Source organism: Varroa jacobsoni, unplaced genomic scaffold (assembly GCF_002532875.2).
Source record: "Varroa jacobsoni isolate VJ856 unplaced genomic scaffold, vjacob_1.0 scaffold_404, whole genome shotgun sequence".
Lineage (NCBI taxonomy): Eukaryota > Metazoa > Arthropoda > Arachnida > Mesostigmata > Varroidae > Varroa > Varroa jacobsoni.
Window position 1 is genome coordinate 335,061 of NW_019213306.1, and position 144,179 is coordinate 479,239.

The 144,179-nt window shown below is 41.6% G+C and overlaps 4 protein-coding genes and 1 long non-coding RNA gene across 13 annotated transcripts in view; 3 read left to right on the forward strand and 2 right to left on the reverse strand.

The window, feature by feature from the left end:
- Positions 1–1,700: 1,700 nt before the first annotated feature.
- Positions 1,701–86,831, reverse strand: Ehbp1 (Eps15 homology domain containing protein-binding protein 1). 3 transcript variants are annotated; one of them, XM_086968149.1, is made up of 19 exons: positions 82,567–82,834; positions 82,005–82,084; positions 79,059–79,269; positions 77,787–77,928; positions 77,118–77,272; positions 76,584–76,885; positions 49,302–49,335; positions 15,809–15,978; positions 15,493–15,635; positions 12,724–12,914; positions 12,091–12,286; positions 11,589–11,900; positions 11,284–11,415; positions 8,728–8,926; positions 5,347–5,420; positions 4,763–4,980; positions 4,376–4,564; positions 4,071–4,136; positions 1,701–2,590 (listed from the first exon to the last, which is right to left on the reverse strand). In XM_086968149.1, exons 2-19 carry the CDS (start codon positions 82,063–82,065, stop codon positions 2,566–2,568), a joined length of 2,820 nt encoding a protein of 939 aa, XP_086824275.1. In that variant the 5' UTR covers positions 82,066–82,084; positions 82,567–82,834; the 3' UTR covers positions 1,701–2,565. The 3 variants fall into 3 exon arrangements, with proteins under 3 accessions (XP_086824275.1, XP_086824277.1, XP_086824276.1); XM_086968151.1 differs by lacking the exons at positions 82,005–82,084; positions 82,567–82,834 and adding an exon at positions 86,528–86,831; XM_086968150.1 differs by lacking the exon at positions 82,567–82,834 and having other exon boundaries at positions 82,005–82,535.
- A 5,894-nt stretch (positions 86,832–92,725) lies between these two features.
- LOC147753538 (uncharacterized) lies at positions 92,726–94,369 on the forward strand. Its single transcript, XR_015310916.1, has 2 exons — positions 92,726–92,962; positions 93,409–94,369. It is a non-coding gene; the product is annotated as an uncharacterized LOC147753538 (long non-coding RNA).
- Positions 94,370–95,493: 1,124 nt separating this feature from the next.
- On the forward strand, positions 95,494–100,469 carry Vps45 (vacuolar protein sorting 45). Of its 4 annotated transcripts, none has more exons than XM_022832688.2 (3): positions 95,494–95,723; positions 96,384–96,568; positions 97,186–100,469. In XM_022832688.2, exons 2-3 carry the CDS (start codon positions 96,385–96,387, stop codon positions 98,730–98,732), a joined length of 1,731 nt encoding a protein of 576 aa, XP_022688423.1. In that variant the 5' UTR covers positions 95,494–95,723; position 96,384; the 3' UTR covers positions 98,733–100,469. The 4 variants fall into 4 exon arrangements, with proteins under 4 accessions (XP_022688423.1, XP_022688422.1, XP_022688424.1 ...); XM_022832687.2 differs by lacking the exon at positions 95,494–95,723 and adding an exon at positions 95,775–95,893; XM_022832689.2 differs by lacking the exon at positions 95,494–95,723 and adding an exon at positions 96,062–96,157.
- sdt (MAGUK p55 family member stardust) lies at positions 99,078–140,799 on the reverse strand. Of its 2 annotated transcripts, XM_022832686.2 has the most exons (14): positions 137,059–140,799; positions 133,890–134,057; positions 122,731–122,861; positions 122,015–122,342; positions 118,930–119,074; positions 115,194–115,531; positions 114,426–114,638; positions 109,852–110,050; positions 106,913–107,177; positions 105,563–106,417; positions 104,637–104,784; positions 103,766–103,977; positions 103,260–103,411; positions 99,078–103,043 (listed from the first exon to the last, which is right to left on the reverse strand). In XM_022832686.2, exons 1-14 carry the CDS (start codon positions 137,123–137,125, stop codon positions 102,908–102,910), a joined length of 3,357 nt encoding a protein of 1,118 aa, XP_022688421.1. In that variant the 5' UTR covers positions 137,126–140,799; the 3' UTR covers positions 99,078–102,907. The 2 variants fall into 2 exon arrangements, with proteins under 2 accessions (XP_022688421.1, XP_086824279.1); XM_086968153.1 differs by lacking the exons at positions 133,890–134,057; positions 137,059–140,799 and adding an exon at positions 127,247–127,444.
- Positions 129,579–144,179, forward strand: part of LOC111260153 (copper-transporting ATPase 2) — a 34,339-nt gene continuing 19,738 nt past the window's right edge. The window contains exons 1-2 of one of the 3 annotated variants that reach the window (XM_022832684.2): positions 129,579–129,745; positions 129,968–130,069. The gene's annotated coding sequence lies outside the window, so the exon portion shown is untranslated. Of the gene's footprint in view, positions 129,746–129,967; positions 130,070–141,023; positions 141,178–144,179 lie in introns of those variants that run through there. The other 2 variants (XM_086968152.1, XM_022832683.2) reach the window with 2 other exon arrangements.

A 144,179-nucleotide genomic window follows, 5' to 3' on the forward strand; every position in this document is an offset into this window, starting at 1 on the left:
ACACTATATACACACCATTCAAAATAAATCAGAAGCGACAGAGCGTGCTAATTGCGCGACCAGTGTTGTGATTTTCGGTTGAGAAGAGGAACGACGATAAAAATTGATATTATCAAGTAATGCTATGGCAACGATAAAAAAAAAACACCACTGACGGCACGAATACGATTAAAGAAGAAGACCGGTAAACAGCAACAATGTCAGAAACAGCAGCTACTGGAAACAACAATGGCGGAAACATTAACATATGTTATACTAGCAAAAAACCCTAAACCGACCAACAGTAATATATACATACATATATATATATATATACAACAGTCAGAGTTAATTAGTAATAACAATGAGAGAACTAATATGTACCGTATCACCACAAACGCGAACGAAGTGCAGCGAAAGACGTAAGAACTCATACTGTGAAATAGACTAGAAAAGCGCTGGGTACGCACGAGTAGTAGTAAAAAAAAAAAAAAAACAGTAATTTCTATCATAATAGATAATGATATTATTATGAGAATATAATTGTTACAATATTGATTATTCTTAAAAGTATCCAATTAGAGTATTGTTATTATACTTTCTAGATAGATAGATAGACAGACAGATAGCGGCCGAGCCAAAGGCTTGAAAAATAATAAAGTATCCGTAAGCACAAAATTAAGCTGTGTTTATTAACCTTAACCTATCGTCGCTGCAAAACGGTGCGTCTATATAACTGACATTGCGATGTCTCGCTCCTTATTGTACTAGACCAGTTCCTTAGCAAAGATGATTCTCCCTACAGAAAAGCTCCTAGTCATTTCCGGGCTTGAAATTTAATAGGCAAAGATTTACAATTGCCCTTTTTGCCAAACTCTTCGATAGCGTTAAAAGCTGAGCGCTGACACCCATGGAATTTTGTTACCCACTTCCTTTTGTCATTCACTCTCCAAGGGGGTTTTCACTACGTCCAGACAAAAGTCATCTTTCGATTTTCTCAAATCTTGTCAACTAACAGCTCACAGTGCTTCCAGTAAGACGTACTTTACCTAGTGCAGAAGTATAGCACTTATTACTGGAAGTTTCATGTGATTTCAGCGTGACGGCCTATGCGGCAAGCTGCTTCCGCCTCCCAAGTTCCAAGGTATAGCCCATATACGTGCGTTCCAACTTGCCCGCTAAAAGCATTGTACGAGTAAAGGGTCTCAGATGATTACAACTGCAAATATATCGCAGAAACTAAGTGTCAAAAAATAAAGCATCATTATAGAATAGCTCTATGTTATGAGCTTTCTCACATTGAATACTGAATATGGGCCAAATAATAAAGGTAAACTAACAATCACTAACGTTCACTGGATGATTGGTTATTCTCTAGACGATTCCGAAGGTGGACAACGGAAGCGGAAGAACTGTGCTCTTCAAGTATTGGATCATCCCTAGGGTATAGCATTAAGGACTTGTACTTATTCGAAGATCTAACCTACGTGGGCGTTTCTGGACCTGGTTACGGTTTCCCTAACAGACCTATAGAGCGGCACGGTAACCATTTTCCAACGCTGAAATTTCAAAAGTAAAGAGGCTGTACTGACTGCCAGAAGGAGAAGTCGCTGGAGGCCGCGCCAATGTAGCTATTTTGAAGTTAGCAATTTCGCACACGTCAGCAGAACTGTCGGTCAGATGCAATCGATCGAAGGGTAATGGAGATGATTAGGCAAACATCTACATTATAAGGGTACTAGGCACCGTTTAAATCGTCGGCTTTTATTTAGGAATAGCTTTACGATAATAAATGTATAAGAAGAAAGAGAACAATAAACGTTTTATTGCATGATAATGACTTCTGTTTTTGAATATATAGGTTGCTGCTTTGTATCTCAGCATCGTTTCCAATAACGCTGTAGGCCAATAGTGACATTCAAGGTTTTCATATATGCACACTTTGCCTGAATAAGAAGGACAGTAATTTAAAAATGAATCAGATCGGCGATATTCATTTACGCTAAAATGAATATTTCTCGTTCCCAGAAAACCCAAATATATAGCGGGCGTTTCAACCCATTATCATTCTGGCCACCAAACGTCAGTGATCCGTCTAAACATACTCCGCTTAAATAAACCCATCATACTGTTATTATAACAAATTGAAGATTGTACGGTTTATTGCACAATAAGAACACCCCAAGATTCCTGCAATCATTCTAGTCATTATCAGTGTAGTGCCTATTCTCAGGCCTCATCCTTGCGACGAATTCTTAAACGTAGCAGGTCCTTTCTCCTATCGAACCTCGGCATGATCTTGGCTTTATATACCTTGCTGTATCTATTATGTGTTATAATGCTACAAGTTTAATCATCATTACAATATTATAATATCACACATAGCTGCTACGTGAAGAATATGTTGCTGAATGGCACTGTTTTACCTGTAACTTCTAAAGTTGTAACATCGGTCTCTTGATTGCTGGCTGCCTCCCTACACAGATCGCCCATAGGCTGTAGTATTTGAGTAGTTCGCTCGCTGATATAAGACTGTAGGTTTTTGGTGGCGATGAATATCGACTAGCAAGCGGGCGGCAGACCCTATTATTCCATACACTCAATCTTTAAACTAAACATATAGATAATAATTATTATTAAATACGTCTCATTAGTTTCCAGTGTGTAAGTTAGAAATAGGGGCATTACTATAATAGTACGCTATGAATCGTTGTGATACCACGGAATGCTCGCGAAAAAGTCTGAACTTTTCAACTTGGTGTCACTTGCTGGCGGACACTGAGCGTCCCGCGTTAAGAAACGTATTACTCTTCAATGGCAATATGTATATGTTAGTACATTATTTATACGCATTGGTATCGTCTGTCCACGTAAAATATATACACCATTATCCGGTTTGTTGTCGTGTAGCATAAATAATAATAATAATACTAACGCTTACTAGTCTCATTTTTCCATTGTAAATAATGTATGCGATTAGCAAAAAAGCAACAACTTCATCGACAATTTCAATGAAGTACACAAGTGACATCGACTGTAGCAGTGAAAACGCACGGCCAGAAAAGAAATTGTCTTTGTTTTGAGTGAAATAGTAGAACTTAGAACATTTCTAAGGTAAGTGAAACTATTAGGTAAGTCGTTAAATAACTACTCAGTAATCGGAAGATTACTGAGAACTTCCTTAATCTTAAACGATTAAGCAAACAAACAAAACATTTCAAGACTCCGGTCCATAATATATTTAGGTTCCTTCAAGTAAATAACCAACTGGAGGTGTGTCTTACTGCGGCTATCCGGCCCGAGGACAGCCATGAATGACTCGAGCTTGAATGAACTTGTGCTGAAAAGGTCTGTTTATCTTCCCTTAAGCACCGTATCGCGCTACTACATCCTGAATCCTAGTTTTTCCCTGTCGTACGCATTTTGGCGTGCTATCTGCTTGCTCTATCATCGTTATCATTTATCATGGCGCGGATGGAGTTGAAGACTCGGCACGACTTCATCCCGTTGTCTCTTCTTTTTCCATATTGGTATATATCATCATCATCATCATCATCATCATCATCATATGTTAAAGTAAGTTATTACTCGAGAACTACTACGAACGTAGCGTGAATTTCATTATGCCTGCAGAAGTAGTCACTATTCCCTGCGTGTTGCGGATAGTCACTTGTGTCGTACAAACGCACAAATTTCAGAATTAAACATACGAAGAAGGAAATAGTTGGCTAATGAGGTTGTAATGACCATCCTCTCGCCATAGTATAACTCCCCAAACCAAATCTGTTAGATTGAAGTTCAAGTAGGAACCCTTAATCACGCGCCACGAATACATGCTACATCCATCATCTTGTTTCAACTGGCGGCTTCGTAGGTTATCAACAGCATCTTTATCACATAATTTTATGTATGGATCTAGCGTCATCGGCCAAATGCTGTGACATCCTCCAGCCCTACTAGGAGGCTTCTGTCGGTTCTTCCACCTGGCTTTGAAATAGATTTTATACAAAGCCGTTCGTCATAATAAAAATAATGCGATATTATTATCTATGTGTATGTCTTAGACGGTCCAAGTTCATTGGATCACACACTTTTCACGTTGTTCTTCTTGAAGGCGACGAGCGGTGGCAATGTCGATGTACTCATCATCCTCGATGCTGAAAGTGAAACAACAACGGGAATCGTTATTGATGCATTCGCTCCCCTAAAACCATTGCCTTTTATGGGCCAATTATAGCTTAAACTTGCTGTGGTACTTGGGTGCTTTGCATTGTCACAGTTGAGAGGACTGTAGGGCAAACACTAGATTATGGTTGAAAGCGATGAATAGGTGCTTTTGTATCATACCAAGACGAACTAAATACTGTTCATTGTCATAGCCGTTATACATAGCTACCATTTCTCTTGTTCATCAAGATCTTGCACTAGTCGATCTCGTTTGTTGACTATTTCGAGAAGCTCCTCTATGAGCGCTTGCTCCTGTTCCCGTTGGGCGTCACTCTTCGAGTCGTCCTCGATATCCATCATGGCGCGCAGCTCTTTCTGAAGGAGGGCAAATTTGCGTTCCAGGTCCTCTTCTTGTTCTCTACGTTATCGTACAATTTGGCACGAGGTATACGTTTAGTGGATTATTTTTACGAGTCAAGAACGCCAATATCGTACGTATTGGGAAACAGGATCTACCTATTTAGTAGTTATGGTCAGGCGCACCACACACATGACCACGCCTGCAGTCCATTACATCAGGTAACCTAGAATACAGCCCCGTACGTTAGCTACTTACACGAGATTGAGTTGCATTTGCCGTCGGATCAGAGCGTTTTTCTTGTTGACTAGAGTGAACCATTTCTGCATGCATCGATTTTCTTCGGTCTTGTTGCCGACCTTCATGACTCGCCGGAGATAGGGCTCAAACCGCTCTGCCTCTTCGTCAATTTGACGACGCTCACGTTCTAGCGCTTCTAACTGAAGCTCAATGTAGGTCGGCTTACGACACGAATCCTGTCGAATTCATCCAAATGGGCGATTGACAAAGGTGTTTGAAGTCTTTGTATAATAAATAGATCATTTAGTGTTCATTCAGAAATCAATGCAATATGATGTTTTGTTATTTTACGGCCGCGGCATATATTTAACTTCCTCTAATACGGTCCTGAAGGAGCAGTAAGTTGCCAAGTAGAATAATGTTCCTCACCGTAGGAGTCTTAGGTTTACACCGATAAAAATGCACACAAGGATTAGGATTACAACTTGATTGATATACTGGTTGCTATCTTGAACGTATCGATTTTCGTGCCAATTTCACGTTCCTTCTCTTCTTCGTCTTGCCTTATACCGTTAGACGACTGATTAACAATGTTCGCTTACCCTGCTCGAGGTCCGACTAACGCTGCGCTCTTTGCTGGAACTTCGACTTGAATTGCCGTTAATTTCGGACGGAGCTAAAACGTAACGCAGAACATACGATTAAGTTTAAACTAGGGATTATAAGAAAGGCACTCCTAGAAATGCGAGGCACTTTCACAGATTTGAATAGTTTTTAGGTTAAGTTCGAAGCGTAGGCAGAAGACCCTGCAAAGTTGTTTTTAACTGTTCAGGCTTGCCAGCGTGGTGATTCCCATTGCCAGGCACCACATAGCTTGAATAGGCCGCCTGGGAGACCACTCTCTTGATGAGTCATCAAACAACAAAACAACACTATCCTGGCGACACCCCTAACTCCTGCCTCCTTTAGAACGACAAGAATTTCGTGTGTGCTTTCTGTGCTAGGGAGTCGTCTGTTGTCGTGCTATCCGGTTCCTCTGTACGTAGTCTTACACCCAGCATGCCCTTCCAGTGGCCTATTCTAGGCTCATTTAGGATAACAGCCACAGCAGCATCCTTAGAGTAGCCGACGGCAACAAATAAAGCAACGCTATTGCTACCATAACGTGGCTAAGTATCCCCATTATAAGAAGCTCTTAGCTGAGTTAGCGGCAAAGCGAAAGCACGTTCTGCTGTGCGACTCTGGGGAAAAGCTGAGCTTCAGCCCTTATTCTAGTAGTGACGGTGGCCGCAGACATGGAGACGCAGAACATACTGCGAAGAAGGGCTTCGCCGGACTTGATTTGCGATGAGAAGCGTATTAGTAAAGGGTGGCTGAGGACGATCAGAGAAGAAGTGACATAATGCAGAAATCGGTTACCATTACAGCGAACATATCCTGCTACACACAGTGCGATGTAGATACATTGCGACACAACCGAAGCTGGCTCCACTTGGACGACAATTCACACATATCGAAAGAGCGTAACAGACGTTTTTATTCAATGTAAGTACGATTTGTTCCGATTATGGCTTTACTGTAAAGCCTGAACTTCTTAAAACTAATTTGCAAAACTTCACTCCCTTTAAGCAAATAACTTTTTACTAGGAACCGCGACCGAAGTGCTGTTACTACGGGTAAAGTCGCCGAAACCTAGTCCTTAAATAGATCACACACAATAGAGCAGAGGCCCAAAAAAAGATCAGAGAAAGTAAAAGTCAATTAAACTGTATATAAATTCAAACGACAAAGTCTGCCACTGGCGCTCGTGGATGACTTCTCTCAAATATATCTTCTGCGAGCGAATTCAAGACTATCACAAATATCTCTTCTCTTCAATGAAATCTCTTCTGTATGTTAGGATGCGAACAACTGGGAGAATTACCGTATCGTTTTTATTATTATTATCGGCAATTATCGACAACGTGTCCTCTATGATTCTCTTCGGTAGGCGACACTGGACAATAGCTGGTCGTCACCCATATCCTGTCTTTGCCATAACTGTTTCGTACTCAAAGGAATTGCTTTTTATTTACACACATCCCCGCTATGAGAAATCTCCTACATTGTGTTTGAATTGACCGTGAACACTGTGTACGTACGTATGTTCCGGTAGAAGCATTAGCGATCTATAACAGAAATATTTTACGGAAATGCTCTAGATAAGAGCTATCTGAACATGCTGTTACTTATCAGGGTCACAGATTCGTGCTAAACTGCAATTTTTCTTTGTCCTCTATCATTGGCGGGCTGTTAATCGAAAAGACGTTGAACATGAGTCCAGCAATACTATAAACATATACTGTGACGGTCGAAAAGAAAGAGTCGTTGCTTTTAAAATATACCTGATAATTTGTTTACCTCTATATCCCGCTCGCAAAAGCTCCTCACATGCCTATTTTAATTCCCTCATGTGGTACAAAAAGTTTCATTTCAAAGTATAAAAAATAATTTCTCATCTTAAAGAGCGCCCTTCGAACAACTGCAGACTTATCGCTGAAGTATTTGTGGCCAATGTCAGCACGACGCGGCAACACTAAGTCACAATGACAAATTTCTGCACAGAATTAATATAGATGAAAAAAAACGCTGCCTCTACGTCGATATGAAGTAGACAAAGGTATGATTAGTTCCGCATTTCAAAAGAGGAGTAATACACATTGTTTTCACTATGACTTCGAAATATTGGTGTCTATAATAAATTTGGTAGTAAATTTGATTAAAAAAGTAAGCGATGGAATTCATATTTTTGTTGAATTTCATTGGTTTCTTTTGTAATGTTGAGTTCATCGTTTGGCTGAAATGCATCATTTAGTCTTCACACATATAGCAGACCTTCGGTCTGAGTGCATCACGGCTGGACGGTGCCAAAGTGAAGCTTCTACGAGGTACGTAGAAATTTCTACGTCTTCCGAACGTACCGTTTGGACATCCGTAGCACGCAGCATGCAAGTACGCTTAATCCTCAGGCTAAACAAGATTTCCGTGAGAAAATTCCAGATTTTCTCACGGAATTCTTGGATTCTCACGGATTTTCTCAAATCTTGTTAGATGTTTGCGTGGAAGAAATGCTTTAGAAAAATAAGGCAATATACAAAGATGTGTACATGGTCTAATTACATTGAATGAACAACGCTATCTAAAAGAAAAAGTTCAACCAATAGGTCTTGTCCGGTAACGAGGAGGATCTGGAAGACCGGACGTATCCCTCCAGCATCAGACAACTAACGAGCGAGACGAAATATGCGAGGAGAATGCTATACGAAGTAATGACGAGTACATACTAAAATAATTTAGTATGAAGTTCCATATTTTTACAACTAGTTAGTTCAAAATGTGGAACAATTGGTTTATTTTCCGCCAGTAGAATCCCAAACGAGCGCCTTCGCTACCATATGTGGCCTACGACTTAACACCGCAGAAGCTGTCGTAAGTGTCTTTGATAGCTTTCGCATATTCATTGCCGGTGCCATAGAGCAAAAAACATATGGTAAATTGGCAGAGCCGCACGTAGCTTCGGACCTGTTCGCTGTCGATTTTAATGAGTCACTCTGTGCATGCGTGTCTGTATTAATTAGTTGTAGAAATCCTCGGATATATTTGGTACGCAGTTGACATTGATTTGAGCCGATCAAATTGACACTTTTTGAATTGGACACGGAAATAGACACAGATAATATTTATTAATATTTTTCCTATCTATGCCTTCTATCCTATTTTTCCTATTCTATGCCTATTTTACTGGATAAGACTAACTTACTGTGAAAATCTGCTTATTAGTAATGGATCCTTCACAAATACTTAACATGCTCTATAAATGCCTCTTAATGCCATTTCTAATGCAATTGAACATAGATAAAACGTTCTCGGGAAACAAATAGATACTGTGTATTAAAGACAAGAATTGATCTTCAAGACTGATATCAAACTTCCCTGGTACTCACATGAGGAAGATCCACAACGGGTTTCGTTAATGTTCACTCTGGCGTTAGGTCTGGCCGGGGAAAAAGCTGAGTTAAACAGTGGAACACCCGGCTGAGGTTCACCTGGGCCCGGGTCTAAGGCTGGCGTAAGGCCTTGTTTCACCTCGGCGATCAGACGGCGCGCGCGATCGCGCAGGTGTTCACGTCGCTTAATTTCGGCCTATCAATTTTTAATGCGCGCCGATTTAGTCACTTGTAATAACAATAATTATTTTTGGCACTAATATTATGAAGAAATTAGAATGAAAGATTCGTTGGACGTACCAACCAAGCTCATGATTCCCGTTCAGGAAAACAAAGAGATGTGTGTATGTGTATGTGGGTGTGCATGCGATGTACGTACACACATTAGCTAACTATTAGTAGCGTATGCACCGTTTGATAGTTCAGTAAATATTTCTATCTGATATTCTGTAATTCGTTTACTAATGCATGATAAAACGGTATGCTAGCGTATGCAGATCGGTTGTGCAGGGCGTCCTTGCATGACGGTTGTGGCGCTCCAGGTCCTTATGGTGTTGTTTTCGTCAACCCGATAGCGATATGGTTTGCCTCCGGTGAAAGTCCTAGCCGTCCATTCGCCCAGATGACTTGAGTTACATTTTGGGCGGTATGGCTTGTTGTCGTCGACCCCATCCCACGCTTGACGTACACTATATTTTCCTAGCAGAAAATAAAAGTGTTTGGGTTCGTAGAAAGCCTGCTCTGTTGTTGCTGAATACGCACTCGGGTCTACCATAATGCTACACCTTCTGCAATATCTCGCTTTTCTTTCTCACGTTATGCAGTCAATGGTCCGCAGATATCGTTCGACAGGCATTGTTTAATGGCTATAACCATTAAATATATATTTAATGGCCGTCCTAGATTTTTGGCTTTTTGTTTAGTGACAGTTGAAGCCACATCCGTTTAGCCTGCCTGGTCTTATGCTACTTTTCTACCTTTTCGCTCGACTCTTGAGAGTTACCGTCATTATCAGTGTAGCCACGGCCCACTGATCAGCTGGACTGGCAGCAATAAGAGTCAGCCTTTCGGTGTCCTTTTCCAGCAGCTGTCCAGTGTTTCCAGAAATTTTGATTGACTCATTTTAGTTAAGGCGTTCCAATGAACTCTGGCTGGCCCCAACAGCGTCCGGTCATGTGTGCCTATATGTATTAGCTGTAGTTTTTCGCCGGACTCTTCGAGTTACTGCCGCTTCAAGTAGTCGTGACTTTATCTAGGCGCGATTTATCTTCAATTAATGTAGGATTCACTCCAGCCTTAATCCGTTTTTGAAGGGCATCACTATTAGTTTTTTGGACAAAGTGGCGGTTGAGAGCTTCTGGCGATATAATATTCTACAAGGCTTTAACCATCTGATGGCTGTACGAACAAAAGGGCTGGTGTGTAGTGAAGCTCGTCTCTTTGAAGAAGTTCCGATTCGTTAAAGCCTTCCTGGGACATTATCAAAATGTCTATTTCTATTTCTGCTATATGTAGACAGCGAAAATAAGATCGGCAATGCCGAATAATCTGTCCCAGCCGTCCGGTCAGCTCGAGTTTTCCGGATTCATACTTTCCATGACACGCGTCCAGGCTGCTTTCATGTAGTGATTTAATCATAGAGAAGCATGTGGGGTCGATGCCGTATTCATCGGGTACGTTCCAGAGCTTGATCCTGTCGACCTCACCATGAGCTATTAAGAAGGACACTTAGAATAAGGGCAATTGGCCCTTTGTCCTGCTTTCTAGACATCTTTATTATCGATAGTAATAGAAAAACAACTGAGTGTCCTCGCGCGTTCTTTTCGTGGTCGGTCCTTATTTCTGCTAAGCTTTCTTGTTTCACATGCAATACCTTGTCCTGGTACAAATCAAGCTCACTAATATTCTGTATAGGAGAGCAGATACTGTAGTAAGTTAGTACCTGTCGTAGGTGATGTTTTTTCCAATCGGAATACTTTTCTATCATTTCAGTCGCACAGAATTCCATATATTTAATGTTACTGAGTAAGTTCATGTTGTGCATACGTACCCCATTTTAGCACGTCTTTTTAGCTTTTTATAAATATCGCAATTTGCGCGGTGGTATCTTCTGTTTGGTACCACGATGTCACCTAGCATCGAGCCAAATACTCAGGCGGCTGGTTCAATACTGTGTACGCCAATTAAGCGGTTGCTCGGTGATCTACAACTAGATGAGGCTGGTTGAGATAAACTATTACATGCTACGTTATAGACGCGACTCTATGAAATTATACTACAAAAAAGATCTTGAAAAGTGGGTATTGCGCCGCTGACAATAAATATCACGGTTAAAAACAAATACTAGCGGTTACCGCTAGTACCGCAGTCATTGCTTCAGATAATTGGCTTTCGACGTACAACGAAGCGTCGTTACGTCTCGTTTCAAATCCGTACGACTTCTAGCCCCGAACTAGTATTAGGCGAATAGGCATCAGGATTACCCTAGATCACGTAGGAAACTGTCCCGGTTATTTAACAATACACGCACTCTTTTACGATGTAATAACGCACCTCGGTCAGTTGCTGATCGGAGACGCTGGTGCTCATCATGTAAAGTTGCGTACTATTGCGAGATTGCTTCTTAGCATCTTCGAGGAGCTGCTGGGCGCGTCTTCTCAGTTCTTCCTGACGATTCTCTGGACGCTGATTACAGAGGCGATGAACGTTCTTTTAGTTAAATAGGACAACAATTGTATTACTTAATACTTCGGTTAGCATGCCATAAAAACATCTATAAGCTGCACACCTTCACTTGCTGGTAGACTTGACGTTAAACGATTTCCCGATTAAAGCATTGGATTAAACACGCTAGATACCTTTGCGATATCGGAACATCCATTCGGAAGCGACAATGACCGCGGCGGAGCTATGGGCGATCTGCTAAGTTCTGTTTTGCTACCGGTGACGACCGAGTTGTCGGCCAGTGGACTGCCAGGACTCGTTTCTGCCTCTTGAGGGGTAGCGCACTTCTCTGACTCGCTGTCGGAGTCGAACGCCTTCAGCTTGGGCTCAATGGTCCGTCTAATAGTGACTGTCCGGTTAGCTTTACGATCATGGCTTTCGGTTTCAGTAAATTTGTTCGCTTGCTCGTCGGTGTTATTCCCACACCGGTTGTTAACTACGTTCTCCTAGAATAAATCATAAAACTATGGTTCAAGAAGCACGTATTCTCGTCAAATCGATCCTGTTATTATGATTATTATCGTTATCTCATAGTTAAAGTGACGTTTGTACTCCGAGTCTTGTTGTTTAGTTTTGCGGAGTAATCGGCCTCCTGAACTAAATATTCTATCTTCCTAAGGTTAAAGCGTTACCAACTTTTCTTTCGCTACGCCTTTCTCTATGAGGAGGTTTGGGCGGCGCATTAAGTTTGAACTTGAGGTCCGCCATCTTATCCGCAGCGCGCACAAATTTTGGTAATTGAATCACACGCAACGGCGGACTAGGTGGCTCTTCAGCTAAATCTTCTTCACTATCATAATCAGCCCCTTCTTCTTCGATCGACGACGGTTGCCTGTAAATATGTCGGAGTTCTCTTAGAAGATGGACGGGTAAATACAGTGCAATGTTTAGTAGAATACGTCGCTTTATCGAAGCAGCCGAATATAGTTTCTACAGTGTAATTACGTTTACTGATAAATACGCGTGTGCGTATGATGCCCAATCTATAAGAATTTGAGCGAGCATCCCAAAAGCGTTAGACGTGTTACTACTATTATGGCTATATAATATCTTAACTATTAATGATAAAATCGAAATTTTTGCCATCTGTTGGCAGAGGGATGACTGAAGTCGCGTCTTCCGGCCAACGAAATTTGTTTTGACACTGTGACCATGATCGTCGAGTGATTACTTTCGTCAAAGATCGATTGCGATACCGTTCTCACATAGAAAAAAAAAAAAGCAGCCAATACTAGGTTATAACATTGTAGGTTACACAGTGATATCCACCTGACGAGGATGTACATTGAATCAGCCGCAGTTGTTCCAATTCGTTTAATTTGTACTTCTTCTCCCGTGAAGTGAGCTTTTAGCTGATATAGGTAGGTCATGACAACCAGCTTATCTGGCACATTGAGTATCACCATATCTGTGGGGTCGATCAGGCGAGGTATTCCTAACTCTGCCGCTGCATCAAACGCCTGCATCGGAGAAGGAACATGTCAAAATGGCACCATTGAGACGTTCTCGTATCCTTCAACAACACGAATACTGGCATACATAGCTATAGGGAACTGTGCTTTATGAATTTGGCAATGTTAGGAAGCTCTGTAAGGACGGCCCTGCAGGATTTTCCCCGCCCTACTCATATATTTTCCCTTGAACAGATAGGATCAATTCAAAAGGAAATTGCGCTAAGTATGCTTAGAGTGCCCTTAAGTTGTCGTTTTCAAACACCTAGAGCTACAATGAATGGTTTCTGAAATGTCGTACTACCATGTTTGTTAGAACCAATGGCAGAGAATTGAGCCAAAAATTTTCTATATCAACTATAGCACTAAATCAAATTGATCAAGTGCCGCTAAATTACGCTAAACCAGTTTCTCATCTTGCAAGAACATCTGAACGAGATGAAACATCTGAACGCAAAAGAGTAGCACGGCTGTGTTACAGATACAAAAAGTCGGTTTTCGACAAATGGAAATGTACACTTGTGAGATGGACGGAAAACGAATTCTCATCATAGTTGAAGTAAAATAGATTTATCACCGTGTTTTCCATCCATTGGCGCCTTTCAGAATAGTGCCACTGCCTTCTGGAGCGTGTGCTGTTTCAACGGGACCATCGACTTCACCAGGGCCAGATGTGAGGCTCAGTACATTTTCTAGTGAGACACAAGCCAACAGATAGATGTCTTCATGTACACAAAATCCTACACATCTAAAGAATTCTAAGAAATTCTATGCTTTAAAGGTCCACCTTATTTTCATACACGTAAGAAACACGTACGTGTTTCGAGCGGTACTTTTTTTTTTAGAAGAGGTTCTGTAACTACAATCGAACGCTATCTAGTGAAGGCCTACTCTTAGCTTGAAGAGAGGACTGGGTGCCTGGAAGCATTCGGCTTCTGACAGAGTGTGTACATTAGTTTTTATATTTTAGCCCACTAACTTTATTGCACTACGATCTTGCTTGATTTCTTTAATCTAGTCACTACGACCTGTAGTACGAGCTTTCAGGTTCCAATAAACTGCGGCTTTACAGCGCTTGTAGACAAAGTTGTGTCAACCAGATGGGTACTATGGGAGCTGATAAGGCGTAGACGAAAATAGAAGCTGCGAATTTTTAGAGATAATACATAATCAAAATATTTCATGTAAACAAGAAGATTTGTCTTTGACCATACAATGACGTTTACATAAGGGTCGAGATAACACTTCAGATAAACGTTATAGATGATAGCGGGCCTTGTATAATCAGCTTATGCACAAGCGGCCTTTGCTCGCCCCTGCGAACAGAGTGGACGGCGACAGCGGAGAAAAAAACAGTAAAATTTTTAAGCAATGTATGATAGACAAACGGAAATGGTCTTTTACGCGGCCACTAGCCGCTGTAACATACCATGCTGGCCACTAAGTAGAAGCTCATCATGCAATTTTCATCACGAACGTTAGAAATAACTAACGTTCGTGATGAAAACATCATTATTTAACGATAACGAGACGACCGGCGGATAACGAGAGAATGAATCTAAACGTTTATTAGCTCAGAGTGAACGACGATGAAACGAAGAGGAGTGTGACCATCGTATACCATACTTAAATTCGACTTTATGCAAAATTCTATTTTATATAAATTCATCATTTCTTTAATCTATTCGCAAACTTCACTATAATTACAGTAAAATGTATAGGTATTATCTGGTTGAAGGACAAAAATTCAGCGTAAAACGGTTGCGTCTAAAGGCTGCTGGATGGAATGACGACGACGACGACGACGACGACGATGAAGTTAAATGATACTTGGCCAAAAATTAAGAAGATCAAAAACGAGAAATGGATAGTTGGAGATAGGGGAGCGAGAACACGAAGATCAACTGCTGCTAAGAGGAGGAGGCGCTAAAACGTATGCCATGATCGTGTCGTTGGTTCACGGGCTGACTTGAATAAAAATGCTAACGAGGCAAATGTAGGCAGAGATAGGCATAAGACTACCACTCAAAGCTGCAGGTGGTTATGGTGCTAAGATGACAGAAGGATGAAATATGGCTAGCAATATTAGATGAAGCTGTCCACATGTCACGAACCCCTACTTTGGATTATATGGATATAACATGTATGTACGCAAATGAACGGTACGTATCGTGCGCGTTAACTATGTAGCATGAGCATCGTCTACCGAAGTTTGTAGCAAGGTTTGCAATTACCTCTGCAGCAGATCTACGGTGGGGAAATCGTCCGAATTCGCATCGATAATAAAGCAGATGTTACTATCAAGTGTTAATCTGTTTAATTGCTAGATCCCTTGAGGATATATGCGAAACGAGTAGTTGTTTAATAGTACAGATTTCCATGAAATGTTTTGTCCTGCCGTTGGTGTTCGAAAATCTTGAGGTGTGAGTTTGCGGAGAGGGATTCACTCCGATTTAGGCTACCCCACCTGTTCGACTTATAGTCCTTTAGAAGTACGCAGAACATCACTGGCTTAACTAAACATAATGCCCCAACGGTAAAGTGACTAGATCAATTAGGTCATATTTTTATCTCTGTTATCACAGACCTTTTTGCAATTGCCTTTGATGTCATATGGTGAAAGACTGTTGAAATCGATGAGATCAGGTCTAAAGCTGTGTATGACTGCACAGAACGCTAGTCCGTTGCGCCACGACGTCGTCATATTTGTGATGGTCACACTTGGATAGCCTGCGAAATTTGGACAAGGCGTGTCGAAATTAGCTTCGTACCTCCATGTTGCTAGCGCTACGTCAATTTGTTGTACATTGTGTCATTGCCTGCTACTATTTTCAATAACTTCGTGTACATAGTCAACTCTTTTACTAAACGAGACAAGTTTTAAAGGAGAGAAGTAAGTTGACCTTGAGTAACCTGCTGGCACCAACGCAGCACTTCGTCGCCAGTCATGTCGTCTTCTTGTAGAGGGGTCTTTGTATTGTCCGAACACTTTTGGTGTTGCTCTGTTGAACCTTCAGGTCTGATTTCCAGCTGTTGGCTGGGTCCCGGTTGCTCCAAATCGTCACCCCCCGAACTGAAAATATAAGTAGAAGCACAAAGTAGCACAAAACCATAAGACTGGTTATACTTTTAAAAGAAAGTTTAACCTAAAGAAACGATTACTCGCTATGTCTCTTAGAATTTACGTTTGTAAGACTGAACTTCGTAAGTCATCGGTAGCAGCATGTTGCGTATTGTTTTCTCCTACGATTAATTGCTGATAATATTTGTAAATTACAAACAAGGAACACTTTTTTCAAAGAATTATCAGGTCGTCTCTGTTAGAGAAGTTTAGCCAATTGGACTCAGTGGGTTCTAAACACTACGGTCACCCAAGTGAAATCACTGATCGTTCGATCTGTACAACTAAATCGCAGTTTGGTGGGCATAACGTAATGATACCATTGAATCTTTGGTGCGAAAGAAAATGGGTTCCCAGAGTGGGGAAAGCTGCTTTGGGGAGGCTTTGTCTTTCACTGTTCCCGTGCTTCGTTCGATGTATATCGCTTCCGCCGCTGTTGCCCCTTTATTCTACCCACTTTATATTACAGTGCACATTCTCGGTGAAACGACAGCACTACCCAACGCTTGAAGAAACTGTAAAGCAACGTGTGTCTCTGACCGCTCAGTCTGTCCAATCTGCCTGCTTTTCTTCAAAGACGGTCGTCGTCTTTTTGCTACTCCTATGACTGCAACCTTGCCTCAATAGAGCTGCTCTCCATTTTCCGCCGATCTCCACCGCCTCTCTGCCTGCTTTGTATTCTTCCTCTTGTTGTTGCTATGAGTGGAGGTGTACGGGGTACAGAAGTTGCACTCCTACAACTCGCACTGATTGAAACCTACAGATTTGTCGTTTCCCTAGCCGCACCGTATAGGGAAAACTATTACCTTTGCAATAATCGTGTCATCGTTACCTGTACATACGCGCGCTGTATTTGTAACAACTACGGTTCGTAACGTGCAGAAGGTAGAAGAGCCCCGCTGCATCGTACCACGTCGCACCTAACTGTCTCGGTCGCCTTTTAATAATAATTATCATCACGACCACCGCACTAATCTTACGTCATATTTCGCGTGAGTCGGCCTAATTATTTTTGCTATAGCACGTCATACCTGAAATGCGTTATTTTCGCGAAAACCTAGGTCGAACCCTAAAATATATCTACATAGGTAGAGTACATGTATACTATTTCAACGTTCTTGTAATGCTATGCTACAAAATGAGATCGGTCTCGACCACTTAAAATAGGTGTAACATATAAAAGGGATCTAAAGAAAGACAAGGTTATGTTTTGTACAGCTTTCGATATCTGCTAACCCTGTAGGAACAGCCATCAATCTAGGAAACTGAAAATTGTTTCGAAGCAAAATCCCTGTGCCCAAACGGAAGTGTTGGTATGGATTAGGGTAGGTTAGGTATGATGTCTGATGAGGTTAGTGAAGCTTCTAGTAGTAAGTTGAATTAATTTTGCAATTTCAGTCCAGTTGCAATGTGTCAACGTTTGTAAAATAACGTGGTTTAACAAAAGATTGTAGTGTTTAAGGTCTTTAAGTATAAGGACCCTAGCTTATGCTGACGCACTGCTATGCCGAACATGGGGGACCTTAGCGAGTACGTAGAAGGACGAGCTCCCAACATCATTAAGTATTGTCACGTTATTTACGGCAAATTTTGTAATAATTTTAGTGCTTAGCTGCTTTTTTTTTTTTTTTTTTAATAAAATGTTTGAGTATGTTAATGGATCGATCGATATAGGTAAACTAGTATATTAGAAATTGGTAAACAGAACTTGGTCCTTTATAGGTCCAGTTAAACCAACTATCCTGGATGAATAAAGGTAGCTGATTCCTAGAGTAATCAATAAATTGAAAGGCCACTGCCACCTCATGAAGTCAACTAACTAGCAGTAATAATTAAGTAATAACTTTAATAATTAGATAAAATGAGCTACAGGTTAAAGTATATTCGTCGTCGAAGAACTATTTGGTCGGTTACAATTAATAGTATTGACAAAAACAGATTTTACCAAACGGTGTGTTACAAATTAGTGCCATCGCGAAGAACGATCGATTCGGACTCAGGCTATGAATGGCTAACAAGAGCTGAAAATTTGCCCTAATTACTGAATGAAGAAAACGTCGTCTTTCCCACAAATCACATACATATTTAGCTAGCGGGCAAAAATTGCGAGAAGCTGAGTGTAAATTGTAATGTATGTCCGCCGTATAGCCCAGATTTCACACCATCACGCCATTATCTATTTGTTTTTTTGCAGAATTTACTTGATGGTCCTAATTTTATATCAATGAAAGGATGACTTATGAGAATGTTTTGCATAGAAGCCGCAAAATTGTAGCAAAATTTTTACAGTTTTGCGGCTTTTATTCAAATAATTCTTTCATAATTTTTATGCAGATCAGAAAATCAGGTTGCGTCATATTTGGTTCGGTAAGATTGTTTTAAGCTACAAAAAGTCTTAATTTTGGCTCAACAGTCAGTGCTCTTTCATCATCCCAAACACACATTCACTTTTAGGGAATAAACTGCAAGTTGAGCTAGTGGAGTAAGCTATATGCTTTCGAAGTTCAGGGCATAGGACGACCTCGAACGTTTCAGTAAGAAGAGAATGCCAACGTGGATTCGGCTGGCTGGTCCAAAGGCCACTGCCGTAGTTTGCAATAACTGTATTGAGGATCGCCTAGATTGGAAAATTTAACGAACGAATGGGGGCTAGGAGAACAAGCGAGCGAGCCAATAGAAAGCGACACGAGCGTGCGCTACGAGAGTTCTAGTAGTATTAGCAAAAATTTAACCTTGGACAAAGTCAAATTTGCTACTTAGCTAATTCTCATAATTAGCTACTTACTCACACCCGATCGGGCCACTCAAGAGCAATGGAGCTACAGCAGCAGCAGCAGAAAAAGTCGATGGCTTGGCCACCGTCCGACGTTTCGCTTCGTCTCACTTTCTTTCGTCCCTTTCTCCTTACCTCTATCTTTATGCCTACCTCTTCCTTAAACGGCTCGTGAAGTACTCAATGGGCGACTAGAAAACAGGCTCTTCCTTCTACTTTGCTCCGAAGGGATCAACACATTAACGATAATCCCAAATCCCAATACTCTAAAATCGACATAACACCTATCCAGAGCGGGTATCCACACAAGCCCACGTCATATTGTACACAGTTTTTGAAATTATTTTCTTTTTTTCTCTCCGTGCTAACTGCACAATGGCAAATCTGTAACGCGTTATCAAATAGCTTTACCTTCAGTTGTAATGTTTACAATGAGGATCGGGGCAACCCACAGGTACCTGCAGACTGTCATGCTTATTAACTATCACGTTCTCTAAAAGTGTCATGTATTGAACTGTAACCTAAAAGCAATAAGCCTACGTACTTCGGGGCACTATATACGTGGTCTTCTATTGGAGACTCGACAACTTTCATATCGGAACATTGCGTTTACATAATTAAAGCCGCTACTTATGCGAAGCCATATACCCTGGCGAGCACAGTGATGGCATCATCATAAAAGACTTGTTTGCTTTCAGGTCGCTCAGCCCCTGCGGATGGTCTTGTCATTTATGCGTGGTAGAAAATAAATGATTTCTAATACTATATGGGTCATAGTAATTAACTAAGCGAGGGAAGCATGTGTGGGCCGTATGTCAGGGAGACTTGGTGAAACGTATAACTTCTCATTTTTGAACATTGTTAGTGAAGCCTTGAGAAAGCTCTGAATGGTCGTCATTATTACCATTTGAGTTTCACCGATGTAGTGAGCTTTAGCATGACAAGTTTTATACAGGCGAGCTCTTGCAGTGGCAAAATCCTGCCTGCCCCACCACACAAAGTGTGACGTTGGCTGAGAGGTAGTTCCTATTCACAAGTAATATGTATAGGTGTTATTTGATGTCGACAAGGACTAATGGGGAGTTCCTACGTATCTTCCAAGGTGCATATGGAAAAGATCGAATGTGAGACAAATTGCACATGACTCTGTTTGAATGGTAAAAAGGCCCTAGCATGCAAGCTTCTTGCAAACTACAAAGGTATAGTTCCTAATCTGAGTGATACCTGCCTACACAGCACCTCAGCTCCAAAAGGTTCAAATTGGTAAATGGTGTTTGGGTAGGGAGCTTTTTTATCCGGCTTCTTTAACCGACCTGTACTATAAACGTGATTTTCTACACGAAAAGCTCTAATTTCGTCTCTGGCAGGTTCTTCTATATAACTATAGTACTATGACAGTGTCACACAATACTTAGTGTTTCTGTGAGTTTCTATTCGTATGCGAGGTAGCAAACCAAGTCAGTGAACTGCGAGACCAGAAGTAATCAAACTTGAAAACAGTTCGATGCAGGGTGCTTACTAAATTATCCTTTCTTCTAGTAATTTACAGTTTAGCACCAACGTTCGGTGCATTAGCCCGCATGTGCTTTGCTCTTGGTCCTTATGTAGTTGTACACTGTCGTACACATGACTACTGAGTTACTGCATAAGCCGGTCGTACGCGTGCGCGCGCTCAACTTCGCGTGCTCGATGGCTCCAGATAATGTTAATCAAGTGTGCTCGTTGCCGTCTCAAAATGTACGGTTCGATTCTGCTTACTTTCATTACACCCCCTGAATCGCCATGAATGCCCTACGTCGAACCTACTTCTATTGCTGGACTCACGCAGAGAACTACGACGACCGCAGCGGTAGCAGTAGCAGCAATTAGTAGCTTCCGTAGCAGCAGTGAACTCACGTGAAGTCGTGTAGGAATAAAGAGCGTAAGATGGCTACCATCCGAATGAAAACAATGAAAATTTCTCTTCTGCTTAAAGTCGACTTCACGTAAAATATCTACAATGACAAGTTCTGGCAGAATCGGGGATAAAGGATAAAAGAAGGTGTTGATAAGCTAGGTCAATGTCGCTTGGAAAAAATGAGACGTTCATTACTAAATCGGCAATAGATCCGAGGGGTCGTCGGAACCGCCAGGATACAGGCTCCGCTTGAACAAGGTAACGAGGCAAAACGGAAAAAACAAGACATGAAAAAGTGTCTATGTGTGTGTGTAAACCTGGCGTAAGAAACGATGGTGAAACGGTGGTGCTACCGTCGGTAGTGGCGCCAGTGGTGGTGATAAAAGGATCATTCGCAGATTGGGGACAATCCGATCACGGCAGTGCTGCCCAAGGTTAACCTTAGGAGACTTGTAGACGAGGGGTGACCCGAAGCTGGATGGCTCGTAGCGCAACGTTGTTTAAGAATTAAAGCAATAAAAAACATCTCAAGCGGAAGAAAAAGAGCGATCCGAAAAGCTCGGGAGCAGTACGGGTTTCCAACAGTGTTATACTACCATCAACAACACCACTTACCACTGCTAATGCGACCGGACGACATGGTACACCAACGGGTGGAAAGAAAGTGCTACTCACGTCGTCATCCGCCGCAACGACCGATTGAGCTACACCAACAGCAAATCAACGGCCGATGCGGCGACCGTTACGCGGGAAAAGTTTAAAAAATACGAAACGGATCGTGTGTGCAACGAATCAAGCCGAATGCAGCAAGAAAAATACAAAAATCTTTAAGCGTGTATATACTTGTAGCTAGCATGTCTGGAAAGCAAGACTTCGTAGAGCCAGATACGATCATCTTGTCGACCTCAATCGAGAAGAGATTACCAAAACCGAAGAACTAGAAATAGTAGGGTGGGAACAAAATGCAGAAAGACGTCTGACAAAATATATTTCATAATTTCTAAGAAAATCGTATCACTTATGAATATCTGTAGCTTTGATAAATTTGCGAGTGGGGGGTATTGATGAGAACTAGTTGTTTACGATCAAACCGTCACGTTTCATGTCGCTATAATTGGTCGATTTGTCAACGACCATCAGTCGGGAACGGGACGGGAAGGATGATAAACCTCGAATGAATATGTCTGAAAAAGCGAATGGCGTCCACGAGGTAGTTCTACAAAGCGATCTACTTCAGCCACCCTCGACAAACAAAGCGAAATTTCTACAAGCAGACCCGAATGTTACTACGGACGCTATTGAGGGAAACGTTGCGACCTAATTAAGCTGCTGGCCCATTCACTCACTTCGGCCCTATTAAGATACCAATGAGAAGGCGCACATTGGTCCTTCTGGCTGACTGATGTGGCTCGTACGGTTCTTTATTCAACAGGTGGCCTGTGGCGGGACAACAATTAAGCTCCTTCACGGCTGCCCTCAGTCAGTCCGGGCCTCATTACTAAATAAGGAAGCACTGTGATTCAGTAACACAGGGGTTCCCTTCTTTAGCATATACTGGGACAGGCCGAAGTCTGTAATCCAATACATAGATCTGCAGCAGAGTTGATCTCGATGTGCACAGAAAGAAGCTTCGCATTGCGTGCCTATACCCCGCATCTCCGAGAAGACGTGATACTTCGTCGGTCCCATAGGAACCCCCAAAAAACTAATAGAATATTTTCAGCTTGAGTGTGCGAATTGTAGACACCTATTGCATTTTCGCCGTACACGGCCGTAAGCCTTTGACCCCTAGGTAAAGTGGCAAGAGTCAAGCTAATTTACTGCGTAACAGCGATGAATAATCGTTGTTCTTATACTATTATGAATACTATTTGTATTTAACACTTTATTTATTAGCTCGTCACTAAGCATTGCCTAAATGAAACGGTCTAATTATGACCGATCTATGGACGAGCGATGCCCTCGTAGTGTAATAAGACCATTTGGCCAATATAGAGTCATAAGGTTGATTTTACTAATAACTCCGAGAGCGTGTTTCATGCTTCCTAAGAAGGTGAAAACAGTATGACACCCATGCGCAGCATTTGTACAGGCTTTATCAAGAGAACGAGAAAGGGCATAATGATAAATCGTGATCAGGGCTATCTGAATTCAATTACGGAACAGAATTATCCGTAAAGATATGTGCATTTCTATCTATAAGATCATACCATACGCAATGATAATGACGCTGTTGGCCGTTGGTACTTGCAGACAGCTTTTTCTACCCGCTATCGGCGTCATTTTATAACGCATTCTGTTGTGCTAGTCGGCCAACCATCCAACCATTACCCTTGATTTCAGCATTGCTAAACGATCAAAAAGGAACATTTGAAAGCTACCTGAATGTTACCTATGAGACCGCGTCGGACAACTGTCGATCCTAATTTTGTATTGAGGGGCTATCGGTGTCCGGCCTCGTCTAGCTTACTCGGCAATGCTCAATGACACTACGGTCGACGATATTGTGCAAAGGACCACTCGCAGAATGGCAGCCGATCAACATTTCATACACCTTCTGTATTGCCTCCAATTTATAGAATTATAATATGATTATATTGAAGCCTCAAAATAAGCTGCAACTAAAAATATAACTCTGATTGCTCGTTTTTTCTGTGGGTCCTATTGCATGCAGTTTTATCGCTGTTATAATTAAGATGATATTCATATTAGTAGAATTTTGGGCCAGTCAGTAAGAGATTGCAGCTGGACCATATATTAGGGAACGGAAAATTAGAGAAAGAATAGAAGAAGTACGAGTCAGCTGAAACGAATAGTAAGTGTGAACTATAGCACTTGCAACTTACATTGTAAACGACGATCATACAATTGAGAGTTGTGGGGATTCATCTCTAGCCCCCGTCACAGGCGGGGATCATGCGACGCGAATTCATACTCCGAATGCGACGCTGATTTTCAGTGCTCAAAATAGGCGAAAAAATGGTACGGTCACTACAATTTTTGTGCAATCCAGATAAAGTCAGGTGGCGTAGATCTATAGGTACACAGTTAAATTCAATAAACGGTCCCCAACAAACGTTCAACCACTGTGCTACGGACCGAACTAAATTCAACTTGGGCAATGTCCATATGGATACATAAAAGTAGTCCTCAATATCAATGTAGCTCGATGACCGCTAATTGCTGAGAGACTGTGCGACTGCTGAGACGTTTTGCCCTTTGCAAATATTACATAGCTATCTTCTATATTACATTAATATGTTTAATAGTTTCGTTTGAGTAAGTCTACAGGTATAGTTGTTGCTAACAATGTGTAAATAGAGGAATGTCTGCTACTTTGTAAAGGGCCACTTTGATGTCATTACTAGGAAACTATCATTCAGAAAAAATGTTGTCTATCTTCAAAAGTTGTGTTCGATGCGCTTGATGACGGCCGGAAAGGAAGGCCATTGGTGGAGGGTAATTTCGAATTCTCAGAGGATTAACCTTTGCTTTTCGTTTCACACATCGTTCATTTTCTCCGGCCTCTGCCCTACGATTCGTTTGTCACACAAACACACACACACACGCACGCGCACAAAATCCATTTCCGCAGTCTTCGTCGTTATCTATCGAAAATAAATTCAAGATCTATGAAAGCGTGCACTTCTCTCTTCGGTTCGTAGTCTTCAACGCGGCCAATATCAGGTAAAGGTATGGGGTTGTAAACGCCAGACAGGGTCAGATCACAATAGAGCGAATAATAAGAGCCTGCTTTAGCATGCCAATGATAATCTAAAAAACGGCCTTACGCAGAGCGTCACAGCTGTTAGCGAATCCCTAAAATGGTACGACGAGCCAAAGGGCCTGAAAACGTGTGCAAGCCGATTTCCAAGAAATGATATAGGAAAGGTGGAATAATTCCTTTCTGGGGCAGTGGCCACATTATATATTAGTAGCTGAATCCTTTAGCAACGCTCCTTACGCCTACCTCTTCTGGTGTCCTCTAGATCATCTTGCACCTCCGTCCCTTTCACATGCCCTCTCTCTCCGAAAAAACTCCCCGATCCTTCCAATTGTTGAGAAACATTTAGGATGACGGCGGTGTTGAACGAACAGCTATTGCTAGAGGGCTACAGGTGTTAGTATTTTTATCGCCATTTTGCGACGTTTCTGTCCAGTACACACACACACACACACACACCGCATCACTGGGAATTAGCGTACTCTAATCATGGCCACTGAAACATTATTGTAGAGTTAGATTATTGTTCTACTATAGTTAGACCCTTCGTGGAATCCTGCTGCGACTAGGAACTATCCGCCGCTATGTTCCGAACTAGGAAGCTATTCAAGCATGAGAAAAAACGAGAGTATCGAATAGGCTTCAGCAAATGCTGTCGTCATAGTTCTTGCTAGTGTCAATAATTATGTTTGTATTGCCCTATGGAGCAACGCTGAAACTGTTGGTGCCATTTCCCTGATATTTCTCGAGTTAAACTACGGATTCTCTCTAATATTAGGAGATGCTGCACCTTTCATGTATCCAGCTACGGTTGCCCGATGGTTACACAGAATTCTATCCATAATTGAACGAAGCTAGCCTAATAAATATGAAATGGTTTGAATTAACGGTCGTTTATGCCAAGGAACACAATGTACAGCGATGCCATTTTACTTCTATAGTGATCACCGATGCCGCTGATCTATATGCCAGAGCAACCATCGAGCTTCTGATAAGTATTACATGTGGTATAAATCTACGATTGGGGAAACTTTTAGTAGTTGAGTAGTAGTGTTTGCAGCAGCATTATCAGCGCGAGTACCGGAGAATCACAATCTAGCCCCTTAGCTGTAGCAATCAAATAGCCCTTAGCTGTACATAACAAAAAAAGAATCATTCACTCTGAGAAAAAAAAAAAGAGGATATGTTCGTCTGACACCTACTGTATCATTGGTTCTATTAGCGACGTTGGGTTCGACGAGAATCGAAGTAGTCGGTCTATTGTTAGGGGCATCCTATGAATGCAGAACAAAGCCTGATCATAGCTGGCCAAAAACCACCCGACGCCTGCTCATGAGTACCTATTTTACTATGAGACGATTGTTTTCATAATATCATAAAATTAAATTGACCTTCTTAACAACCTACCTCGCCCCAGAATAGGCGATTGTACATGTTTTGTTCCTCCTTTCATGCATGTACTAGCACACTGAAACACTTGCCGTAAACATACTTTACCATAATCGAGCGCAAATAAATAAATCGTAGATTGGATTTGCGTGCCTCCACACGCCATACATAACAGCTGACTAGTCGGATCGCTTTTATCGGTTTGCTTGGCAGTGTGATCAAACTTTATATCGTAATAAGGCGGCAGTGGACGGCGCCGCTTGAAGTTCCGATTGGCCAGAGAAGCTCGAGTATTACAGTTTACAATAATAAATGAGTCTTCACAAATAATTAAGAATTAGTCGTTATTGTTGATAAGCAAGGACCGGTTCTCGTATGCCCAGATTTTTAAGTCATAAAATTGTTTTTTATCGGTGAAAAGTGCTTTAGGATATCGCTCTGCTAGTTATAAGCGCAAACCATAGCTATTGGCAGCTCTTGCCTACTTTTACGAGTACGACAACAACAAACAATTGAACTACAACGGAGCTAACTGTAGCATATACGAATTTTACCAACGGCCGGATGGCATTCCGGCAGGAAAAAGAGGGCAAATTATATGTTACCAAAGCCATTATCGAAACAGAAAAAAAATCCTTCCCCGTCCGGGATTTCTACCCGGAGCAATTCATGTGTCCTGTTTTGAACGATGCGGCGACGTTGGAAGGCATTGAAGAGCCTCGGTGTGCGCACCAGAAGCGCACATCTGTAGCTGTAGTAAGCTATATTCGTATATCGTTTTGCCGATATTCTAAAGGCGGCTGGCGCCTCATCTATTGGGGGCATCTATTGCGCCGCTCACGGTCGTGCTTATACCTTTTCCTAGAGCACTGGACGTTGGCGAACAGCAGAGAGCGCCAGGACAGCATTTACAACGAGATGACCTTGCCAATAACAGAAATCTTGTGAAAGCCTGCACTCTGATGCCCACAAGCTTGCTAACAATTTCTCTATTCAAAGCATGCTGCCTCTGTAAGATCTAGCCATTCAGTAGAGAGATCGACTGGTAACACACACATATACCTAGATCACACCTTCCCGAACACCGTTTCAGTGTACTCTTGTCACAATACCCCACTGCATAAATCGCAGTCAGCATCTTATTCTCACGCCTAGCGAGCAGCTTATAGGTAAGGATCAGCTAAATATGCAAGATGCAAGGAAATGCGTGGCGTTCCCTATAAACTCTCTTATATATATATATATATATATATCGTATGTCCATGCAAGGGATCTACTTTTTTGTTTGACGGAAATTTGGCAGCTTCGTATAGTTCACATACCATTGGATAGTATCAGATACTACCCAAATGGTTACAAGATTTTCACCTGTCAATTAAACACATGCCAATCTACTCTATTTCAATCGAAGGATAGCACATCGGCAATATCCGAAATGTTCATATGGACACTAGAGTTAGCGACTATCCTGACCAAAGCAAAAATTAAAGGATATACTTGTAATCCGCCTTCATGTTACAAACTGTAGCTGGTAGAAGCTGAGTTGATATGTTGAAATCACTCCGCTTAATCGGCATCGTTCGGCAACGTTGCACCAAGCATGAAACATATAGCACTCTCTATGTAAGCGTATATATGTTAGTCCTGCATGTAATTTCGATTCGTACCCCTATGGCCATCCTAACGCCTAGGGTCAACAAGCAACTAATAGCATGTTTCGAAGATCAGCTAATTTATTTTTAAGATACAAATTGTCAATTTGGCTGAAATTTATGTGTAATCACTCATAAGACGAGTGTGTACACGCTTAGTGATTAAACGAGGCGCACACCCGCTTAATATTGGGTGCCAGAATCGAATCGCTATGGTACCATTATAAGCATCGTTATTTTGCTTTTTCTACGCAATTGCAGCGTCCTATTTCTGAGCGTCCCTAGTGAATGACTGTTTCAGGCGCACATCTTTGGCAGATACAGACGTGGTTCTGCCGCAAAGACAAGTAAGCATGATAGGGTTGTCCGGACACAGACTGTGTAGCAGCAAGGGAAAGGGCATGGCCACAGTGACCAATTTCATGCCTATGTGCCACAGTGGTCCGCGATGACTCATCCAAGAGGCAGTAGCGGCAGCGGCCAACGTGGTATTCAGCATGAGGTCCCAAAGGACCCCAGTTCTACGTTACCCCCACCTCTTTCCCCACCACTTGCCGATGTTTGCGAACCATTCGCATATTTTATCGATGAGTTAGATTGCCTTAGATAGGAATAATAGAAACGAAGTGAGCTCGCCCTGTCAAGGCTGTAAACTGTATTGTGTTCGGTATTACAAAGTCTTCTTGTTGCGCACGCTCACTTCTCAAATGATAGCGTCAGGTCTAGAAGAGTTAGAGATATGACTACTAATGTCTCTCTAGTTCTCTATGTCTATACCTGTGTATGTGTGTGCGTGAGAGAGAGACTCATAATAATAGCAACGTAACCTTGAAGTACAAGGTCAATACTAGACAAACGTCAAGCCTACATTTTGGTTATACGCCTTGCTAAGCGCTAGATAAACTGAAATACATTTCGAAATGCCGCAGCCAAAAGGACTGCATAAGGAAATGGCTCGTTAACTTAATAAGTTCTTAGACATGTGATTTCATTAAATAGTGATGCGCGTCAATATTTTTAACGCACGAAGTGCTACCGGTATTTTGATAAACTTTTGCTACCTCAATACTGCAGTATATGTTTCTAGTGAGAACCGCCTACTCTTGTATTAAATGACAGACAAGTTTTAAGCCTACTTCAATTAAGAGAGTTAAAATAATCGTCAATTTATTCGGCACTATCTTACTGAATTAAAATTTAATCTGGAGTGCCACTTCATTCAACTTCCATCAACCCTGCAAGATAGGGAGATACGTCGTTGGACTCTTGATTAAGTATAGAAATACTTTTCCTGCATCGACGTTGCAAATGCTTGCGATGTTGTGGACACCCCCAAATACTTAATATATTGAACGACAGTTAAAATATATATATAAGAAAAGCCTGTATTACTTGGATTAACAAAAACGGATTGACCGTTTTTCTACCTAGCTGGCTTTAAAGTCCCATACCATGTTTGCAAGGTGTCAAGCGTTTTACAGTTGAGATTTGAACTTAAGATGTGTGAAATTTCTGCAAGAACGCCCTGTTTTTAATCATTTTATTACGATAAAGGCACAAGTACTACCCGGGTCCATATAGACATTTGCGCCGTTTACGATGAATGTACGTAATTGAAAGAATTAATATAGAGACGGTTTTTTCCCTTTTTTCTTAAATAGTGTTGTACTACTCGAGAAAAAAAAATGCAATTATTGCAGGAACTAAACAAAGTACTAAATATACGCCATAAAAACAGTTATAAACTATATTGATCGACGTAAAAAATCATTTGATCGTGCAGAAACTCTATAGAAACGCAACAAAATCAAGCTGTTTACAAAGCAGATGATAGGCTAGCAAAACAACGTCTAAAAGATGTGACCGAAGAAGGTGACGCCATGTGTTTGATAGGCTTAGAAAGGAATCGTGTATTATTGTTTGCTGCCGTCTGGAAAAATGACTGATTCGAGCTTTTACTGTCAAGAGCTAACAGGATTATAGCAACATACTGAAACAAAAAGGACCGAAGCTAGTAAACCGGAAAGATGTCTACGACATGTTTGACCACATATGTTTTAAGTTACCTGACAAAAATTTCATGAACTTTTATATCATTCATCTGTCTCCGCAGAATTCCCTGGACGGTAATGATTTAGTTTCAATGGAGCGATACAATAGTCGTTCGCTATAACTTTTCACACGACAACCGCAGAAATTCTACAATGATCAACTTACCATGTTAGCTGAAAGATGACACAGGGTGATCGATCAAAATGGCGCGTTTAATGCTATCACTTGAACATATCGAAAATATGTGCTCCAATTTTGGTTTAGGAACGATCAACACTTTTTCGACAGACGTTATATATAGGGGCCAGTCGTTTGCCATTTCAGCTATACGGAAGCTGTACAATTCTCGGTCTGAACGCATTAAGCAATACTCCGATTTTCAAGCTAAATCGACCTTTCCTTACGCTCTGCGATACGTCTACTCGTGTAACCGATAGAGTTTTCTTTGCTAGCTGCAGGTCAAATGAGTGCATCCAGTTTAGTCAGTTCCTATTGGATTACAATCGTCTTGTCACCCGCTGATCCCGAGGTGTGCAGCGTATAATGATCTGTTTTCGCTATCCGAACCGGAAACTATCTCCGTATTACGTATTCCAACCGGTCTTCCGCAAGCTGGACACATTTTAAAAAAAAATCCCTGTTTTTGTCTAAAAATATTCAGCCCTAAAAAGTCTAAAAATATCTAAAAAGCTTCAGCCCTTTCTCGCCATCACCGCGACGTGTAATCGAAGAGCAGGTCACGTTCGAATTCCACGCGCTATTCCCCTTACGACCTTGCATCTTCATCTCTACCAATTATTTCATGTTGGTCCTCTTTGGACGTCTGCTGGCCACTGTACGCTTCGGCCACCATGCAAGACTTTGTCAGCCCCCGTATAACTACTTTTAGCATGCACCTGTACGTTCGGCCGATCAGGCATCGATCTCTTCCATTTGATGGCCTGCATCGCTGCAAGTCTGTAACAACGACTCTCAGAGTCGACCAGACGGAAAAGAAACGACGCCTGGTCGTCTGCAATCAATATAAACAAGCAAGCACCGCCAAGGCATCGCAAGGCTGACTGAAATGGATTCCCTTCACGCAAACGTCACTTAGTGGGTTGGTTGTTCGAACGAGCGACAGGCCGCTGACAGAAGTTGAATAGACAAAAGGGTCGGGCTAACGCCAGAGCAGCAGCGCAATTGCGACGCAGTGGCCTCAAGCTTTCGTGTCGACAATGACCAGTCGCTTCCCTTTTACCGCAGGGATAACATACAGCTCACGTACGTCATTTGTCGGTCGGCCTTAAGAAGCCAAGCGAATGGGTGAGGGCCTATAGCGCTAAGCAGAGTTCTTCCGGGAGGGGTAACGATCTCCGTCTTGGAAAGGCCGTCGGGACTTTTAGTTTTACTATTACTTAAACGCTCAACCGGCAAGCAGTATAGGCTCCCGGATGGCCTATGTCTAAGGCCTCATCAAGCTGCCTTCAGAAGTCCCTTTACAAGCGGTCATTCTTAGGGTAGGTTGGGCCCGTTTGAAAGACCCACAAAGGCCTCGTTGACAGCGATGTATGCAGGATAGGTTAGGCATTTCAGAAATGGAGGTAACCCAAACAAAATTTTGGGACATGGTAATGGCAACTCTCCAAAAGGGTTTATGCCTCCTCACACAGTTGTCCTATTATTGCAACAGACTCAACTTATAATAATGGACTACAAGAACATTATCGAAGTAAAGACAACGGTGAGCTGAAATAGAACTTTAAATGTAGTCCGTCAATTTTTGATATTAACAAACGAAAAAATATTGTAGTAGTGATTTTTAACACAAACCCTATATATCTGCATAAATATACGCAATCAAGTGATAAGCTAGTATGATGTTCATCATATAAAGAGATAACGATTAGTGCTGCAATCCGTTAACGGGGTCCTAATAAAGGTGTGTAGGCAACATTTTTTACGTTCAGGATTTGATGACAACAGCTCGCCTAAACGACCTTTTTCGGCTCTTCGCAATAATGGCTTTGCTCTGTTGCCCGGTTGGGTCACAAATGAATACAGATCTCACATCTATTTCATCCACTTTCAGCGATAGCATCGCTGTCGAACGTTTGACAGTTCCCAGAACGACCCAGGGACTCTGCTAGATAGTCCCACTTATACTCTTCTTCCTGCAGGAGTTTGCAGATCTTCTTCACCTCGTCCATATCGCCCGCTGCACTTCCCATTTACTCCCCTTCAAATCTTCCGGCCATTTATTTTGCTCCCTCTCTTTCATTTGTTCTTTTCATATGGGCCCTTTTCCTATAGACCTTGGATGAGCTTTTCGTTAAATTCTCTTACGATGGCTCTGGTGAGCTGGCTAACTGACGACAATGATACAATGTCACTTTCGGGATTTCGCTGCTGTTCGTAACTTCCCATCACTACGTAAGCTGGGTAATTACGATCTAGCGTGGTAAAGTTAGTAATCTCGAGCGTTTTTATTTGGCCCCACGCAACCAAAGAGCCTTGTGGCAGTTAACAGTCTCCGTCGCCATTTTTTCTATGCTGCGTAGGACAAAAGCATAGTAGGCTGGGATATGATACGATGAGATGTAATATGGCCCTTACTGCAGACCCTTGTCCCATAGCAAACTTACGAGGGTAGGATCGGTTCGAAGCTCGGTAACGCCCGATTTGTCAGAGAATTCCACCACTGATTATTTGGTGACGGTGTGTCTTCCTTGTCAATTGATAGTCGTAATACAAGCGTGCATTTTTTGCCAGCGAAATATCTCGTTCTTTGCCTTCGTTCATTTGCTTCTGGTTGACAGGCTACTCGAGCAGTAAGCCATTATACGGAAAAAGAAGACAAAGGAAAAATATATAGCAAGAGCTAGCTCGCCCGAACTCAGAGCGCCAGACGTGGAGGCGGCGGACGCTCCAAAGGTGTTTCGCCCCTAGCAGTTCACCGCGTTTCCTGCCCGGCGACTACGTAACTGGCCATATGTCTTCTTACATGCCGAGCTAAGGGGTATGATACAGGTGAACAACTGCCCCCCTTGAAAAACCAAAAGGCAGAAAATGTAACACGACGACTGCGTTTATTCCTAATGGGCTAATCCTAATTAGCAAAATGGTTCCCAGATCCTGTGGCATACGTGCACCAAACGGCTTCCTGCAATTTTCTCGCACGATCACGCTGCTGCTGATTTATTTCAACAGGGAGCGACTTTACTGCTGAAAGTGCCGTTGATCGAAGTTTTAAAAAAATAAATCACGGCAAAATGTTAAGATTTTTTTAGTCGCCTACCTTTCTAAGCCTTTTTTTACTCTTTTAAATAGACATCTACTTGCAAAAGGTTGTGAAAAAAAATGTTACGTTCTTGAATTTGTTATATTAATAAATTAATGGATATTTAAAAAACTCGACTATGCTGTTCCAAAAGGCATAACCGTCTTCTCATGGTCAAGCTGATGGTATAAACGGCAATTTAGATCACTTAACCTATCGTAATCTGTAATGGTGCAGTAGTAACGTAAACGCAGGATTTTGCGGAAAAAGTTGGAATCCTGGTATAGACACATTTAGCTCATGCTAAGAACTGATCAGCTAACGCGAGGCTTAACGGCAGTGCCGGACATAAATCGTGAAACATTTGTGTTATAGCTTACCGTATGTTATCAACCTAGCGACTAACGTGTCGGACAGATCGGCGTAGTATCAAGCGTTATAGTGCGTAATAGACGCTAAGGTGGCAACCTGCGACACTCTTCGAAAGCATGAACAGGATTCGACCAAAGACGGGGTAACTGGACTGCTAAAGATATATCGTCCTGCTTCTTTTTCTTCATACGGTGGAGTCATCATAGAATTGATAGAAAATACTTAATTCTAACATACAACCCTCCCTCCCTCTCTCACCGCATATATTTTTCTGTGCATGGCATATTTGTAGGAGCTCTGCTTGAATTGTCTTTGGAACGGCTAAATGCACCGACACATTGCTGGCTGGTTGGTTAGTCATTTTGGCCTACGCGCTGTTGTACATATATACATCGCCTGATAAGAGTAGTAGCAGTGGCCTTGTTTTTTCGCTTCCCTGGGGGGTCAGCGAAGCTAATCATGTTGTCCGACCCATAGGCGGCACGTGCGAGACTACACAATTTGCCACTGTCTATAAACCGGGCCGTTGTGTTCTTATCCGAAGACGAGTTTCTACTCCAATGGCTAGATTAATACACCGAGAATTTCTACTACAAGCAATTCTACATGAATAATTAAAAACTTGTACTAATATAAAAAATAGTATGCCATAATGCAGTCGAACTTACGGATGATATTTGGCATTTGTCGCAATTTGTATAGGTTATCCAGCAGCAGACAAAATTCTTCATCAGCACCATTCTCATCAGAAACCACACCTTATGGCACAAAGTTTCTAGAAATAATTCAGCTTAGTTCCGTTGCTCCCATTCGTTACACACAGGTTTACGTGGGCATCCGTTTTCACGCGGTCTGATTTCCAAAAGCACTACGTTTTTAAAAGGAAAACAAAGTAATTAAGCGAGAATAACTAAAAAAAGAAAAGAAGAGAACTTACAAATGCGTGTACGTTTAGAAAATAAGTGCCGAACAGAACCACTGAAGGCCATCAGGCTGAAAAGAGCGGGTACTATATATGTATATAGAACAAATAAAGCTTATTATTATTATCATCTACTGTATGTGCAAATACAAATGCCACAGGTAGGAGACCGAACAAAGCTAACTGTTCTTTGTAATTATTACGAGGAAAGTGTTTTTTGTTTGTGAAATGTTTTAGTTCGTCACCGCCCTATCCGGTGGTTATTTGCTTTTAGCCATGTGATAAGTGTGGGAATGTGTTAGTTTCCCTACACAAAACATAAGTTTAAGCTAAACTTTAGAGAGTGTTTATTAGGGGTAACTTCTGCTAGAATGTGCTAGAGGGGCCACAAGCAAGAACATAAATGCATTTCTTGTTATTACTGTAGTAACAAAACGTAGAATTCGACAGCTTTATAGAAGCATATACTCAAATAGGACGCTAAAGTCATCACACATTTTTATTAGTCACTATAATCATCACTATAATAACAATGCGAAAGTGGTATTGGACATATTTCATCTGAGCTGACTGTATCATAAAAAGGCAATAGACAGTAAGCAAGTCAAAATTGAAGATATAAAATAAACGAAGTAGAAGCCTGTACCGCCATTATGTGTATAATATCGCCTTTATCTATAACAAAGCCGTTGTACCGAGCAGACCAGGGCCCATCCTCTTATACAACAGAATCAGCGAGAAGTAGGTCCCCGCTTTGATGTAGCAAAACAATGGGACTTATAAATAGACAAATAACAATATAAACTTTTGATAGTTCCTGAAGCCCCCAACGCCCTCCGCCAAACACTGGGACCCAACCGCTAGCCTTAGTACAATGCCATGTATACATATACAAGCACTCCCACTGGCCATATTGTTTACCAACACAATAGCCATAGCCGCATTCGTTCGCCGGCTTCCCATCTGCGCGCCTTTAGCCTTGGCCATCATCGTCGAGATGTGCGTGAAGCCGCTCTTCAGGCGTCGATTTCTTCGACCGACTCTGCTTGCTCCTCCACAAGTTGGTTGAATATTAACTGCCAACATCTGCGCGTTCCCACAAAGTGGCGAATGATTCCATGGCTTCACCACAACAATGGTTCAACCAGCGCTCCGTGGCTTGTGCTCCCAACGTTTCCAGACATCTTTTAAACACCTCACACACTTCACATAAACGAATAAAATGAGCACGTAGGGATTGTCGAATCATTACAGCATTTTAATGGATAATCTGAGTCAGGTAGAGATTGGACGGAGGAAGCCATGAGTTCGTTGGGGTTTGCAGCTACGGCAGGAGCGGAGGTAACCAGCACGGGGGGCGGTGAAATCGCGCCAAGACACTGAAGCGTTGTAGAACAGGTAGCGCTGCCATATCGCTACGATATCTGCCGTGCTCTCTTTCTTGCGGGTTTCCGTAATTTTCCCCACATAGGAAACTAACGATGAATAGAAGAGTGCACCGAAACTGCCTCCTAGAACATACACGATTCTACGGCCACCTACAGAAAGGACCATTTGTGCCGATGGCCCTTTACGGCGCGAGGCCTACTGAGGGACCACATTTACCACGCACTTACATAATTAACACTCCCTGATCATTATGTATATACTTACTCAGCTGCTCGCCTATCTCATAGCTACTACTACTACATATGGCAACAGCAACCAATGCTCGTAGTAAGAAACGGGCAAATTACTGTGTCTGGCCTTGAGCAACTTCATCCACTGTTATACGTATGAACGTCGATTAAACTCACGCCCCGATTTCACAAGGTAAAGTTAAATTATTGTATGTATTTAATCTATTTCTATACTCCGCACACCAAATTAAAATTGGTATATTAACATGACCAACATACATGCAGCAAGCGCGCATCGTCCCGGCCATGCACCCACCAGGGCCGTGCCAAAGCATATGTATAGAACGACCCTCATCGTCGAAGCCATCAGCATCGTCCTAGTTAAAGCTGCTTCTTGATTTGCTAATCTGGCCCGAGTTCTGCTATCGGCTCTCGGGCTATCTGGCGAGCCTGGTTCTGTGAAAAACATGGCTGAGGTGCTAATTGATGATCTTATCGACACGAAGTATCATGTCGGCATCGCATGAAATGAGAGTTCCTACAAGATGATTAAATTTCTATTTGGTGATATCTCAGGCTTTATAGTTAATATACTATAGACACGAGTGGAAAATGCTCATTCGTGTATATGAGAGAGCTACTGAATATGTGAAACGGGAGAATTACGTAACATCAATTACTATGAAATGAAGCTAAACTGGAGGCGTTCGAAGGAGGAGCAACAACGTAGCGTGTCACGAAATCTGTCTAACAGTTATATATATATATACACACACATGACAAACAAAAATACAAACACTATATTGTAGTACATCCTATATCAACTATATGTACCTAACAGTGTCACTGAATCAATATGATTATAACAGCCCGTCTTTGGCTGTACTAATACTAATGATTCCCTTCGTGAGCAATTCAAGAGCGTTTGGCTAGTACAAACGTTTCCTAGAATCCATGACCCACGCAGAAAGTTCCTCGTGTGCAAATGAACGGCTGCGTAAGACCGGCCTGTTGCTGGATTATGATATTGTTGTTGTTTTTGTCCAGCGTGTTAAGTAAGCTGCAAATCTTTACAGGGCAACACAGCGGGTGAAGGCGAACGCTTTGGAAGCACAGTGCCGCAAGTCTTTCCTTCGTCGATTTTTGCTGAAGGGAAAAAAGCACGCCAACGCTTCTCTATGTGTCTTCTGTTCATTGAACCGAAAGTTTACCTTCAACAAAACGTAACCTCATCTATCGTGTAGTCATTATTCTGCTAGCGAACACTTTTTCTCTCCATTTTCTGTATACGTATAGGTATATTACGAAGTCCCAAACAATTCTATAGTCCTCAATAACAAACCGACTTGCAGCGCGAACATCGTTCGTGAAGTATTCTAAAATACGTATGATGAAGAGGATCTCATGATCATCCATCGTGTTTTTTCGTATGCCCAAATTGTTTCGTGTACTGAAATGGCCATCGGCCCTTGATAACTAGCATCCCGGTACTTTTCACCACCGAGAACGGCCAATACTTTATGTGCCTCGAACTAACAGAAGATATATAGTTTTATTACAGATTGGTTTAATTAATTTCACTCTAAATAGGAACTGAGTAAGGAAGGTCAAAGAGCAACATTATGGTTAATCTGCTTCAGCCAAAGAGGCCAGTGTAGTCTTGAGATCCCTTAGAATTGAAAGGAAAAGCAAAAAGCTTGCAACGATACTTGAATGAAGGGATTCGGTGGAGGCATCAGTAGTAGTTAGAGCAACGTTGGCTTGAAACTGGAGCCCGTGATCCTGGGGTAAGAGAAATAACGGCGGCGGCAGTAGCCGCAGCAGCAGCTTGAGGCCATGTGGCAGTGCTCACGGCAATACAAAGCTGTAGGTAGATATATATCTACGTGTGTACGTTTCTATTAGAATATGTGCGCGTGAGGGGTGATATGCTGTGGTGTGTAATTCATCGACCTAAGCTAGAAGTCGAACATGGTCCCGCTGGGCCGTCAGTACCGATGCCACAGACGGGTTGTCTACGGCTCCCCTGGGCCTCAAGCAACATCGTATATTGGAGCCTTATAGTAGGCACGGACCCAAACTGCTACCCCTGAGTTGAAAGTATCCTTCTCAGGTTTTCGTTTTGCTGCTGCTGCTGCTGCCACGAGTCTCCCCCGCTGATCCTTAAAAGTTAATATTATACGTACGCCCTCATCACGATAACGTCGGAGGCCCCGAATCCAATGCTCGGAACTTGGCCGCAATCCTCTCAAGCTCCTTTTTTTAATTTACTAGGGCTTTCAGCTGATTGTTGTATACTATATGTATACAGTGTTAGTAACCTGAACACGTTTAAGGATAATAAGAAAATAAACTTAATTCTGTCATTGAATTGAGAGTCGACAATGCGTTGTTTAGTCACCTAAAAAAATACGCAAAGGTCAAAGGAAACATACTAGAGCTGGCTGTACCCTGAGATTTCTTGATCCATAAATACAAGCCCTGCTCTGTTCGGTGGCGTCATAAATGTATTATATATATAGATTATTACTGCTGATTTGGCTTTCTGATGGCGACGTTTAGATTCGATATCAGCATCCGGTGGGAGCGTTAGTTCATTTCCGAAAATGATTTCTGATCACGACCGAGAGCGTTACAAATAGCAGCACAAACGTCTGAACACTACAGTAACACTCACCAGCGTTCCGTCGTAGGGTGCGGGGCGACGGCGGGGTTTGAGAAATGGAGGATGAAAGCAGCTAAGGGAGCGGAAGAGTCGCTAAAAAGCATCGGCGTGAAGTACGAGTACAAAAACGACAAGCAGACGTACAGCCAAATGAGTAAAGTGCAACCGCGACTACTAGCGATCAAAATAAGGGACAGGCTCCAGGTAGGTGACGGTACCAGTGGTTATAACGATCGAAACGGCAAAGGGGATAAAACCTAAACTACGTGGAAAGGCGACCAAAAAAGCCTGATTCGTGTAATCCAACGCAGAATATTTAACCCTTAAGGCATGTCTCATCCACAGCTGGGCTCCCCCCGAGCTGTACAGCAGATTTCCTCGCAGCACAACATTGACTGCCCCTAAAACTATTAAAAAAAAAAAACTAACTTACGGGACATACAGATATAGAAACTAAACACGATGCGATACAAGTAACTAAATACTGAGCGACCACTTAACGTAATGAACTAGCTCTGGATAGATATCAATGATGCGTAAAGGTCTACACAACGTTTTCGGTAGATTAGTCGTCCTTACCGCTGCGTCTTGGTCGCTCGTGATCAAACCTAAATTGCAAAATACTATGAACGCATCTATAAGTTCCAGTTTGTGAGCGCGCTGAAAGCGAAACTAAATCCGGATTTCTTCTGTCGTCCGACAGGATTCTAAGCTACAATGGAATTGATTCAATATCTCACATCCAGACTGTTATAGCCATTTTACATTACTTTCTATTTCCTAAACCCTAAGTTGTCTGCGATGTTGCTAACGGCACTAATCTAGTTCAACAAGACGAGACCAATGGAGATCAACCTCTTATGTTGCCTTGTCTAACGCATTGTGGTCAAACGAAGTTAAGGGTTACTATGCTATGTATCGGCGTCTTCGTTACGATTTCGAAAACTTCTTAAAGAAAGCACGGATCTGCCGTGCTTCATTCGGTCTCGGCAAGCATTACAAGAAAGCCGTTGCCTTGCCAGTCTCGCAGCGTTGTTAGCCACTGACAACATCCAATCGCCTAGAGAGCTCCAATAACGCTGTACCTGATGGAAGTTGGTAGCATTATCAGCGCCAATGTTTGACCCCAAGGCAATAATTTGTAGTGTAAGCGAGCTCATGTAAAATTAAGGTGAGGTTTCTGATGACATAAATATCACCAGTTGATGACCAGAGCTATAATGCGTCACAGTAGTTAGCAATTTAATTATAAGTAGTAAATTAGAAGACGCATAAACAGTGAAATGGGTAAATTATTTATTCCCTGAACGGCGCTCATAAGCAAAAGTCAGTACCAAAAATAATGCGCCGAATGAGCAACGTTATCCACCCTTGTTTCTTAAGGAATTGGACCCCCCGGTGACGTACTTCGATCGAGGCCGGTAGCGTTCGTTCGATGTACCTGGCCAAGCAGAGTGAATATGGTTTGAAATTTTTGAAACAAGCTGTAAAGGAAAAGACAGTCACTTGAGTCAGTTGAGTAATGTCAGTAGAGCGAACAAAACCATGATTGGCAGCAATAGAGCAACTTTACAAAAGAATACGAAGCGCGCATAGAATGGCTCGCACCCCCGATACAGCTGTACGCGCCAACACAGATAGAAAAGGGGTTGTAAAAAGCAAGGAATGGCATTTGCGTGACCCGGAAATAACGATACACGACTGGGTCGCAATAACTGGCAGATCTTTGTTGCACGTCCTCGAATTTAGAACCTGATCATCATTATTCAGCCTTTCCCTTTTCACGGAAAGAGTCTTCCAATCCTCATCCTCGCTCGTTGGGCTGTAGAAGCCGCTGTATTCTACAAAATCGACACTTAAAGCTATAATGGAAATAAATCGAAGGTTCGATGAAAATGAGCGATACAGTCGAATCTAGCTACGGCTTTTTCAGCCGCTCTTTTCTTGTTCCGGCTTGCAACTGATCTAATTACGTCAAAACAACAAAGTGGAATACAAGCGAAAGCGCTAGCTCAACTAGCTCGATAAAATATGACTTCTGAAAGTTCTCTGGATTATGACAAAAACTTATCCCGATTCAAGTGTCTCATTCTGGGAGACTATGGGGTGGGTAAGACAGCTTTCTGCGAAACCTTGTGTGCTTCACAAGAGGCGCTGAGGGTCCGCGGAGCTATTCTACATCCTCTTGTCTTAGCGACGAGTGGAGGGCCGATTTCACTAATGCTGTGTGAACCGGCGGGCCAAGAAAAGTACGGAGAGCTTGAAGATGATTTTTTCCGTGGGGCTGACTGCGCCATACATATGTTCTCTGTTGAGTCACGCCGATCTTATGACCGCTTATATGGCGATAAGAAAAGACTAAGTGACCTGTGTGGAAATGTCCCGTCCGTGCTCGTTGCAAACTTCTGCGATGTGGCCAAGCCGAAAATAAGAAAAGTGATGATACAATTTCACTTGCACTACAATATACCGATGTTCGAAGTGTCGACTAAGGAAAACTTAGATTGCCACGTGCCACTGCTTTGGCTATGCAAGGTGCTTAGACACGATCCCTGCTTAACATTTACGGTTCCGCCGGCGGCTGCACCTCGTATACCAAATACCGAGGATATACCGCCACTTGAAGACGCAGATGCTTTGATGGTAGGCTTCACCCAGGATGAAGATTTTGACAGGGTGGTCTTCAAGCAAGAAGCTTTTGACAGGTTTCCCACTGGCCTCGCTAGAATCTCCTCAGGTACACTTATTAGCAATGAAATGGTTCGCACCTCGAAACTGAACGCGACGCGTCCATCACTGGCTCGTTGGTAATATATGGCTGTGGCCAACCGGTGAAACTTTACAAAAACCTCGGTAAAGTTCGATATGGACATACGAGTAGTGTTCTTCTTCTGAGGGTTCGTCCGGTCTATGAGTTCCAGTGCGTGTGGCCGACGTGAATTGGGTAAAGCTGGTATAAAAAGCGGTTTCTTATTCCAACGGGCCCATTTGGTCGCAGGACCCGCAAGCTACTCCTCAAGTGGTTCCAGTTTGGTCGCACGGCTACCACTACTGGTAGTAGTACTACAACACTCCTTCCATTCTCCCGATTTTAACTCCCAACTCTGGTCGCCCATTTCAGGGCTTCTTTCGAGCCGCGAGTCGCGTCTCGGATGCGTGACCAAGGACCGTAAAACTTTAATTTAACACTTGAGTCCAAGGGGTTTGAGATCGAGAGAATGAGAGCAATAGCAGTCGATCTATGTGCGGGTGAGCAACGAAGAGAATTCGCAAGGAAGAGTAACTCAAATCTTGAATCTTTTACCTTGTATTTTCTTTTTTGCTACCCATCGACAGGCAGAGTTACCAGTCTCTACCGCTAGTCTACGGATCTATAAGACCTGCTATTCCGAAATTTGATATTCCAAACACCGACGCTTGCCTACTCATACTCATTGCGTGGTGACCTCGGCTGCTTTTAGCTGTAACTTGGGTTTTATGACAATCTCTATATTATATACTTTGACCTGATTAAGGCCCCCTCCCCCAAAGGAATCCGTCTTTCTTCTCCTCAACTTAATAACAGAAGGTAATGCGGGACGATTCCCGTGCACTAATGAAATCGACACTTCCTATGCGCTAGCGAGAAGTAGAGGAAACGCACTGTCACTCAACGACAGTGGCCACAAACAAAGGAAAAGAGAAAGAAAGAAGAGGCCGCGACAACACCGAAGACGACAAAAACGGGTATATGTGCGGATAGTGTCATTGAGGAAAAAGGAGGCCGATAGCAGAGTGTACGCAGGCATCGTCGTCGCCTCCGGTGACTTGGGTTGCCTTGGATGGGTATTTGATGGGGAGAGGCTGAGGCAAAGAAGAACTGGGACGCAACGTGTCGACGCCCGCTCAGCTTTTTCGCTTTAGTTCACTCATCATCATGGCTTCCCACCATTGGACCTGCTAGTCTGGACCGCATTAATTAGTAAAAAGTCCCGTAATAAATCATGGGCCGCTGCTATTACGGTTGCATCCGTTTCTAGTGCTACTACTACTACTGCTGATGCTGATGCTGCTTCTTTTATGTGCCTGCTCTGGCCGTGACGCCATACAGTGACGTTCAATTGCCGTCATTCGCTATGCCGGCATTTGTCGAGCCCAGACGACAGGCAGTACAGCAATCATAGTACGACTGTGTTTTCGAGTCTGTGGTCCTGCATGCCTGTCGTCAACTACGCTTTCACGGCGCACTCGACTGCATTGCAAACCCTGTTCACTTTACTGAGACAGGAAGGCGTAGTAAATGAATACACTCCGAAATGCATTTTAAACATAGATGGAGACTTAGCTACGAATTAAAAATCTTTCATTTCGAATCCTTTGCTATACAAGCGCAACTCGGATGAGGATCTCTCAAGAATGACATTGTCGACGCTGAAGTAGCAGCGATGCCCAGCCCCTTCTACCAACGCCTTTGTGTACGCTTGAAGTGCCTCACTCACCCTTCACCCCATTAATCCTAGCAGTATAACGCACCACTTCTGGCGGTTCGGTCTAAGAGCTAGCGTCGCTATCTTTAATGGGGCATTCCTCTCACGGAAGTCGGCTTTTCGCTCTATCGACAGAGAGCAACTCAAACCCTTTTATCGATGGCGCCTCAGAGGATGGGTGGTCTGATTTGGTAACGTTCTTTTTGTTATGCAATAGGTCCAGGCTTTCGTGCGCCCAATGGTGCAAAGAAACGCTGTGACGTTACAGTTTATGCCGCGATGTACACAGCCATTGGCCATGACATCGTTCGGAAATGTATGCGTATAAGCATGAGTATGCACTTATTGTGTGCAAAAAGCTTTGCCCGATTATGGAGAGCCGAGTGTAGTCAGCACCAATGATGATAATGATGACGACTAGGAGTAAACGAGGCAAATGGTTGTTTGTTAGAAGACAGCCTATTAATGCCTCCTACATCTCTCCTGCTACGAGAGAACGCCTTACATATGGCATGTACGTCGGATGACGAAGTGTGTCGTAGAGCTATTTGTTAGCAGCCTGATCCTCGATGGCGCCGATCGACTACAAGAAGGTGTCCGCCAATATGAAAAATGGTTGCGGACATCGAATACAAAGGATTTGCAACTAGCCGATGACAAACAAAGAGACGTATATAACGCTGGCCCTAGTAAGGGGCCTAATCGCTTCAGTCCTGCACACTAGATTATTGTAGGGGCATTGCAGGTTGGGAAGGCTGCAGCCCGAGTGTACACGAAACACACGAAGGATGTTTCCTTTGATGAAAGCGTATATCTTACCTAGCCACGCAATGCCTTTGATGCTAAATGACTGAGAAATGACTTGTAAGAAACCAAATACTGCCATCAGTCAGCAATTTCTTCTACTTTAGCATAACTTGTCAGTAGAACAATAGAATACAGGTTAACATGGCTGGTCAGTTCAGCTTGCCACGTGCCCTGTAATAATTGCTTAGCTCAGGTAGCACCCGTGATTTGCTCTTTTCGGTTCAGGCCTTACTCTATAGACTGTACACCTTCTATCGGTTTCTGCTTTCCTACTACCTAACATTTCACACAGAACAGCCTTTGTGAGCAATCCACGCTAAATTAGCTCCGGTAATGATTGTTTAGATTGCTCTTCGTACCAACTAACATTCTATTTCTAGATAGCTAACGTGATTGGCTTTTTCTCTCACCGGACAGAAAATATCTCAGTGAATCAATGGTAAATTTTTCACGTTACTACAACGATGTTCACTTGGAATCAAAAATCGGTCGGATCAATTACATTCGACTATATTGAGAATTTTTATGTAAAAATTTATGTAAAAAAAAAAAAATGTTGAATTCAACTAGTTGCCACAGCCTTTGTTTGTTTCGCTAAAAAAATGCAAACCGATTAAAGAGAATAAAAGACTCCACGTTTTGTACCGTTGATTTTACTATGAAGGTCACATGAGTTCACAGCCAAGTCGGACATACTGGGTAGCTTTAAAACGTTAATACGGGAGCGAACTCGGACACCCCAGCGAAAAGTTGGAAACATAAGGTGTAAGCAAGGGTGCTGAAGCCGACTGCAGACTATCGTTCTATGGTTAGGCCGTGTCTGCTATTGACAGGTATTCATCGTAAGAAGCTAACACTTACCAGTTCAGTCAGTCAGTAACCCTAATATGATGCAAATGAGAAGTGCTTCCATAGATAGCAGATAAGTAAAAGCGCGCAGCGGGCTTGCTCAATATGGGAGCGAAAACAATCTATTGGGGCACAGTTCTGTGTGGCTATAATACCCCACTTCCGCCTGTGTCAATACAATACTGCAAAGTAAGCCAAATCGTTTGAAGAGGCATCAGATACACCCTAGAAATCCAATCAGAAGCTCAGACAAGCTTAAGACAACCACATAGAAGAAACTCCGTTTAGGCTCAACTTGGGTTAATTTCTGTACACAGTGCAATTTCACTATAATAGAGTCCTACTCTGGTCCCACCTATCTAGTCATGTCCGCAAATGCTTACTTGTTCTTGTCAACTTGCTCGAGAAGCTCTACGAAGTGGCCTAGTAATCCAGTATCGGTTTTACCGATTTGCCATTGCACACCTGCTCGTGCACAGCGACAAAGCCTGCTGTATAATAAATAACAAGACCTTGATTATAAAACGGACAGTGATGTACGGGAAACCCGAAAAGAAATAACTTGTTCCTCTAACTTTCGCACGTTTTCTTTTAGGAACAGTCGGAAGAGAGTGGATTACTCTCGACAGACCCTCTCGGTTCTGTTTGTGTTTTAGGAGCTTAATTACCTTGCCTGGCCTTCCATAAACTTTGGTCATCGTAACGGCGGCGGTAGGACGTCGTCCACACCGAAAACTACCAAGCCACCTCCAACGGGAATCGTCCGATGCGCCTTTCAGGTTCACCTGGGTAAAGGAGGAGCCTGGCTGCCCCGCACACACAGCTATTCCAACGCGAGGGACGTGCGTAAACTACTCGTGTTTCAGCGGGAGCACCAGCGGCGTTGGCGCAGAATCCCGCTACAGCAAAAGTGGTTGTGAGGGCTGGAGGGTGACGTAAACGGCGGCCGACCGTATTGCGAACACCAAATAACGCATGGTATTACCCTATGCAGCAGTAACTAATACACGCACTTCAGCTTGGACAAGTGACACAAAACAAGCTGCTTTTTATCGGACAACAAAAAAAAGCGCGACTGCAGTTCTCCCAGCGAGCGGACCCTACGACCCCTCGAAGTCCATGAAGCGCCTTCCCAGGTCGAAGATGTCGTTGGTATGGTTAAATTCAGACCCAATAAATTAGCATATTCTGAGCCTACAGATACCGGCAATAAGGGTGAAGTTGAAGGAAAAGGCCTTATGGCAAATTCGAGAGAATAGAATATAATAAAAATGATCAAGTATTAGTAAAAAAAAAACGAAGCTACCCATACGTGTTCTCCAGAAACGATGCCGCCAATATGTTCTTTATGGCGTGACCTTGATGTGTCGGCTGTTTCATGCAGTGGAGTCACGTATAGGGCTGGTAATAGGGTTGGTTAGAGAGGACACGTGAACTACACTCAACTGCCGTATCGGAAACGACCAGAAATGATACCATTTCCCAAGTGGACAACTACGGATGACAGCACCGTCGGCAAATAGCAGAAAATTATAGGTTCTAACCTCGACACTTACTTCTAACATATCGTCAAAAACGACATTTAATGCAGGATCTATCTCTTTAAATTCAGTGTTTCAATTCATGCGTACCCTCTGTTCCCCAAGTTGATTGCACATGTTCAGGTCCATTTTAATGGACCCGCTGGAAATGAATTTTACATTAACGAACTTGCATGACATATTTACGATTACACATAGACAGGTTTAGTGATTAACTAAAACTTCTCAATTTAAGTGTTTAACTTAGACCACAATAGCTTGGTCATACATCCGGGCGAAATAGAGTAGTGCTCATTAAGTACATTCGCTCATAATTAGAGAATAGAACATATCACTCCGATACCCTTACTCCATTTAAGAACCAGCTCGTACGGAGTTACCAAGATCAGATTTTAGGTTGGATGTCTTCGATTGCCCCCATTGAGATGTTCTCTGTGACATCAATACTGAAATCACGTACAAAGGCAGACGACGGTAAGGAGACACAGCCTATCGATATGGGTTCGCTGGTATCCCATTGCTAGACCTTTTCCAAGACCAGCCGTAGTTTGCCATGCGTTAATCTTTGAACGTATGTACGCGTGTCGAAGCGATATGAGGAGCGGTGTAAGAGAGTGGCCGATCCTGCAACACGTCGTTATACTGTATCGCAAGAAATGTACAAGAACCAACTAATGTCGGTCACAGGTGTCAGCTACTTGGCTGAATAACACGCCGCTACAAAACCGCGAAAGTTCAAAAATGTGCTTGGCCATTCCGTTGAATATATCGACAAAGGATAGCCTTCCCGGCTTCCTTCGTCGACGCAATATATATTTTTTCCTAAAAATCTCTACCTATAGCATTCTTGAAGCTTAATGCACATATAAATCGACACCCATGTGCCTCTACTGTGGTTTAACATCCCGTTGAGTAATAAATATTGTACAGTTGTCAAAACTAGAGTGCGTTAGTCTTATTTGATTATCGAACAAAAACTTCTGCTGATGACATGCGTGATCCACTAGTGCTTTGATAGGGTTGGAATGTTTATCTTGAGCAATACTTGTACAGGGTAGGAAAAGTACGCAGCTATTGGGCATGCGTTAACGCACATAGCACCACCCATACATAGTTCAAAGGGATGCCCCAATAGAAGGTCCGGGTTGATATTGAACGGCGAATGGCGAGCCATAGTATTAGTTCAATGGAAGTCAGGACAGCCTCTGCCGCTTACGTGAAGGCTTCGAAGATAAGGCACAAGAAAATGTTCCCACATAAAAATCCACTACTAGTCGTATTATTAGATAATGCTTGTGCAGTGCTGCTACTAGTGCGGCAGCTGCCGGCTGAACCGGAGTCTGCCGCCGGCCGTCCGTTTGCTGCCGCCGCCTTCGCTCGACCGACATCGAAAGGAATGTAGCAAAACAAAAATAACATTTACGAACTACAGCGAGAGGACGTGAGAGTGATGGAAAAGGGTGCTGGGAAACTGAGAGAGACGGAAAGTGAAAGCTATACAAGCAGCGGGGTGCAACGGATCAGAGAGACGCCGGAATAGAGAGGACAAGCATGGGGTGAGAAAGGGAGCACCGCGCGAAAAAGGAAAGGAAGGAAGGCGATGATAAAGCGTACGCGGAAATGGAGATATAAACGGCAGACGATTTACGTCAATATTGCGGCAGCAGCACATGGCAAGAGGGCTAGCACCACAACAAATCGCAGGATCAACTCTAAGAGAAATGGAAAAAGACAAAAGGCGGAATCCAAACGGTTGCTGCAGGGAGCACCGCCCGGATGACATAACTTTGGGTGAGGTAAGTTGAGGGGCAGATGGATTACACTAACTTCGGTGTTGTCACCCGATCTGTCTGCTCCGTCGTCGCAGCCTTTGCTTCTGTTCTCACCACCGCTAAGTAGCGCGATTTTAAGCAGAAGCTGCTCCATGGCAGTGCGCGAAGACATAGTTATTTTGCTTCGCTTCTCTCGCTCGTTCGAGGTAGCAGCAATGAAATTTTTTAATCGGCATCGTAATGATGATGATGATGGTGGTGACTTAAGCGAAAGGGGCTGTCTTCCCGCCGCCTCTGTTACTGCCACTCTCGGGAGCTGAACATTCGCGTTCCTTCATTACTGGGCGGTTCTGTTTGAACGACTCAACTGTATGTGCCCTTTCACCCATCCCCGCTTTGTTTTACCGAACGAAGTTGCATTATTACGTACTTCAGTGACATCATGAGGCGGAATAACTAGAGTCAATAAGCAAGTTCAGATAGGTTTAAGCTCGGAAGCACATGCACACACGTTTACCTGGGGCGAATACACATATACACGCTCGAGCGCGTAGTAAAACTTAAAGAAAGAGAAGACAAAATAGTAAGAAAATGAACGGACCACTTCTAATATTATTATATCTAGGAAGTTATCCCCCGTAACGTTCTCATTCTTCCGTAACGATAAAGAACATATCAATAGGCAGCAAGAAGAAGGCCAAGCTTTGAGGAGTGGATTGTCAACATCACAGGCGTAGGATTTCGTGCTCCCGTTTGTAGAAGGCAACCATTCCTTCACTATGGGAGAAGCGACAACAACAAAATGAAATGGCCTATCATCAGCTACGCGACGTGCGGCTTTGCGACCACCTTCAGTAATAGTGCCGAAGCCGTGGATAGGCGCAATTGATACGGAGGAACCCCAATAGAAATACAGAAAGGAGGAAGCTAATATCTGTACATACGTATAATATGGTGATAACGACTCCCCTCAGAAAAGCAAAAACCAGTCCGTTCATCGTACCCTCAATCAAGGGATATGTAGGTCAATGTTGCTATTTATGAATTCGAATGCGATGCTCCTAAGAAGGGGTAGCAAATTTGCGACACCCTGTGGCTGTAGTGATTATGGGCACTTAGCCACGGAACGAAAAAAGTCCCATTACGCAAATGATCCCGTCATTCTACAGATCTACCGCATCTTCCAATCGATCAAGCAGCGAATCTACTTCGCAATAATGGTAATTAGAAAAATTCTTGTAGTATTTCCTCTACAGAACTTACTATGGTTTCAATTAAAATGTGAAAATAGAAAAAATAGAATTCAAAGCTGTGAGCCAGCCGATAAAAAGCTAAATATGCTATTGAAAAAAACAGTAGAGACCATTAAGTCAACCAGCCTTTGTGCATGCAAGGTAGACCTTAAGAACCTTTAGAAGCGCTTTAATACTAGCTCTTTCACTGAATAGAAGATTACAATGTAGGTGAAGATCTGTTAGTCCAGGTCAAATCATCACTCACTCACTCACTCACTCACCTTTTCCAAAGCTCTTCGGGTGTATTTGCTTTGCCTGGAAACACACAAGAGGAGCCCAAGTCAAAGCAAGCATATAAAGGCATTAAACTGATAACTGCCCTTCTACTCTGTTGTTAAAATAATTTTATCATTATCTGTATACATTAAAGCATACTATTCTCGTCCTCTTAGATTTTTTAATGCGCTATATATGTATAAAAATGATTTTGAATATTGCAGAATACGAAACCACTGACTGCCATTTAGAAGAGGTGGCTTCCTGGCCAAGTGTAGACTACCTTTGAGGATGAATCGCTCATATTTAAATAATAACTTCGAACCACTGCTAGTTTATCTTCCTAATATACTTCGTCGTTAGCCAGCTTGAGTCAACCATCCTGAGTCTCATCCTGAGTGAAAACTTGGCCTTCCAACCGCATCGAGCTAAGTCAATATTCAATACCTTGAAGTGTGCCAGGTAAAATTCAAAAACGTTCTTTTCTTACATATCCTTTCCTATATATACATATATTAATAGCTCCTTCTAACAGCCAATACCCGAGAAACGCAACATTTTAAAGATATAATGATCGAAATATCGAGGCGAGTAACTATGCAGAGGCTTTAAGTAACTATATGTATTTCCATGGTGATACTGCAGCAACGTCTTCGGTTAGTAAGCTTAAAGACACTTAAAATAAATGGCTTAATTTCGAAATTGGATGTACGCTTTTCGTTTCGTCCTGAAAGCCAGCAGCAATGGTATCAAACGTAGCACTCGAAAATATTCTCGCCTTACTTATATAGGTAGCTACCACGAGTATGGTAACTATAATGTTTATGTAACGTCAATCTTTGAAGGTATACGTACAGGCCGGAACAGTGACGATATATCGAAAATTATTCAACTGAGTTTAAAAGGTGCTGTTACAAGTAAGTGCCTTTTTATTATTAAAAGAAAATACAATTATCTAGTTAAATAATGGCGCGTCGCCACGGACACAGTTCTGACTTTCCCCCCCACTCTAATACACTTTTAAATGCGCCCCTTCTTCCCCATTAACAGAAAATATACACTAAATTCGCTCGACATTGATGTGGCGCTATTCCTTTCCATCGCTTGGCGCACAGCTAATAGAAAGGCACCGCGGTGTATTCGATCTGAGCCCACACACACACCTTCTCATCAAAGCGTACCTATGTACATATTGCCGCCGTCGCAACTAACTTGGGGGAGAGCGCGGTATGCTGTACGCATGCCGTTTCCAGAAAATAGCTATTCTCCCTTCCGTGCTTTGAGGTGAACTTTATAAATTATCCTTCGTCCATTTTATCTGCGTCGGTTCTTCTGACAGCAGCCACTTGAGTAGGAGAAGCATCGACTACTACCACAACGACTATTTCCTTCGCCACCAAGTGTTTCGACCACCTGCATTTCTTTCCGTTTTCTTGCCCGTCTACCTGCTACACCCCCCGGCGTTACTGGTGTTGTTGTTACTGGAACACGATGCAATACGGTTCTTAGCATCATTCCCTCGAGCCTATAGGGGAAGGCAGCCGAGCGCGCGCCACCGCGTCAACCTTCTCATATGCTAACAGAAGTGCGTGGTCACCGCCGGCTGCAAGGACCGTGGCGAGAACAGCAGCAATGGCTATTACTTCCATAAGCATCGCCTGATGCAGAGGCCAGTTCTTTTTGCTTCCACCCGCCTTCACTACCCTAACACGCCACGGCGTCTTCTTAGAACAGACAGCAGCGGGCAAGCTGCAAGCCAGCGGCAGCAGTAGCAGCCTCTGCAGTTCACCAGTTGTCCTCTTCCACTCATACTAAGTTCGGTTCCTATTTCCTGTCGTCCTGTTGTTCCTTTCATCAGCTGTTGCGCTTCGTTTTTCTTTGCACCCTGGGTTGCTTGCTTTCTTGCCAACCAGTGAGCCATCTTGGCCGGCTGGCTTTTTTGCTCTGTCGTATTCCCAGTGTTTATAACCCAGCCCGCGATTTGTCTAGCCACAGAAGCTGCCTGCTATTGCAGAGATTCGCTCTTACAACATAGAATGCCTGAGCACTGCTATAGATATATGTACGCGTAGATGGGCGCACAAGAATACAATGCGTAATTCCCGTGTCTTCAACAAAGAATACAAGACCCAGAGAGACTGGCGAGACTACTCCTTTTGAGTCGATCCACAGGTGTGCCTGTACAATTGCTTTTATACGTCGACGTGTGAGTCCATGTCTGTGTGTGCCTGTGGACCGTCGACGTTTCCAGCATTAGCTTTTTGTAGGTACACGAACAAGGATTGCGCCTATTACTGCCATGTACTGGCTGTCTTTGCGGCCTGCTCATGTTGAACAGAATCAGAAGTACGTGGCTATAGCACATTCCTCTGTATCCCTCGTCGCCTCTAGTTGTTTGCCAGTACGAATATACGCACTCGCATTTAGTCGATTCATTGCCTGATGATCTTAGCAGCAGCAGCTCGCTCAGATCCAGCACGGTTCACTAGACAATTAGTACCACAGTACTTCGAAAAAACAACCACACTAACTGCTTCCTTCCCCCATGCCGATTAAAAAAAAGTCGGTTAATAGTATTTTGGATTTATCCCTGGCCATAAAGATCGTCACTTTAACGCCAACGTGACTGTTTCACGCAGTCAGCATAACCTATTATAGGTTGCCGCGTCTGATTGTTAAACATGGATACACACGGCATGGTGCATTGGATAACCCAATTTCCGACTGAAGGGGCCAGGCATGGCGTGTTCGATAGATACCTTCTACGGAATATACATGATCAAGACATCATCAGGGGCTTTATGTCGTACGTAAACAGTTTCGCATAAATTTATTACCCGAAAGACGAAGAGTCCCGCATCAATGGTAACGGGAACCCAAGCACTGAAATAAAATCACGAAGAATTTTACAGTTCCCATATAATGTTGCCTCAATATTGACAACTACTGCTTAGGATCGTTGCCTAATTTTGTATGCGGGACTGCGAAGCGACATAGCTAGCATCTTATATTGTAAGAAAACTGCATGTAAAGATTATAGCGTAGATGAAATTGTACCGGCAAACCGCTGTATATTAAAGCTCCGTCCATCGCTTATTGCGTTAGCAAAGATGTTAGCAGCCCAACAGGCAACAGCTTCTCACGAGTCATTACTAGTACTATTATAGAGGGATTCACCAGAAAACAAAGACCCAACACCGAGTTGAGTAAAAGATTCTTGATCGAAAAATGATCGAAGGCAAGCTGGTGACCCTCTCCTCATCGAAACAACTATTATAGATCAAGAAACAGGAAGCACGTCGTATCCATTAGAGCGTTGTTTGGTGAAGTGTGTCTCGAGAGGCCGGGCTCCATTGGCGGGTTAGGGCATATACTGTATTTCACATCGAAGGAGATGAACGTTCGGTATGGCTTCATCGGGAGCCAAAACAAATACCCTCCACCGAAGCGTAAAATCAAAGAAATTGAAGAACTGCTGTTGTAGCTTCTGCTACCGAATCGTTTTTCTTCTCTCTCAGACCCACCATCTCCAACATCAGCATTATCATCAACCTCGCGTCGTCGGCAACTGTACCCCAGCCAAGACCTCAGTCGTAGCATAGAGAAACGTCAAAACGCACTCGCCGCTCCTGCCACCGTTCACAGGTTTGCAAAGGTTTTTGGGCAGGGGTTGGCGACCAGTCGAATAGGTGATGAGTAAGTGATGAATGGGGGTAGAGCAGGAATCTGCGACTGAAGCGCCAGTCCTGGAACAGCCTCTGCTGATGCTACTGCCGCTGAATTTACTACGGAATGCTTCGGCGATTTAAAGCGCAGTAAGTGAGAAGCAATTTGCAACCTTCAAAAATCGGCCACCTGCTATGACGTTGTCGGTTTGGTCGAAGGCTGTAAACAGACTTCGCTTGACGCAGACCAACTCTCTAGGGCTTTGCACTCACCATTGACGTTGACGACAACCTGAATAGCAAACCGATTCTTTGGTGCTTGGACACTGCGCCACCGCTGCGAGCGGTAACAGCAACATCAATAGTAACAGGCGCCATAACGTCAGTCGCGGAAGCAGGTGCAACGTAGAAGCAGAAGGTACGTTCTGCGGATTTGTGATATCGTTTTCTCGTCCTCTTTGCAGGTAACAACGCGTTGCTCTTCTACTCGGGAAAGTTGGGTGTCGATTCGCGAAGGGCAAAACACAGAACCGCAGAAGCCAGTCGAGTTGACGACCACGCAAGGCACACGATCGGCGAGCGACCCACCATAACAACAAAAGGCACTTTCAACCCACTCATACGACATAGAGGCCCAACGCTACCTATTATCACCACAACTAGTGCAATGGTAACAGCAGCCATCGTTCTTGCGGTAACATAGAATGGGCATTGAAACAATATCGCGGACTAACGCTCACGTCCGGGACAGGTAGAAAAAGCAGGAACATATCGAACAAGTTTTCCATTTATATTGAACTTCAGAGATGCCGAAAGCGAGGGATCAGTAGAGCGTTCAGTGAATCTCCATGATAAAACGACTGCTACTTAGGCCCACTAATGCGTGATACAAAACTAGGGAGCACGTAGCATCGGACGCCTAATTTGGAGTGGTTCTTTAACTTAAGCTGCGTGTTTGTACCTTAGCAGTCCTGTACAGCCTAAGTTTACGAATTTGTCACCCTATTTTGGTAAAGCAGCGCCGAGATCGGTGATTAATTAAAAAAAAGTTGTTAATTACTTCCAAGTGTATTTCAGACCTGTTATGCACTGGGCCTTGCCATTTTTTATAACCTGCAGAACTCTATGTTTGTAGGTAAGCTTTCTATTACCAATCGTTTTGACTCATCGGAAAATTAGGCACGACGAAAAACAAATCAGTCTAGAGATTTCTATTACGTTTTGCTGTATGTTTTCGTATGCTACTTGTTAGATAGTTGAAATTATTTAAGGACATTCATCCCTTGTTTGAAACTGATGTTTTTATCTAATTGATGAGGTCCAGGTAGGGCAAATGCTAGCAACAGGAACCTATTAGATCGCACACTGAGTCGAGCACAGACAGAAATGCCAGTCACCGAATCACATGTATGTTACAGAATGAAACTTCGCATAGGAGTTTTAACAAAAACGCTGTTCCTTGGCGAAACTCAGGAGTTAGAAAATTGGCTAAGTTAAACATACATACGCAATGTAACAAGCATTAATCACAAATAATATTATGCGTATGTGGCTGCCGCTCACCTACGTTCTCATATTAACACAAATTGATATATAGAACTACGATTGGTATAGTTTCCCAGTTTCATAGGTAGTATATGCTCAAACATATCGCGATTACAATTATGCCTTAACACGCCTTAAGCAAGAAGAATGGACGCCCGTGGTATACGGGTCAAAAACGGGCCATCGACGAAGGTTTAACTTAGACAACAACGAAAACCCGCTGCGATGATATATCTATCCAGCAGAAAATGTCGACTATGGTCTCTACGAGCGAGCCTCATGACTGGCAATAGCCCCAATTTATTAATCACTAATATAATGTGTCATATCGAAGAACGGTACCGTCCAGATATGTGATTCAACAGTGCACTTTATAATACTATATATATCTTTAAATACTATATTGAATATTTTATAATACGATATTGTACCACAGGATAATCTTCATTACTGAATCTTCCCTGAATGTCTGTCGTTCCTATTTCATTTTGGTTCGGTCCGTCGTTACAAATTTTCCCGAAGCTACTCTTCGAGCCACAGACTTTTTGAAATTTGAAAAAAAAGGCGCGCTTTTCAAGGAATCTATCAAACAACGCACATTACCGCATTCAAGGTGACAAAATTGATTAACGATCGCAATTATTGGAAATTAGCTGGACTCGTTCTGTCGAATCTGATCAGAGTAGCCGGGCGTTCAGAAACATCCGGTCAGCCAAAAACTATCATGCCACTACTATCGCAGTTTCGACGCGCCTGTCACATTCGTAAAAAGGCTGTACAGGCAGAACTCGAAAGGCCAGTAAATGTACGCGTGTGTTGTTTGCTTTAAGATGACACAGTTCATGAAGGATTGAGGCTGTTCCCTGATGTCTGACCCAGGGCAGTAACGAGTCAGCCGGCCTATCCAAGTTCGACCGGTGGTTAAGCCAGCAACGGCGCGAAGCTGCATCACGACGATGCCAGCGACATCGAGCAGGCATAAGAGCAGCAACACCTCGATGAGGTCACCATTACCAATTAATAAACATGATAATAAAAAATGATTAATAAATAATTTATCTATGCGCTTCAAATGAAGTATAACTAAGAAAAATTCTAGTCTTCTGTGAACTCGATCTGATAAAAATTTAAGGAGATGGCTTTCAGCACACAGGTTAGTGAAGCGGGAATGAAGGATCATCTTTCGTTATACCTTGACTACCAGGCGGTAAAGCACGACTCATCTTTTCATTGACGTTTAGCGGTCAAAGCCAGGAAGTTTACGTTATTGCACAGTTGGTGGCTCTCGAACGTTCAGGCCTAATTACGAACGCGTAAAACTAGATGCCACCTACCTCATTATTAACTGTACCATCATCCCTTTTGAGGTCGTCTGAATCGAAACTTCTGTTTTCTACAGTCACTCCGTTTGTCGAATCGTTCATATAAACAGCTGACCGTTCCGCACAGAATAGAAACTCGCAAAACATAAAAGCGATAGCTTGATGTTTCCGAGGGCATAAATAAGCGTGTTAGCCCTTTAACATAGAAATCTGGTAGAGAGTCCATAATGCAGTCGGCCGACCGATTGGCCCTTACACGTGTGTTGTTCTTATGCCTTAAAGGAAGCCTCAGTATGGGTCTACCTGCCGCATGTATAAATAGCCTAGCAGGCGTGTACCCAATTTAAGTTCATTAAAATACTGTGACATAGCACATCTGCTGCCTTTAAAAGTTAGTGTGTTGGTAAAATCCAATTGCAATATGATGTATGTTATGGATCTAGGTGAAAGTAAACTATTTTCGTCTTGCACATATATGCGTCGTTTTTTGCTCCGAGCGTACTTAACCAAAGTTTTCAGCATAGTCTTATCAGGAAACACAAACGGAAAAATTTTCTAATGAACGCTCCTTCCAACTTCATCTGAATTGTCCTGACATGCTCGCTGGGAAGAAGCACACGAAAGACTACCCTTGTCTCGACCGTCCCGCCATCTTACCATGTGTCTATATGACTTCAGAGTTGGTTGCCAGGCCTTCAAGCTCGTAATGTTTTTGCGCTGCGTCACAGTGAATGGGTAGTGTCCGTGGAAGAGGAGGTGATTAACCTGGCTGGTTGTCAAGTCTGATCTGGTTCGGGAGATTCATTATCATCTGCTATAGGTGGCTGCTTTCGTATGCCTAGCAAGGTTCGTCGTTACTTCTAGACATCGACTCTACATTTAAACGTAGGTTGAAGAACCTTAATATTTAATGATTTTACTACAAGTGAGCCTGTGAGCAGTGCTGGCCTGTCCTCATTAGTGTGTCGATTGTAATGTTTTGCCTATTTTCAGGAGAATATTCCGGTTGCAGAGGTACATAAAGGAACTGCACAGCACTATATAGTGAAATACGTTCTTGAGGACTTTCCTGGTTTTTCGTACCCTTAATTTACTCCATCGACCATGGTTGCATGGAGACGGCTTGCTCCACTTGCATATAGCGATAGGATGCTTTCTCATTCTACTACTGCCAGTGATTTTGGCCTTTCAGTGTTATGCTATGTACCTCTTATTTATGCTATCATACGAGAGTTCAGAAGTAGGAACATATTCATGTGATGGCCAGCTGTTTTCTTCTTTGCCGTGGTCAACGAGAGGCGCATCATTGTCCTCGCTCGATTCAAAAGAGACGAAATGCGTTCATCACTTCAATACTCCACTCCCCACAACTCTCCGCTATATTACGGCCTTTGAAGCGATCTGCCGTCGCACACATTCTGTTTTGTGCCAGTTTAACAACGGGGGTTCGAATTATGTTCAAGGGGAAAGAACACCCATGATGCCATGTGTTATGAAACGTACTCTGCACAGCTGTGCGGGTCATGCTAAATGGCTTAAAATTAGATACACTCAAGTTGGGAAAGCTGTAAGTTCAAACAATGACCGTTAGATTTATCAACGAACGGCATATATAACTGCTGCTGCGTTGTGAGGTTCGCTTTGCATCTAAGAAGGTCTCACAACCTTCATGTGCCGACAGATTAATGCATTGTCCGCAAAAGCATATTCTGACAACTCAAAACATACGAGCTTGTTGCGCCGACGCTCAACCTTCGCCTTTGTACGAGAGACAAGAGCTATAGTCAGCACTTCCATGAGTAGTAGAAGAACAAAGAAAAGTTCTCCGCCGATTTGTTTCCTACTATCCCTCTTTGCTTTGACGCTTAGCTTCGGGCAGAAGAACCGATAGTGTTGCATGAATGACAGGTAAGTCGGTGAGTAGCCGGTTTTCTTTACCTATGTTGATTATCCTCGAGTGTGTTTTAAGCTCTGACAATTCGTGGCCCTCCTGCATAATTGAAGGAGATCCATTCCTGTACCTCCTGCAGGGAACGGTGGAGCGAGTCAGCTGACACGAAGAACCCGATGCGGGAACATCGTCGACAGATTTTTTGCTTCTTGAAAGCGTCGAGCTTTATGATTCATGGCGCCATACTCTTGAAATATTCGTAGAGCCGTCGAGAAATAGGGCGTGCGCAGCTTACACAATGAATTCATTTCGTAGCATCGTAACAAGACAGTAAACAATGCTTGCTAGCAGCGCCCTCTTTACTTTCTTGCTCACCTTTTTTCTCCATTAAATCACCTTTGAAGTGTAAACCGCCATACAATTTTGTTATCAAAAGACAATCTCACTCATAATTTCGATTATAACTCATGGTGTCGACTTCATCATTTCCCCACTGTATTTAACGCACTGGCTAGCGTCATGTAGCTTGTTCGGGATTTACCCCGCAAATAACGTCCACCACAATGGTGATCCTTTTTGCAGGATATTCACGTACTGTGTGTCGTCAACAGCAGAGTGTTTGTTCGCCGGCCGGCTTGCGGGTCTCGGCTGGCCACCTAAGTTATTTCACTGGATATTGGGGGCACAAGTATTGTACGTGCAGAGTAGTTTATAAAAGGAATCCGAGAGCAGAGAATCACCAATCTTGCTCATCATATGCTTTAACTTTTGTCCAAGATGCCTGCGCACACTTGCTACGAGTGCTTGGAAAGTCAGGGCCGAAGGAGTCATCACATAGCTGGGTTGCAACGGTTGTAGCATAATCACGGTTGTCCCTGCAAAGGTATCATGAAGAAGATGACCGCTTAGCTCAGAAGCAAGTTTCCGTTCTACGAAAATGGAAACGCCAAGTCAAGAAGAATGAATCTAATAAAACAGTGTACGCAATGCTTAAGATAGTGAAACAGATCTGAGGGCCGACGGGGAAACCTACAGCTGCTGCCTTCGCAGCTATATCCAGCTGATCCCTCGCATTCCTGGCTACGTTTCTCACGAAGCAACTACCCGGTCATTCGTCCGTCTCATAACATTAACATTCATGCGAAAAAAGCAACAGTACGCCAAAAAATCCACCCTCATTTATCGCTGTCCCTTACTTTCGAATTCCCGTAAGTCACTGCCTTTATCCTGCTTTTATCTCTTCTTCTAGGATCGACCGTAGGTCTAGAGACGACCTGATCTGCTTATAGATGGTAAGGCTAAACCGCTGCTTACGTAAGGAAGGTTCGCGCAGGCCATGGACAATTACTCCCTTCTTTAGAAAAAGAGGAATAGCCACCTCGACGATTGCGTTGGCCGCTCGCATAGATCCAACAGTGCCACCGTCGCTATCACTACCGCCACTACATGGACGCAAATGCAGGTTGCTGCGTCCACCGGAGAGCTGACGTGGTGGCACCAGGCCAAGAGGCTGGAATCGAGTTAGCATAAATAAGCCGCAGGCAGGGACCTCGTACTGCCCTCGGGGCAGGTCGCGAAATGGGACCGCGTGGGCCTAAGGTTCGATAGAGTAGATGTGAAGCGGTCCACTCACTCAATCCAGCTAGAGACGCTCTGGCAAAGGTACAGATGCCACAAGCAAGTAGAAGAAAGCTAGGACCAAGGTGCACGGTCAGCGATCTAGGCACTCTGACCGGCCTCAAAGCAATAGGATGACTGTGAATGCCAATGAGCAACCTGGAGCTCCCACTGCACCATGCCAGGTGTGTCCTGTCTGTCCGCATTACCCAGTTAGCATAAGGTGCATCCCAGAGGGGATACACCTTAAATCGAGGACCAATCAGTTCGCTCAAAAACTTCGCCGGTTGATAGGATATACAGTAGATTAGATTTCACCTTTCCAACCAAGCAGGGCGGTGGTACTCTGTTCTGCTTCGGAGTTCCAGCTTCGTCCTGGTGGTAAAGTACCATATTTACCTCTCTGTACAATTCATTACGTATTTTCCGATTTGACTAAACTAAAATGTGTCAATGGGGTCATAAATTGATATTAAAACGTTTGCCCTCTACGTTATTTTTCATTCTGAGCATAAACAGCCACATTGCTGTCAGCGATCTAGGTACTCTAATCGATTTCAATGCAATGGGCTGACTGTGAACGCCCCATCCGCAGCGTCAACGGAACATGCACCTCAACGCGTACCGCACTTTTTACGGGGAAAGTCACCGACTTGTCGGGCACACATGACACATATGTATACGTTTGTGCTGATTGAAATCTTTCGCAATAGAATAAATGACAACGTTTCCTTTTTATTAAAGGCCAAATTAGCTTACGCTCGCGAAGAACAATTCGTTACAACGACCGCGTTAAACCGTGTTGTGACGTAGCATTCTTCGGCTATACTTTCTTCTGTTAGATCCCGCTTTTTATTTTAGAATTATACGGCCCATCTGGCCACTCAAACAATATTCAACAAAACACCGCTTATCCTGGACGGCTCTTAATTAGAACGAGATAGTAGCATCTTGATGAGAATTAGTCACTTGACTTATAGTTCCATTACAAAAATACACCATAGAGTTTACGTAAGGTTTGGTAGAAGTTTTTATTGATAAATATCAGAAAATTATGTAGAAGTATCTAGTCTACAGAAACATGATTGCAAATCCTTAGTCAATATTGCTTTCTTCAGATACAAAAAATACGATATTCGTATGTTCAAACTCCGACAATATCCGGTAGAAAAAAGGCCGCGGGATTCCGGCAAATGCTAGTACTTAAGGAGAAAGATGATGCATGAATACTGGGAGCCGAATATCATTTGTCCTTTGTTTTCATTAGACATAATCATATTTAACTCTCAGGCCCAGCGTAACCATCTCCGTAGTCTGCCTCTATTTTAAACTTTTCACAGGATCTTTAACATACTACTGAAAAAGCTGCAATGAATAACTTTCTCAAAAGAATTGCAATGACTAAATCGCTCAGTATGATTTCTTTCTCACCGCTTTATTTAGACCGATACACTTGACCACTTTAACAAAGATATTTTGCGTCCACGTACATCAAAACCCAGGCATGTCGTTAAGGCCGAAAAACAACTACTTGGCGCTGTTGTCGGTTGACTACTACCAAGCTCACGATGAAAGCAGCGACAGCTGCAGTTTTGCTGGCGGTAAAAGGGCTATATCAAGAGGGCGAAAATATCTTAAACAGAAGTAATAGTTTTTGCTTAGTTTTTCAATGTTAGAAAAGGACTGATCATGTTAAATAGTTGTAACTAACAAGGGCCTATCTATTACATAAACTACCATAACTTTCCGTCCATGTCGGAAGTCGCCCACAAAAGAATAGGTACAGTTTCCTACCTAAAGGATGCTACTTTTAAAACAATAGGTTCCTTTTTATTAGTGGAAAATGTTCGGACATGATTATAGCTGATAGGGTCACTTGCGCCAAACTTAGATTTCCATTGTTCTGCGTTCTTAGCTTTTTAGGCCATCCGTTTTAATCAGTTTCAACATCTGACTTTTAGTTCTTTTCACCCCACCAGCAAAACGTTATGTAAAAAAAGGTGAACTATCCCAACAAGCGATTTGACAGCTGCATTTATAGCAATAGCTGGTTGGATAAGCAGGACCCAGCAGTAGAGTTGGGAAGCTCCTCTCCGTGAGCAAAAGTACCCCACTGTTCCCATGATCTCCCAGTCCGTATTATGAGGTTGCCCCTCCTCTGCGATCTTTCCTCACGGTTGTATTTAGCCAGTTAGCCAACGACACCATCCGGCCGGCCTTTCGTCCCTTTTTATCTCTTTCGTCAGCTTTTAAGAAGGGACATTCTTCTTCTATGCCTGCCAGGGGGCTGCAATGGGTGAAGACAGACAAAGCGGGGCACGGCGCACGGGGCAGATTCCTGAACCAGTTCAGCAAACGGACCAAGTATGCGCACGATGGATCTGTCATCTTAAATGCTTACAAGCCATCGACCCATCGTATTCGGTACTCGTTCCGTTGCCAGTACAGTCCAGCTCAGTTGAGTCCAACCCTAGAACCAAGACGGATGGTAAAGCGGCGGTGAAGGAGGACACGATGGCAGCGCCCTCGAAAATTTATAATCCCAACATAGAGATAGCGGCTATACTGTAATATTATATGGTATAGCACATCAACTACGAAGCCAACAAAACGAGCGCAAGCTAACGTATCGGGACGCTGCCTGACCTCGACGCGTTTTATGTTGAAACACATCGACGGGGTAACGGGCGGAAGAGAGCTGGTGGGAGGTGGGGACAAAGGATGCAGGAGAGAAGTTGCACCGTCGCCTGAGCAGGATAGCGTGCTGATTATGTGTACGTCTATTGGAAGCTGCCTATGTAGCTTCCATTACACGATTAGAGTTCAAAGGGACTGTTATATAACGATTTTCTAATTCAAATACATGCTTTCACAAAGCCGTAATCATGTCTGCTTCTATCGACCTAAGTCCATATTTCCCGCGGTCTAAATTTAGTATCTGGATTGAATCGATACGCATTAGAATATTTGCCAGTTCCAACGCTGTCGTCAAGTATCGTCCCGTAGAAGTATAGACACAACACTGGCTGCGAATGAACGATGTCGTCGTCTTAGAAAACAATACATACACTGAAACCCGTGATGCCCCATATACGTAGAAGCGCATACAGATGATCAAGAAACTAGGAGGAATCGTTATGTGGAGGAAAAAAAGTAGTAATGATACTCTGATGTGAAGAAATAGATTTCCGCGACCCCCTATTTCAAATAAAATGCAAGCATCGCCGCAGGGCTGTGACCTATATATACGTATATTTGTGTGTTAGCATATTACTGGGGATTATCTCTCAACGCAAACCGCGGTAGCAAGCTGCACGTAACCTGTACCCTACATTCGACCCTGGAGAACAGTAGTAGTCATTTTAAAGCCTGTCGTATGTGGAAAAGTAGCCCAAGTTTGGAAGGCTTCTGCTCGCTATCGAAGAAAATATCAGTGAAGAACTGACTACGGACCATGAAAAGACAAGCGATGTTCACAAAAAAGGAGTAGAACACGCAGCATTCCGACCTTTTTGTGGATGACTGCTTTGCGCGTGACCATTCGAACCCTCATAGTGACACCGAGGCCTACAGCAAAACGCTCGCAGTTTTTTTGTAAAGCAAAGCTTGAAAGAGCGACTATGCCGGAGAGTGGCACTATGCTTATTTTAGTTAATGATACAACTCGTAGGGTACAGTGTAGTATCGTATTCGTGTGTACACACACTGGTAGTTTAAAAAAAACTTTGTCTCGACCTCTAGGGACAACGCTTGAAAAGGCGGGAGGCTTTTTTAACACCGGTACCCGATCTCGAGACCAAACAACTAGGTACCATCTCATTATTCTATGTAAATTCAGGAAACTTTTAGGACTTGCGTTGAATGTGGTTATATATTAAATGCAGAACAGCGCACGACGCGATGTGAACATGAAAAGAATTTACCAATTCAACTAAAATACCTCAGGCGAAGTCTGTCTTGAGGGCAAAATCTATACCGGGAACTAGTCTGACTAACCGCTGGTACTTCTTTACAGTCTACTACTCTTACATAAGTCCGACAAAATTGTAGAGACACTTATATGAGATACTGAAGAATTTCAATACAGAACATCCAATTAGTTCCCACATGATTCTAGAAAAAAAAATGTTCAAGATAATTATTGCGAAGCATCAACGAATTGCTGATCGAAAATAGCGCCAGAGGCGTTCAAACCCTGCTGCAAAACCTAGCTGGGTACGAACGGCGACGACTGCCAAGGGACACCCGCCTGGATCGGCTATGTATGTATATATTTTGCAGTGGACGAATCATTCATATAAGCCCACTTTTCTGCCTATTTTTTCTAAATCTGTCGCAGCGTCATACTCATCGTTACTCGGCTCACGCTAAAGTTTTCGACCATCTAAAAGAAGTTTGAAATAGGTAGCATAAATTGCAATTTAGAACACTAATAATCTGGATGGCCGCTAATGTTATTTGGATGGTGTATTGCTCGTTTAAAACAGCCAACGAATACTATTTGTAGGCAATTATTTTTAGCATGACTGATCATCAAAAACGGTATATAAACTGCACATAATCTATTCGAACCCAGCTTCATGCCCACAGAGATAGGGGAAACCCCAAAAATACTAATTATAATAATGATAGAAATACTAGCAATTATTACTGCCAACGTTAACTTATACACAGGGACATTAAGGCAATTTCTAGTGTTTGTGGCATGCTTCAACTATTATTAGGCACAACAGATATTAGAGTACGTACCACTAGTCGTACCCGTGGAGTCGGGTAAAAGCTCGGAATAACAAGCTCGGTTAACCCCCGTAACAACGCACCTAGGGATTCATCCTACTTTACATCAAACAATTCAGTTGACCCAAAAGTCTCGTATTCATTGATGAAGAGGCATTTCCGATAGGGAATGCCCTCTGTGATGTAAAGGCCGTCGATCAAATGCACCGCGAACAAAAACTTACTGATACTTAATCACAAGAACCCATTTACTCAGCTTACCTTTGTGAAAATACACTATATACTAGATGCTCAAAACCCCCGGATAGATATTTGTGTTTCGGTTTCTCTGCCTGCCCTGTTCCAGCTGTAAAAATTAACTATTCATGTAGCTTTTCCTCCATTTATGTATCTTCTATCGTCGGGTATTTACCAGTATCAATACGTAAAGATTAGGCGTTAATTGATTGATTGATCTATAATATATCGTAGTATTTCTAGACAAACGTACTTATTGAAAGTTTCTAGAAGTATATTTGAAAGGTTCGTTTAGAATTCGCAACGACTCATACCGGAAATGTTTAGATCGTTGACGCGACTGTGTACTTAGATTTGTTCCTTTAGTTAGCAGTAGTTTAGGTAGTAATTTATAGAGCGCGGCTCTACATTTAAAGCACGTACGTTTTTTTGCCTGCTTTCCTTCATTGTTGTGTTTTCAGCAGTGACGAACCTAATTATAGCAAAAACACTCGTCAAATCTGCGTAGCCGTAACTGAGAGGACAACTCACCGAGTCTCTAGTTAGACGATGAGGATTTCGTCGTTTATCTATCCAACGGTCGATGTATAGGGTATACAATTGTCCCGTTATTTGAATCACTGTCACAAACAAACGTCTTACCGAACTCTATCCCACACAAATGCTCTCCACGCTCTGAAGTGTTTTGGTGGAGTCCCTCAGAACACCTCGCACTCGGATGATACTCAGAAAGGGCAAAGTGGAAAGGGGAGCTGGAGAGAGACAAACGTTATCTCATCTCGCTTTCCCCTTCAATTGAGCTTCCGGCATGTACTACTACCTCATGACAGGTAGCTATTTTATAGAAGTTACTAAAAACGTATGCTAACCTTATCGAGTTAATTGAACCTCTTTACGTAAATGAAAAGGTATATCGAATACCGTTTAACGTACCAATGCACACGTAGTTGGTACAGCATTTTTGGTATATATCTCTGTTTGTAGCGAATACCTGAAGGGGTTACTCATTCACGTCGCCATATAATTAAGCCGAGTTTTTTTTTTCGTGCACTTGGAAGCGTACGTTTTTGGTGCCGCTTTGAATAGTGACGAAAATGTTGCGCATAAATGACTACCGCTGGGGTTAACTTCAAAAGTTAGAAACCATCATCTTTGATTTACGCATCAAGATATAATTACGTATAGGGTTCTTTACCCCTTCTCTGATTCTTATAGGGTTGGTAAGAAGCTTCTAGCTTCTTGTCAACCCAATAAGAGCGCGCATCTTCAGCGAAATTAATGCAACATCACCAAAAAATCTTCAAAGTGCAAGTAACAGGCCATTTTCAGGATTTTTGCTCATAATTTGAGCTAAAATCGAACTGGTGGTAAAAGCTTTAAGGTACAGCTGGGTCTCGAAATTGTTCATAACAAGCCGGTATATGAACGTCACTAAAAATGCATGACTGAAATATGAGCAAACATAGAAAAAAAATACACCTGCATACCCAAATCAGCTTATTGAACTTCAATTTAAATGTATTCCTTAAATTTATTGTGTCACACACACGCAGAAAGCATAAAGTCCAGCTGTTTGTAGCTCGATTGAGAGGTGTTTCGGCAAATCACGATTGTACATGCTAAAAGTTTATGTTTTGTTTTTGTCTCGCACTGAACTTGTCTTGAATAATCCACAGCTCGATTCAATGACACTCGTACTGAGATAACTAATTTTATTAGAGGGTCTTCAATGCCAAACGGGATAAGTATGGAAAAGAACTATCCATTCCTCAAAACTTCCAGTAAGTCGAAAATTTACACTACTGAAAAATTATACCTAATGCCGTGAAGCACTGCAATGAAAAATTTCGCAACGAAGCACTACACTGAAGAACAATCATCTCTCATGTAGCACAAATTACAACCTAATCAACATATATATACACTAGAAAGGTACCTACCTGATAATCTTTATGCTTTCAACAAGTTCTATAACCGTTTGGTCGAATAAAATCGAGGAATTATAATAAGGCCGATGCAATCATTCTACGATACTTCAAAATAGTAAACAATTCGTAGAAGTTTCGAGACGTTCAATTTTAGCCTTCCTATTTTTGAGGTTCATAATAATCGAGTACAAAAATTTCTTCTGTGAGCTACCTGACTCCTTGTAGTCAGTCCAAGGCTTTTCAGATCCTTTAATAATATGCAGCCCAGGAATTGTAGTCGATGAAGGAATTCATTTTTTGAAACAAAATCGGTTTTTGGCATGAGTGGAATATAGTTATCTTCGTTTTGTTATCTGTTTGTACTTTGTTTTTTCGAATGCGCAATAACTCGTGGAGCATTTGGGGGCGATCTAGTCAATGCTCAGCATCTTCCGGCAGGGTAATTTTCTGTCTCACCACAGTTACTATAGCAGGCTGTATCTATTTTCCTTTTTTGTTTCCCTATCACCTGCAACTTTCTAGCCATCTGTCCAATGATAGCTACTCGGGCTCCTGAAGTCATCCATAACCTCAGTCCATTCACTGTTTTTCACAGGCTTTAAGATGTATCCATCCGCTTTGGCAAGACGCTAGATCACCAGCATAACCTACCACCAATGCTCTACAAAAAATTGCAAAAAATCGAAATTGGAAATAGCCCATCGGCGAATGAAGCAGACGAACAGCAAGAGATAAACCGGCATCTCAGGGAAATACAACCGATCCGGTTGTAAGACGGACCCACGAAGCGATCGGATGGGAGCATGTCAAATCCGTCCGCATGCTCATCCCTCACAAAACAAGGGAAAATCTCGCTTTGCTATTCTCAGCCTTTCTCACTCCCTCTCGCTGTGCCGAGACGGCTGCCACCACCGTGTTCTTAGCTGGAACGTCTCCTGTTCGAAGTGGATTTCCCTTCCATGTGGTGTAATCGAACGGCAAAGCCCGGGTTTAGCGTCCTTAAAAATCGCATACACACAGGCGTTCATATACCAGTGGCTGATGTTCAAGAATCTTGAAAATAACACTATATAGCAATACCCAGCGTTTCTAAAAACCGCCAACAGTAATAAGATGGCGTGTTCTCAATGAAACTTTCGCCTTGCGAGCTTTTGATGTAAAACGTTAGAATCGCCCACAACTTAATTAATGTTGTCAACATAAATTCTATTTATACACCTGTAGCGTTAGGGTCGTATCAAGTCACGACTGTTTCCCAGAGCAACCAAATAGCGAACTTCATAGTTCTGAAAGACCAAAGACATCGAAGGAATGTTTGAATCTATTAGAGTTTTCGACGCTTAAGTAGAACGCTATAAGCCAGTTACAAATACTGACAATATTTTATCTCTAGCGCGTTTTTCTTATTGAACATATATATATGCTCTAACGTAGTAACAATGTTTTAGGTGTCATGAAACGAACTAGCTAAGTAGTCATGACCATAATCCGACAGAATTGACCTTACCCAGTGAACCGTGGTTCAGGCAGCACATACATTTTAATGATGATCTGTGCATAATTTAGACTACGGCCGTCTGCTGTAGGTCTACTCCAGAAGTCGCTTTTCGGTAACCATGACACGACTGAACAGAACAAGGCTGAGGACACATACTATGATATCGATTTAAGGACACATTTTGAACGAATACGAACTGTGCGCTCTTGCAATGTAAGCGAAAACAAAAAAAGGACTGCTGACGCCGTCAAACGGTTCAGGCTACGTAGTTAGAAGGTTCCTCCGTACGCAACAACAATACGTACACTGCATTATATCACATGGACCGCAAGTTATCTGTAGTATAGTGTTTGCTATTACAGCATGCACATCCATTGACCAACGGTGAGATGCCAGTATTTTACATATAGGGAAACGATGGGACATTGTGATAACTGTGGTGCGATGCAGCGAACCAAATGGCGCGAGAAACGACGAAGGGGCATTTCGAGAGGCAAGGCTGCAGGTCTTCATGGATGCGTAATAGCCGGCTGAGGTGTCAATTGAGGAAGCAGTGCATGCGTTGCAGCAAAAACTATCTTAACATTCCCCCTATTGTCTCTGATAATAGCTTTGTCATTTCGGGACAATAGACTCTCCATCCCTACCGTAATAGGAGCCATCATATGCGCTTTTTTGGCGACGCAAACACTCTTCGTATACATAGGTACATGCAAAAATGAGCTAAAAACAAAGTGGACCATGTGCCGGTCACCGCTATTCGCTCTGTGCACATAAGAGAATGAATTAGAAAATATCTTATTCATTAATCGGTAATGATAGATGTTTTAGCACTAGCGTTTTGTAGAATTGGGCCGACAATACAGTGCATCAATACTGCATAGTTGCCATGCCGCGCCGAACGTAAAGGTTCGCTCACGACTACTTAGAGCCTACACAATAAATAAATGATCGGCCAACCAAATTACGCGTGAAGGGCAAAAAAGATAGCAACACTAGTTCGCCTCCCAGTTACTGGCCTTCTTAATCATAATAACGACTAATCGGATCTCATACGGATCAGGCCGTAAATGCGCTAAAACTAGCGATGACCTTCCCGTGCCAGAGTGAAATTGGCTCCCTTGACTACAAAGCTTTGCACCAGAGGTAGATGGCATCAGCATTTAATTATGTTTATCGACATAAAATACCTCTTCCTTTGAATTCAAAGCATTGTATTAAATGTTAACGTTTTTCAATATTATTTGAATAGTCTATTCGTAAAAAGTAATCCAAATGATATCCTTTAGTCAAATCACACAGATCATTCGTTGGCCGTCATAGCTTACCATTGCAAGATTCTCTGGCAATGACTCTGCTATATAAGAGAGTAACGTAAATTGATAGCCACCGATCGATGTACTAATCACCAGCAAGACCTGCTCCCTGCCATTACTAAGGGACTCATTCTAGCCATAGTCAGTCAATCATCTTTCGTTAGTTGCACCCTTTAGTGGCTTTGCCTTTTGCCAACCCCAGGGGGTTAGCGGCACTCCGGTGATACCCTGCGTCAAGTAAAAAATCTTTCAAGAATGCGAGAGCATTCTCCTTCACAACATCGTGTAAGTAAGTAAGTAGGCGGGCAGATGCCTATATACTGATTGCGTTCTTGTTTATTTGGACCCGTTTGAATCGTTTTTGACTATGTCTGTCTACCCTTGACTAACAGAGACGCCGCTGCGAGTTGTGGAAATTCTTAGCTTAAATGTCAGCTGCTATATGGCTTAGTTATTTATTTACTTATCGACGACGCCGATTCCTGCGTCGAGCCTACCCAGCTCATTTGGGTGTCACCATTGGTTGTATGCCCTACCGGTGCCATCCCAACAGTAGCAGCAGGCACCAACCACCATTTGCTTCGACGAAGTTTTATTATCAGTCACCTTTCCGCTCTACCATTTGGCCGAAGCTTAGTGCTAGCAGATACTTCCATACGTTTCTTGCACCGCCCCTTTTTCAAATTCTTGTGATGGTGTACTACTATTACTCGCCTAAGGTAATGTGTACTGCTGGTGGTGCTGCGTGGTGTATCTACCTGTTCATCTATCCAAAAACTACTGGTTTCCTTCGTCGACTGCAGATACATGAAGTTCTTGTTACCTGTAGAACGGCCTTTATAGCCAAGCCGACCGTCACTGGTGTCGTCACAGCCCTGGTATGACTCCTTTTTAAAAAGGTAGAACATGGCCACGAGCACACGCGCGCTGCATGACGGGGTTCAGAGGCAGGCGAAAACGTCTCCAACGAAATTTTAGTGAAAGAGACCCGCGTTGAGATGGTTTTATGGGCGGAGAAAGACAGGCCCAAAGGGAAAAACGATGACGAAGAAATGGAGAAAGACGAAGAAAGACGCCCGGTGGGTTCTGCAGTCGATCGCTGGATGTAACAACGAGCTGAGCTAGGCAACATGCATCGCAGGCTCGCTAGGCAGGTCATACAGACCACGACATAGGGAAGAAAAGCGAAGCCGCAGACGTACAAGCGAAGTAGAGAGACGGTAGAGGACTTATCTCCCCAAGGACCATAAGCAACTAGCGCGAACAGCAAAAGTAGAAACGGTGCCCAGGGTTCGAGCCAATGAAAAGGAGACGACGATGAAGAAGATAAACGTTGGATTAGCCGACAGCAACGATGACAATGGGACGAGAGGAACGAAGCGGAGAGGGATGGAGAATAGGAGTAATCGTCTACCGGCGTCCCTTGGACCAGCTCCCAATCTGCGTAATCTGCCACATCTGATTCTTTCGATCGCATTGCCAATAGCAACGCCAACGCCACCACGAGCGAGCTGTGCTAGGGGATACACCTTGCATCCGCTCATCTGAACCCAATGTACACAAAGTGGACACAATCATGGTGCTACAAGTGTCCATCTGTCGGCTTCCTCCAACTACCGCCATCTCCGCTGCTATGTCACAGGCGCTGCCTACGGTGAAGCCTTACCAAGAGCTGAAATTGATCTAGCTAACAAGGCAAGGCAAACGAACAGACTATTTGTGGACACTGCAACGTGCTACTAATCATCGAAGTAGATATACTAAATGCAAAAGATAACATTTCGAATAACATACTACCTATCATGTATAGTAGCATGATAGATCGATCGTCACTTTTCTTCTGTCAAGAATGGTACCGACAACTTAAAGAATAGTTCTTGCACTCCAATGGCGAGATCAAACTCAGCTATTTTGATCCATCAATAGTAAACATCTGTTTTCGCTTGAACTAAGTATTTAACCTAGGACGATCGTATAAAAAACGGTTAATCAAATGTGACCTGACCTCGAACCTTACTCTAGTGTTTCCCTAGAATGTCGGTTAGCTGCGGGAAACGCTTGCGGTGTGGAGCATGTCTCTAAAAGGCACTTCCCGACTACGAAACTATAATAGATCTAATTTTACATAATTAGCTTTTCCTCCTGGACGAACTTCGGAAAAAGATGGATACTAACAATACTATCGATAATAACAAATAAGAAAGATACTCACAGATGGCAATAGAGACACTTGCTCTTTCGTAGAGCTTGAACATTTGCAACGGTAGCAAAACGTATATATCATTACGGCCCCACCCTCACTAAATCAGCCAATGGAAGCTGAATAAGACGATTTTGTTCCGAAATCATCGTATCCTATTAATAATCATCGTGGAGACCTTCTATAATAGTTCCCATCATATCCTTTAGCCGTTTGTAAGAGCTAGGAACGTGGCCCCGTTTCTGCTAAATTTAATCGCTGTCTCCTGCGCCTGCATGCGTTCAGAACGCAGGGTAAAATCGTCGCAATATCATGGCAGAAACAGACGGATGGACGGATGGATTGGGGGGTTGTATAGGGTCTGCAATTGGTCCCTCCCAACTACGTTCATTCACCCGTTCATTCATCATGATTACGCAGCTAACAGCGCTCAGCCATGTACTCCCGCCAAGCCCGTACCGATAGTGAAAGCTGGCTTGCCCTTCCTTGGCCTCTCGCTTCAGTTAGAGGCAGACGCTTTTCCTTATCCCACCGCTCCCTTGGCAGCAACGGGTCAGCGGGACTACACGTGTTGCCTTTCTAACAGCATTCAGTGGCATCCTCTACAAAGCAGAGCGTTTGCTGGACCGTCTATTTACAAGCAGGCAGCAGCTCCCGTTACGGTATAGTTTGTGCAACGAACAATGTACACGTACAGAAAAACACACGCAGAAAAAATATTGAAGAGGATTTCACTCGAAGGAGAACACACGCGGAGGGCAGAAGCGTCATCATCCGCATGAATCTTCTCACCCTGTGTGTCCTCTCAACGACAAAAGGGCTTATGGCCTAAATTATCACGCTGCCGCCGTCTCCTTCCAATCCGTTGCAAGCTAAAGAAGGAAGTTAGCCGAGGGACCTCTCTGAGGGACGTATAAATATCCTCGCTGAAGGTGTTGCCGATAAAGCACAACCACTAGCAACAACAACTACGCACGCTGGTCGTGCTGTAACATAAGCGACATGAGCGCTCAAGAGTTCAGTAAAAAAGGGGAAGTTAGTGGCTGGAAAAGAATATGTAGAGCATTTACTCGAGCACACTAAGGCACGTACATGCCTATGCATTGACATGTGTTTGAGGGGCGAAGACTCAACTTTCCTCTTGACTATAATCACCAAATAAGGCTCAATCGATTGATTATTGTCGTTTCCAGGTGCAACAATGCAACATGTCCTTGATTCGATTATTTGTTATCTATATCTGTATACTGCATATCAGTCGAATCTGAATCAGCAGGTTGCCGGGAAGCTTCCGCTTATTAACAAGGGAACAACTATATACCTTCTTTTTTGTTAATAAAATAAAGATTACATCGTGATTGAACTTTTATGTGCCCAATTAAAAAGTTTTTAAGAGCAGTTTATCTCACGGTAGTTCCCTGTGGGTACGTGACCTGGCTGACATGTAGGATATCAACTTTTGAGATGAATGAGTCATATAGGATCGCTGAAATGAACCGAGACCTTTTGCTGGGTCCTTTGCACTGTTAAAACCGATTACTATATATATATATATATATATATATATACACCCTGTGTCATCATCTGTATTGTATTTCTCGTTTAGTTCGTATTGCGTAGCCTTAATGAAATATCATAAATCCTAGTTTTTTTTCGATTTCAACGATTTTAGTTAGAGCTGTCTTCAAGTTGAATAGTACAAGGAACTATGAGTATCGCTGCAGTCTATTTTAGGAATTGTCGCTAATTTCCTTCAAGACCCGAATACGTATTTTCCATACGTAAAGTACTTTAGCATATTTTCTCGAACATGGCTTCGTTAAACAAAGAAGTAATTGTCTACGAATAAACAGCATACAGTAACTTGATATACAATTACTTGGTGTTTTTCTTACTGTAAATACTGTCTGTTTCTAATGCATCTGGGCAAGAAAAAACGCTGTACCCAAAGAAAGTAAAATCTTTTCCACGCTATATGACCCGTATAAGACCCGTGAGCGTTAACGGACAAACGGTTGGAAGATGTAAAAAGCAAAAGAAAAAAGTGGGCATCATTTCACTTCGGCCTAATAGATTACCATCCTTTGCTTACTGTGTCGGATATCTTTGAATTCACGTGTGCATGTATCGTCTAAATAAGCCAACTTTTTCGATGTCCAAAACTGCGTTCAGGGCAAAACACATTAGGACTAGTACGAAGGCTCTCTTTAACAGAACCGAGGTGGTACAGAGGCAGCTACATACAGGTTAATACAATTCACTGATTGCTGCTGGACTTTTTTTTAGAACATACGAAGCATTTAAATGCTGATTAGGCGTCAGTGGGGGCGATCTCCTGCAAATAACCGAGAGCCAGCTCATCACGTTAGCTGCAATAGCAACAACGCCAACCCAAATTAACGGCCTGCTTTTGCTACTATCGCAGGTGTCTTGCATGCTCAAGCCTTGACTAAGTACATTGGTCGATGCTGTTTATCAGGAGTTTCTGCCTGCCAGTGCTAATAAGCACGTTCGCTGCACGCCCATTCGCTCCGATGCCCCTTTTTATGCTGCACGCACGCGCACATCATCGCCCTGCATGAACATCAACGCACAAATCGAGCTATTGCTGCCTCGCCTGTCAGCAGATGTAACTTGCATAGACTAATTACATGTCTCAACCTTCCCACAATCTCGCAACTATCGGCTCATAAGCACATTTGAAGCACGCAACAACAACGATTAAGCTAAATCATCTATCTGCTACTGGGCTATCCTGTCATACATCACGCAAACATTGTAGCGGCTTTTGAAAACGCGGTATGGGAATGGAATATACTAATACTTCAGGTTGCTTTATTTATAACATAGGTGCCTTAATATCGACCCTGTTCCGCTTTGTTTCACAGTTTTACGCAGATTCTGTAGCAAAACAACGTAAACAATTTACGTAGCAACGGCTAGACACGGACGGAATCTTTGTGAACTTTTTGTGCCTATAATATGTAGCTTTTGTTTTCTGCGAACTATTACGAAAGATGCGTATTTTTCTTGCGATGACTCTTTTCTAACTAAATATGGCTTCTTAACACATTGCACTCTATTCTTTCGAAGAAATGCCCTTTAGTTATCTATTCGAATCCAGTTTCCTGGGTGTTCCTAATTCAACAATATTTAGCCAAGATAAAGCCGGCACAAAACAAACTCTTTGAATGAAACACTAATGTTTTAAATAAAAATCCAGATTAAAGGAAAGTGGACACTCCTTCAATAAGTAATGATCTTGCAATATTTTCTGTGCAATTAATTTACAAAGGCTCCTCAATGGGCCGGCTTAGAAATCTTTTTTCAAAAGATTCGACCTTGGTCTCTAAAAGAAGTGCAGCTTTTCCTGCCAAAAGCAAAAAAGCTTCCACGAACTGTGTAACGGAAGAAGGCTGGAAGAATTCGCGCACCTTTTTATCACTAATAACATTAAGACAGCTGTTGCTTCTTCGCGGAGGAGGCGACGTTCTACAGGAAGCTTTCACGAAACGCGTGTAGGAACGCAAACAGGTAGGATCTTTTAAAATATCATGCACTTCCACGTAAGATTCAACAACCATCATAAACTTTCACAGAGCCTATCGTGTAGTACCTGCTCTTAAATGGTTGGCTATATTGGAACTAATTTGTGAATTTCCTTTCCAGGTCCCTTATACAGTCAGTTTCACAATCCTCCAGTGGACAAAAAACAGTTCAACGAAGTATTACGCTACCGGGTTCTCAATCTCCCATTACAGCAAACGTATCAGTAAGTCGTAAACAAACACACAAACCGACATTCAATCTGCGCCCTGCAGATAAGCCAGGGAAGATATACGTTTTGTGCCAACGGCGTCTGAAGAATGTTCATAATAGGAGAAGTTTTTCGACAAAGACATTTATGTACGTTCCCGTCAAGTACTTTGATCTAAGGAAAAAAGTGTTGTTCCAGTTTTGTTTTCAGGAAGCAAGACATTTTGAAGCTAAATGAAAAACTAGCGGGCAACCTTACATCGACTGAAATCCTTTATCCCATAAAACAAGCGACACAATGCATCATCGGAAGAGGGTAGATTTTTTTATCTTTGTTTTTAATTCGCATCAGCCAGCGTTTTCAAGTTGGCCGTGTGGCCTCTAAATTTGGTAAACGTTAAAGATGAAGCTTTTTGAAAATAGAATTCACCTCGTGTTCTATGTAGACAAAGCAAAACGAATGCGAACCACACAGAAAACCACTATAGAATCTGGTCCACTATGATTCTAAAAGGTTAAGAAGGAAAGCAGGTCTCAAGAAAGAAGCTTTCAAGGTCGTTGGCTACAGATGCCTAAAGCCTATCTTTTCAGTGTTGCGCCTAGTTGTTGAATTCGGTAACACCAATTAAAAGCGTTTTGGCTACCATAAAATTCACACCTGGATTTCTCATTGTAAGGTTTTAGCGGGCACGATGCACCTACTCGACAACGGTACGAACGGTTGATTAATGAGCAACAGGTGTTCAGTAGTAATGTAAATGGAATTGTACCGTCTGCCAGAACCCAGCCAGAGTTAGCCGTGCTAGTTACGTCAATTAATTGTCTCCCATCTTAAATTAGAGCCTTGTGCATCAACACAGTTTCCATTGGTAAACCTTACCTCTCTGGGTGTAGCTTGCAGCAGGGTATTTCGTGAAATACCTAATTTCGTTAATGCACACAGATACAATGCTTTATATAATCGAGTTCCTAAAGGAAGCGGTAAACACAGCTCTCCTGTTGTTTATGCTGTTAGCAGAACAGCAATGACAGCCTTAAAGAAGGCAGGCAGGAAGTACGCAGAGGCACGTCTGTGGGATGCCCTTGACACCAATAAAAGAAGGGTGAATAATTACGATGGAAACAGGCTTGATGCTAAAGAAACTTTAAGGTAGAAAGAACGAAAAAAATTGGCACGTGCTTTCCCTGTGTCGGTCGCTTCGCAACTACATCGTTGCTCTCGCTTGTGCTGCTACCATTTCTGACGGTAGCCGCAGCAGAGCATTAACGATGACGGAACTAAGCAGTAGACAACACTGAACAAAATCGTACCTTTCTTATTTGTAAAATAGAAAGTTATATCTAATGAAGTTTGGCAAAAACGCACAACGGGTTGGTGAATTAAGGAGGTAAAGATGCTCACAATCCGAATCAAAAACTAAATGATGTAAGATATTGTAAATACATGGCGGTTCTTTCGCATTTATAATACACCATTACTTATTTATTTATACTGAGGTTGTTCGAGGTAATTGCCGATCGAACAAACGATCGTATCCCCTTCAAATACCAACGGAAAGCGTAAATGTTACCCACCTGGCTCCATTTTGGTAATTTCCTTCGAAACTTTTTCGGTGCTCGTGTCGTTACCGCATTGGTCATCAAGCTGAACAGAGCTTTTAGTATCGGTATTTTCTACTAATTCATTCAACTTGCCGGTAAGCTCGAATATCCGCTGTTGTACCTCCTGGACACCTTGAGCTGCCGTTCCCAGAAAGCCAGTGGCAGTCGTTTTTGAGCCTGGAGACGAAGGCAGCTCATCAAAATCGTCTAAATTTGCTACGTCGACTGGGCCAGGAAGCGACATCAGGGAAGCCACCGATTGCATATCTTCGTCCCTAAATATCACGTTCAGAATAACATCGATGTCATATATAAGAATTACATTTGCGCGTGCCGTCTTTCGTTGCAATGCTAGGCAGCATACTATCCGGCCTCCAATCGAGCCTAACAGGTTTCATAAATTAGAAGACGTTTTTAGTGAAGAAAACGCAAAGAACAGAAGGTAATGGCTGCATACATCAAAAATCATGCACTAAAGCAATTTTTGCGAAAATCTATGATGCTTACGTAGCTTTTCCTTCCCGTAAAAAATTTGAGTGTATCCTGAGGACAAGTTCGGCCCCACCGCATTTTACCGACAGTGGCCTAAATTTCAATCGCAGATCGAACTGAGATGGCTCCGCTCTGGCAAACTCCTTCATATTTATAGCGCAAGTTGCAACCTAGAATCAATGTAATTTAATAAGCAGTTAGCATTTAAAGTTAACTTCTTGACTGCTCTCACCTAAACAGGTTTTCTTGGTGAGTTGTTTATCTTGCTACATTTTTGATAGTCGTCCTTCAGAATCTACAAGGTCAGTCAGATGCTTGCAGTTCAGCTGTACAATAATCCTTTCTAAACAAAATACGAATTGTCAAACTTAAAATTGTTCAACTTAAACTTAGAACCATCTTGCTGCACATATTGTACCTGTTGCGAGGTAGAAAAGAAGTGTTCGAATGAACAGTGCAGTTGTCCACAAAAAAGTAACTGCTAGACAGGAAGTTGCTGTTTCGTTGCTTCGTCCAAGGGGCCAATATGAGTTCTCTTAACATAAGTTATTTAAATTCATCAAAAATAGATAAACGATTTAATACTTCATTAATAGGTAATGCTGCTACTCTTCACGACCAGGTGACTGACCTTGACATTCGATTTTAATTCAATGAATGATCTCTACGCCAATTTTGGTAAACCTGTTTTCGTTTTCCAGTTTTTTCAGTAACATCTTCGATAACTAGCTGCCATTCTTTATCTTCGTATTCATTAGTTCGAGGATCCTTGAAAAGAGTAACAGTTGTTTCAATATTCTCTGGTATGTCCCACAGCACCATTCCCCTAAAATAAAAACAAAAAATACATTTACATTATATGTTGAAAGAGACCGCTATCGACACAAATTACACAACCTGTATAAATAATGATCTACTATCAGGCTACGTGCGCTTGACGTGCAACAGTACTCTGCACTACATTGTACGAAGTACTATTCTCCATGTATAAATATCAATTCATTTAACGTGCATCAAATGCTACTTTTATATCAATTATGATAAATGAAGCCTAGTCATTTTTAGATGTAACAAAACAATGTTGTTATAAGAATACCAGTATGAGCGTCCGCTAGATACTTATCTCTTTCTTATCTTTTTTTGATGCCCTTACTTTCCTACACTCAAGCACCTGAAGAGCCTCTTTGTCAGTGACAAGCAACGTTGCTCCCACACCCACAAAGCCTGCCTGGCCTCCCACAAGGTTATTTATACGTCCCTTTATCTAACTGAACGATTGTTTGATCCCTACAAACGATGGTGAGGTATCTTACGTTTCGCAAATTTACTGTCATGTTGAGGTATTATGGTGTCCTCACAGAGGTCTCGCTTCTTCTTCCATCCGTCGGATTCTAGAAGAAGGGCGGTAACGTTTGCCTTTACCTATCATAACCATGATGATGAATCGATGCTGCTGAATATGACAATTTAGAACAGGCGCTTGCTTTAAACACACATGTACGGTCGCCCCTAAAATAAACGCCGCCAACTAATACCGGCCTGTGTTATTGCAATATCCGTTACAAGCTATGCACAAAAATCGGTTGCTTAGATATGGATACTTAATAAAGCGCATCTGACCCTTTCCGCTTCCTACATTATCTAAAGTGGATTACCTAAAAAACAGACCCTTTACCCAATGAATCATTAAGTATACTAAAGTTGATAAATATTATACCAGCTCTAATACTGCCTATAAGAACTTGTGTGAAAAATCTTTTATTCGGAATGCTGAATAAAAGATCGATGTGTTTTTGTGTGTAGTTTTTGAGCACCTAGTGTTTAGTGCCAAACTTCGAAAAATACATTATGATATGGATAATAGAGAAAACATAACGCCTCGGATCACAGCCAGGTTCCACATATATATATATTAAATACATATTTAATATGGCCTAAGCTAGGAAACCGACTCACCGGTATGGCTCTTTGATCGAGTTGATCCACGGAAGTGGTGTAGTGGCATATCGTCTGCTTCGTCGCGTGAAGACGACACTGAGACGACTTGGATTCCATTTTTTCGTGGCTCTCACTTCCAACTCCCGGCAGATGCCCACAAAATGAAAACGGGCCGCATGTTTGTTGACCCGCTGCAATCGCTTCCACACAGAACCCATATTGACTCCACCTGAACAGATTTAGACAGGAACAGGATAACACAACCTTGAACGCAACCTAACTCTATCGTCAGCCATGCCTCGATCCGGGACGTCAAAAAAATATATCAGCCCTTGTTCCTTGTCTCAGAATGCTTTCTAGGACTGAAGCACGAAAGAAGTCAACAAACCGTGTCTGCGATCACTGAAATTTTTCATTCGTGTGGCTTAACGATCATTATGGAAAATCTATAATAATATTTGGAAAAAGTTCCAAAATGTCTGACGCAAAGGGCCAGCATTTCTGGTAGATTTCCCAACTTGATAATGCATGGATCGACATTCGTTGCTCATACTGACCTCTTGCCCGGAAACTTTGACCTTCATAACAACTTTGACTCATTCCCCTAGAGCCCAACTGGCCCTCAGTCACAAGAGACACTTCAAGAGGAGAAGAGCTCGATACGAAAAGGAAGCATTTAAAAAAAATAAAATAAAAATCGCTAATTAAACGGGATTTGAAGCAGAAAGCTAAATTTCCAATAGTTTTTTAAGATACGTAAAAGGCAATATGTCGATATTGTACTTAAAACGACTAAATAATTACTTCCGTTTTGTAGAAAAACTAATGGTACTTCCTAATAAATATCGTACTAGACAAAAGCCGCGCTGACGTATCATATATATAACGAACAAGAGTTTCCAATTAGCGTAATAACGCGTCGAGTAGTCGCGAATAAACAACATGCTTAACGTCCAGTCTTTGAAAAACTTGATTCAGATTTTAAAAACTAGGCGGCATTTAACAATGTTAAAGTTTACATCCATAATTGCTATTTCGTAAAGAAATATTTTCAAGTTCTACGCAATTGGAGACCGAAAAACCGTGTCCATTCGTGATCTTGTGTCACATGCATATATAACTGTATTACGCATATGTTTAAGCTCACCATGCTACAACGTCGGTGTAAAATTTGCCACCGCCGAATTTTGTATCATTAACAAGTAACCTAAGCACAATGGCCCGATGCCTGACAAAGATTATAAGTTAGATGCATAGCCTGTACCGCACAATCACGGAACTTCTTGATTTTTTCAAATATGACTATACAAGTCGCCTCTGTTCCAAGACTAGGGTTAATCAGCAATAGTCGCATTTTTCGAAATATTTTTCGGAGAAATGATTAATCACGCGTCCCAAAATTTAGTCTACATTAGCTATTCAATGGTATCTACTTCACAATGGCTGCTGTTACGTATGCAGAGTTTATCTAGAGTAAGGGGACGTCTCATAATAGCTGAGATTAAAATAATGACTTTAGTATAATTAAGGTATTAAGTAATAAAAAAGAAGTAAGTAAAAAATTTTTCGGCCTACTAGCAGCGAGTCATGTAAAAGATATTCCGGGGGACTCGGTCTTAAAACGCATTAACATGACCGTTAAATAGCGATCCGTCACTGAATGATTTTCGTGATGGACACTTCAAATACTATACTTTGGCTTTGTCTAAAAGGCATTTCTAGTGTCAGCTGTGTGTTTCCATACGGAATAATTAAATTACACAATTTCACTTATTTAGAAACTGTCGTTTGGCAGGTATATGATTTGAAGTCAAAGAGAACTAATCTACTTTGACCCACCGCTAAAGGTTAATTCATGCATACAATTCACAGGTGAGATAGGTGTATTAAAGATATCTTATGTAACAAATATAAAGTATTTAAAATTACATTTACTCCGCCTTTTTGAGTTGAACGATGATGCGGGATAATTGAAGCATTGCAAACAAATTGTGTTTTTAAAAAAAAAAATGCTTTTTTCAAAAAAAATCTATATACAAAAATGAGAATGACCGCAAAACCTTTCGAAGCCAAACCCTAATTAAGATCCTCACAGAAACCATTCCTAGCCTAATATAAGCTATGTCTACCACTGAATCTATTATATAATAATTAGCCTAAATAAGCCAGATAAGAGACAGTGTTTAAAACAACAACAACTATTTAATCAGAAGAAGGCGTACTTTATTTACGTTCACATTATCCTGGTTGATCAGTGAAAAGTAACTAAAACAATAATACTAGGAGTAAAAAACACAATTTCTCGCTCGATGTTGTCAGTCGCGATGCGTGTAAGTGCTTTTCCTATATTATATCCCTGTACTTTGTATTTTTAGCGCCATACTGTTATTCCACTATAACTGAATATATGTATGTATTTAGCCACACTCAATATAAATTCGTCTTTAGCCTCGCTTTATGACATTCGTCCTGACGGGAGAGGACCTTTTAATCCCTGCACTAGGTAATTCTTTACGGAATGAACGGTCTATTAATAATTCAAATTACTGCTGGAACCCATGTGAATACTGAAATGTCCTCACAGAAATTGTGCTAGTTACAGACGCTGTAAACTATCAGAGAACAAAGAATTACCCATTTACGGCCCCTTATTATTATGACATGAACTAGTACGGCGCCTGTATGCGGTAGGTAATCTTGGAAGCGGCGTCATGCGTGTATGTACCTCTTTAATCGAAAGCAAACTGTATTAATAAAGAAGCTAACTAATAAAATACTTTAAATCAATTTTTTGGTTAGCAGTAAATACTAGAGGTTTCAGCTGCTACTAGATTGGTGAATAGAAAAGATAACCATCGTTCGAAATTTTTTAGCAAAAAAATAATCATTATTCGATTAAGGGTTCACTTCAATAGAATATGTCAGGAATGATAAATCTGTGATGTGGTTAGCCGCAAGACGTACCCGTAAGTCGTTTGGCTTTCCAAATGAATTCCCATCGAGACGGTAATGCAGGACACTTCATATTTGCGATCAGAGCGTAACTAAATACGATGCAAAGACCAAATAATTTTAGATGCTCGAGAGCGTGACACAGCCGTTTTTGTTGTGGCCCTTTTTTTACTACTCCTACACAAAAAACAAATGGATGATACAAGATCTAATTAAGGGCCAACGTGCCTATATCTGTACGTTGACTCTTCGATCGTACAACAGAAATACACAAAGGCTCCTGCTTTAAAAATGGTCACCAAAACCACCTGTCAGGAAGAAGCGGTTACGACAGCAGTTATATGTAGGGCGTACACTACACAGAAAGGGGGGCGCACTAAACCGTTACTCTGTGTCGTGTGGGGTCATGTGTGTACAACATAAGATCACGCGCACGGGATCTGCATGAGCCACCGATTGCACCCTTGAGTTTGTTAGCAAAAAAAGATCTCACTAGAAAATGTCCTCCATTTTTTAACGCATAGCTGCCTTTAAACGGCATAGCCAAGAAGATTTGATAAAAAAGGTCAATTACTTTTTAGGAAAACAAGCTTTTTTGAAAACTTTAGGGTTTTAGCTTCTCGGTAACGCTTGTTACAGCTGCGCAAACAATATACAACCAAGTAGTCTTCATCTCACGAGAGACCAAAACAGGGCTACCGCGGACTTCAAAACGGTAAAATAGAATGCGCGCTACGCAGTACCCGTCGAGCGCCTAAAAGCCTAAAGTGGAGAATGATGGAATAAGGGTTTAGACCGACGGCACCGTCTTTCCCGCATGGTAACAGCAGCGACAGCAACTGCTTCTTCTACACTCTCAACGCAACGTTATCCTCGTGGTGATGCCTAAGCTTTTACCTGCTGACACTAACGACCGAACCAGTGCCTCACTTCCCTGACCATTACGGCCTCTAGCAAGAGTACGGTGAGGGCATAAGGCATACCGTGGTGATGGCAGTGAAAGTATATAGTACGTCTGTCACACCGACAGCACAACATAGCTGACAAAACATCTGAAGGACCAAGGACGCCAGTTAACGTGCAGTATATCATTGCTACTGTGATATCAGCTGCTGCTTATGTGAACCAAGAATGCTATTACCACAAGCGACAGATCTATAGCGTTTAAGTAGCTATCACCACGATGTTTGTAGCGGGCGTGCTTCGTCATTTGTATGATGTCAGCTGCTTTTTTCTTTTCCAGGTGAACCAAACCGTGAATGAAAGTTAGTACACATGAACAAAGTCATTCTGCTTATTAATACTTAGGTGTTCACTCAGATCCCACATGCTTCCAGCGAACTATTAGTTACCAGTTACTTAGCACCACATAGCATTTTCTTTTACCTCCACTGCTGGTACAAAATATACTTCTCAACTATTCGCCACCGCGAATCGTAGTGGAAGTTCCTGTATGTAAGGCCTACTTCCTATACAAAAGGAAACACGCGTACCTCGGATTCAACGGGCACGTTACTAGTAACGATGTTATAACACTTAACGCAGCAAATAATAACCCTCCCCGCACTGGATACAGACACTTCAATTTAGCTGAGATTATCAGATGTTCAGATAGAAGAAAGAAAATATATTGTCTTTTAAAATCTTAAACGTAAAAATACTGATCTGGCTTTAATATATTTGTTCTATGGTACGTAGTGTGGTTTTTTGGTGCTGTGGTGTCCTGACAACGAAACACGTTGAGGATGTCGTCATGTATATAATTCTTTATTGTTTGGCCATTGTTAACTTATGAAGTTCGTTAGATTTCAGCTAACTCTACCATGTTTTACACTTTATATGTGAGCCTCTATAAAAACTATCTAATGTCGAGACTTATCTGCCAATTTGTCTGTTCAATTCCATAACTGATGGGGTAAAGGTCATAATTGAAATACGGTCAGTCGCTAGAGTTAAATGTTATATATATATATATATATATATATATATACTTGATTATTGAATATATTAAATGATAATTACATATGATTATTGAGTTCCACGTTTCGTCAATAATCCTTCTACCAATTACCTGTGCCGCGACGATGCGACACGTTACAAATTTTAACAAGCCTTATCTTTTCATTTTTTAAAAGTGAAAATAAAAACAACTGTTTCTGACTGATTTTGATGTATTAAACTCTACAGCGAAATTGTTTAACAGGGTAGAATCTCATATAATTATTTTTAAATCAGACTCATCATAAGGCAACAATTCCTATCATCGTACAAGAGAGTTTGACGACTCGAGACAGAGGCGCTGATGGCAACTGAATTGTGCATGACGAACTTTTCCTTGCAGTTTCCTACCAAACAGTTACACAAAGGTAGTCCGCAAAGAGAAGTGATTTACTCAGTGACTTAATGGACATTGTTAATCAATTTACCCAAGTGTGTTACTAAGTGTAACAGATTCCGAATAACTTGAATGATTTCTCTAACAGGCTAGAAGGCATACATACTACCGTTCGTATTTGGAACGTGCTAGAATTAAAAAGTACGGTGGATCCTTTCGGACCCTAAATGAGGTTTGTAAGCGTTGCGTGCCTTCGATGATTAGCTGATCGTATGAGATGAATAGAACCCGTATTAATCAAAAACGAACGTACGAACGTTCATCTGCCGATTGACGATACTGAAAACCGCAACAGTTGATTGAGTATTCCTGAATACGCCCGTTCAAAATGATCAATTACGTGCTTTTACTGGCATTGATAGATAAGGATGTAGCAAAGGACATTGAAAATATTACTAGACAGTTGGAGAATAGATAAACACAAGACAGAACTTCTCCAACAGACGACTGTAGAGGAAGCGAACAGATGTCACGAAGATCGTCATGATAGCTGCGCTCCCATAAGATTTGTCGCGTCTTCCATCTACGTCAGTTGCTTATGTAGGACCGACCCAAAAAGAAGAAAGCTCAGGAGTTGTATGACGTCTCCTCACTGTTCAGCGAGATCCGCAAACACACACACATTCTTGACTGTCTTAGTCAATTTGCGGATTCTTTATAGAAATCGATCAAATGAAAACCACATGATGTTGCACTGTGAAAACCGATAAGATCCGGCTCTTCTCCTTGGAGAAAAGAATGCAGCGATAAAATGTAGCCTCCTACACCTTAGCAACTCTATCTAAATAAATGCCGCTGTTAAATGTCACTTCCGATAATAACATAACACCTGTACCTGTCTGCTTCCAACTTTCTAAATAAAAGGTCGTTATGCCTTGAGGCAGAACAGGTAATATACTAGAGTAAAACACTGTAATAGATAAAAAGAAAACGAGATAGATATATCATTCTGAAGCAACTGGGTTTTTGATAGCAAGCCATTCTACAATTTATTCCTTTTTTCCATAGACGGAAAAGTCAGTTTAAAAGAGATACATCATTTGGTGAGAAACCTTTAATGCCCATCAACGGTGTCTGAAGTCAGAAGAAAGTTGAAATATTTGGGAATGACAAAATTTAGTTTTTTCATTCAAAAGTAGCTAGAGGTAATAATATTTGTAACACACGAAACCGTTTGATCATCGAGTTAGTTCCCGGAGGTGCCTGTTACACTTTACTTGTATGTATCTTTTTACGTGCATCAGAGCATTAAAAGCCATATTAAAATGAAAAAAATATATTAAAATTACAATTTTAATATTATGATGTCAATTCCCTTAAGTATCCCATTACATTTACATGTTATTATCAGCTATAGCAATAATTCTTCGTTTCGGTTCTTCAGTCGAATAAGACGCTTACGGTAGTTATTTTTCGAGTATTATATGTCAGTCTTTCCTTCTTTTGATACTGTAAATTAATGGAAAAAAATATATATAGATAGATAGATATATATATAAACTATCTTCGAAATTGTATTTAGCTGATAAGAACAGATAGTAGATGCAAGATGCAAATCAAATCTTTTATCTTACACATACAGGCAAAAAAAAGAACATAAATTCGAAAATAAAGGTAAGTTAAGGCTTCTTCTGATAAAAATATGTCCTTTGGTAATAGTCGATTGATCCCGTCACTTTAACAAAATAATTTTATCTGTTCACATTGTGACCAAAGTTCTAAAATAGCCTTTGCCGTATAACGTCTATTGAAGCAGAGCACCGCCACAATATGCACATTGGTCACGCTCTTTGGGGTTTGTTTTCTCACCCACAACATGCCACGACGGAGTTTATCAAATGTATCGAAGAGAAAGGTCGATGTCTCTCTCCCGTCACCCGAATTCTGAAATGGGCGGCGCTTTCCTCCTCTCCATCAATACATTGTCATACCCAATAGCCAAAGTGCTTTACGATAAAGAACCTGACTAATTGATCCATTCTCTCTCGCTGTCAAAGTCAGCTGATGACAAACAATGAACAGTTGCCTGCACCATGTTTCTCTGACATATTGCAAAGCTTCAGTAGTAGCATTAATGGTAATCTTAGACCCTAATCTAGCCTACTACTTAACTTTCCTCACTCTAATACCTTCCACTCACTTGTTTGTATCAATGGGAAGCCACCAGTCAAAAATACGAATTCTCTTCTAATACACTACCGATGATAATTTTTCATACCCGCTTTATCTCGCATTGAACACACATTGCAACGATAAGCTTGCCCAGTCAAAAGGTGACGCTGTTTACTTGCACAGGCATCCACCATCGGATTGCCACGACACAGCTGTCCTCGTCTTCGAATGACCATTCACTTCAAGCGCGCTATCTCATTGCACCACTCCATAATAGCACCCAACAAAACGTAGCGAAAGTCAGCGCTGCTGTTACTCACAACCAGCACAAATAAAACCCGCAAGCGCGCCGCCATCTTGAAAAAACGCGCGAAGGTAAAGCGCGCCATTCGAGAGGCATGTTTGAATGATACGAATCATCAGCTGCAGAGATTGTTGTGAAAGATGCTCGTCGTTTAGGTAGATGGGCGTACATGAAGTACAATCGATAAACAATAGGGTTAAATCACTCCACATACGGCCAGACCCCTATGAGTACTATTATCCCCCATGTTGGAACCCAGCAGCCCAAAAAGCGTAATATTTTAAACGAGAGTTGTAAACAGATGATGCCACTACATTTTGTCGATTCTCATTGAAAGCTGGATCGAAATATGTAAGCATAACGTGACCCAACTCTAATTAAACCAGATCCAATTCGTCGACGGAACAGGTCTATTTATCCCTTTTGCTCTCATTCCTAAGTCTTTATTACCATAGTTCGAAAATACATAAAGCATCGTTTTTGTAAACTTTTTAAAAACGGATATAAGCATCAGTTTGCAATAAGTGCTAACATATCAAAAAGCTAACTGATCTTTTTCCCAATTAATATATGATTTAATAGGGTATTAAGACGAAGTTGTGTACAAGGGCTCATTGAAGTTTTGCCCATGTGGGCATTGCCAAGTGAAAAGCGCATGCAACATTCGCTAAAAAATTATAATTTTTCTTCCATGGCGATGTTAGCGTACTGCGGGGCCATTGCAATAATAATCATCTTACAGAAGAGATCACAGCCATCGTAAAGCCGATCTATCTCCCTATGTCAACCTTGAGTTTCATCACGAGATAGCGCCCTCTATGCAGCTTGCCTGTAAGCTAGCTTATGCCTGTGACTGAAGTACGCTTCTTAAAAGCTGTTCAAGCTAAGCATTGATTTTGAATTACTGCTTGAGCTGCTGAACTTCGCTTCGTGAACACCATCAGAAATGTCTATCCGCAAGTGAAAAGTTGTTGACCGGAACCGGGCCATGATGTGACGTGTGGCAGCACCAAGTTTCATTTTGAAAATGATATTAATAAAAATCTTGATTTTGAACGCTTCCTTTTTTTAAAAGTTTATCTAAGATGCTTTACTCGTTTAACAAGCGCTTCCAAAGTAATATCAACAGTACATTCGCTTGTCAATGATTTTTGTTACTGAGCTCGGTACGAACATTTGGCGTAGACCAAATGGAAAACCTAATTTTCGTCATGGGAAGGGGCAAAATGCAAGGCGCTTCTTGTGGTTCCGTTTTACTGAGGAAACAAATAAAAGGTAGTCTGGAACATATTACGTAGAAACTGACGGCTGTGACGTGTGACATTAACGACTTAGTAGTGATTGTGAGGGACTTTAAGTATCCACATTTAAAATAAGCCTATGAATAATGACGGTAATAAACAGACTTGCTTGCTTTTCCGGAAGAAAAAAAATTCTGATTCTCTATCTCTACAGGGTCTTCATCAGATTACAGGTGAGCGTGGAAAAAAGCAAATTATGATAGCGATGTTATGGCTTTCACGGAAGTTAACAGAAACGGTTGCAGCGTGGTCCTGCATTTATTGCTTTTCACCTGGGGCCGAAAAATCGGTGGACTTTATGTGGACGCCCAAAAGAATAGGTTTGTAACATCGCATGCGAAACTTGGGCAAGTTCTATAAAAACAACGACAAGGCTTAGCTTGAATCACTCAGTACTCACTCAAAACTCTGAGAGTTTTTTTTGGATGTGCAATAAAAAGGCTAAAAACTTAGGACTGGCTTCTCTCTTCTAGTAGGTAGCGATGGTTTAAATCATTTCATTAGAACCAACTTGGTATATGATTACTTCGAGAGTATGTGTAAAAAAGTCCTCCTTGTGTTAACCTTTGGTAAAATTATCCTTTGTCAATGAAAAAAAAAAGATCTCCTGCGTGAATTATAGCAACTTATCTAAAGCACCTATGATAACAGAAATGTGCTTCAGGAGGTTTCACAATCCAATAGTTACCAGTAGTGCTCTTCAACAAAGTTCACCTCGACTTTGTTCAGACAATAAGGTAGCTTTCAGATTTGCTTTCAAGAAAGGCAGATTCCTTCCATCAAGAACTTAGATTGTTCCCGAACAAAGGGTAAGGTCCTATGCGAACTACGTTCTCGACTCTCTAAATAAGATGGCTATTTCCATTAATAAGAATATCTTTCTGTAAGCTGGGAGATTGGACTTTCCCCTAAAAGGTTATCTATATTGTTCACAAGGCGGTTGTTGTAGGTGTCCCCGAGACCGTTGATCGAAACCACGATTTTGTGTATGCCGATGATGTCAAATTGGCCAGGCCCTTCAGACAGCCAGGATCGTGTCCTTTTACGAAATTCCTTCGTTGGTCTAGTTAAGCGGTTCTTCATCTTGACAAAAGAATTTAATTACTCGAACTTCAAGGTGCTGGCCACTAAGCGTTCAGTTCTAGTAAATCAGATGCGTAGTGCGAAGAGTGCTTCTTTACATAATGTTTACGGCATTTAGCCGTAAAATTGTAAGCCCATGCCTCACTCCTGCGTTTTTTATGTATCAATCATCTCGAATATAATTAGACTGTTTGACTTGAATTTACTAGGAAAGGTTCTTCGAACATGGATACAATCATCTTGGGGTCGCTACCTTCTCCTAGATGACTTAGCATTTGTTCGTATGCTATTGTACGAGATTAGTAAATTAACGAAATTTAAAACGTATAACTAACTATATTCTATATAATATAATCATTCAACATTATGCAGTGTTGTTTAGTATGAGATAATGAAATAATAATAATGCACATTTAGATAAACCTGTTTGAGTAACAATAAACTATGTTTTCGTGAGTAAAATGTTATTGTAATAAATATAAACTGACACAAAAGATCCAGTGGTATATGTCAACGTAACTTTTCCGCCTTAAACTCAAATTTGAGTATGCAATATGATCCTTATCTGAATCTATGCCATAATGCTAACGTTATTCGAGCTCTGTACCCGTCATACCTTCTAAAAAAACACAGAGTTAATATTTATAATGATAGAATACATATTGTTTCTGTAAGTGTAAGTTACAGCCAATATGAATCGTTCTTTCAGAAACGAACAAAGCAAACAAATCATTTTGAACTTACAAAGCCGAGGAAGTCAAAAGGTAATTATGGAACATTGCCTTGTTTTATTGTAAGTATTGTCTTTTTATATTTGATGTACTACTATTAAACTATTCCCGGTACTCATCAACTCCTGAAAAAATGTTAGTTCAATTGGTAGCCGAGTGTCATATAGAATACTATTCTTCTTGAGTGGAAAAAATTCGACAGTGTAAAAACAGCTCTATATTTATTAACAACGGATAAGCAAAGTGGAACAGTTACTTGTTTCCGGCAGACGTGTGCAGCGGGAGGTATTGTGTACAAAAATAAATTGGTCTATCTTTCGCTTAAGTCCTACTCTATGACATTTTCCTCTCTATGACATATAAGCGTGTATTTTGCTTTAAGCTTTGACCTTTATAAATTTACTATGTTCTTTTTTCAGAAATGTCTCAAATTTCTAAAATGTAATAATTCGAAACAAAATATTGTACAATGGCGCCGGACAGTTATTATAACAAGCTCTATTAGAATATTATGAGAGCACTTTTGTTGCAGACAGACGTTAGATTTCTCCTAAACTCAGTCGTTCTAATACCTAATGTACAGGCCTCTACAGTATTTCGAAACATGTAGTCGAGATTAGATTTGACTTTTTTAAATACTGCAGAGAATAGTTCTTCTATCTAATTCATCTCCAATTACTGATACCGAGCCATATTAACTACTATATTTCTGTAATTTGCGAATAGCTAAAAAACTAAGACCCTTGTTGTTTACTCTAGAACGGACTCGCGCCTCTTACTTGCGCAGATATAACTTCATGTTCCCCTAAACGATCAGGGTGGTCATTCGAAGGCTTTTACCCAAAGCACATTTGCTTGCTCGGTTTTGCAAGAAGGGTCAACGACAAATACGTTGTCCTCGACGATCGCACTGGCTGGATTCTTTGCGATCTCAAGGCTCTGCCTACTGAAGAACAGAAGAAGCTCGGCACCTTTTCCGACAGCGTCTACGTTCGGGTATGTAAGTGCAGTTGAGCACACAAAGTGTCTAAGCAATTGTATATGTAGTCCTACCGTATTGCCATAATAGTGTTTACGCTTGTTCGCCTATAGACTGGACGAGAAAACACGCACAAAGTGGGAACAGAAATAATCCATCTTATTCATCTTATTAAACATTTTTTCTATAGACTGTTACGGAAATAGAGGAAGACCTAGCCTTGTTTGGGTGAGTTCGCTAACAAAAACCTAGAAAATATGCACGTCATCAAAAAATCTGCTTAGTTTTTTTTTCAGCTAATTGAGTTTTCGATTCACTTCGTCTGTTTTCTGTTTCGTGAGAATAATGATTTGAATTTGCGAAAAGATGCAGATATTTTTACCTCGCTTAGTCTTCAGATTTGCAAGATTGTTCAATGCTAAGGCCTATTTTACTCTGCGATACCGGGAAATAATCCCGATGGATAAAAGAAAGTAAGCGCAGCACAGCAACGATTGGTATAGATAAATCAAATAACGGGAAGACTAGAACACTACAGTGGAACATACTTTTTAAACGGTTCAAAAGCTAATTTATGCAGACCCCACTTTATCTAGAACTGTAGGATTATCTATAAAAAATCAGAATCCCGTATACTCAAGCCTTAATTCGGGACTGATTTTAGTATGACATTAAGCCAAGACAGACAGGCATCGATACAGGTGGATCTGTGATTGTTCATTAATCACGCTCCGGCTCATTCTCCCGCCAGGTGCTCTGTTTCGCTAACCGCATGGAGTTCCGTGTGGGGCGCTGTTCTCCGCTCTTCCGACGCACTTCACCGTGCGACCGTATCTCGTTATTCTTGCCTAGCTGGTCATTAACTTCCAGCGCTTTAGATACTGTCTCCCAGGTACCTATACGTGTCCGTTTTTCCCTTGTGAGGCTACTACGTGCTTTGGCGCTTTTTTCTAACGCTTCTTCTTCAACCACTGTTACATTAAATCCAATAGAGAAAATTCAGTAAACGTTTAGGCCAAGTAGGCCCTGCTGTGGTTGGATTGAGCAGATTAGCAGGACAGTGTTAGGTATCGGCCGCTGTGTATATGTAATTAATGTAAAGTCCAAGAATGTAATTAATACATGCTTGACTGATCATGCACAGAACCGAGCGGGTTTCGTCAAGCCCGCTGGCGATAGCTATTCCGTCTCGATATTATTATCAGATAAATATATCAGATAAAAGTAAAAATAATCGCATTAATAATATTACTATTGCTAAATCATATTATAAGCGTAGAATTATATTATAAAACCTTATGCAAGTGCAATGTTGTCGGGATGCCTAACTTGGGCCGGTTTGGTAACTTGGTTTCTTTGCATTTTTTTTTTTCTGTCTTTCCAGATTTTTTCTGTCTCGCAAAGCTGTATGTTCACTGGCCATAGTGCTTTCCATTATTCCACTTATAGCTAAGAGTAGATCTAGGGCACTTAAAACCTGTTTTCCTTTTTTTTTCATTTGATGTTTGTGTTTATTACGTCAGCCCAGATTTTTTTAGGGAAGAATATCTTTTTGGGAAATCAGTACGTCTAATATCTTCTGGTATATTTGTACACACATATTTCGTGTGTGTAGAATGTGGTTGGAGGTGTAGACGATCGGTTCATGCCTTTGCTTGTAATGAGTGAACAAAAATTGTCAAGTCACTGTGCAGTAGACAGATCATTTATGCAAGAACACGAACAGTCTATGCACCATTGTATCCAACTCATTAAATATCTCTATTAAATAGTCACCTAATAATTTCAGGTGTACGGCAGAATTGCTCGAAAGGTGGAAACGAATACTTTAGGCGGAACAGAAATGGGTGATTTTCTCGTTGAAACTCTTTGTTACCAAAAAGTTCTCAGTTTGAATGAAGTTAGCCAGCACGTGCTTTCGAGCACCTACGCCAAGTTGATCTATCTTACGGAAGAGAAAAGAACAACGCAAATGTTCGTAAAGGACAGACGACGACGCAGATCTTCGAATATTTCGATTGCCACCAGTGGAACAGCTGGCAATTTCACCGCTTTGAATCTTGACGTATGCGTTTTATATTTTAAACGAATTTAAAATAGCTTTGATATTTGAACGTTACAAGACAGTGGGTAAAAGATGAGGTTCGAGTCGATTAGTGGCGTGAACGAAACATAGATCAATCGAATAAGCACAAGGTTAGCCTTTGATGAGTCTTCCGTCGTATAGGGCGAGAATCCTATGGGGTCCAAGATCAAAAAGACCAATCAGTTATTCACCCACAACCCCTTCACATCTTTTTTTACCTGATACGTGAAACGTGCTTGATATATAGTATTTATCATTAATCCCTTATTTACACCTGAAACCCTATCCTTGAATGCGTGTTACTCGTATTTATAAACTCCTCGAAAGAGTGCATTCCAGTAATGACAATAGACTCCAAGGTTTCTATCTAAAACGAAGAGTTAACTAAATGATTTGACCTAAGCGTTACAATTTGTTTTTTGCAGGAGCGCGTTCTTACGTACGCGCAAGGTTGCTCCAGCGAGCGTGGTCTTCCTCGCGCAAAATTGTACAGAGAATTACCTGAAAGCATCGAGCAGATTGACGCGGCAATTCAACGTCTTCAACGCAGAGAATTAGTTTTGCTAACTGATGATGGGTGCATTAGGGCCTTCTTTAGCGGCCTACCAGACCCTACATCCTAGCTGGATTTATTAATATCGGCTAAATCGAAATTACTAGAAACTATGCGAATGAGGCCTAGATGAAAATCCTTTTTTTTTTCGACTGAGGTAGTAATTGTCTGGGTAGCGCAGGGATCCTCAATCGAGTTATGGCTGCGGGCATCTTAGCTGTTCCACCCATTAATCTATCAAACCGTATTGTAAAAATATCACTACTGCTCGTTAAATGAGTAAGACAACTTAGTACAACACTAAGTTTGTTAAATTTTATACAGTCATTATCGTCTTTTAGCAGTTTGCAGAAGCAGGCCTGAAGAAACAGTTCTCCTCACACTATAATACTGTTATGTAGTATGAAACACGACCCAATTGGTTTTCTGTTTATTTATAAAAAAATTAGGTCCGCATTAAGCAATTAATCGCTGGTGGGGCTTTCGCTTACCGCTAACGTTGAAAAATGGTCGGTGCCACGAGAGAAAAACCCTATTCGTATCTTCGTCAAAATGTAACCTAAAAAATATATTGCAGACAATAATTAAAGATACTTTAAGTTATCGGCGAGTTTGGTTCCACAGGGTAATATGAGCCAGTAATGATTGCATGCGAAGAAATCGTTTACACGACAAATGTAACAAGATAGAATAATTATAGCTACTGAAAACAGTGCTTTATAGTCATTTTCCGTGAACTTAGGCAGGCCAAAAATTATGATTTGTCAGCCGTGGCACCAATCCGTATGAGGCCTTATCGTGCAATGCAAAACTAAACCTTGTATGGCTCAAAAGTTCGCCTGGCATTTCGTTCAATAAGTGGAAAGGGTCAGTAGCAACGTGTGCACCGTTCTTCAAAGCCAACCTCGCCACGTTAAATCCTATACAGTTGTCTTGGTTACGCGTGACCCTGGTATAAATATTCATCTATAATATTTTAGGGTCTATAAACAGTTATAGACTTTATCCGCAAGGTGGTAAAAATAGTACTAAAAAAAGCTTATGCACTAACTTTGCGAAACCCGCTATGCCATCTGTTGCACTGCATAACCGTGCTTCTTGCACATGCCGTCGTGGCAAACCGGAACACGCGTATTGGAGCAGCAACAAACAGTGGCAAAAACATTAGAAACTAGGCGTATATATGATATAAAGTATCGAAAGTCCGGCCCTGTCGAAAGTATACATGCTTAAGTGCACAAACTCTACTTGTTCCTTTCTAAGGGAGCAACTAGCATTTGTACGGTAGTCAGTCATAGGAATAGATCTCAATTCTACCCTCGTTTTTCTTGAACTTCCTCCTCAGATTAGACTAAGATTCCGCCCATTGTCTCAAAATAGTCTGACATGACTCGAGTGAGACCTCTAACTTTTCTGCGGACTGTCTTAGGATGAGTCAGCAGTCCTTTAGCATGAATTGTTTTGTTTACGCTTTCTTCCGCATTCACCGTGATAGACCGTCCAGAACAGGGGTTGTCGTCAAAACTCTCCTGTCCCCCGTGAACGTGTTGGGACTCACAGCTAATTGTCCCTGAAAGTTTTTCGTAGTATCGGCATCATTTGCTAGTATTTAACTTGGCTCTTAACACACAGTATACGCATTCGGTGCTTCATTTTTGCTTTGTATCAAAGCGACGCAAGGCTAAATATTATTTAATTAAAAACGCTTGCAAAATAAAATACGTTCAAATGCTCTAAAATTTGACCCGCGAAATAGCAGGTAGTCAATCAAGTTCGACGCCACTGGCCCGGCAATGAGTTGCTTTTGGACGACAGATGCTAGACGTTTGATATGCTTCTTGACATATTTTTAACTTACATATTGAACTTGCTGTTGGGAAAAAGGTTTACCGCTTCTGTTTGTTTTGCGCGTCGGAGCAGTCCAAGCTGCGCCTGTTCATTCCGATCTTTAGCGCTGTCAGTTGTCTGTAGAATAACGGGTAGTCAGTATTCTTTCTCCAATGGTAGTCTAGCATTTGTAGTGTTGTACTTTAATAATATCTGTATATGTGGAAATATTGGATAATTCACGATAGATCGGAAATGTCTCTGATATTTCGCATGATAGAAGAAGTGGATGAGCTGAAGAGATAAACACGTTTTTTCCAGAAATACTATTATACCGGTGACGCCCTCAGACAGACACAGGTGAGAACGACGACAAGTAGTTAACATTCAAGACGGTACATTGCTTCAAATCTGTAAAGTGGCAGTGCTATACAGTATATAATAAAAATGACACCAACAATTTAAACTTTACTATGGCTAACGATAGCAAAATGTTACTGTTTTAGAGTAGCACTTAGTGGACAGACAATGTAAGTGGGTGATTGTACTGTTGCACTTATTATCTCTTATCTTCATTTTCGATTACCCAGCATTTCTCTTATTGTTTATCTTAGTGTTTGTGCTTGTTCAGAAGCTGTACTGTACCTAACGGAGCCTAATGTTAGGACAACAGCCAACTGGAAACTCTAATTTGCGATGGATCTTTTAAATATAGTGTCGGTTTACAGTAATTTGTAGAAAACGGTCTGGGACTGCCCATTTCATGTCGCATCGTTTGTCGATCTGCTCTACAGGTTGACTATACCGTTTTTATTCTGAATAGTATTGCATATAGCCCGATTATGTCACCAAAGTTCAACCATATTGAACACGAAATTTCGAGCCCTACAGGTTTTGGAGGGCATTCTAGGTTGACTAGGAATCTAATGCACGAATAGACGATGCGGTGCTATCTGGTGTCAAACGGTTTTGTAGAGCTTTACAGATAATTTTGGAACTGTTTATGTTGATGTTTGGCAGGATGAACATTTTATCAGCTGTTCGACTGTACTTGTCCGGTATGGTGGATCAAGCTGGTGCTGGCATGAAAGTTCTTCTCATGGATCGCGACACAATCTCCTTCGTCAGTGTAGCTTTTGCTCAAAGCGATATGCATTCGAAGGAAGTTTATCTCTTCGAACGGATAAATAAACAGCGTTCAGATGGTAATTTCGACCAGATGCATAGCGATTACTTTGATAACGGTAGTTATATTGAATAAATTTGACCACAAAGAATGATCTTCTAGCACCCGCAACAAAAAAATTCCTATTTATTTAGATGTGGTCTTAGAACCACAGCACTTGAAAATTTTAAGTCTAGGTGCCATGCCCTCTATATTAACTTGATAATAAGCGTAAACCTGTCCCGTTTGCAACATACACGTTTTGCCACAAATCAGAGTATATCGCTATATCGCCTGCATATAAGGATTTTTCAGATTCAAGACTAAGAATCTCAAGAAGATAACGAGAGGTTCCAGTTTGGATAGAAAAAGCCCGCTTTCACAATGTAAGAATCGGCAGCAATCAGCCGTGTAACCTCAGTCTCCTCATTCCGAGATTTTGCAAACTTACTTTTCAACCATATGATGACATTTTTTTTTTGTTCAATTTTAATATTCTCAATGTTCCCGTAGTAGCAAAAAAAAAATACTCAACCTATTTCAAATAAGCAAAAAAACTATTACAAGAAAAGAATTGCTGAACGAAAAATTCCCCAAAGCCGTGTAATATAACAACAACATTCTTTTTCTGACATTTTCATCTGATCTCTTTTACAGAGGTGATGAAGTACCTAAAATGCATCGTCTTCGTTCGACCAACGGAAGCCAATGTGAAGCTTTTGATTCAAGAGCTACGGGCTCCTCGCTACGGCGAGTATTACTTACATTTTTCCAACTCTATTCCTCGTACTGACATTAAGAAGATAGCTGATGCCGATGATTTCGAAGTGGTCAAAGAAGTACAGGAATGCTATGGTGACTTAATCCCATTAGCGCCTCATCTATTCTCGCTGAATCTTGAGCGTTGCCTTGAGGGAATGTGCTGGTACCCTCCAGCATTGAAGCGTTGTGCAGATGGTTTAATTGGATCTTTTCTCTCGCTCCGAAAGTGTCCTGTTATTCGTTATCAAGCAAGTTCTGACATTGCCAAAAGGTTAGCCGATGTCGTTAATCAGGAAATGATGCGTGAAAGCAAGCTATTTGAAGTCCCCAGAAGTGACATCAGCCCACTGCTCATTATCGTTGATCGACGTATCGATCTGGTGTCAACGATGCTTAACCAATGGACCTATCAGGCCATGGTGCATGAGCTTCTTGGTATAAAGAATAACCGAGTCAATCTCTCGCACCTGGAAAATGTTGCCAAAGAGTTGCATGATGTTGTGTTGTCGGCTGAACAGGATGATTTCTATATGAAAAATCAATATCTCAATTTTGGCGAGATTGGAACTAATATTAAGTTACTAGTTGAAGAATATCAACAAAAATCCGAGTTAAGAAAGGGGAACCTTGAGTCGATTCAAGATATCAAACAGTTTGTTGAGAACTATCCTCAATTTCGTAAGATACAAGGCATGGTAGCTAAGCATGTGGCAATCGTTGGAGAACTGTCTCGCCTTGTGGGAGCCCACAGCTTATTGGAAGTGAGCGAGGTAGAACAAGAGATGGCTTCTCAAGGGGATCACCAATTCATATACGAGCGCATACGGCAACTGGTTGGGTCAACCAGAGTGAGAGATATTGACGCGTTGCGTCTAGTATGCCTTTATGCGGTGACATTTGATAAGCAGCCTCGTTCGGACTTACCAAGCCTGCTGCGAATGCTCGAGCACCGCGGTATCGATCGGGAACAGCAGGAAGTCGTACAGATGCTACTAGACCAGCATCGTCGCTGTAGCACTGCAAGCCTTGGAACAAACGAATTTACCACAGAAAATGTGCGTGCGTTTACACGAAAAATGATCAAGGGTCTTAAAGGTGTAGAAAATATCTACACTCAGCATTCACCTATGATTAAGGAATTGCTCACAGATGTCATACGCGGACGGTTACGAGATGCTGCGTACCCCGTTGTCGGAGGCGGATCCTCAACAGTAGCTCGACACCAAGATATCATCCTGTTCATTGTTGGTGGTGTCACCTACGAAGAATCTCTTGTATCGTGCCAGATCATGCAGCAGTTTCCTGGCGTTCGAGTTCTTCTGGGCGGTAGTAATATTCATAACTTCAGCAGTTTTATTAATGAGCTTAAATTATCACAGCGGAAAAAAAGCAATAACCCATTTGATTCCAGTATTGGCGAAAGTAACTGGAATCGACGGTAGATTGGCCACAACTACGAGGCCGTAATTATTTCAAATAGGAACGGTCTCGTTCAGTTTAACTAAAGGCACAGCAAGCAGTTCTCTAAATTCGTACCTTCAGTAAGCCAAAAGTGTAATATGACTGACAACAGTCATGAAGACACCTGCATTAAATAAAATAGTGCAAATTAGTATTAAACCTGCATTAAGTAAAATAGAACAACTGAGCGATGTTTGAGAATATCATTCCCCTATAGTGCATGGACGTGATACTACCTGTCCGATCTAAAGGATCTTAATCGGAGCTCTAATAAATGCCGTTAATTACAAACGCTCGCCTTAAATCACTTAATCAAACACTTGTCGTTTTTAATAATCAACGAATATTTTATTGCATTTATAGATGATTATTAGATCGTACAGGTGAACACATGTCTACCTAAGCTATTTATTCTTATGTACAACACAGGAACTCGAGTTGGATACAACAACCGTTATCGTTGTGGGTACTGTTGTTGCTTCTGTCGTTGTTTTTGTTGTCATTATTGTCATTGTTTTTGCTGCTGCTATTGTGCCATAGTTTTCACTGATATCAGCGAAGCTATATCGCCATTTGTTCTCTGTCACGCTCTCTTAATTCGATTTGGCGCTTAGTATAGCAACCTTTTCAACAAATCCTGATTTATAATTGTGTCCATTCGATCATGTGATCTCGTATCTTGAATTGCTTCGAAGTACCGCGTTGCAGCACCCCACCGAAATGTTATCGTTCATACATTGAAATAGGTATTGGGCTAACCTTAGGGATCTTTGGCAAAAACGTGCGAAGAGCAAGATGGGCCTAATGTGAACATATATAGTGGGCTTCTACGATTCGTTTAATAACAGAAATTGTACTTTCAATAACCTTCGCTTTGCCCTTCTTGGTGCTTCTACAAAGCGAAAAGAACATATATAAAGTGTTTTTAATGTCGCCAGTCAACCTAGAATAATGGCGGCCTCCCAAGAAAGCGCTATTCATGATTTCCCCTATTGATATATTTCATTACAATTATTTCCAAGTACGCACGCACAGAACCTTTCTGCCAATTCAACGACGTTCATAGCTGTTAATCATCATTTTAAATTCTCTATCGCTGTTTCTTGATTAAATCTCAAACGATTGGTATTCAGTCAATAAGTACTCGACCGCAGCCTACGTGTCTACACATATATATATATATATATATATATATAGAGAGAGAAAGAGAAGTCCTGATATCCGTTGCGACGGGAGATATCAAATTCTCGCAATGAAGAACGGATCAAGTCATTTATAACAAAGATGCCCTAATAACCCCATGTTTGTAAAAGATCAGAGAAGATAACTGGTTACTCCGCGATAACCACAGCAACATTTGCGGTTTGCGACGATGGAACGCTATTTAAAACGGTGTTTAATTTTCATAAAAAGTTCCTATCGGAAATAAATATTGATTATGGTGGCACTCTGCAAGCATCGTGCAGAATATGGATGAAAGTTGTCGCTGATAAAGGGAAATTCAAAGTGATTCTTCAAAAAATTCGAGAAGACTGCTTCACTCGCAGATAACGTCAGGTTACGAATCGGGCGAACGGGTTAAAACATCGATTCAGGGGTGCGAAGCAATGCCGATGTCGATCCGACGAGCCGAAGAGAACGTCGGAATGGAGCGGTATCTTTTCTTGCATGGATCTGTTTATCTTCTTCATGTGTCGAAGTAAAATGTTTGTTCTTCCTATGGCGTGTGTTTAATTGGGAGATCGAACTTTTCTCTGTATAATTCTGCACAGTTGTCGTGGCTGGTCGAAGGAATATTGTCACTATGATTCTTGACTAAGTGTACAGGCCGCGATCACATACATTCTAGAACAGAAAATAGAATTGTAGTAATGTTAACCGTATTAATTATATTGCTACTGTTATCATAGCATTTACGTTTCAGCAGTACTGTTTATGCCAAGGCGACCGGGTTTGTTTGCCTATAAAGTTGTGAATTCGGTCAGCTGTGTTTCTTAGGTATCCCTGCATTTTATCCATTAGTCTTAATCGAAAATATTCATAGGAAAGAGTGGCTTATATAGCACAGCAAGACATTCTGAGAAACATCGACCAACGAAGTCCAGTCAAGCTGTTATACATATCTGTTCTGTTTAGCCAAAAAGATAGCCTAACGATACGATCCCAAATGGATATGCATTACAGTTTCCATTCTAAAACAGTTTTCCTACAGTAATAAACCATCATCAGGAACGTTTCTCAAATTTCTTTCCTGTGGGAAGACATGCGCTTATGTGCCCATGCGTGATAGCTAACTTGTCCTACTACACATAGTAATTATACAGCTTAACACGCTTATATTAATTAAATAGTCATAGGGTTATTTTTAATGCAGTGTGCGGTGTGATGCGTAAAATAAAACAGTGCCAGTTGCTGCAAAAGGACTTAATTATCTGGCACAAAATCACCCAGTGTGGCAAAGTAACTCCGCGTGGTAATGATGGTAACGGTATGATTAGTCGAGACATGGGTTTTCCCCTGTTTTTTTTCCTTTTACTGTTTTGCATTTTCACAAAATTGCGTTGCGTATTATCGATCTGTGATTCTTGGCATTACGGCGACTACAGGTTTCAGCCTTGGCGCAATCAACTTACCCACCAATGCCCAGAAAATACGAAAACAACGTACCATTTATCAATGGCATACAATTTATGTTACGTAGCCATCATCATACAACTTATATATTTTCATTCCCCCTAAATCATAGTCTTTATCTGAAAGCTGCTACTGACTAGTGCAGAGACAAATGCGAACGCCGCCATCCGTTCGTATATGGCAACTTGTCAAGTCCGTCGTTGTCAGGACTTGATCGGGTACCAGATGTCGCTGTTATAGAGAACAGTATTTGATGTACATGAAGTCCGTTATGACAATGACAATTTAAATAGATCTAGCCGCTCACTCTATGTTTATGTTTATATGATGATTATTTTTTGTTCGGCGTTCGCCTCTAAAGCAGCTGTACGGTTAACCGACTGACCGGTGAATTTATGTGGTAGGTGTATTTTACCGTGCCTACATATCATACTTTTGTGCATATATGTATCGTAGAAAATCTGTTCAATGAGGAGTCCTCCAGAATTTCATATTTGATGATGATGATGATCTTTAATGATATTTACACGTAGGTTTACGTGTGTATTTAGACCTGTGTGTATATCTGAGTGTACGTATGAGCTTATCTCTGGTAAAGAATGAGCAATTATTAGCAAAATCCTTTTGTGTTCTTCTTCACTTTTACCTTATGTCATTATTATTACTTCTTTATTATCTAGCGGCTTTTGTGGGACGCTACATGGTTATGTGAAATTTGTCAGCATACGTATATTGGGTCACGTGCTCATTACAGATTTACCAATTCTTTTTCAATAAATAAATAAATTTTCAATTATTATCTCATTTAATCAGTATGATAGATATATCTGCTTCATTATTTGCGGTACTAGTGCTGTGATTCTAATCTCGTCATCGTCGTTCTACCGCGAGACGTCTGGAGCGCCAGTTCGATCGGTCATCGAATACATTAAGATGATCCTTGTTTTTCTCATCGACGAAACAAGTCATTGGAATGTTACGAATTTTGTGTAACAGTCGTAACTGTTATCGTCATTATCGATAACGTTATCACACGCATCAGCACTATCATCATTCATACTTCGTTTTGTTATTATGGTGTCAAATTAACTAATGCCCTGTAGGAAGGGCTGCTCACAGTTGTTTTGGGAGACATTCTTTTTTAATCTCCCCATTGGACGGGGGGTAAGATTTTGTCATTGATCCGACACTCAATTCGTTTTAGCATTTCTAGTCACTCAATCTCTACTTGCAATGACATCAACAATAACAGCAACAACAACAACAACAGCAGAAGTTAAATGTTCCATGACCGGCACCAGTGACGAGTATGTACCCTGCCCATGAGCGACAGCCACGAACATGAATTCAGATCATGTTTTATTATCAATTCCCTGAAACATCTGTTCCGCTGTCGATTTTGCCTCATAAATTCGCCATGCATATCTGTCCCATTTATAATCTGTATCTCTCACAAATCAGACGTGACATATTGTACCGCCCTATGAATGCGTACATGTAGTTATAGTTTCAGGGTACTGAGCTATGACTCATTGGCAAGCCACACCGCTGGAACCCACTGGGGCTCCCTTTCGAGTGTAGCAATGTCCTTAAGGAGTTCTTGGTACGCCTTTTCGGTGTCGCTGTTGATCAATACCATATCAAAATAGTTTCCATACCTGTAACATAAACGTGTGAACTTTTTATAGGAATAGTTTAACAGATATGATGACAAAAATAACTTCCGATAAGTTAGAGACTGTGCAACGTTGATACGAAAGGTAGTGGTGTTTTTACCAGATGGGACATACGGATTCTATTCATTCTGAACATTTTACGCTGAAGCTGGTGGTAGTTTTCCTTAATGACAAAGTGACATTAGTAAATATACTCACCGGTCTTCAATTTCGCGCGCGCGTTCAACGATCTCCTTCAGCTCTTCGATCTTGATGCTGGCGCCCACCTTTGCGCGATTTTGGCGCAACTTTTCCAAAGAAGGTGGGGCTACAAATACTACATAAGGCTTCAAGTCTGACTTCTTCAGGATCTGCAATTAAGAATCGATAACTGATTTCGTTTGTCAACTTTAGTCAGTTTAGAGCAACTACGCTTACGCGACAAAAAATGAAAATTAGTACTTTTTTGACGGAATATGCATTAGCATACATAGTTAGGCTACAAACACATTTGAAAAGCGTCTACGTGATGAAAATCTGGACGCCTTTATTTGTTGAAGCCTAGCCTAAATTCGCTTCGATTCGTGCTGAAGATTGTGTTGGAAATATGTATAGTTTAAACGGATATATTTAGAGCACGTATATTTGCACCTTTTAGTTGCCACTGCATGCGTGATTTTGATTCCAGATGATCTATAAGTGAAAGAAGCGAGGAGCCAACCAACCTTAAGCGACTCTGGATGTAGGTTGAGCACGCAGATCTTTCCTGCATTAACAACGCTTGATATCGCCTGTAGACTAGTGCCATACAAATGCTTTTCATATTCACCGTGCTCCACAAAGCGACCTGCAGCAATGTCTGCTTCAAACTGAGATCTACTAGTGAAATTGTAATCCACTCCGTTGGCCTCATTGTCCTTCTTTGGCCTACTTGTGTCTGTTGCGACGATATTGAAAATATGTTAAGAATGTTCACACATAAAAAATTACATATATTCAATATATCCGTTACTTTTCTGCACAAGAAAGAGTTATGAACATATTAGGATACACATGAAGGCGAGTAAGTGCAGAGAAACGTTCTGAAGACAAAAAACAAATCAAAGATAACTGTAATATCTGTTTCTCAATTTCCAAATTATATTAATGATAGGAGAGGGCGCTTTTATTATTTAGGCGAAACAATTAGGCGAACTAAGTAGCGCTGCAAAACATCGATTTCGCAAATTTTGACGAAGACCTGTGTACTATAGTATACACAGCCTTTCCTTTGAACACAGACATGTCCTCCTAGTTCTGTTGTCTCACTGCTTTTTCTGCTCATTTTCCCGTCTTCTGAAGCTATATGGAACACACCACTTATTTTTTTTTCTTGAAAATTAGTGCATCAAATGAAGTAAATGGGTTCTAAAAAAACACTGATTTTGGCTTGCTTTTTCAACGGTTATCGCAGTAATCTTTCATACAGTACTATTCTTCTTCTTTAGGGAGTGACATGCAATGATGAGATCATAGCGAAGCGCGCGAGGTCGTAGAGCAAGTTATTAAGACTCGTTCTTAGTTGGTAATTACTATTGAAGCCTTGACTATACTCACGTGGAACAGCCGCAGCAAAACGATCTGTGTCTTCCATGAGCCTTTGACGTAATTCGTGCCTACCGACGTTCGAAGGACCGATCAGGACGATTGGCCGCTTCTTATTGGCTTTCGGATAGTAAAGCGCAACCTCTTCATATGTTACCATCTGTAATAAAGACACAATGTACCGTACTTGAAGTAAAGCATAATAACTACTGTCCATATATATAAACAGTCAACTTTTAATGTGTCTTTTAAACGAGAAAGCGAACACCTCTAGTCCGTGGGCAACTTATGACATCTTTATCTAAGCTGTCCCAACCGTAATTGGATTAACCTTCATTATTACTGAATAATACTACAAAGCGGATCCAACTTGTCCTCGACCTTATTGCAAACTTAAAGTCGTATACGTACTAGACAGGACTATAGACTGCGTCATATGTACTCGATTTCTATGATCACTAATATGTTACTTTCTATCATAACTTCCCTGTGCATATCTATGATACGTAATAGACGGAACAGTCTGTTTCCACAGTGTGGAAACAGATTGTTCCGTCTATTATGACCAGTGACGTAAAAATAGGGTGTTGCATACGAAGGCACAAGGAAAAATTGTCTGACAATTACTGATGGATATCGAGGGTTTACGTACTGAAATAAAAACAGTGATATGTAGAAAGTATATGTTGATTTAATATTGTCGTTAAGATGCAGTCTTCAACGGAATAAGGCGTGAAAAAGGCCGTCATCAAGGGAACGGACCACTTTCTGATTCTGCTTATAAATTGGGGCACAGATTCTGGGAAAGGGTTAGAAGATTGACAAAGGCGATTGTCGTTAGAATAATGGTAACTGACAATACAAGAAGTTGCTTATTTTCCTATATACATTTGTGAACTTCTTTGACACCTCTAGGAGTTTAGGTTGGGAGCGCTCACCTCTGGGTCGACCTCCTCCTTTTCAGGGGATTGAATAGGTTGCTGTAACCTCGGAGATTTGTCCTTTGATTTCTTTTTATTCTTGACGTTTTTGTTTTTGGCACTTGTTGCGCATAGCAAGCGAGTTTTCTTGGGAGCCGGCGTTGAAATGCTTTTTTCATTTTCAACAATGGTCTGCTTGAGAGCTTCGCGCTGTTGCTGGAAGCTTTTGGACGGGATAAGTCCGGCAAGACTTTGTTCATCGTCCCCGTCCCGGTACGCCTGCCACCAATTTGAATCCTGCCGATTGATGACATGTAGTATATCGCCTTTCTGGAAGCAGATACCCAACTCGCGACACGGGATATACATGTCCTCTTCCGGATCATAGTCAAAGTGCGCTTTCAAATGGATGACAGGCGCTTGAACCGCCTTAGTCGAATCATCAGCGTATTGTCGACTTGGAATAATGAGGAATTGAAGCGTACCAGTCATATTGGCTAGAATATCGCATACAGTGTTCACTGTCTGTCCTCGCATGGCGATGCCATTCACCGAAAGGATCTCATCGCCTTCGTGTAGAACTCCACTCTTCTCAGCTGCACCACCTTTGACGATCCGGCCTATGATTACGCTGTCAGCTTCGTTACGAACGGTTGCGCCTAGAGGTTCAGTGGTCTTGTCAATGCTCACTGTCTGTACACGATCGAGTATGTCTTCGGGGAGTTGATCTAGCGGGGCTACCAGCGTCAGTGTGTCTATAACGGTGGGATCAATAGACATCGGCCCGACATTGCCTATACGAGCGGCCTGCCCCGCCAACGGCTGGTAGAACACTTGGTCTTCCGATAATGCAAGGTACTCATCTCTTGACATCTGTGGCATGAACACCGCAATTAGTTCGCTCATTGCTTAAACATTGCAATATTATATAGCATGTTACAACATTACAGTGCTATATATTCTACTTCGGTATTGGATCAATTGCAGGTGATTAAATGTGTCTATGAAAGGACTTGCATGTTTGCAAGAAAGCGTGTGTTGTTTTTAGGAGTTTCTTCTACTTTGAAAAACTCTTATCTCAACTGGAATTTGTACCTTTGTGTTTATTTAATTTCAAGACCCTCTTGTAGGACAAACATGCGCAAACGCCAAATAGGAAAAACGATCAACTACAAATTTAAAAAAAAAATTAATAACGTAATCGGCCTAAGATCGGAATGCTTCATATATAAGCATGTTAGTTCAGAATCTCATCTTCAGGGCTTATCTCCTAGGGGACCCACACTTTGTCTGCGTGTGCCCAGTACTAGTGATCGAACGAACCATTCTAAATCCTCCCTCTGCTGCGTGATTTATCGTCACCCTTACCGAGAGATGCTGCGGCAGTTGCTGTTGTGGTAACGGCTGAGATGGGAGATGTGTTGTCACAACATTATGTGGACTCGCATCAAGAACGGGTAAAACGGGCTCAAAAACGCCACAGAGGGTGGCAATTTCATCGTGGCTTTGCAGCAGCCCGTCCAGCTCGAAACGGCCTAAAATAGCCAGGAGTTCGTTCGCTTCGGAAACAAGTAGACCTGGTAGGTTTTGCACCAACAGCGCTACTTCACCGCTTAACTCCTGCGCATCGCACCTGTCAAATAGACATTCATAATAACGCAACGCCAGATACAGCTACTCCAACTTCCACGTTATTTCTTTATTTATTATTAAATCATACGAACGCCCTACTATATACGTGTATATAGAATAGTAAAACGGATTAAGTTTGCATATCTATGTACCTTGTTGTTGTAAAAAAACTTGACAGCTGGCAACCGGTCGGCCAGAGAATACATATTCATAGCTGATCAAAACAGAAATAGGTTTTTTGTAACAACATACGTTTTCTGCGTTCGTGTCATTCGAGCACGCGACTAAGTGGGATATCTTCATCCCGGATCTGGATTTTTCTAATATCTCCTAGAGTAACGGTGCCACGCTACTGTCATGATTTACGTAATCAATAAGTATATTTCGCCACTCGTTTTTTGGTGTTCCACTTATGCTCGAACTTAAGCAGCAGCAGCAGTTTTAGGTTTCTCATGCCGGAACGACTTACGCGAAGGGGGCGTTGTGTCAGGAACCCCTTTTGTCGGTCGAGTTGCCGTTTTTCGAAACTCGGATACGGGAAGGCCAAGCGATTGGACTAACTGTAATTGTGAAAGCTCATCGGCTAATTCGATTTCAAGCCCATAATGCAAAGCATAATAACGTCGAACGTAGCAGAGTTGCATCCGAGACGGTAGCTATGTTACTATGTGGCTCATCCGGTTCACCAGCCCTTTCGCTTGGTGGCAAGCTACAGCAATCTTCGCATGACGAGTGTTAGAGCGCGCCAGATGCTGATCGATAGACTAACGCCGAAGATAGCTCGCGCTGTCTGTGAAGACAGCCTTTGCGGAAGCGTGGGGTTGCTGAAGGGCAGCCACTGCTTCTTGCATACCCCGGGCTATCATTATGCTAAACATACTCATGAAAGATGATTGAAGGATTTTGTGTACCTAGACCCATTGTCTTGGTTAGGCCGACCGTGATTATATTCAGGGGCCACAAGTTGATTTCTCCTGGCAATAATCGAATCAAAAACGACCCGACGAGCACAAGTATTTACCACTCTCTTTATCGGTCAAGACAAAATTGGAACTTCACGAAGGAGCCTCCCGAGAACGTCGTAATCTAAATTGTTGCCTACAGGGAACATTGCTACTTGAATTGCATCGGCCGTCAGTTTTACTCAGCCACGATCGTCAGAGGCTGCTGCTGGCCCCAATGAGTTTAACGGCCCGCGCGGCAACCCAAACCCGAGGTCACATGTCGGTGTGCTTAACACTTGATGCGACACTCATTTCAGCGTAGGTTCGGTTCAACCCCGTAGCTGATTCAAAATTCCGACGGGGCATTCATTTCGATGAATTGGACGGCTAAAGGAGCCACCTGGCAAGGCCTGACACCCGACGGTTACATGTGTTGGCAAAGAATTTGGAGGTGCTCCCATGCTCTGTAGCGGTAACATGACGTCGGTGCATCGACGCGTAGAACTGGTCCGGTCAGACCCGTACACTAGACTGATCCCGTTTGTTATTTTCTGGTGTATGGCATCTAGTCGTTTGCATCCAGATGCCATGCAAAGTCGGATTCGTTATAAAATTTGCGAAGAGAGTAAGTTTTGCTATCTTCTTAATGTCAGATCAAAAAACACTGACGTTATAATCGAGCTCCGATTTGTGCAGGATCCGTTTGATCTTAATGAAGTCCTCAAAGGGCTTCTTTTGCTCTCATATGTTCAAAGAACCCCCGACCGAGGAGACTAAGCTTGTCCAGCAAAAAGCGTTAGTTTAGTTTTGATTTAAAAATATCCCAATTGTCCATTCCGGTCATTATTTTTAGACTGTACCGCGCCAGAGCAGGACAGGGTCCGTACTGCCATATCAGTGACTCGGTCCTGAAGCCACTGTTGTCCCGCTGGCAGACGCACGATTTATTCTAGCTACCGTCGTGGAAGGCTTCTGCTTCTCCGGCCTACTGCAGACTCTTTAAAGCGAGAACTATATCCCTAGACCGACGTTGCAATTTCTCCAAGAAGCGGCAAGTCATCTAGATATTTCATTCTCTCGTCCTTCGCGATTCCTCCAAGCTACTACCACAAATCCTACAGCGACGATGCTTCATTGCTGGGGACTAGCTAAAGGGTACCACATGCTCACAACGTATCTCAATAATGATGAAAAATTACGTTTGGGAATACCTATTTGTAGGTTTAAAACACCACCCTAATGATCTGCAATCTGATTTACTACCATGTAATAACCATTCGCGCTAAACCTGGTTTGTACTTGCTTAATATGTCTTTACAGCTGGGGAAGAAACTGCATAGAAAGTGTATAATGCATATCACAACCGTAGCATACGGGTGAACGCCGGGAATTTCCCTTACTTAGCTTTACTAATCAAAAGGCAATTTCGGTAAGTATCAAAGGGGAAGAAAGTTATACTGGAGGCCATTTGATTTTAACAAGTGGATTATTTAATTCGTAAATCTTTTCCAAGTCCCTTGGAGTTGACCTTTTCATAGCTGGGCGTAAATAGCTATAAATTCTAAAGGCGTTGTTAATTACACCATACAACAAGCTTTAGTAATTTCTGCATTGCCAACGGTGTCTATTTTAATGATGGGTACACTTGCGGGGTAAGATCTTCAAAAGCAGTGTAGGCTTTGGTGCATAGTTGCTTTAGGAAATGTGTATTGGCGATACAAGGTAGCTAACCTTAGTGGAATCGGGGGCGGTTTCTGCGAGCACCAAATATTCCTGACCAGAGTAGCGATGCGCAAACAGTGGGCGAATTGTTCATCTCGTACAAATTGCGTAATCCTGGTCAACTCGCGGCTATCTGCTGCAGTTATACCTAATTCAGAGGCAGTCAGGGCTTCTACTCGAAGCGCGGCCTCCGCTAACATTTCGCCATCTAGGAAAAGAGCAATAACACAATAAACACAAATTAAGTCAATTACTTTTATAGATACTCGAACACAACGTATATATAAAGGAGAAGCAACAATAAGAGTTGATATCTATAAAGCATCATACTTTTCGTAAGCAAAACCCATAAGTTATTTCCGATCAGTGTATAATTAGTGAACGTCTACTAATAATTGTTTCAGTTAAATTAATAAGGCCTTAATTATTTTCATCTGTTTGGCCTGTAAAGAAAGACACTTGATAAACGACGTTAATTTCATTTTTTGTCAATTCATCTTTGTTTGTCAAATATTTTCTACGTTTACTTTTTTTTATCAATATAAAAACGTTACCAATTTGAAAACACCGACCACCAAGTACAATACAATCAGTGAACAATCTGCAGAATTTACGTTCGAACAGGGTAACTACACCGAAAGTCGGCACTACACTGAATACACTAAAAAGGGTGGAATGCTTAATTCAGACCTAAGATAAACAATTCTGAAGAAGTGAAATTTCTGCATAACTTTGCTATTTTGTAACGTTGAAGGCACACATCCTGTCTACGCCCATGACAATGCATGTTGATTGTGGCTAAAATGGGTTCATTGCTGGACCAAGGATAGCTTTTTAGCTTTCATCCTAAAATTTTTCATGGCGACCATGCTGCTTGTACTTGTCGAACAGTTAGTTGGTGAAGTTATTGCAGAAATTGAGCCAAAGCGACAAGCAAGGGGCCACGGTATCGCCAAGAAACTAAGGGTACTTAATCAAACAGTTTAAAGCTATTTGGAGGAAGTTGACTAAGAAAAGAAGCATAATGTTTGGGTGCCGCATAAATTAATGCAAAAGAAGTAACTTTATTGTACTTCCATCCGCAAACCATGCAGAAACGCAACAAAATCGAACCATTTGAAAAGTGGTTGGTCAAAAGTGGATTACGCAAAATAGTACCGAGCAAAGGAGAAGCATTTGATCCACAATCTGTAACACGTTCGGGTTGACACCAAGGAAAACGACGCTATATGCTTAGTGGTATTGAAAAGAGCTGATGGATTATGAGTAGCTTCCGCCTGGTGGAACAGTTCATTTGGATCTCTATTGTTAATAGCTAACTAGGTTATAGCAAGCCATTGCAGGAAATCGAGCGGAACTAGTTTACAAAAGCATCCGGAACGAATTTACGGGACTTCGAGGAGGATTTTGAATGTATTTACCCTATGGTTTGAACCTTACATCATCAGACTGTCTGTGTAAAAATTTTTTAAATACTGAGATTTGATGCAAAAATCAATTGTCAGAATTTTTTGCCCAGACACCACAATATTGCTACGGTGACCGGAGTACAGTGTTACCGGAAAATTGGCAAAGGTCATCGATTAAAATAGCATATATTCAGTTTAGTAACACTGTTTCACAATATAGGAAATATTTGTTTTAATTTCGTAAAACCCGTCAATACTTTAAACCCGTCATGGTCGAGTAAAAGGCTTCCCTTTGCCACCTCTAACATACCGTCCAACGGTGTTTTTTTTGCTTCATCAGCGCGCTACAGCTACAGTATGTTGATAATGTAACTTGAACCCGAAAGAACTACTGAACGATGGGCGTTTCAGGAGGAAAAAGCGCATTCTGTATAGGCTAAAACGCTGTCAACAGCCTGAGATATTCTCTTTGTGAACGCTGTCGCTAAAAGGACTGCATAGGGGCTTGCCAAGAACCAGGGCTTTTAATGAACCATCTGAATCCGACAAGGAATTACAGCTTAACAATGCATCTCAACATTTTGCCAGGTATTGAGGGGCATATGACCACAACGACATATTTGTGGACAGGATCGTCACCGGCAACGAGGAGTATTCTTTTCATACGAACAAACCAGAGACGGAAATGGGTGGCTCCAGGAGCCAAAGTCCAATCTCCAACCACATCTTTGCTTACAAAAAAAAACTCGCTGGGTATTGCTTCCATCTATACGTATTTGGCCCACTTGCGTCGAGTCAACAAGGTTATTCAAAAGAAAAGACCTGACAAACGAGGCTATTTTATGTCATATCAATGCCTGGCCACACACGGTCAACACCGTTAGGGCTGCGCTCTTGGACATCGAATGGGAAAGTTCATTCCATACTCCGTATTCTCCGAACCTCACGCCGAAAATTTTACTTTTTTCGTTCACCCGCTACTTTCTGGGATATATCATTTGGTACAAATATGGGAGAGAAGGTCGCAAACAATGACACGGGATATATAAAATAATAACTTACCGTCACAGGGATAACAATATGGCATTCTCTATGCAGTTTAAAGGTTGCGAGAACTTGAAAAAACGTGAAAATAAAAAAGCTAGACTGGGCCTAAATTGATGTGTTAACCGCTGACATTACCTAAAGCCCGGGAGCTGAGCCAAATGAGAGCGTAATGGTGATCTAATGATACAGCAATTGAATTTGTCGGGGCAACATGGATGATTATATGAAACACCATATTAGCGTTCACAAGTTCCTGCAGTCGCCACCTCTGTGCAGGTCAATAAATTCTAAGTTTTACGCTAAGTTATTGCAAAGACTTCTTTTTGCCATATTGGTTTGGTCAATTAAGCAAACACATTTATGGTTAATATATTAACTAATAACACTAATATATGTATAACAAGAAAAATGGCAGTTATTGTTACGATCAAGATCGTATAAATAACGGGCTTCTAGCCGCCTTAGCCGTTAGCCTATATATTGCCAAGACCCTATTAATAACCTAATCTTTCACAATTCGTTGCCGGCGGATAGCCCCGGCACCCGATCAAACCCGTGGCATCGAATACGAAGCCCGGAGACCGACCGTTTGTCTAAAACGCAAGTCGCCGTAAGGGGCACGCTACACTCTGAACCACCGGTCAGATCCCTGTCAGCGTCAGGTCGCGCGGTCCGCCGAAGCCGAAGCAAGGCAAGAAAGGGACGCTTAGTTGCTGAATATTAGTGTAGAGCAAAGTAAGCTTGATCGATTCGGGTCGTAAAGATACTGGAAACAGAAAATACAGGGGATGTTCTATGGCGAAACTGCGCGAGAAACACGCAAATGCTGCGCAGAACATGGTTGGTAGTGATGACAAAGTGTAGCGGTCAAGAATGTAATGCCTTTTTTTATAAATTTGTAACAAAATATCTCCAGTATCACCGCTTATCAGGTGTCTTGGTGATGTCACACATGTCTCCTGAAATGGGCCCTGAGCGTTCGTTATTAAGAACTAAGCGTTATACTATTGATTCAGTTTTAGAACACCTATCTGTTCTTAAAAGTTCGACAGCATTGCTCTCGCTACCGTGCTAAACAGCTCTATCACCGACTCAGGAAGCTGGGGCAGTCATGGCCGATGTCGTTTCTGAATGGAGATTGAGCATGATCCACTGTTTGTATGTGTAAATGTATGTAATATACAGTTTAATTTCGATCATGCAAAATTCCGACATTTGGCTATTAATTTTCGGGTGGCACTACCGCTTGCATTTATTGCACCTTGCGTCATCATTATAAGTTATAGAACGTCTACTTGAAGGCTGATCAGTAAGATATAGGGAAGGGCCTTTCGAAATTAACGCTGCGTTCTCTCTTGTCGCAGAAAACATCTCAATAATTATTTAAATTGTTAAAGAGCTCTCCAAAGGCATCATGTTTTGCGAAGGAATCATAAACATTTTGTGTATGTGATACATTTAACTTTAAGAGATTCCAGGGATAATATCTTAACTTCGGTTACCGTTGCATATTTTTAATACATGCTCAAGGACGAATCCAAACACGACCGCTGGCCGTAAAGTGTTATTTTACAATTATCGTTTTGATATAGAAAATTACGCGTATGAAAAAGTGAAAACTGTTTTTTGGCGCAAACTAAAGCTAAATGTTGGTAGATATTTAAATAGATAATTAGTATAGGTGCCCTGCACACGAAAAAGCCGCACTCTTTGCTACATCACGAGCTTATTTTAGTATCAGAAATAGCACTCACTTCCTTAAATGAGCTCATAACATTTCAAGGCTTTGAATATATCCAGAGGTAAAGTTGTTCTTGCTATTGTAAGCCGATCTCTGTGTGGGGCTGTATATTCTGTGACGCAACTAAAGTGAACACAGACGTAAAATAAAACTTCTAGCGTGTTGGGGCAATTACAATTGTATATAATGTAGATAGACCACCTCTCTAGCTAGCCTGCAAGCTAAGTAACAGTCTGTGACTGCCGCAAACGGTAAAGGTTTTTTGTTTACCCTCTGCTCCACTCAAGTGGCAACGATTTCTCCGAACACAGAATAATAATAATACTTATTACCATTTTTAACTACTACAACAGAGGTATTGTTGATGTGGCTGTGGTATAACTGACCATACGTCACATTTTTTAGATCAGGTACGCTCAACGAAGTGGCTACGGGCTGTGTAAGTGGCAGGTAGTGTCGATCTTGCAAACTTCCCAGAGAGGGGTTCGAAGCAGGAATGTCGGTTGTCTCGAACGCTGAATTAATAACCCCATGGGTAGGCGGGTTTTGTTCGAGTGCTTGAAGACGCTTTGAGTCGCGCAACGAGCTCCGTGTCAAACCTGGGGATTAAAGGCAAGGTTATCAGCATCGTTGTGTCAGCAACGAGTCCCGAATAGGTTTTCGTTCACTTTTCTGAAAAATAGAATACTTTAAATGGAAGATCAACTGAGTTGTGAGGTCGAAATGGCCTTCAATCGTGCAACATTTCGGTCAAAAAGGGGTACGCTAAACCTGCCGTATTGCCGTTCAAATCTGAGCGCTGCATGTATCTATCTATGCAGGCAACTGTATGCTACATGACGTATCACCGGTAACAGTGGGTCCAAGAAGGGGAATGTGGTTATACAAGTACATGCGCCCAAAACTCAGCTTTTCTTTTGAGCCTTATCTTTTCACAAGGGTGTCAGTAAACAGACACTTGAGGAATACCATGAACAATTCAACCTTCGTCTGCAGGCCAGCTAGTATTAAACGTTTGTCCGGAGCGATTTCTTTTGGCCTTTGGATTTGGCTTTGGATTCGTCCGTGTCGTCGTGATTGCCTTACTTTAGACATCCCTATTCCTCATTACGATCGTTATTATTACCATGATACAACGTTGACTGAGTACTTACTCTGTGGTTGTAACGGCGTTATCGGCTGCGGCGTCATTTGATCGCTAGCGATATGCTGCTGATTACTACTGCGCAAATCTGTTTCAGTAGCCATTATGCTGTACTGTGATGTGCAAGGTGCCGATACGGGCACAGCTCCACGTTCGTTTCGGAGGCTGCCGCAAGACCCTCCATACGACGAGGTGTACGGATCACCGCCACCGCTTGTTTCGTTGCGCGTCGATTCACTACGGCAAAGCGGATCGGCAGCGGCGGCCCAATGGCCACCGCCGCCGCCGGCCCCGATCCCGCTCCCAGTATCGTCCTTCGTGTGGCACGAAGCGCCTCGAGAATCACTCCTGTTTATTCGGGATTCACTTACTACACTTATGTGCCTACCTTTAAATACCTACATTTATAAAGTTTAATCTGGCAAAAATTGGACCCCAAGTCATTATACCCATCGTGGCTACGGGACGCTCAACTACAGGCGAAATGTTAAGCCGCAATTCCTTGTCAGATTTCGAGAGTTCCTGAGGTATCCAAATTCGTTCTTCAAAAGCTTGTCGGCCAAAGCAAAGGGCATCGTTAGGCTTGATGCCTAGCAAACAACTGTTCAGTATTCCTTCCAGCGATAGCGCCGTTACGATACTGAGTGCAAATGCCCTAGGCTATTTCGGCCTCGACGAAATGCATATAATAAAAAAAATAATGTTGGGAATGCGCTTTTTTTTTTTTATTTACCTGGAACATCCATCTCTGAAGTGTTTTTACGGGTTTAAATTGCACTTGCGCGCAATACCGTTACAGCGTGTTAACAACGAAGAAAACCCTCATTTGAATGGTACATTAGAAGTAAACAACAAGAGAGAGGGAAAAAAGGAAAGGGAAGCTTTTGAGGAACCGCGGAACTTACTAACAGTTTTCGTGGGACTGAGTCGGACACTATTTACAAAATACCATTTTCAACTCACAACAACGACTCGCGTACACAGGCATAGGATTTTAGTAGTGAATAGCAGGTAGATACAATAGCTCGTAATAGCAAATTTTTCACATTACTCAGTGTCGTTTTGTCGGTCGATCTTCTATCGTATCCATAGTGGATTAACATTACGGTAGTGCTTAATACATTTGTCCTATTCACACAGCCCTTTTTAATGTTAAACTGTTACGACCCAGTCCAGTACACAAAGGGCTCTATTTGAACTAAACAGGCAGTCAAAGTGAGACAAAATCTTTGCTATATGATACATTAGAAGGAGCTGTTGACTTCACGTTGCGCCATTTTTGTTATTCGTTAACCTAAACAATCTGATGTGTTGATGTTAAACGTACGGTAACGTAAACGACAGGTCGAGTACACATCGTCAGCAACCCCGCTGCAATTTTACCATTTGCTCCATTTAACCCGTTATTTTTTTGCAATTAATTCATTAGTGTGTTTTTATATGAGCGAATTTGATTCGCTTTACATAAACTGTAGCCTGGTTGCAGTTTACTCTTTCTATAAAGCTATCCCGCAGTGCTAAATCCGTTATACTGCCCCAATTCTCCCGTTGCAGTAAATCTATTTCCCTAATTCGGTCAATCTGTTTACCCGGGTTTCCCCTTGGAATATTCTAATGGTGTTCCTGCTGCCCTGCAATTATCACATCAGTCTGTTCTAATATTTCTATTATATCTAAACTGTAACATAAACTATTGCTCGACTGTAAGCCGAAAGGTTTACAAACGTCCGCTTTTGACCACGGTACCTTGGTGTAGTCCTCGTGATCGGTTACCCTGCGGAAACGGAGGTTTTAGTAAGCTTAGTACCTAATTGCAACTTGCCAATTAATGCGCTGCATGTATCCTGTTGCTTGGAGAAATAACTGAGATCGATTTTAAAATTGCAAGTATAAAGCCATACAAATTATGCTTAGCTAGTGCATGTAAAATAAGTGACTGATTTTACACGTAGTGCCTTACCTCACCCAGACCCGTACGCTTCTTCAATTATGTCCGTTTTCCCGATTCAATCAATTTTACCGCCCAGTCATAATATAATATATTAACCACTTCTAACCACACTAACACAAGTTAACTAAATAAACCTCATGTCGACCTATAGAAGAAGAGAAAGACCCTCTTAGAAAATTCATCAATTCAGAAAAATCTCCCGCTGCAGAGCTTAAAAACGACTTGTCAATATGAACTTTCAGCGATTGGTTAGCAAATCGGCAACGAAAAGCTCAACTTGTTTAAATTAATATAGATATAATAATAAAGAAACCACCCGCCAGAAAGAAGTACTCATCCGATCGGCTGTGTTTCGTGCAGCTCTACTCAGGATGAATCACTGCCTAACCAGATTTTAGCGTCAGCTAGACTACATGTCATCTCAAAAGAGCTCGGCTTAACTCTGAATTTTACCAAGACGGTGGCAATGAATCTCAAAAAGGGAAAGCAGACTGCTTTTCTGGAGGTAGTTTCCATCGTAGCCTTGCCCACGTAAACAATTTTTCTTACCACTGGCTACCTCTTTCATTCATTTTCGATGCACGCCATAGAAGGGCAATGCTAATTATGTTTATCATATGGAACTATCATCTTCTCTCGTGGCTAACGCTCCTCAGCCATCCAATCCCGAAACGCCAGTCGCTGAGATCATATCCGAGGACCTCCTTGGAGGACCTAAATCGGTTCAAGACTACCTCTCACTTTACACATGTTCTCGAAATCTACCGCAGTGGTCTTTTCCTTGCTGGGACGCCTCTGCTCTTTGAGGACATAAAATGACGCTTTGGCGTCCTCCTAATTGATACTGCGTTTAACGAATGGCTCGCAACTTGGGTAGGCGAATTTGCGGAAATAAACGACGAAGTCAACAAGTCTGGAGTTACGCTAAATCATGTAAAAAAAGAAAAAAGAAGTAGTGAGCCGCTTAAATCGCCACGTTGTGCACTGGCTTTGTGGTGTATGGTCTTCATCACAAAATATAAACCACTCGGAAGCTTCATGAATGAAAAAGAAAAGTAAGTATGAACCAGATCTGGATAGCGACAGGATATCTCGAGATCCTCATAGGATCTTAATGAGAAACCTAGCACTTTGGGCATCCCAAATAATAAAATAGTTCATTTCTGACCTGTACAAGGATATGTTCGTATGAAACGTACTGCTACGGAATTTTCACGCGTAGAACATTCGAACTAGCTACGTTAGTTATACCACACTAAACTATGTAATGAAATCTATTTCTAACACTTTCTGTTTGGGTGAAGCCTAACGCTCAGAATTTTTATGCGAGCAGAAGACACGCTTTTCTCTTCTCTATTTCGTCCACTACCGCGGCGATTGCCACTACGGCTACTATTAAAGTAGACGACGCGATTCCCCATGTTGGCTAGGAAGCGAGGATTACATTTACGCACCATCCATCCAACGAGCGACCGGCCGACCAGACAACAACAACAGCAGCAACGACAACAACTAACATTTGTCGCCCGACCATGCGGATGTAGCATTTCTCGCTGCACAAACCATCTTCGTGTACCATAATGTAAATTGTTGCTTGCTATGCACACATGTACTTCAATATTACCTACTGCGATATTCTATTTCATTTATTAGGTCAAAGGAGTTTTTCAAAGGCAAAGGAAAGCAATAATAATCTCGCAGCATCAGGGGTTCAGTCACTACAGGAAACCTGTTTCACTTCCCAGAATTATATATAAAATAGACGCTTTAGAACGAATAGTGATCAATCATATACCTTGGTTGATTTGAGAGGGGGTCCGTGTTTTCCTGCAGATCCTGAGTCGATGTATATCTGTTCTGTGGATGACAAACTCTCTTTTGCGAGGGGGTGCGGCTCCGTCGTCCGCTTTTGGGTGACGATGACGCTACTGATGAAACCTCTGGAAGCCATTTAGCATCAGCTAGATCAGTTCGTTTCTTGTGGGAGTTCGATCTATCTCATTTGTATAATCCACAGCATTGCAAGTCCTATGATCAGTCATTTTCGCCAATTTGTACAATATTGATGATTTTTTTAGTTATCAGTAATGACCTGAGATGTTTCTAGCCACTACGTAGGAGTATGAATACCGGTGTATGCAGGAGAGAGTGTTCCCGAAAAATTCGGGCCGAGCCTTTTAAAATTAAGTTTAAAAGGTTGTTGTTGATATGACGGAAATGCGTTGATTTCCTGTTGCAGCGAAAAAAATAAATCCACAATGCGAACCATTACAACTTCCGTTTTTATTTAAACGAAATTGATATTTAAACCGAAGAATAATCTACATAAAGCACATACATACATACATACATTTTTTTCTTATTTAAAGAAGTTTAAAATTACTTCCATTTTGGTGCATACGCCGCTGATGGCGATATGCTATCCACTGAAAAGCAAACTTCCAAATTTTCCAGTGTCCCCGATGCTCTACGACAAATCTTATCACAAGAGATCAGTTCCCATCAGGACTAGGGAACGGGCAGGGCATTCAGCAAGATCCATTTGCTTAAAAAGTTCTCATGAAGAAAGGTTTTGTAGCCCGTTTGTATATACATAGCGCGGAAATGCTACCAGAAGTAAAATCTGCCTTCTTTACTAATGTCCTCCCGAAAACCAAGAGCGAAGCAGAGTCTGGCAGTAAGTTGATCAGTTACTATACCGATTGATTAAATTACAATGTATATACTGTTTGTTATTGCTTAGGTACTATCTGCTTAAGCATATTCGAACTGAGTTTGTTTTCTTCGAAAGCACGATTTGGAGACCTGCTGTATATATAGCCGGTTATATGATGAGCTACAATAGATTTGAAGTGATCACCGGATTATACTAAATGAGCTTCACTTGAATAAGCGTATATACATCGCAGAGCTAGATGACCATTTAGACTGGGCCTCGAACGATGATGCAAACGTCCGCAGCCATTTACAGACAAAGCCAATGAAACGAACGGCTAAATCACAATGTAACACGTTAGTTAATTAATTAACTAAGAATATGTGTGCATTGGCACGTATTAACGAAACTTACTTACTTCCATTTTTCCCCGATTACGTTCAGAAGAGACCAACACGAGAAGGAAAACGATATTCAGCTGGTTCAAATGGTAATCGTGTTTGTTCAACGGTAGCCGATAGCGAGACAGCAAACCCATAAATTTACGGTAGGCCTACTGCACTGTCACTACGTTGACTACGGCAATAGGGGCATGTGTTAACTCAGATCACCGACGTTCCCGTATTAGCTTGTGCTAGACTAAAATGTAGGCTAGGTAGGCGGCAGCGGCGGTGATCGAGGAAAAAGAGGAAGAGGACCATGACAAACACCAACTGATTGACCTACTGGTATGATCGAATGACGCGGTGGTTAAGCAAAATAGACACACCTTGCAACGACGATCGCCTCGAATCACGGACGTGCTAGGCACACAGACACATAACTGGATGGAGCAACTGGTTAATGCCCTTTGTCTACGAGTGGCCGGTTTGGCGTCTAGTCTGCGAGGCTTGCAGGCTAACAGACAGGCCTCAGGATGCGATTGTTTCACCAACATGTAGTCCAAATGATCAAGGTATACACAGTATACAAGTGATTTTCAATACCAGAAGTACTACTTCGTGTGCGATCCTAGATAGTAGCTATACGTTTTAAGAGTCTGCCCAATATCGTCTGAAAACACCAGCTTGTTAAAGGGTGAACCGGCAGTAGATAGATGATTAATGCATGATACACGTTCAAAACAAACCGACCTTCAGCTATATTGACTAATACTGAAAAATCAACCCATTTTAAAATGCATCGCAATAGTTACAGATCGAAGTACAGAAGAATTTTTGTGTACGATTAATTAAAGGCTTAGACTGGGTCCAGATAGTTCCTGAGCACATTTAGATCGAATTTAAAACAGTTAACGAAGCAGTAACCCCATGGATATTAGTGGATACCAATAGTGACTAGAAGCTGTGGATATATTGCCTCGAACATTGTTACTCCACTTAAAAGGTAAAGAGAAATGCGAGAAATTTTCGCACGTTTAGACTCAATAAGGCGTGCATTGGGGTATCAGCTATAAAAAACGCTCTTACATTCAACAATTTGAAGCTATCTCTGAATCAGGGTTTTAGCCAGGAGTTAAATCGTTGTCATGCAGTGACTGAAATACCTCGTTCACCATCTGAAACACACGATACGCAACGCACACATCTCGCCTCCCTTCAGTAGCGCTCGCGTTTTTAGAAATCGGACAACTATAATAGTTCCGTTGCGCAGCCTCTCTTTACAAAGCGTATGTCTATACTGTAAATGTGCCGTAAAAACAGACAAATCTCTTAAAAAACGGGACTTGAGATTTCTTAATTGGCCCCTCAGAAAGTTTCGTGACTGGTGTCGTAGCTTGATTCGTATAGACAGATATGAACGGTTATGTGTTTCAATCAGTATGCTGGAACGAGCCATCATCGTACTCCACTATAAAAAATTGTAGCTAGCGGAGCTTAAGCTTTTCTAGCAGATCGTAGTATGCGTGTCACGTTATTGTAAAGAATAGCGGAATCAATGAAACGTACGTTAACAGCGTTGAAGGGCATAACTATAGTAGAACGACATTTATTAATGTTGATTTAGGTGTGAACAAATATTACAAAGTTTCATTAATAGTAACTCTTCGTGAAATAACTTGAGCTTCAGTCAAGTAGACAGAAGGTAGAACGAGCACGGCGACTTGCGTACTGTATAAAGTGTACATACTATTTTTACTATGCTACTATTTTTATATTAACATCTACGGAAGCGGTCGTGAATGGTGTTCAGGGGGATGTACGCGACGTTATTTTCGTCTTACCTTGTATCGGCTGATGACCTGCCTGGGTACTGTGCAATTCCGAACCTGAATTATTAAGGTTCGCGATAGTGGCAGTGGTGATGAAGTTAAAATTATCTGATGACGACGTGTGGATCTGACGCGTAACAGTACAACCGGTGGTTGAGGTTGGTAGGCCGCTGCCCGGTAAATGTTTATCTTTGTGCGGTGTAACCTGGTTCTGCGTGCTTTGCGTGCTTAAAGGTGACTTGCACGCTACGTCGTGCAATTGAGAGGTCTTTACCGAAGTGATGTATATAGGATCTGGCTGCCCACCTGGGCTTTGGAGATCGCAGTGTTGATGCAGCTCCTGAAATGGCATATGGACTATCTTAGGTTGCCCATTATACCTACAGAACTTCAAGCAATACTGCCAAAGCCCAACTAATAGCGATCTCGACCAGATCCCTTTCTGTTAAAGTTGCTGATAAAATAATATGCACATATGTATATATGTACACAAATAGTACAACAAGTTCGTGCAAATCATGAAGAGCACAGCTAAATTTTATATTAAATGTTTGCCATGACAACCCGGAGATACGACGCAGATCTTCTAGGTTCTCTGCCCATTTTAGTGTGACTGCAAAAAAAAGGACCTTCCCTGCATGAAAAAATAGAATTCACCTGCATAAAAACAAACCAATTAAATGGCCCATATGAGTATAAAGAAAAATATCCGATTAATTTGAAAATACCTGGGAAAGTTTGGTCATATCGACAGGCGTAATCTTGTTCAGGGTCGTGAGCCTCTCGAGCCGATCTCGTGCCTGCTGTTCTACCGCGATCACGAACGCATCCTGAATACAGTCCTGGGCCAGATCGAGCGCTGTTCCAAATCAGGACGCGTACATAAAAGCAACCCAAGCAAACAAACAGTAACGATAATACCATTACGAATATAAGGGAATTGGTTTCTAAGCATCGATAGTTGAAACAACATACAATAATATGAGGCAAAATTTTCCCTATTAACTGAACGAACCGATCTGACACTAATCAGAGGTAGGCAGTGCAGCCGTATGCAAACGGCCTATCCCAGCAATTCCGAGACGGTTTTACGCGTCTCAAGAATCCGTTCGTAAGCCCGTCGTTTGATAAAAGACAGACAAGCGGCATTCTGCGCGTCCATTTGAAGCCCCGACCCCTTCCGAGTTGAACGATTTAATTTGCTACGTGCTATCCGTGCAGCTAGTTCGTGCATTTTCGACGGCTCTGCCTCAATGAACAAACATATTCCGCGATGCGTTTCCATCAAATTCAAATAGATGCTGACTCGTTTGCGCGTGCCAACGTCAGCTGCAGCAAAAGCATATGGTGAACGTAATCTACTTATATAAAGCGGTCGTAATCCACAGCCATATAGCGGGGCAATTTCATTTTCCTTATCACACAATTCTATCTATCCTGTCGCTGTACATGACACCGGATTCGTTTGCGTAGCCACGAGTCCAGCATTAATTGTTACGACGCCCGCACGAACAATTACGGGTTGAGACTCGGATTACGGCTAGCGGTGTTTCGAAACGACGGAACAGAATCTACAGACGTTAAACGACCTGTACAATATCAGCTCTCCGAAATGAACCATATTAGTGGTCGTTCCTTTGGCGTCTAGAGAGTATCTCCAATGTATTCAGAACCGTTCTGTTCGCATAAAGATACATCTAACGAACTCAACCGAGCGATTAACCTTATCGAATAACACAGATGCAACGTGTGAACAACTTAGAACTAGAAAAGTAAGTGGCTGGGTTTTTAAACGGTCACTCGTTACTTATGTCGGCTGACGTATGGATTACGTTGTCCGATTTTGCATTGGTACTGTTTTTCGATATTGCTCATGTTTAAGTGTCTTCCGGAAGTAAATTTAAATAGCTTTGAATTGTCCATCATCGGGAATCTTATGTTCGTATCGATAACAAAAACCATTTCAACTTAGTATGAATTTTCTTAGCCCATTTTAACGGGCGAGGCGATGAAATATCTTCGTGTCTACGTCTAAAGATTTAATTATTGAATCTTACGGCAGACCCTGCCACTACATAAATGCCACCCACTTCTATTGAATGCATAGTGGGCTGCATAGGTACCGAGTGGTGCAAACCGGAAAAGAAGAAGCATAATAATGGCTTGTCGACAAAAATAGCTAACCTTTGTATATGACTCACTTGCTGTTCCAGTGAACTGCGGTGAATAACTTGAAAACTGTACTTACGTAGAGATATAAGTTTTCCAGTTAATTCTTTAATTTTCATTCACCGGAGAACTCCTTGTATCAGCCTGCGCTCTTCTAAACGACTACGTCGAGGTACATCTAAAGAACGTCCTTGCTTGTAAACTTAGTTACAACGTTTCTTGACCAAAGTGGCTACCAAAAGAGGCCCTATAGTGCGTGAATTATGAATAGTTCGGTCAAACAAGGCTGGAACTATTATCCTGAAAGATGCAGAATAAGCTTTTTTTTTTTTTTTTTTTTTTTTTTTGTTAAAAGCAAGCGGTAAACCACCGTACGGTGATAGACACAGATCTATGCCAAGATCGCACTGTATATCGAGAATGAAAAGGCAGACTGAAATGCTAATATTGTCTGTCTTTATTTACAGCTTTTTTTTAGCCACACCGTTCTAGCTACGGTCAGCTTTTAGTTGACTGAATGAACCTCGTCTGTGCGATTTCTACAGACCAACCAGAATAAACATTCTAGACGAAATTTCGAACAATATAGTCGATGTTTTTGACAAAAAGGATCGATATTGCGTTAATCTGTTTCATTGTTTGTAATTATTCGGCTTTGGTCGGCAAATAAACGTTTTTGCTTCTTTAGTGGACCTGAGGACCGTAAGTTATTTTATCAAACGTCAGGTCCTATTATAGTACTACTGCTACAGACATCGATGCTGCACACTGAAACGCTTATAAATTCTATAGAAGAATAGAGATAATGCCGCTATAATAACTGCTCGATCATACGCGAACGTAGGCCTATGCACATGTTCTTCCGTATATGGCACAAATATAGAGGTCAATTTTACTATTACGTATACCAACAACCCCAATGACACCTTCAGGAGCTCAGTGATTTATGTTAATATCAAACTAGTTTCAATACATAGATACTATATTGTTGTAATAACTGGTACAGGAATCAGAATAGCTAACGAATGATCAAACGGTAACGACGAGTCTTTTTTTAAGGTTCGTTAGATACGCAAATTGCTGTAGCTCTAGATACTATATATATATATATATGGAAATATAATAGAAACAGCATTTAAAGTGTCCATATGTTTATCATTACTGTGTAAATAAGACAAACGGAGTTGGTCTTCTGTGCTCCATGACGCATACGGAACGGATATAGCAAACCTGACATCATTATGGCAGGTATTTCTTTCTATGGCAGATTTTCTTCTGAGGTGTCACCTACATTTCGTTTGAAATGACTTCTTCGGAATCGCGTCTTTCGCGCAAATGTTGCCCATAGCTATTTTAAGATCGTATTGATTGAGTTTCCGCAGACAGGCTAAATATGTTGTCAGAGCTTGTTGCGTGTACCGTTTTACGTTAAAATATCATAGAGACGAATCAATGGTAAATACAGCATGACACATTGATTATGTACTATAACGTGACTTGGTAAAATATTTTCTGTGTTCTAGCTCATGCGGTTCCAGTGTAACTGACGATGATTTTACATTTTCAAAACGAATTTGATGTAGAGATGTTGCATCTCTTGACTGCGTATGATTGAAACCCCAAACTGAAGGCACACGCGAGTGAACAAACGTTCGAACTTTTCAAGTGAGTGAGTGAGGTCGAGCAAGCGTAAAGGCCACTTAGCCACAATTGCAATGCTTTGCTATCTTTTCTGTCACATTGAATCATACAGAACTATTGATCATGGGTATATGGATGAGTCATTTCATAGTGGTATCATAAAGGGAGACACTTTAGGTACTGTAGTAAAGCATCTGAGTATGTAGCTGTTAACACATATGGAGCATCGACGTAATTATGTCAACCTTTGTTAGTTCACCGGAACGTATGCTTGAACGCTATAAGTACCTAGGACTGGGACAATGTAGCTAGTAGCGTAAAGGTCTTTGTCAGTGTATCAGACTGGGAAAGCTCGCGCCTAAAGCTCATTTTGTTGTAGATTGCACGTAATTGTTATTAGTGCATACATACATTCATTATCATGCAATAAGCAGGTAGGCGAACCCGATGGATTGATCATCCGTAGCTTGACAGCAAACGTTTCGATCTGCTTGTATGGTATAAACATATCACTGATTGATATATCTTCTCCTTCAATTTGATTACGACTGTCGTGCTCTCACCTACAAAACGGACTGTTTTTTCAAACTCTAGCAGCACCACGTACCGACGGGCTCATGTAGTTTTTTGCTGGAGCTATGATAGGTATCTTACTGTCACTCCATTAGATCTAGCTCTCTATCCGTCGGTCGAACTCTAAAGCTCGCATTTAGTAGGCATAATTTCGGTCAAAACAATCGTCCCAAAATAGAGCCATTTACATCCTGCAGAAACATAAATTCGGCTACCGCGGGACACGTAACTCTCCACATCCATATTTGCGAACACGCTAGACGTTGCGTAAAGCGCATAGGTTCATACAAAGGCAGGAAATATTTACTGTAGACACACGTAGACACAGTAAGGTAAAGGTCCCAACTGGACTTCTACGAGACGAGAACGCTTCTAGCCTGAGCCCGCACACGGTCACACACTAAAAAAACGTCTTACTTTCTCCAGATAACAACGAAATAATCTAAAAATAATGGCCGCAGTTGTCGTTGGTGTAGGGAAAAAGCAAAAGGATATATCATTCACTGGCGGTCGAATTGAGCGGAAAGTACACAAAGCAGCAGAAGTCGACTGAGGTAGTCGGTCGCGCCATGATAATCGACTGCGTTGCCCCCTATCAGTCGGTCTCTCCATCCGTCTGTTCGTTAACTAGTGTTCAGATCTTTCTTCAGCGGTTTTGCAACGGTCGGGCGAAACCGGCGGCAATAACTCTATTACCACCGTCGAGCATCTGCTGTTGCTGTTTTTGGCGCCGTTTCGGGCCGACGTCATTCACAGTACGAACAGTCGAAATGTTGATGCTTATATCCCATCTGGCCAGTCAGAACTTGTGGCGGAACTTGTATAGCGGAGAGCAGGATGTCCCTGACTTCATTTACCTACCTTGCTTTAAATCTGTATGACCATGTTGCTGGATGTTAAATTGCCTGCCTAGCTTTCCAGCGCTGTCGAAGTAGCTGATGGCCTTCTACAACGCCAGTAGCGTCAAAAAGGCTAGCCAGCCACCGTCTGGTTGCCAGCTGCCCAATCTGACTCCGACTCCTTGCTTTCTCTTTCCCTCTACAATAAAACAAAGGACGGCCAGCCAGCCAGCTGCTGCTCCTACAGTCAGTCAGTCAGCCTACTCACAGACGGCCCCTATGAGCGCCTTCGTGACTGCCTGCTCGTCACTACCCTCTCCCACCGCTCACGACAGTCGGCGCGCGTTCCGTGGTGACGCTGTTGCCGATTGATAATGATGACGATGTAATCGGTGGTCGAATAGAATAGGCACTACTACTAGGGACAATTATGCAGGATTACTTTAGGTCTGTTACCGTTCCTAATCCTTACTTGTTTCTGCCCTAGTGATTAATTCTCTTCATGCTCTATAGTATCATACTGACGATGCCTACGCACCTATTTACCTAAGTCATTGTTGGCTCAAGGCGGTGGCGGCCGCTGTTAAGTACAGTCTTCTTGATTATTGTCTCTATTGGAGACGACGGGAACAGTCGCAACGCGGTATAAGTTACGATAGTTGTATATTGTAGAAGCAACGACGGCGGCGGCGACGTCGTCGTCGCTGTCCTCTATTCGACAGGGTGACGCCGCACCGAAGCGTGAATAGAGACACCAGGTGGCGCAGCGCGGTCACATGACCTATATCAAGTAACCGAGCTAGCATCTGCCTATCGAGCCCTTACCTGACGCTATTCCCATGAACATTGCGTTCAAGTAGACGCCGTACACGGGCATGCTTTTTCGCTTTGCATCTGGTCAGCCACACGAAAGCAACATAAATTGGCTGCCATTTTACTGTTACATTAGATTTGACTTAGCTGAATTTCTTTTCCAGCAGAAGTTCATTACATATTCAGACATACATCCGGTGTTCCTTAGATTTGGAGATAGGTATGAATGCTTATGTCAAAGGCGGCAGCCTGGTCAGAAGAAAATTAATCAGCAACTTAAATGATAAAGGACAAATGCTAAGTATCATTTTTTATATAATAGTTGTTTATAATAATCGTATAATCCGTCCGTCCCTATATACAAACATGTAGAGATCCATCACAAATAACAGGGGTCAGGTAGCAGGGAGCCTACTTCCTTCTGCATAGCTCGTTTGTAGTGAGTTTGAGAGTCTGCCGCTTGTACAGTTATTTTGTACAAAGATTTCACTTTATAGAGTCACTATTAAGTATGTGATTAGGTTCCAGTGAAGCTTAAACGGTCGCTGGCTTGATACGTCGATCAATGTGATTTTGAATAATTCTAAAGCAATACAAATACGGTATAACATGTTCGTCTCAAATACGCACGCTGTATTGTCAGTTTCCTAGAGGAGCTTTTTTCATCAATGTTTCCGAAAGAAGCCTCAATCGCCTACTCCTTATTTTTTATTTGGCCAATTCCTAGGTTAGGCCGAAAAAGTCAAGCCCGCACAACAAAAGTATAACAAGGTGAATCAATCCGTACTGGCTGAAAAGCTTAGTGGTTCACAACAAGCGACACCAAAATAGCACGCGCGTGGCTAGACAGGTTCGTAATGGATTGTTTTTTTTTTTTTTTTCTCTCTTTTTCACGTCCAGTTGACTCGTATCAAACTATGTAAAAAGAGTCAAATAATTATACTAAGCCGTTGGAGTTATGATTAACTATGATACGGATGATCCCCATGATAACAAATTCTGGCTAGGGTGACTTTTTGGACTACCACGAAGGTCATGATGGCCTCATAATCGCTACCTCGCCTTTCAAGTTCTCACCTGGTGGTGCAACACTTCGTTTGCCCATTTCCTTGTGAGTTTATTGAAATTTTCGTTGTCTCAAATTGCTGAATATTTTGAAGACTATTTTGTTCAACATTAGCTCTGAATTTAGCTTCCCCGTGCAGCTGCATTGTTGACTTGCCGAAAAAAACTGCGTGCAAATGTCACAACCAGCTGCTCTACCTGTGTGTACTGTATTTCGAAAAGTCTTACAAGTGCTACTTTCCACCTTCTTTTAAGAAAAATGATTTTTTTTTAATCATCTACTTCCTATCAAACCTCCGATGACCGACTCGGCTGATCGTGGCAGCACAGAAAGTAAGCCTGTAGTAACGCCATTGTAGCGACATAGCTTTGATGATCCAATGTGCATAAGTTACGCACTGCAGCGTACGTTGTGTCCTGCTTTTCCTGTGACGTTCCTGATATAACGCGTCGAGTGAAGGTTTCGGCAGGCCCTCGTTTGTTTTGAAATAAAGATCACACTTGTAAACACCGTGTTCGAAGACGCTGCCATCGTAGGCAGCGATTGTGGACAACCTTTGTTCATGACTTCGCTTGCCTGCCGATTTCAGCATCAGTCTATTGATTTCAAAGTGCAACGAGGAAATCTAGATACCAGATCCAGGTTAGTCCCTGTCCAGAATATGACCAGCTAGAGACCTTCGCCCCATTTTCCTGGTCAAACTGACTGAACGCCATTGTTCTCGACTTCTTTCGATCGATTAAACTCGTCCATATTGCCGTCACTTACCCACCAAAAGCAAAGATCTGTGCTAAATGTTACATACATGCATATATATATATATATATGGGAGCATTCAAATGCACTTCGGCGTTCTGATTTCAGGTGTTTACTGGATGATTTAATGATAGCGGATTATCTGATCCTAGGAGATGGCGTAAAAGCGGGCTATTGATACTGCATATCAACGAACCATTACTGTCTCAGGTTCGGGCTTTACAATGTACCCCCATTTACCAATATTTCAGAATTCTACCTCTTATGAAAAAAGGAACGAAAAAACTAAATGTTGTGCGCTACTGTGTTATCACTAATGTTATTGATTAGTGTTAACGGTGTTAAGATTATGAGTAATACCGATCCTCAAAATGTCAGCTTTGGCTCTTTCCGAGGGTGACGCCACACTTCATAAGCAATCGCTAAAATGTGACAAGTCAGATCCATCTTAGGGTCTCGTTTTTATATATGTACGTGTGTGAAACATTAGCGAACTGACGTACACTGATGTCCGCGGGCGGGCTCCGACGATAATTGAAATACGTCCGTTTCCGTATCCGTTGTGCCGATCAAATGCAGGCAGTAACATTTATCAAATGGTAATCAGATAATTACCAACGAACGACGCGCAAGCTGCAGCCCCAGTACCGCCGTTAAGCACCGCTTTAGATTGCTGACTCCCAGCAAAAGTCTGAACCCAGTTTCAAACTTAAACCCATTACGTGTAACCAAGTACGTTATCTCTTTTTCTCTGTTGTCCGCTATTGTTGTACTGATAGTGCTATCTTGAATCGGGCAAAAGGGAATGTACAGCATTAGCAGAGAAGGACACAGCAGTTAGGGAGACCCGCTCTTTACCGACAGAATTTTCACTTTAACTGAGGTCTTTGAAACGGGGAGAAACTTAGATTAGGGCGACAACAGAACAATTCATGCAACCAACAGAAAGATGATTATGTGTGGGGATATGTCGGTACTCGAGATACCCATGAAGCAGAGTTCTACGAAACAGCCGATGTAACAGAATAACGACATGGTAGTCCGTGTGCGTTTGCCCATTCTTCTTCTGTATTTTTGGTATAAAGCAGAACGCTTCTAATTGCGGTTTCCGATTTTTCTGTTCGCCTGTTTCCCTTTGTGATAATGGGGGTACGTTCTATGCATATGCAGAAATAGTACTCACTGGTATTCGGTTTACTTCCAACCCATGTTATGTTACATCATATTATCTATTGGCTTGGTGCGGTGTTGACACCTTTTCTGTCACAAGAAGCGAGGTGAGGGAAAACAAGGAGACGATAAGAGGGGCAGAAAGCTTGCTCTATCAGCCTTCTGTCGAGCCCATTGTCGTCAGAGAACGTACTGGTCATTAATATTGATATGGTTGCTCTATCCTAAGACCAAATCAGCATAAATGATAAGGCCATTAAAAGAATGACAGCGCGACTGTTGACGCGGGGAACAACATAGCTCTGAATGACATTTTGCTCGAGCAGGATCTGGTCGTTGCCGCATCGACGACTACCTATTAGATGGGCAATAGGGATCGGGACGATCGGCCGTAACCACTACCAATCATATTGTTGAACTTCGACAGTAGAGCGCCAAAGGGGAAACTACTGTAAAAATCATTTGCGTATGGGAGGCTGTCACCTAACCTGTAACCTAATGGCTTGCAAGCAATATGCATAGATAAGATTTTTCAAACATAATACAGATCATTGCGTTTACTAACATATACGTCTGTAACAACATGTTTAAATAAACAGAACCCGTCATAATATTGCTGCACATATATTTGCGCATATATGCACTACAACAATATAAAACTTCTAATAATGAGCATAATTTACTTACTTGGTTAATTAAAGCATCTATGAATCGGCTTAAGGTTATGCGCAGTCCCTGAATTAAAGGTTCAAATCTACTAGGGGAAATCTGTATGGCTTTCGACGACGAAAGATAACGAGCTTGGACAAATGCCCCTCACTTGACGACTAAGTATAAATGAAAAGTTAAGACACAAAAACTAAAAGCTGTATTATTAACTTGAATATTTTGTTGTGGTACGCATCGGCTTGAACGGTGTAGAATTTTAGAATGATTAGAAGTTGTTTAAACTTCAGTCCAGCTGATAAAAAACACGACCGTGTTTTTATCAGCTTCTAGTGTCTAGCATCTGTAGCAATAATCTTGCCTTACTAATAGTAGAAACAGTGAATACATGCCGTTACTTAGGATGTCGATGTAAGTGTATGGCAAATAGGCGAGTAAGGGACTGTTCTGTGTTACTGTGCAAATATGGGCTAGTATATTTTAAGCTACTGGATATATCAAAAGTCACTGGATGCAGGTAGACAAAAGGCCTAATCCCAAAAGTTTCCTTGCAGGCTCTTGCAGGCAAACATACAAGCGGTTGCCGCTGATATGCCTATGTACGATTAAACGTAATATGTTACACAGTTCTGTGCATGAAATATTCATTTTTTGTCGGACGGTGAAGCAGCTGTACAATCCTCTTACAATTATGTTCCTTTATTAACTTAGACACAGGGCATATAGCGTGTATACCGTCTTTTTAGCTATGAAAAATTACCCTGTTAAAATAAATGCACTTATCACGGCTGAACGACAACCTTTAACCGTTCAAATTGTATACAAGAGCCTTCATAAATCGTTAAAATGAAATAAAAAAATACTAAGAAGCATTGACAATTTTCTGGAAAATAGAAAAATCAAATCCCCCGCCGCCTTGAGACCTGAGCCTTAAAATGATTCCTGTCCTACATTGAATGCAACAAGCAAGCGAGCGCCGTTGCACATGTCGCCCTTTACGCGCTGAAGCTGCACACTCGAAATTCGAACAATCCTAATGCTGACAAACTTTTATCGGCTTCCACTCAAAGAATTTTGCTGGTCGCACAAGTACATGCATACAAACGATCATAATTGATGTCGTCAGAAGCTACGGCACTAACTGTCAGGTCGTACATTGTAAAAAAAAACTAGCCATATTGAAAACAAAAGATACCTCTATCATTATATACCGTTTACTGTCAAAAATATTTGTCCATTTCCAGTTCCAGTTCCACTAAACCAGGACCCTTTTAGCGATTCGAAGGCGAGGTTCATAGCCGTCGGCTATATAAGATCCGCAATTACTTGGCTGGTCTTGTCCACAGGTCATTAAGTAACTGCGATTACAGGTACCGAACAATTGTTCTGTACAAACTACAACGTAAGGTAAAAATATCAACTAACTTATTGTATTCAATATGAAAATTTGCATAGCTAAGCGGAAAGTTAACAGTTGTAGAAATAAAATTACATGAGTTGACCCGAAGCGGTTTAACGTTATCCTGCCTCTCCATATCGAAAACTGCACAAGCGATCTTCACCACTGGCGGACCATTACCATATAGTGCATCAGCTTAGGTGAGATCTCTGGTGAGGCGTTTAACGATGCATAATGGTCTACCTAAGGTCTATATCTTTTCGCAAACCAGCGAATCGCAACTACATCTCACTATGCACACCAGGCTCCTCGCGCGGCGGATTTGTAGATCTAAGACACGCGTCTCCGTGATCGCTTAGTGGGCCGCGCATTTGTCTCCTAATCTTAAATACATGTTGTGGGCATAGACAGACTTCAAACGGTTTAAAATACAAAGAGCCGGCCAGGGCCTTCATGAGTCAATACAATCCTAAGAACAGACCTCATAATCTGTTCAGTAGATAGAAAAATCGGTCGTCCTAAACCATATTCCTCTTAGTAGGTGAGCTTACAGAGAAGCGGTTCTATTGATATTTGTGCACCTTCAGCTGCTACACACATGACGACAGTCCTTAATACGCACTGACATAGCTTTCAAGTGGGAACCGTCACATCGTGTTTTTTTGTGAACTATTTGACTAAGCTATGTACTGGTAAAACACTGACCAACGCTAAGTCCTGCTAAACTACTATTGTGTTTATTCTGTTATAGTGTATTATATATATATGATAAGAGTATTGATCGTTGAGACTTACCCAGTTTGGCACCAGTTTTTCTTTTGACTCTCAGACATATTGTCCTCGAACGTATGCATTGATGTATATGCGATATGACCTCTTTACGACTAAGATTCTCGAGATTTCGACCATTTACTTCTAGGATCTCATCTCCAACTTCCAGATCCGATCGGTCCGCTGGCGAGCCTGCAAATAAAACCGAAGGCCGCTTATCAGTTTTTGAATGCCGTTACATAAACACTTCATTCATTTCAACGCTAATATTCGAATTCGATCTTATATCTTTATAATAAAGCAATCTCCCTGTGCCTCAGTGCTTTACGTCCGTGCGAGCAATGGTGTTGCTTGTGTGCTGAGGTCAGGCTAAATTCGCATCTATAGAAAGAAAACAGAAAGAAATCGTGCTCTCTTATAATATATAGGTGTTCCTAGTTCACGAAGACGCGCATAGTGTATTTCGAGGAACGGAGAATCAATATTTTTACGGTGTTGTTTCTTCCTTCACACGCTCCTCGTGAGAAATCCTTTATACTGATCAGAGAGCACTCGTATGCTTCTACCTACGCTTTAACAAATAACAATAAACAACAGAAGATAACTTTGTTTTTCCCCTTTTTTAACAGAGAAACTTATTTATCCATACTAATTAATCAGTACTTTCTATAATTGCGTTCAAACCTCTTTGCAAAACTAGACTGAAACTGTGCCTCAAAGGTTTTGAAAAAAAATTCCATTTTCCATTTTGCTGAAACGTGAACAATTGCTGCATTTTTACCATCATGTGTCCTCATTTAAATACGTTTATGCACATTTTGTTGAAAATTTTACCCCGTCAATCAATGTCAGCACAATCATCTGTAACTATAGCCGTCAGTGACTTAGCGGAACGTTTTCTATCCTCACATTTATTGTTCTCTAGATAAATAAGCACGTTTTTGCTTACCCAAGTAAAACAACTGAGACGATCGACGCATAATTTGCGTGGTCTATCATACCCAAAATCTGTAATATGTGGTGATCCATTGGGTGTCCCCAGATGCTTGGTTAATCAGCTTATTATGTAAGAGTGGGACTATCACGCGCACGCGCTGTACGTTGAACGTAGTACTGCGTTTTTGCATTCGATAATTTTTCGACCACCTTGCTCTAAAATATATATTTTCAATCTCATATAAACATCAGTGCGAACCGTCGTATGTATAATTAGATTACGTAAGCATTTCGGGTGATCGTCCAAGCAAAGTATACTGTGTACATTGCGTATATGCACTGATAGTAAACATAATAAATTCTAAACCAAGCTTCGCTGCGTCGGGTGCTAAGATGTTTGAATCGTGATGAATCACAAGGGGCGTGGGTTGCCGGATGCTTGTTTTTTAGGAATACCAGGATGTTTGCCCATAAAAGCGTTAGAAAATTATTATATCAGAGCCCGTTTATGGGCTGTGAGTCTGTAGAGCTTTATCAATTATGGGAATTTTACTTTTTTTTTTACGTCCATCTAAACGCAGTGTCCAGTACGCAGTCTTAGTGGGTGAAGCGTCCAACTATTTCTTAAGAACTCTTTTAGTATCGGATAATATTTACTTGCATATTGTAAAACGCTCCGTTTCAGGGGAAATGCGTATCTGAGCCAGAAGCCATTGGAAGTAACATTTGTTAATTAACTGGATTAATATTGTGAACTCATTATTCATTCAGCCTGATTTTTTATTCATAGTTTAGATAAAAGGCAAGCGGTCAATATACGAAAGCTTCACTTCGTAAGAAAAGCAAAAAGCGCGTCTGAAGATCAGAGGAAGCGACAACCTACGGCGTAATCGTCCTAAGGTTATTCAGCAAAAAAGTTTATTGGCTTAATGCTTGCCAAAAATTAGCAGTAATAATTATATTGACTTTGCACATTTGCTCATTCACTGTTCCTCCTTCCCCAGCTAAAGGCAAATCGGGTTTCTACAGCAGCAACGGGAAAAGTCAAAGCGGGCTATACATGCCCCCTCTCACGGCGCCCAATTACTTTACATACTGAGAAAATTGTGGCTTTGAAATAAAGACGTCGGGGCAACTGTTTGAGTAGACCATGCAAATAGACTGAAGCATCGTCGTCTGTTACGGGACTATCAAGGCATGAAAATCTGATTTAACCATGTTATTAGTCAGAAAAGAGATAGAAAGAGAAACAAATCTGGCCTGGGATTCAAAGCACTAATACTTTACATTTCCCGATTATCACATTAGGAAAATTTACCCTGGCCTAACGGCGGCTTATCCACGACCTCAACAACTTAGCCGTAACATACTAACTGCCTTCTTAACAATACATCTATTCGCTCAAATGCTGGAAGCTTAGGCGTACATATACAACCTTAATGTGAGGTATCGGCCTGCTTAATCGATAGAATGGAATAGCGAGTCAAGACAGGCACAGTGTTATAATTAGGGTAGTTAGTGCTGAAGTGGCACTTTCGCTGTTACCTCGTTGTAGGGAATAGCGTAACTCTCGTTGTATTACTAGTGTGCTTATAAATATTCGTTTCACCGTCAGGTGACGACGAATTTGTTCCCTGCTTACTCTAAATCGGGTTCTTGCGCCCGCTTTCTGGCGAAGTAGCTGGAAGGGGCCTTTCTGTGACCGGCCAGCCAGCCAGCCAGCCAACCAGGGCACAAGGAGTCACCGAATCTATTCCGGGATCCGGAACGATGTAAGGCTTTCCGCGGAGACATTAAATCTGTTCGCACATCATCAGTGGAACCTTTCGATGACTCTTTCGGTAAAAAATTAACGAGAACGGAATAATGTAATCTGAGAGATAAAGACATCATCATCTCTTATTATCTCGACCACGCGACGGTCATCAAACAAATAGTTTGATTGTCTGTCGGCTTGACACGGTCCTACTCTCTGTACGTAAGCCAAGTTTATCTATTAAGCAAACACGAGGGAGTCACGGCTTTTCTTTCCGTAACCTCAAACAACACTGCAAAATATTACAAGAACATAGCGCGCTGACGGGTGGCTTTGATAGTCGGCTGACAGGCGGTCAGAAACGATAGTTCCCATTGATAAGTTTCGGATGATACAGAGAGCAGCAACAGCAGCAAGGTAAGATGTCAGTCGGCCTTCGTACTATATCAGTGGTGCGCCGACGATCTTTTGCTGAGTTAGGTTTTGAGCACTACTACTAACCATAGAGCCTGATCTTGTGGTCCTTGGTCTCGACGAGAATGATCACGTAACCTCCCAGGTCCACCATTTCTTTCTTCCTCCGCTCAGCCGCTCAGCCCGTTGCCTTCGAACGCGAAGCGACAACGGCAACTGACTGAAGCTCCATGCACGACATTCACAAGTTGGTTTTCCACTCAAGCACCAATTAGCATTAGTAGCCGTGGCACACACTCACTACTAGCGGTGGCGCGAACCACGGCTAACCAGTTCAATAAACTTGTCCCCAATCCACCTAACAGGTCGCGGCCATCTTGCCAGGAAAAGCCGAGAGGAGCGACAGGAGTCGTGCTCCAACCAGCGCTTCGAACAGCCACCAGGCGGAGCCACAGCTGCTGGCAGGATACTGCAGCCAACCAACCCGAGACTGGCGCCGTACCACCCAGGAGTACGGATAGTCGAGGCAAAAGTCAGTACAAGACAGAGTGAAAAAGCAACGATAATGCGCAGGATTGGGAGCAACACCGACAGCAGCAGTTAATGGGTGGCACATTTTAAGAACTAACTGGAAGTTAGCCAGCAGCTGTTCCACTAGCGGTAACTGCTTGTCCAGTCGGTAAGACCAGGAGGGAGGCCCATCACTGGTGTGCAGCGTGACGACTGCTTTGAAAAGAAGTTTCGTGCCGACGCCTCGAGCTTAACGAATTGGCAATGTCTTCTCCACTGTCTTTCGGCTCTGCGCTGGCTAGCTGCCGGCCGGTTAGCCCTGTGATTCCTAGTTGTTTCTTTGTTATTGCGCGCTCTTCACGCGACCATTATCATCACGAATGCAACAAGCGGCAATGAGGAAGACGACAGACTGCAGATTTACTTTAGACAGAACAGCTAAGCGATATAATAAATACGTAGATAGAATTTTCAGTATTACTCGAAGAGCCAAACCCAAAACGCTCAATTAAATGCGAAATTTATTTTCTGTACTAAAAATTAAGAACGGAATGTATATTGATTTGAAACTACGAAATACAAATCATGAATATGATTGTAAAATGCCAGAGTTTTTGAATTGAAAAGTACTCATATTGATTTATAGATATATTTAAATGTAAGCGTTGTTGACTGAGCTTGAGTGAGGCGATCGTACACCGATAAAAATCGTTCATTAAATTAATGCGAGTTCCCTAGTTTAAGACGTTTCAATAGAGGACAAAAAGCTTTTCATCGCCTCGTTGTGAGTTGTGGTCAAACTATTGCAATCCTTGCTTAGTTCGTCGATGCTAAAACCCGTGTGACTACACATTCTTATTATATCAAGGGAACAGCTCATACAACCACAAATTTGTGGGTACCGCTTGTTCATCGCTCTCGGCAGCTATAGGTAAAGGTGGAACATTTTATAAATACAGCCACGGGCAATTTTTCAAAGCATTACTTCGTTTTGATTATGACAGTATATCGCCGACTCAGACGACAGATTCTACTGTTTGACATTTTTAAACCCACATACGGTAAGGTAAAATTACTTATTATTATGACTACCACCACAACTGCTACCGTTACTATGGCAGCACGCTTCCTTTCTTCCGGCTTTTTGGAATGATTATGTACGTTTTTTTTGGAGCATCGCAGCCCATGCTACAGGGTTCTCAGATTCTACGGATCAGCGAAGGCTCAACTTTCTTCAAGGCTAAACAATATCTCAAGTATTTCTATGAAACAAAACAGGTAGATTTGATCCAGGAAATTGGTACATGTTTACGGAAATCAGCTGTGCATACATTTTTTTCTTAATTGCTGCCGTACTTCGCACGAGTCGTTGCTAGCGCTATATTGTATCATGCAATAATAATATTATTAGATATATTTATAAACACATATATTTTTGTAGATATTATTAACTAAAGTAATTTGCGTTGTTCTGAACATTCAATATCTACCGCTGAACTACTGACGCTTATATAAACCTTCAGGATTTGTATGGATTACAACAAAGGCGCGTATCTCACGTATCTTGCCGATTTAACGACGAAAACGTTAGACAACGCCCATAACATAGAGAGGGACGACGCGTAACACTACCCAAAGCTCACCGTTACTCATTGGTTTACTTTTTGACACAATCGTTCGGAGCTTTTTTTGTTTCAGTTTGGTAAACGATTGAGTTTTATGTCGAAATGCTACCTACTAGAGGCAAATATTATTTCGTATTAAAGTGATAATAAATTATTTCTCCGAATTTATTTTTCAGTTAATAAAGTAATTATGTTCGAGTAATTTCTATTTAATTTGCAGTAATTATTATTTAATTAAAATAGAAACGTTAGAGAATGTTCCTAGAGACTATGCAAATTATGTTTTAACATTTATTTGCGTAATTTTTTTATTTGCCGTAGCTTTTTGGTAAATAGTAGTTTAAAAGATGGATTTTTCACGTTTAGCATTTTGCTTGCCAATTACAATATAATTCATTTTGCTAAATATTTTTTTTTTTTTCATTTTTCAATTTTCAAGGGAAATCGAAATTTCCAACACTATTGACTACTTTCAAACGTTCTCCATTTCCATATATCTTATGAACACATGTATAACATTTTTAAGTGTCGAAAGACCTATCGAACACAATTGTTATAAGTATGGTTTAAGATAATTACGGTTGATCATTAGTCAACCTCATGGTGCAGTGGTAATGCATTTGTCCAGTAAATTTAAAAATATGAGTGATCTGGGATCGAAAATGGACTTCATTTCATATCTAATGGCTACCCGTCTGAAACTTGATGGCAATACAGAACATGGAAGCTCGAAGCATATATGCCCCACCATTAATTGAAAAATCGAATCTGGTAAAAAAAGTATCAATGACCCTGAGGAAAAAATGTGTAGTAACGTTCTCTGTTTAAAATGAAGCAATTTACCAATTGAACTGTTTCAAAGCAGCATTACATGGCAAACGAAAAGAAATTGGTCTCGAGATATCGGAGACGATGTCACCCGGAAAACGTCTGAGTGTGTGAATCGATGCGATACATGCACAGGATTTTCCCTTTGATTGAGTTCAATGTGGACCAGAAGTGAGTACAGCATTTCATATATATATCAACCTCTATGTACTTTACGGATACACCGTTCTTTTCTGCTACCCTTTCCTCGAGTTGTCACTGCCATTTTGACCAACTTTCGTTACTTTTTGTGATCGTGTCTGAAACAGTTGCTCTTACGGTATTCTATTTCCTTTTTTGTTTTTTTATATCACTTCGCTTTTTTCCATTCCGCTCACTATGTTACTTGATTATGGCAAATTACTTTTCCAACGCTTTTTCTCTGTGTAGCTCTCACGTTCTAAAAAAAAATATGATCTTTTGATTTTGTATTGTTGGAAAGTTGTTAAGCTTAGGTGGTATTAACTATAATGGTGTAGCTGTAACAAGCTAAATTGGACGAAAGAACACTACTCGAAGGAAGGGAGTATGTAAAACACAATGTTATTAAGAGCATTTTGATTTTTTTCATAGATATGTAAAGCTCGCGGATCTGCTGCGCAGTCCATTGTGGCGAGAGAATGTGATGGCATTCAGAGTAATTAAATTCAACTGGAATTGATGATTAGGCCGGAATATGATAATAATATGATACTCATGCACTAAATGGTACGAAACTATTCTTATCGTTAAGAATTGCAGCACATTATGAAATAAAAAGTCAGTATAATAAAGGGACTTATATATGTCTGCTGATTGGGATTCGACACAATATTCCAGCATGATCCATTGCTCGAATGAACGTAAAACCATTAAATCGACTTAATCACGTGATATCCTTAGACTGTTTTGCTGAGCTGTTTGCATCACTCTGTACCGCTTTGTTCGTGTTTTGTGTTTACATCTGGCACAGGGAGCTGTGTGTTACTCTCTCGACTTTAGATTTAAATTCTCGCGCGCTCTACCCTCCCCAATGACGTCACGCGAATATCAGCTGTTGGAGCAGTGCGAATTCACCGCGTTGCGCAGAGCAGTAAGCGCTGTGAAATGACTACTGCGCCGATGAAGTGTCAATTTTTTTTAATTGTGTAACCTGTGCCAGTGCTGTAATTACTCTGCGTTCTTTTAGGCGAAAAGAAGTTTAGCTTTTACAGCAGCCGACAAAGTACGTGAAACGTGCATTTCTGTAAGAACTGGAATACATGTGTGTATACATACATACATATATGTATATATATGTATATATATATATATATATATATATATATATATATATATATATATATACATATATACAATGAAAGATGGTAACGGTTTGACGGGATGTCTTTTTAGCGGTGATTTTATAGCGGGGCTTTTCGTGCTCGGACTTAGCATGTCGTACCTGCAATCGAAAGTCGGCGTTAGTTTGTACCTTCGTGGAGCGCTTATTTTTGTCCCGAGTAGCTTTTTGACATCCGTTTAATGACTCATAAGAGTAATATAAATTGGAAATCAATTAAGAGGGCGCGTGCAACTACATCATGTTTAGTAATCTCTTCTAGAAAAGTAATTGTTTTGTATAGAAGGAATGGTGTAGATGGATAATAATCCGAATTATCAGCTCTTTTACAGGCGAAATCGAAGAGTCTTAAATCATATGACAGCATTGTTCGTGCGCACGTAGTTAGCTAAGACGTTAATTTTCTGTCCCGTTTACATTTGCTGAACTAACAAGAGTAGTTTTTTGATATATGTCCACGAGTGCTATCTATTAATGGTACATGTTGCCCTAGATAAAGATCGTTGCTGACCTTAAAAATTACGACACCACTAGTAGCGGCGCAATGATCCGTGAAAATATCAATGCACTACTTACTTATGTGAATAGATACGATAACTTCGGTAGAAAAACGGAGAATCACTCATTCTAGAGTACCGCTTGACATTCTGCGTAAAATCTTTGTACTGCAAGGTATTCAATAGGAAAACCCAAGTGTTTTGTCTGTACGCAGAGCTACGTGATTATTACCACTGATGTCCCTTCGTAGAGATTCCTTGTACAGTCGTAAATTTAAAACAACTGTCCACGTGGAACACAAATCCTTTTTAGGGGTACTTGAAAAAATCGTGGACGATCGTTTATGAATCTATATTGTTTTTAAACTTAATACGACAAGAATATAGCAATGAACACATCATACAAATTTTAAGTATTATGCCCTTGGTGATAAAGGCACCCACACCCAAACGGGTGCGATAAACGCCGGATGCAGTCCGAAATCAGCCTCGTCGAACATGTGACTTTAGATACGCCTTGAACAAGATTTAAAGTGATTTTAAGTAGTCGTGAAGTAGATTCTTTGTTTAACCAAGTTCGTCCTTTTATTGCCTCCCCCGTTGGTGGCTGTAGTTATTACCAAAAAATGCACCTCTTTTTTTAGCGGGTAAATCTATAGGAAGTTATCATAAACCAAAGCCTTTATTATTGTTGAGTATCGATTACAATATTGAAGCAGCTCTTTATTATTTGTCGGCTTAGGCCTTTGACGTCTTTTAACCCATTATACGCACTAGAATACGCCCCTAATCTGTGGGTTTCACAATAAATGCGGTGGATTCATGGATACAATGTGAAGCAAAAAGAAATGTTTGTATGCTGTTTGTCAGCTGTAATAGAATGCATTCATCGACTTGTTAATTTGTTTAAAATTCAAGTTACGTACGTTTGTTACAGTTCCCATACTACATCAAGCTCTTTGCCCTTGGTTAGCTTCAATTTAGTAAGCGAAGATTATTATATACTAAGATATTGCTTGCGGTAATTTCTATGAGACGTGTCTTATTCTATAAAACGGATTGAATTGTCCAGACGAGTCGAAGCGGAAAATGTTTTCAATGTTTGTTGAAAAAATATTAACATATAGGATATCTGCCGCCATCAGTCTTCTCTGCGACAATCTAATAGTAATAATATGGAGTTCCGTGCTACACGTGAGGTGTATTCGTGTCACTGGCTCAAGCTGGTGTAATTTCGAAACATGTTATTTGCCTCCGAAGCCGGTTTTGTTGTATTCTTTATTTTTGCGTTGATCCGTGTCCGAAATGAAGTAATTTTCCCTATGTGCGTGCTGAACATGACACAACATAGTGTTATTCTTGCAGCTAAAGGGAGAGTCGCCAATTGATTTGGTCGATGCCTCAAGATCATCGTAGAGTTAAACACCGACATAAGCTGCCGGCTATAATTAATATACGTTTTTCTTTTTTATTTTACTAGAAAACATCGAGCGGCTTCATGCAAGACTCATCATCTCTAAGCTCGGGGGTGTAGTGTTGATAAATGAAGCCCAGAAATAACCAAATAAACATTTAGTATTTTTTAAATATACAAAATCTTGGTAAATATATCATGCTGATTGGAAAATTCAAGAATTCAGCAGGTGACAGTGACAACTGGCTAGATAAATGGCACAGTTGTACTCACTGCATAGATAGGTACATAGCGTTTATCATGGTCGAATTCAAGTGCCTTCACTGCCTATGCATTTGCGAAATGGAAAAGATTTGACTTATTGTTATAGAACGAAGCTAATCAATGGTCTTTTGTTTATAACTAGTTCTTTACATCTGTGATTCTGTGAAATTCAGAGAGAGATCATGAATGCTTACAAGACAGTTATATGGTCTACACGTGCTATTTAATTGGCATTTCAATTGGGTTAGTTCAGTTGTTAGGCCATCTCGCTATATATCAATGGTCGATAGGAGCGAACCTCGAAACGACTGTCGCCTAACATTAGCACATGTAGATGTATCTAACTCAATTCAAACTAGCCTGAATCAGTCTACGATATGCTTATTATCGAGTTTTCAATACACGCTACATAGGTAAGTAATGATTTGGGTCCACATAAGTGTTCTCTTAGGGTTAGTGAATCAGATTAAACAAACGACCAACTCTGTAATAACGTTTGACATAAAAGCTCCTACCTGGATATGTGTATATATTTTATTAGCTTCTTTGTCTCCACGTCTACGAATGGAACCGGATGTTGTCAAATGCCCATTCACAGAGAAACGAAGATGACTAAGCGGTTTTACAATACAATTTAGCTTGTTTCAAGTTAAGCTAGGGCACCGCATTGTCGTTGGATGGCCTCACGTTGTACCTGTTATTGTTCTAAA

Coding starts and splice junctions, on each gene's coding strand:
- Vps45 (XM_022832687.2), top strand. Junction 96,569..97,185: donor AAATAAACAGCGTTCAGATG/GTAATTTCGACC, acceptor TCTCTTTTACAG/AGGTGATGAAGTACCTAAAA.
- sdt (XM_022832686.2), bottom strand. CDS start 137,125: ATGGTGGACCTGGGAGGTTACGTGATCATTCTCGTCGAGACCAAGGAC. Junction 104,785..105,562: donor AGGAGGAGGTCGACCCAGAG/GTGAGCGCTCCC, acceptor TCTTTATTACAG/ATGGTAACATATGAAGAGGT. Junction 103,412..103,765: donor TACATCCAGAGTCGCTTAAG/GTTGGTTGGCTC, acceptor TCTTAATTGCAG/ATCCTGAAGAAGTCAGACTT.
- Ehbp1 (XM_086968149.1), bottom strand. CDS start 82,065: ATGAAGTGTCCTGCATTACCGTCTCGATGGGAATTCATTTGGAAAGCC. Junction 79,270..82,004: donor GAAAGCCAAACGACTTACGG/GTACGTCTTGCG, acceptor AAATCTGTTCAG/GTGGAGTCAATATGGGTTCT. Junction 77,929..79,058: donor TCGATCAAAGAGCCATACCG/GTGAGTCGGTTT, acceptor TTTTTATTTTAG/GGGAATGGTGCTGTGGGACA.